The 105197-nt window shown below is 31.5% G+C and overlaps 10 protein-coding genes across 24 annotated transcripts in view; 6 read left to right on the forward strand and 4 right to left on the reverse strand.

Annotated features, from left to right (window-relative positions):
- Nucleotides 1-5269: 5269 nt before the first annotated feature.
- Nucleotides 5270-5968, reverse strand: LOC106758282. Its single transcript, XM_014641220.1, has 2 exons — nt 5832-5968; nt 5270-5750 (listed from the first exon to the last, which is right to left on the reverse strand). The coding sequence occupies exons 1-2, from the start codon at nt 5966-5968 to the stop codon at nt 5270-5272; spliced, it is 618 nt and encodes a 205-aa protein (XP_014496706.1).
- A 3453-nt stretch (nt 5969-9421) lies between these two features.
- On the reverse strand, nt 9422-12340 carry LOC106758149 (DDB1- and CUL4-associated factor 8). The gene is made up of 5 exons (XM_014641083.2): nt 11960-12340; nt 11349-11600; nt 10979-11122; nt 10220-10894; nt 9422-10076 (listed from the first exon to the last, which is right to left on the reverse strand). Exons 1-5 carry the CDS (start codon nt 12092-12094, stop codon nt 9831-9833), a joined length of 1452 nt encoding a protein of 483 aa, XP_014496569.1. The 5' UTR covers nt 12095-12340; the 3' UTR covers nt 9422-9830.
- A 3223-nt stretch (nt 12341-15563) lies between these two features.
- LOC106759283 (V-type proton ATPase subunit a1) lies at nt 15564-25910 on the reverse strand. The gene is made up of 18 exons (XM_014642377.2): nt 25462-25910; nt 24729-24773; nt 24221-24343; nt 23920-24027; nt 23476-23589; nt 23181-23354; nt 22872-23009; nt 22396-22503; nt 22099-22206; nt 21866-22014; nt 21013-21166; nt 20043-20203; nt 18167-18373; nt 17895-18078; nt 17720-17803; nt 17157-17350; nt 17007-17066; nt 15564-16304 (listed from the first exon to the last, which is right to left on the reverse strand). The coding sequence occupies exons 1-18, from the start codon at nt 25603-25605 to the stop codon at nt 16100-16102; spliced, it is 2460 nt and encodes an 819-aa protein (XP_014497863.1). The 5' UTR covers nt 25606-25910; the 3' UTR covers nt 15564-16099.
- Nucleotides 25911-40034: 14124 nt separating this feature from the next.
- Nucleotides 40035-41784, forward strand: LOC106758753 (dof zinc finger protein DOF2.1-like). Of its 2 annotated transcripts, none has more exons than XM_022779676.1 (2): nt 40035-40389; nt 40701-41784. In XM_022779676.1, the coding sequence occupies exon 2, from the start codon at nt 40745-40747 to the stop codon at nt 41594-41596; it is 852 nt and encodes a 283-aa protein (XP_022635397.1). In that variant the 5' UTR covers nt 40035-40389; nt 40701-40744; the 3' UTR covers nt 41597-41784. The 2 variants fall into 2 exon arrangements, with proteins under 2 accessions (XP_022635397.1, XP_014497217.1); XM_014641731.2 differs by having other exon boundaries at nt 40038-40389; nt 40754-41784.
- Nucleotides 41785-43820: 2036 nt separating this feature from the next.
- LOC106759433 (interactor of constitutive active ROPs 3) lies at nt 43821-50029 on the reverse strand. Of its 3 annotated transcripts, none has more exons than XM_022779677.1 (5): nt 49849-50029; nt 49612-49692; nt 47959-47992; nt 46439-46610; nt 43821-45780 (listed from the first exon to the last, which is right to left on the reverse strand). In XM_022779677.1, exons 3-5 carry the CDS (start codon nt 47979-47981, stop codon nt 44125-44127), a joined length of 1851 nt encoding a protein of 616 aa, XP_022635398.1. In that variant the 5' UTR covers nt 47982-47992; nt 49612-49692; nt 49849-50029; the 3' UTR covers nt 43821-44124. The 3 variants fall into 3 exon arrangements, with proteins under 3 accessions (XP_022635398.1, XP_014498089.1, XP_014498088.1); XM_014642603.2 differs by having other exon boundaries at nt 43822-45780; nt 47959-48051; XM_014642602.2 differs by having other exon boundaries at nt 43822-45780; nt 47959-48065.
- Nucleotides 50030-53998: 3969 nt separating this feature from the next.
- LOC106758283 (tetraspanin-3) lies at nt 53999-57507 on the forward strand. Its single transcript, XM_014641221.1, has 2 exons — nt 53999-54511; nt 57163-57507. The coding sequence occupies exons 1-2, from the start codon at nt 53999-54001 to the stop codon at nt 57505-57507; spliced, it is 858 nt and encodes a 285-aa protein (XP_014496707.1).
- A 2364-nt stretch (nt 57508-59871) lies between these two features.
- On the forward strand, nt 59872-64588 carry LOC106759224 (carbamoyl-phosphate synthase large chain, chloroplastic). Of its 2 annotated transcripts, XR_002667492.1 has the most exons (4): nt 59872-61331; nt 61617-62309; nt 62615-64182; nt 64374-64588. XR_002667492.1 is itself a non-coding variant. In XM_022779678.1 (3 exons), exons 1-3 carry the CDS (start codon nt 60039-60041, stop codon nt 64124-64126), a joined length of 3498 nt encoding a protein of 1165 aa, XP_022635399.1. In that variant the 5' UTR covers nt 59872-60038; the 3' UTR covers nt 64127-64327. The 2 variants fall into 2 exon arrangements, 1 of the variants encoding a protein (XP_022635399.1); XM_022779678.1 differs by lacking the exon at nt 64374-64588 and having other exon boundaries at nt 62615-64327.
- A 6731-nt stretch (nt 64589-71319) lies between these two features.
- LOC106758955 (LOB domain-containing protein 1-like) lies at nt 71320-72583 on the forward strand. The gene is made up of 2 exons (XM_014641969.2): nt 71320-71837; nt 71920-72583. Exons 1-2 carry the CDS (start codon nt 71601-71603, stop codon nt 72277-72279), a joined length of 597 nt encoding a protein of 198 aa, XP_014497455.1. The 5' UTR covers nt 71320-71600; the 3' UTR covers nt 72280-72583.
- A 12109-nt stretch (nt 72584-84692) lies between these two features.
- Nucleotides 84693-87174, forward strand: LOC106758822 (protein disulfide-isomerase 5-1). Of its 2 annotated transcripts, none has more exons than XM_014641811.2 (5): nt 84693-84947; nt 85139-85197; nt 85295-85470; nt 86376-86478; nt 86842-87174. In XM_014641811.2, exons 1-4 carry the CDS (start codon nt 84822-84824, stop codon nt 86465-86467), a joined length of 453 nt encoding a protein of 150 aa, XP_014497297.1. In that variant the 5' UTR covers nt 84693-84821; the 3' UTR covers nt 86468-86478; nt 86842-87174. The 2 variants fall into 2 exon arrangements, with proteins under 2 accessions (XP_014497297.1, XP_014497296.1); XM_014641810.2 differs by having other exon boundaries at nt 84695-84947; nt 86851-87174.
- A 5515-nt stretch (nt 87175-92689) lies between these two features.
- Nucleotides 92690-105197, forward strand: part of LOC106759164 (E3 SUMO-protein ligase SIZ1) — a 17667-nt gene continuing 5159 nt past the window's right edge. For 2 of the 10 annotated variants that reach the window (XM_022779681.1, XM_022779679.1), the window contains exons 1-18: nt 92690-92912; nt 93123-93219; nt 93606-93686; nt 94336-94378; nt 95950-96040; nt 96379-96538; nt 96760-96890; nt 97428-97496; nt 98059-98146; nt 98227-98302; nt 98512-98585; nt 98764-98871; nt 100652-100813; nt 100913-101017; nt 101100-101180; nt 101281-102514; nt 103865-104020; nt 104090-104401. In XM_022779681.1, the coding sequence (XP_022635402.1) occupies nt 93196-93219; nt 93606-93686; nt 94336-94378; nt 95950-96040; nt 96379-96538; nt 96760-96890; nt 97428-97496; nt 98059-98146; nt 98227-98302; nt 98512-98585; nt 98764-98871; nt 100652-100813; nt 100913-101017; nt 101100-101180; nt 101281-102514; nt 103865-104020; nt 104090-104401 (2995 nt within the window). In that variant the 5' untranslated portion in view covers nt 92690-92912; nt 93123-93195. Of the gene's footprint in view, nt 92913-93108; nt 93220-93605; nt 93687-94335; nt 94379-95949; nt 96041-96378; nt 96539-96759; nt 96891-97427; nt 97497-98058; nt 98147-98226; nt 98303-98511; nt 98586-98763; nt 98872-100651; nt 100814-100912; nt 101018-101099; nt 101181-101280; nt 102515-103864; nt 104021-104089; nt 104402-105197 lie in introns of all 10 variants that reach the window. The other 8 variants (XM_022779685.1, XM_022779686.1, XM_022779687.1 and 5 more) reach the window with 6 other exon arrangements.

Genomic DNA, 105197 nt, shown 5'->3' on the forward strand with positions numbered 1-105197 from the left:
TTATTTTTTGAGCAGACGAGATAATCTGTGTAAAATCCCTGATTCTTAGAGAGATGAATAAAATCCCTAATTCAAATAAACTAAATAATAGGCATTGTGCCACGTGAAACACTGCTTATTTTAAAAAATAATTCATATAATTAAATAATACACGTCAGCATGTCCTCTGGCTACCACGTCAGCTAAACTTAATGTCGTTTGAGATCAGTTAACGATTGAGGTAAAATGTGTGCATTTTTACAAAAGTTATGACCCAATTGAGACAGTTCAAAACTTGAGGACCGAACTGATATTTTCACACAAATACGAGGACCAAGAAGGGATTAAGCCAACACGTCAGCATACCACGTCAGCTAAACTTAACGCCGTTTGAGATCAGTTAACGGTTGGGATAAAATGTGTGCATTTTTACAAAAATTATGACCCAATTGAGACAGTTAAAAACTTGAGTACCAAACTGAGATTTTCACACAAATACGAAGACCAAGAGAGATATTAAGCCTAAAATATAAAAAAAAGTTATTTATTAAAGATTTAGAATTTATTTAGTTCTTTCTTCATTATAAAGTTAGTATATAATAATAATAATAATATATCATTATTTACTATTAATATTATTATGTTTATTATTTTGTATTTGCATCTAACTTTTAATTTTATAAAATGGAAATGGTAGAAGTACTGATATTGAAGATTCCTCTTAATTTTATATTTTGTAATACATCACAAATTTAAATCTGAACCATGTGAATGCTCCATTAATATAGAGAGAGGGAAAGAAGACAGTGGTGTAGGGTATTTTTGGAATAAAAGAAAATAGTGGAGATATGTAAAATATTTTTGAAATAAATAAAAATAGTGAGAAGGTGGAGAAGCACTCGGGGAGGTGAAGAGAGTAACACCCCTCCTAGGTTGAACCAAAGCTTCTGGGCTTCATGGATTTAACTTCTGTACACCCACAATTTCTTCATACATTTCCTCAAATTTTCAAAATCACCATTTTTAGTCCATGTAAAACTGATTTTCAGATTATATATTTTGGAAAATTTTCAGAATAATTTTCTGAAATTTAAAAAATAATTTTTCTAAATGAGATCTTTAAAATAGAATTTATGAAATAAGATTTTTATGATAGAATTTCTAAGATGCAGAGATACATTCCATAACAAGTTTTTCTAAACAAAATTTCCAAAACGCATATAGTCTTTCGAAACACATTAAATAGGTTCCAAAAAAAGCCTCTCAAAATGTTTTTTTTTTTTATTTATTTTCTCTCTTCTTTTTCTTCTGCCGTGTTCTTTCTATCTTCTCTCTACAGTGTCAACGGTGGACGGTGATAGTAGCCACCATAGCGGCAGTGGTGTGATGAAGTGGGTATTTATTTGAGTTTTTTTTCTGTTATTATGGGAGTGCAATTAGTAACTGTGGCAGGAAGCAATAGTTTTCTTTCATTTATTTTGTTTTGGGATAATATTAGTATAATTTTTAATATTATACCATATCCTTGTGAGAAAACATGTATTATCCTTTACTGGATGAGAACAAGTTCATCATTGACCGTTTGTTTGGAGAAAAAGAAATTGTCCACAAAGAGTATAGAAAAATATTTTGGATGAATTTATTTGATTATTGGATTAAATAATATAAATATACAAATTGATAACCTAATTGGAAAAAGTTAAAAGGAAATAAACTGTATCAATTTAATATCAATTATTATAATATCAATTATAATAATTGATATTTAACACCAATTAAACTAAATCAATGGAAAGTAAATATACAAAAAATAGTTAATAAAGACTAATTATTACAGAGATGCAACTCAGACAATAATGAGTCAAACCGAGGATGAAGCAGGAAGACTTTTTGTTCTGCTTCAGTTGAGGAACGCAGAATCTGCATCTTTGGACATCGTGTGGAGACGCTCCTTTAAATGCTTGAGGTGGCTACGAGATGCCTTGACATAGGTGCGCTGGAGAAGAGTCCAGAGATCATGTGATGTCGTTGTTTGAGACACCAGGGATGCCACTTTAGGGGAAACTTAACATCCCGATTTTTGAGATGTCCGGATTACGAGAAAAATTAAAAACTTTTAAAATCATCATACCATCGTAGAAATCCAATTATATAATACTAAAATTTATAAAATAAACAATGAAATAAAGTAAATCCAATTACATTGTTTCGAAAATTTATAACCCAAGGGTCTAAATAAATTAAGGTTGTTCTCCATTCTCACGTCGTTATCATGCATCTAGAGCATCTGCTACACCCCCTGCTCCCGTATAACCAAGGTCATATGATCATCGCAAGACACACACAACCACAAACACAAACAAATATAGGTAAGCCACCATAACACAACCAATAACAATAAAATAAAATATGTATATGATAAGTAAACACAACTTAATAATAATTCTATCTAAAACGCTATCCACAAATAGAATCATCATGATCATCATTAACTATATCATTACTATACTATCCACATTTATCCTTATCAACATCGTCTCTAAACACGAAGTTACTTCGAACTCCCAACATTACCACAAAGGACATTATTCTATCTCTTGTACCTAACCCTACCATCTTTAGCTTCTCCATACAGGTTCATAAACATACCACCTGTAGCTTCCCCATACAGACTCATAAGCATACCACCTGTAGCTTCCCCATACAGGTTCATAATCATACTACCTGTAGCTTCCCCATACAGATTCACAAACATACTATCTGTAGCTTCCCAATACAGGTTCACAAACATACCACTTGTAGCTTCCCCATATAGGCTCATAATCACACCACATGTAGCTTCCCCATACAAGTTTATAATCATACTGCCTGTAGTTTCCCCATTCAGATTCAAAATCATACAGTAGATAGTTCAAAACTCAGAATTTACTAGGTACAAGATAGACACATCCCTCTCTTCAAGTGTATAACACTAACAAAGTCAACCAAACATAACCCATATTCAAATTAAATACTATTCACACCTCCCTTTTCATCACTTAAACATCACTATATAGTCTTTATGCAAAGACAATATAAATTTCTATAATATTTCAAAAGTCACAACTCAATCCAAAATAATAACTCATTATTACTTTAATTAATCATTAAAATCTCACTACTCCTCCTTTGGAAGTAAATTAATTTCTAATTCCAAAATAGTTAATTTTAATTAATCTGATTAATAATTAATCTAAAAATATTATTTTCTTTCTTTTTCGTATCAAATTAATTTCTCTTTCTAATAAATTAATTTGATTACAATTAATTACTAATTAAATAATAATAATTTTCCTCTTATAATTATAAGAATTAATATTATAAATTAATGATTTCATCTCTTCCTTTACACTTTAATTTTTAGTAATTAAAGTTAATAATTATGAATTTTGCACACGTCCAAAGGCCCTGTAAGCATAGTCCAATTATATTCTAATTATTATTGTTCAATGTTTAAGTTTCTGCTCAATATTGGGCTTGCGGCCCAATCAGTTAACCGAACTCAAATTTGTCAGTCCAACCCTAAACTGCCAGTCCAAACCACAACCCAATGCCAATCTACAAACCCAACAGCCCAACACATCTTGCCACCGCAAACCCTAACTGCAACCACCACGACGCCACTCGCTCGTCTCTGACAACCACCACGGAGCACAGCAATCGCAAGCATCAGAACCCCAACAAATTTTTTCCAGTTCAAAACCTTAACCCTAAAATCAGAGAACAAAAGGAACCCTAAAATTAAAACCCCCAAATTCCCAATTTTAGAACAAGCTCAAGAACTCTAAAGTGTCGAATCGGGACACGATTCACTCCGCTGCAGCGCCGGCCTTCCTCGCAACGCGTCACCGCCACCTTTTGCCCGTCATCGCAACGTCGTTCACACCCAACCCACGTCCTTACACGAAAATAAGAAAATCCCTAAACTCAAACGAAAAACAGAGGAAGGTGGAGGGGAAGGAAACTTGCGCCGTGAATCCGAACAGCCAACGTCCTCTCGTAGTCATCACGACTTCGTTGCACCATAGCTTCGTCATCGCCTCGCCTCCGCCGCATCCTCGTCGCATCTATCACCTCCATCACTGCATTCTCACTGTCATTCGCAAGAAAGGGAGAAGAGAAAGGGAAGAAGCTTCGCTTCTGTCGTGCGCAATTCAGGACGAGAGAAATTAAAAAAAAAAAAAAAGAGAACAAAATGAGCCACTGAAGTTGTGACCCCCCTTCCAAAAGAATGAGAACTGGATCCTTATAATTGGATCCATGGATTTAAGCCCACTCAAGTCCACTCTGAATCAGAATGAAAAGAAAACTAGGCTTCTACGAAAACAAGGATTTACACTCTGATTAAGTTTCTAATAAACCAGAAACTTTTATTAACAAAACCCTGAACCTAATCAACCCCTGATTTATCAAAAATCTGAAAACCTTGATTTTGATGTTAATTATGATTAGACGAAAGCCTGATTTTATTATATCCCTACAAAATCTAATCTCCATTTGAAATAGAATTCAATCACGTGAATTCTTATTTAGGAAAAATTTAAGGAATTCAAGTGAATTCCTGATAGCATTTAATGACGGGAATTTCAAGGCGAATTCATATGATGATACGTAATCTCCATTAATTAAATACAAAGATTGAAAAGCTTAAAAAGAAAAATACCAAGATCATACACTTACAGCATAAACATTCACGCAATAAATAAATGAGTAAATATTCAAAATCAATAATTCCATCACATTCATCATATAATAACATAGTTAAGCTTTCCATACCTTAGCTAATCAAAAGAATAAGCTTTCACCCTTTCTTCTACAGACTCTCCTTTCCTTCAGTTTCTCTATCTAATGCTTTCTTTTTCCTTTTCTCACAAAAGTAATGTACCACTCTTTTTATCTTTTTCTTTCTTTTTAAATAAAACTTAAAATAACTGTTCTTCCTACAATCTTTCAACCACTATTTTAAAAATATAACTGCTATATCTATTATTTTCTTCATCCAAAAAATAAATAAATAAAATTTCAATAAAATAAGATGTCTCTAAAATCTCTCTCCCTAGGATTTGAACTCATAACCATTCAACACCTCAAAGAGCTTTCATCCATCGAGCTACACAACACTTTATAATAACATGTAACTTTCATTAAAATTTATTCAAGCCTTAGTATACTATTACTCATAAGTCTTATTTTCTCAGGTCTTACATTCACCCCACCTCAAAAGAATTTTCGTCCCCGAAAATTGATCTAATCAACAAAAAGATAAGGGTATAAACAAATGCATTGCACCCTGAGACGCCTCGACCCCCGTCATGACAAAGACTCGTCCTGCTGCCGTTGGCTTCCCTCCAGAAAACTTTTGTGTCTTCGGTGCCCCTCCTGGTATCTTCTTCTCTGGACATGAAGATGCAAAGTGTCCAGGCTTATAGCAAAAGTAACATTTCCTCTCCTCAGGCTTTGAAACTGTTAGTCTCGGACAATTCCTCCTTATGTGAGGATCTCCACACTCGAAGCATTTCAAGCCTCTAAAACCACCTTGTTGTGGCCTAGCATACGACTTCTTTTGATTTCTACCTCCAGAAAAACTACCATTTTGAGGTCTCATGACACGGTGTTGGCTCTCCTCCATTCGCTCTGCCACCAAGGCTTGCTCTACTAACTCCGGGAAATCATTAATTTTAAGATGAACAAGTGCTTTCAATATCTGATGACGAAATCCTTGCTCGAACCTCCTGCACTACCGTTCATCGGTTAGATTCTATGTATAGAATCAAGCCAGATACTCGAATCTCACTTTGTATTCCTGTACTGACATACTTCCTTGTCGTAAGGCTAAAAACTGTCTCTCGCGCTCCTGCTTGGCACTGGCGGGAAAGTATCTCTCCAAGAATCTGTTTCTGAAATCTTTCCTAGTGGCCATCTCTCCCCGAGCATTCGTTCCTCTCCGCATTCCACGCTAGCAGTACTCTGCCTCTCCCGCTAGCATATAAGTGGCAAATACTAACTTTTGACCATCTGTGTATTCAATTGCTTCAAAATTTTTTTCGAGATTGCAGATCCAATCATCGGCCTCATCTGGAGTTGCCTTACCATTGAACTTGACTGGATTGTAGCGTAGGAAGTCATTCATACCCACCCGATGCCTGTTTGTTTGCTCCTTCTGTTGCCCCCGTTGCGCCAGCTGGGCCAGTTGTGCCTATTGTCCATGTAAAACATATGCTATCTGCTAAAAAGCCCGCGTGAAATCAGCAGTAGCACTGGTATGGGTAGGTGTTCTTGGGCTCGACATCCTTAGCCAATTATAATACAAACATATAAGACACCATTTACACAAAATATCAGAATTACACAACGAAGCTAGGCAAACTCACTCCCCAAAAGCCCAAAGGTTTTTCGAAAACAGTGCTCTGATACCAAATGTAACATCCCGATTTTTTAGATGTCCAGATTACGAGAAAAATTAAAAAATTTCAAAATCATCATACCATCGTAGAAATCCAATTATATAATACTGAAATTTATAAAATAAACAACGAATTAAAGTAAATCCAATTACATTGTTTCCGAACTGGGAGCACGGTTTTCGAAAAACCTTTGGGCTTTTGGGGAGTGAGTTCGCCTAGCTTCGTTGTGTAATTCTGATTGTGTAAATGATGTCTTATATGTTTGTATTATAATTGGTTAAGGATGTCGAGCCCAAGAAGAACACCTACCCCTACCGGTGCTACTGCTGATTTCGTGCGGGCTTTTCAGTAGATAACATATGTTTTACATGGACAATAGGCACAACTGGCCCAGCTGACGCAACAAGGGCAACAGAATGAGTAAACAAACAGGCATCGGGTGGGTATGAATGACTTCCTACGCCACAATCCGGTCAAGTTCAATGGTAAGGCAACTCCAGATGAGGCCGATGACTGGATCTGCAATCTCGAGAAATTTTTTGAAGCAATTGAATGCACAGATGGTCAAAAGTTAGTATTTGCCACTTATATGCTAGCGGGAGAGGCAGAGTACTAGTGGCGTGGAATGCAGAGAGGAATGAATGCTCGGGGAGAGATGGCCACTTGGGAAGATTTCAAAAACAGATTCTTGGAGAGATACTTTCTCGCCAGTGCCAAGTAGGAGCGCGAGAGAGTTTTTAGCCTTACGACAAGGAAGTATGTCAGTACAGGAATACAAAGAGAGATTCGAGTATCTGGCTCGATTCTATACACATAATCTGACTGATGAATGGAAGTGCAGGAGGTTCGAGCAAGGATTTCGTTATCAAATATTGACAACACTTGTTCATCTTAAAATTAGAGATTTCTCGGATATAGTAGAACAAACCTTGTGGCAGAGCGAACGGAGGAGAGCCAACACTGTGTGATGAGACCTCAAAATGGTAGTTTTTCTGGAGGTAGAAATCAAAAGAAGTTGTATGCTAGGCCACAACAAGGTGGTTTTGGAGGCTTGAAATGCTTCGAGTGTGGAGGTCCTCACATAAGGAGGAATTGTCCGAGACTAACAGTTTCAAAGCTTGAGGAGAAGAAATGTTACTTTTGCTATAAGCCTGGACACTTCGCATCTTCATGTCCAGAGAAGAAGATACCAGGAGGGGCACCGAAGACACAAAAGTTTTCTGGAGGGAAGCCAAAGGCAGCAGGACGAGTCTTTGCCATGATGGAGGCCGAGGCGTCTCAGTCAGGTAACTTAATCCAAGACACGTGTTTCTTCAATGGTAGTTGTGTTTGTGTTTTTTTTGACTCAGGGTGCAATGCATTTGTTTATACCCTTATCTTTTTGTTGATTAGATCAATTTTCGGAGACGAAAATTCTTTTGAGGTGGGTGAATGTAAGACCCGAGAAAATAAGATTTATGAGTAATAGTATATTAAGGCTTGAATAATTTTTAATGAAAGTTACATGTTATATTATAAAGTGTTGTGTAGCTCGATGGGTGACCTTCTGGGAAGTTTTCTCGGAAAGTGTGCGAGTGAGAACAAACCACACTGAAAAGCCTTGTGTTGATGTGTGGGGGCAGTTAACACACCATGTAAGTTGATGGGGCGTTACAAGTGATATCAGAGCCTAGCCTCTCCCAGTACAGTGTGGTTTGAGGACGAACCAAGCGGAAGCTAGTGGGCATGTTACACCTGGGCACTAACGATGGCGGGGAGTGATCGTCGATGCAAGAGGCATGGACAAGGAACGACTCCTGACAGGCTTCTAATGGAAGGGACACATGAACGAATCGAACATACACCGGAATGAGAGAGGTCTAGAGACTATATAGGTATGAGACTATACAATGAAGGATAACTTAAAGGAATTGATTTGGTTACTCATATCAACAAATGCATTTGTTTTTCGGTAGCCTAACTCGTAAGAAATCCATGGTTAAGTGTGCTTAGCATGGAGTAATTTAGGATGGGTGACCTTCTGAAAGTTTTCTCGGAAAGTGTGCGAGTGAGGACAAATCACACTGGAAAGTCTTGTGGGCAGTCAACAGTCCATGTAAGTTGCCGGTGCAGGTTTGATAAGCAGGATTCGGAGTTAGAGGTATAATGGTGGTGTTGATCGTCATCGGCGACGCAGGTAAGGATCCATTTGGATATTTAAGAAGATCATAGCCATCAAGAGAGCTTCAACTTGAAGTTTTCAAGTGAGGTAATTTGAGAGTAGAAGCTTGGTAACACTACTAAGAGTGAAGGAGTGATGTCCTGTGTTGAAGAAGATAAAAAAAACAAAGGATCGTGAATGGCAAAAAGTTTATAACCAAACAATCCATGAACAAGTAGAAGATAAAAGACATCGGATAAAAAAAAGACTTTTAGGGGGCACCGGTGACGACTGCCATAGGCCACCGGCGGCAACAAAGACAGTGTAGAAAAGGATCAGAAAACCTGATACCATATAGAAAAGTATTTTGGATGAATTTATTTGATTATTGGATTACAATAGTATAAATATACAAATTAATAACCTAATTGAAAAGAGAATAAACTTTACCAGTTTAATATCAATTATTATAATATCAATTATAATAATTGATATTTAACACTAACAATTAAACTAAATAAAGGGAAATTAAATATAAAAAATAAGACTAATTATTACAATTTAAAACTAATAGAACACATGTTTGAAGACGACTTTTCTACTGTTCAGCAACAAAGAAATAAAACATGTAAAATCTTGCTTCAAACTTTCCTTTTCCTAGAATAATGAAAATCATGATCAACTTTATATATTTCAATCATACCCTTTTGAAAAATATTAGACAACAGTTAAGTTCTATATATCATCTTGACATAAAATCATAAAAAACTATATATGAAAAACACCATTTACATTAAACATAATAAAATCAGGAGTAGGGTTACTCACTTATTAGTACATTGTCAAATTTATACTTGCTTTGATTAACAAATCCTATTAAAATCAAAACCAAGGCTATTCACTTATTTCTACAATATCAAATTCAGACTCGCTTTAATTTACCAAAATCGTTGACATTCAACATTATAAAATCAAGAGTAGGGTTATTCACTTATTTCTACAGTATCAAATGTACACTTGCTTTAATTACCAAGACAAATTTATACCTGTACATATGAAATAGTATATAAAAGCACTCTGCCTAACTTCAACTTTGAGCAATCCAGATTTTACACCTCTGCAGTGTTTTACCTAATTATGTTTATTAGCACACGTTCCATACATGTATATGTATATGGTACTGCTTAGAGAAAAACAGTGAAGCTAACATCATTTAGTATTTCTAAAGAATTAGTCAGCCAAAGAAGCCAAACCCGCTAGTGTAAGCTTCAGCTGATGTTGCAATCTCTGGAATTTCCAGGAGAATCCTCTTCAGAAGAGGCATCACCATCCAAGCGTCCTAAAAGGTAGCCCTCTGCATCGTCGTCATCACTCATAATATCTGCCCTACTATGTCTCCTTTCAATATATGCCAATGTCTGCCGCCTCTGCAGGCGAAGAACATGCATTATAACGTCAGGGGTAAGGGTTACTCGTGATCGGTCTTCTCTGCCTTGTCTGTTTGCCTCCATTATCTGGTCACATGAACAACAATAAGAAAATCAGAATATGAAAAAAAAAAGAAATGCATCAAACATATCCTGTGTAAGTAAAGAAAGTAGTTGAGTAATGGAAAGAGTATGAATGAAGGAAAAAATAAAGACAGCATAAATGGTACCTCTTTCACATTTCCAGGAAGTGGAGGTATATCATTCCCTTGAGGAGCCCAGATTTTCACATTTTTTTCTATACCGCAAGTAGCAAGGATAGGTATATGAGGATGGGCCTCAAGTTGATTTACAACATGTTGATCGCCTATCATTAATCTCACTAGCTTAGCTTCCTTCTTCTTCCAGATGAATATATGACCACAATCTGAACCACTCAAGACATACTCATCATTCGGGCCAAAAAAATTCACCCCTTTAATTGTCTGTGCATTTCTGTGGCCTGAGTAAACCTGTGGCTCATTAGTGTTCTTCAAATCCTCAGATGAAGGTGAAGAACACATGCCCTCATTCTTTTGAAACAGATAGATGAGCTCATCATTATAAGAAACAAGGAGTTCACTATTAATTGAATAAGCCAATCCTGTAATATGGACATTATTTGAACCAATTAAGTGACGGGGGCAAAACGTGCTAACGGGTTGATCTGAATTTCTAGATGAAACCCATTGGCATTTTCTTAAGTCATAAACACGTGCATATTCATCAGAACCACCAACAGCAAAGTAATACGGATTTCTACAGTCAATCACAATGGAAGTCAACCCTATTTTGCTTGGAGTCTGTTTTCCAGTTGATGAGTAACAACAGAAGAGTTTTGTAGCAGAATTACTTCGCAAATCAAACTGCAAAAGAAACAAACTTATAACTGTATGGGGATAGCATAAAGGAGAGCTTCAACGTGGAACACGCTGTAATACTTGACTAACATGTTGAATAAATCCATCTTCACCAGAACTGTAAAATATGTGGGGACTTCCAGGCTCCACAGCAAGCTTGTATACACAACCATGGTGCTTCCCCAACAATGTAGTCTCAACTCCACCATCCTCCCGGAAAAGGCCAAGCCTTGCCTGTTAAAAAGCACGAGTTATGTCGACCTTAAATCTAGAGTCTGGACTATGGGTGTGGAGAATTATAGTAACATTTGGATAACCGACAAAAGGATAACATTTTGGTAAAATTAATCAACACCCGTATACTTGTTCCTAAAAAAGAGGAAGCAAAGGGAATTGAAGCCTCCTATTTTGGAGCTACACAGAATATTTGATTCGATGCAGAATTTGACGGTTTATTTACCTGGCCATCACCAGCAGAAGTTATTATTCGACAATCACCGGAAAATGGCATAATCTTTGTCTGGAATATGTTGTCTGTGTGGCCAGATGGGTATGCAAGCAATCTAGCTTTGGATGCCCAATTCCATAACATAACTTGACGGTCATCAGAACCAGATACAAGAAGGTCACCAGTGGAGTTAAATTCCACTGCATTCACACACCCTCCATGACCATCTAACTTCCCGTATAAATTCAAGCTCTTCACAAGCACCTGCAAGTGGAAATAAAATAACCCTCACAACAAATCAAACGGATAGTTGTAAACTAATTTTTTTCTTTTAAATATAGAAATCACCAAAGCAAAAAAACTCTCCATACAAATAGGAATTCAACAGTTAACAAAATGGTCAAGGAAAAATAAGGTTAACTTACACACATTATAAAACATGATACCTACAAATCGCAGTTGATTGACCGAATAGATTTTTCACTTTACATTCCATGAAGAGTATTGTATTGTATAGATTTGAAGTTACAATAAAAATATTTGTCAGTTGGCGGTGATTGATCAGAGAAATTTGGAAAGGGAAAAATGTGAAAACCGAATGTGAGAGGGAGATTGAGGAAAACCTCGGAAGCTGAAAAGCGACGCGCAAAAGCGCTGGGATGAGAGAAGCCGAACTCTCTCCTGAAAATATCCGTAAAGCCACGTGGAGGTCCAGTATTGGCATTGGTAATGCTCCTGTGATTATGGAGGTTTTCCATTTTCTTTTTCTGAGAGTTTGATGCAGTTGCAGTTGCAGTTGCAGAGGAAGGTGTTTGATTCCTTTTGTGGAAGAGATGAGTGTGGAAGAGGCTAACTTAAGCGATTCTCCATTTGGCTCACGACGTGTCGTGACATGCAGACATGGGGGAGATTGCGTAGGCACAGATTCTCGGTTTAGATTTCCCTCATTCCGGTTGTCGCTTCCATCAGTTAACAGCGGTGACCGCATTTCCTCGACCACTTTCATGGACTGACCCAATTAAATACCCACTTATCCAATATGGACTCATATGGCCCAAATACAGCTTCGGCTATTTTTCTAGTTTTTTTTTTTTTTTATCAAATATAAGGTTAATAATGTTTTAAGTTCAAAGAGAAATTGGATTTCTATCGGATTATGACCAAATTATATATATATTTATATATTTGACATTTATTAAATTATAATTATAAAAATAAATATAAATAAATTTTACATTTTAATTATAGATAATTTTTATTTATTTATTTAATTTTTAAAAATAGGTAAATTATAAAAAAATGATTAAATTTAAAAAAATAAATTAAATTTAAATAAAATGGTAAGTAAAAACGTAAAAAAGTAGACAGTTTGTTGAAGATCCCTTACTCATGAAATGTAAAAAATATATATAAAGTAATAAAAATTAGGAATAATGCTTACCAAATATTTACTCAAGCATCCATTTGTTGGGAAAATCTTCCCATACACACGTGATCCACGCAAATAATTTTACTCTTAAATCCATTCTTTAATCCATTGTAGATGATTTTTATTAAACATTGATAACCTTTAAATAGGTACAAATTGGGCCAAATACAAATAATAAAAAAACGATAACCTAAAAATAAAATCTGTTTATTCTGTCATAAAATAATATTCTACCTAATAAACACAAAATCATAACTACCCATTCTTCTTTTATCTCTATCAAACCAAACAAAATATTACTGTATCCAAATCTAATAAAATAATAAATCTCTAAAATTCAAGTCTTCTCCACTCTCATTTTCTCTCTTTGTGTTTTGTGATGAACAAGTAAACCTCTTGTCATTTTGTTTGTTCAACTTTATCTTTTTTTTTTTTCATTTCGTTCATCTTCTAGGTTTAAGTGAAGTTTGAAATTTATACCCTTTTTTTCATATACTTTATTTCAAAATCTAGTTAAAAAAATCATAAGATTTGGAAATCAAGTTTAAAAAATCATTAAATTTTAAACTTTTTTATGAATTCGTCAAATTCTAAATTTTGATAAAAAAAAATTCTATCAAATTTCATAATTTAAAGATTTCTAATTTAAGAACTTATCAAATTTTAAAATTTAGTTTAGAAACATATCAAATTTCAAAACATACAAATTTTAAAATCTGATTAAAAAAATCATTAGTATTGAAATTTAAATATATTTTAACATATCTGGTTATTCAAATTTTTATTTTTAAAATTTCAAAATCAGGTTAACATATTGGTTTAAATTTGGTTTTAAATTAATATTTAATAATTATTTTAATTAGTATACTTTTCTTTTAAATATTTATATGAATTAAAAGAATAAAATTTATTTTATTTGGATTAATTTTAATTTAACAAAAATTTAAATAAAAATGATCAAATATTGTCCGCTTTGACGGATTTACTTTTGGTACCATTCAAAAAAGTCTTTTATTATTAAGGAAGTATCTATGTGTATATAAACTCATATCTGTTTTTTATTTTATACGATGTGAGACTTTGTTTTTTATCCTCGAGTACACCATGGTCACACCATGGTCAACACTGAGCATCTCTTGCTCTTATCTCTCATGATTCATCTGGCTATCTGGCCACCTCTCAGGCTTCACCTGAACCATCAGCTCTGATACACTTTTGAGGAGGTTCGACAAGCGGACAATATCTTACCATCATGAAGATATATGTGTGTGTCGAATCTCCCTAACAAAGTGTCTATCGGATTTCAAAATAAATAAAAAATATTTATCAAATTTTGAAATATAAAAAATACCTTCACCAAATTTTAAAACTCAATGAGTTTCTTAATCATATTTGAAAATTGGGTTAGTTCTTAAATTATATTTCGAAAATAAATTTTTAAACTGAAATTTCAAAATCCGATAAATTTTTAGATTGATTTCAAAATCTGAGAAGAAAAATGTTGTACTAGGTTTAGGTTAATAAAAAGTGAAAATCAAATTCGATGGTGTGTTGGTGGGACAATTATAAGAGAAAAAAATTATCATTATTAGAAGAATAGTTTAAACATTATTAAGAAAAAGTTTAGAGATACAAGAAAAAAATAATGGAGGTGGAGGAAAACCCCGCTTGGAGGAGATGAAATGAAGGCCAATAGATGACTTTAATATATTCTTTCAATGAATTGAATCATTATAAAAACGTCATAAAATTTTATTTAACTTTAAAGTGATCATGTAATAATGAAAATGACATTTTAAATGAAAATTTTGTTGGAAATTAAATAAAACAGGATTTAATTCACGTTAGAGATAATAAAATACTCATACACTCTTGTGAAAAATGCTCACGGTCGAAATAACAATAAAAAATATTTAATTTTAAGTTAAAAAAATAGAAAATGGTATAATTTAAAATAAACTATAATCTAGTTTAACTTTTAATTTAAAAATAACAGCAATAATTCATATTTGAAAAAAAATGTAAAATATTGAGAAAAAAATTATCTTACTGTCAATGACAGTATGTAAAATTAATTTGTAATAGATAAGAGAGAATATAATAAATATTTTTTTCTATTGAAAAAAAAAACAATTTTACTCTCTTTAGTAGCGTGTAAAGCTAATTTTTTAACGAGATAAGAGAGAATATGATAAATGTTTTTATAAGCTATAACTTTATATAGATAGTTGAGAATATAATAAATGAGTTATGAGTGAAAAGAATCCATTCTCATTCTCGACAAAGTAAACACTTAAAATGTAAAATACAGGACTCGATTCTTTTTTTCACATGATAAAATGCTATCATACTGACAAACGATTTAACAAACTTTGAAATATTCATAAAAAGCTTCCCATTACTTTGAAATATTCTCCTCAATCCATTCACTGGAAGCGAGTCCATTTCCTTGTAATATGTTGGCTGTGTCATCAATCTCAGAGAAATTACTTTAACAAAAACAGCTAATTACTACTTTTTCATTTACATATTAAAACATTCATGCCATTGAAAATCGACGCTTTAAAAACGAATGTGTAGAAATTAAACGTAAAAATAAGAATTTATTGAATCCTTATCAGTATAAATAAACTCATAATTTAAATCCTTATAAGATAAGAAATTATTGAATAACAGTAAAATTTAATTAAACAATTAAACAAGTATACAAGTATTTATTCAACTTGACAGACAGTGGAAGTGACATTTCAAATTGTAAGTTGCCAAAATTGGCATTATACAAGCTCGTCCAGATGGCATTATTCAACTTCAGATTTCCATATATTTGATCAATCATTACAAAAGAAAGATTGGGGTTCTATAACTTCATCTATCAACATAAAAAAAATTCAGAAAAATTGGTTATTTCCCGGGAAATCCTGACCTACATCATGTATATATATATATGTATGTAACCCCAAACAACCAAAATCCAGTAGCTACACTCTGATGGATTCCAACTCCTCTTTACAAAAAATTACTCTAAACAGTCCCTTCCATTGCCCTTGGCTCCTCTGTTTCCTATTCTAAGCAAAAGAAAAATAATACAAAACTATAAAGCAGGTATTCTGTTAGAGATACTTTCCATGACCATTGGCAATGAGATCTTCTTACAACCCCATAGCCACAGGAAATGAGCAGGAATATTTTGTTGTCAGGTCAATATCAAGCAGGAATATTACCAAGAAAACCTAACAACCATAGCCACTAAATTACAAATTCTCATTTTGTGCTTCCTTCACTTGTGTAAATATCCCTTGCATATATTTGCCATTAATCAGCATATATAAATGGATCAATCATCTTCCTCTGTTAAGGAAGCAAATGAAAAAGGTCTGAACTTATAGCCATCGCCATGGTAGAATTTATTTTGAAATTCTACCCAGTGAAGCCGCAGCGCATGAAGAAAAGCACTGAGACTCTCCATCATAAGTAGTATAAAGGCAGTTGCAAAGGAAAAAACGGTGAGCCCCACCAATCGAATGATAAGATTGTCATATCTGTATTAAATACATCCAGGAATGACATTTATTAAAGAATAAGATTATATACACACACAACAATGGAATGGAAAAACATTACAGATAGACAATTCCGAAAGCTAAAATATTGAAATTATAAACAAGTATAGAGATAGATAATTCAAAAAGCTAAAATATTGAAATTATAACCCAAGCAAAGGTTTTCCATGCAGCTTCGAATGTAACTAAATTTGCAGTATATATAATATATTAATTGTAGAGCCAATATTTATTACAAAAAAATTGATCGGCCTTAATTTTTATGATGGATACATTAATAAAACAAAAACACGAACTCATTATCTTTTCAAAAATTAATGTACCTCAAAAATATCTTTTAGACTTGTCCGAGGATATTAGGTGACAAAAAAAACTGTTTCTAACTAAAATCAAGGCAAGATTTTGATTCACTTTAGTCCCTAAAATCAAAGCATCCATCTCATTGAGATCTTTTGCTGATGAAAATTGTGATATCGTGGTCACTATCTCAAAAAAAAAAAAAAAAAAAGCGGGAAAAAAACGAAACAGTTTTTTAGGGGCTAAAAATGAATAGTTGTGGACTAAATACATTTTCAACCACATGCGGGTTTATTTATTAAACATTTCAGTAATGCTAAACAATACAGAAAAATCTTAATAGTAATGTTGAAAGTAATATAACAAGTTATTAGTTAAACTTACCCCCAAGCTAAAAGCAGGACTTTCTCATAGAAAACAGTAGAAAGTTCAGAGTGAGCCAAACTGTACAATTGGAAATTAAAATTAGACAAGGAATAACAATCCATAATATAGGAATACATGGAGACGAAGGAAAATGGTGACCGTGCAAACCTTAATGCCCAAAGACGAAGATATGATGCTGTATTAGAAACAGAACCTAGAACAAATTCAATGGCATGGATCATTTGGTGAACAAAGACTTCACTGAAATTGAATTCTTCATGATGTTGTCTGGCAGAATCAGGCTCCGCCTCAAGATCCACCTCAGAAGTGTTTAGTAAGCCATAACTACGACCTTGAAATCTCTATACAATGCCAGAAAGACAAAAGATTAATAATCTTGACAAACTCCTCAGCATCAACTCCTTAATTACTAACTGTAATGAAAGTGTGGAACAAAGACAAACTATATGCAGAACAGCTGTCAGCACAGCTGACAGGAGTGATAAGTAATTTATTAGTTAAACATATTGATTCAGAAGAAAATCAATCTTATAATGCTTGTCAAGGAGAATCAATTTTCAGCAACTTTATACATATATTTGCTTCCAAAAGGGGGAAACTCAAGCCAAGCACGTGTAAATATCGGTCAGTACAATAAAGTAATCTGGCTAAATATAATTACAAACTTTCAAGCAAGAAAACCATATACACAAAACAGGTAGATGTGGCACCTCAGTATGAAGCTTCTTTAATATAAAAGGTTTTGGAAAGAGCATCCATGGAACTGCAATTACAGCCAAAAGCAATAACACAATCTGCACAACAAAGCACTAATTTAGAATGATGAAAAAAAGCAGGAAACAACAAATTATTATTCAACAGTGAATAGAAGAACCAGAATCATACTTGAAGTGGTCTTTGGCCCCAGAACAACTGATTCTCGCCAAGATTGTCCGTGGGGCTTAAAAACATGTATATCATTACATGATAAAGGTCTGCTTGAGAGCCAGTACACCACTTAACAACAATGAGAAGGGAAAGATACCCAAATAGACAGTTAAGGAAAATCATCTGTGGCACAAACTGGTACCTGATAATAACATAAAGAGCAAATTAAATCAACTGCCAAAAGAATAGCACAATAATATATGCACAGGCCAAGGAGAATAGTGAGACACCTTATATCCAATGAGCTTCCAAAGAACCGTGCATTAAAATAACTTAAAATAATTCCTAAGTTCATATGTGCGACACCAAACAAAATGGACATCTTCATCTTCAAAGAATTCAGGAAAGGCAATTCTGAACGACTTCCACGCCAGCTGGGATCCACACCAAATGGGTATGGATCTTGGTATTTGACTAAACCAATAGTATGTGCATCCCTGATAAAAGGTGAGGAATGTTGAAACATAAGACGGCACCAAGGTTAAAACCTGGATGCGTACAAATCAAGAAATTGCAGAATAGGTTTCAAAATGTAAATTCACATCCAATACATTTATAATTAGAAAGAACAACTTGAAGGAGGAAAAGGATATAAAACAAATAAAGTAAATGAAAGTAGTGCAACTGTGCAGGGGATTCCAACCAAACTATTCCCAATGACATAAATATGAAGATAAAAAACTGAGTGAAAAGTGAATCATTACTCAATAGTCCTGGATTATGTCAATGGTTGCAGAGTAAATCTTCTGGTCATTAAAACAGTAAACTCACATAGGATAGCAGGACATTTAAAGCCATTTGTAACTTATATTCTCTTCTTAAATATGACACCTACCAGCTTTATACCTGTTATTCTCTTTTTAATCTGGATACGCAGTTGCAAAATACACGTATACACAGAAGTGTAGCTGATTATTGGGCTAAAAATAAGCTAGGACAAAAAACTACCTCGATCCTTTATATAAAACACAAATGCCTAATTCATCAAGATTAATAAAGCTGTTAAATTGGTTAATTTTAATTAATAATGCCATAAGTTTGAACTTTATTCCTAAAATATCCATGGAATAAATGGTTTAATAGGTAGTTATATTTGATGACACCACTCAATTTAAGGGTAATTTCTTCAACCAATGAGTATTTATGCATCATATTGTTAATAGCCCAATAATAAATGCATCTACTACTATATGGGAAATGAGTAGATATCTCATTAATAAACATGTATAAAGGAACTTAGTAGTTGATACATTTGAAAATGATCTTGTGTTTCTCAGAATTAGGACAAAAAGATGCTCTATTATATTAAGAGCTGTAAATAGTAGTGTGCGTCTGAGAACTCTCCAGTTGGAGGAATTGAGTGTTTTTGAATACTTTTTCTTAGTTTAACAGGTGACATTTAAAGGACAGTACTCCTTAACAGATACTGAAACACAGAGGGACAAATATATATATATATATATATATATATATATATATATATATATATATATAAATGTGTGTGTGCACAATCTTCAATGAAAACCAACACGATACATAGCAGTCAAGAAAACTATTCTAGAACTATTGCAAAAAGAGATCTATTCTAGAACTATTCTAAAAATGGTGTGGAAAATATGTGAGAAAATATTGAAAAAGTGGCAGGAAAAAATTAAGTGGGTAGGAAAAGTGGTCAGGAGAAAAGTCATCCAAATGAGCAGGAAAAATGAGGGGCGAAAATCTGTGCAATTGGGAGCGGGAATGGGCAAGAAAATGGATGAACAATCAATCATGTAAATTTGTTTGTCACTATGCATGTATGTATGTGTGTGTAATGTGAGAGGAGCGAATCTCAATGATATAATTCAAATAATATTGATAATTTTTGTATGAAGAGTTACTCTTCACACCTCAATCGCTCTCTTACTACAAATGTCCCCATGTAAATAGATAGATAGATAGATAGATAGATAAAAAAACTCTAGGAAACTATTGAAAAATGTTGATTGCACAAGCCAAGTGAAATAGTTACATATCCAATCAATTAGTAAGGCATGGTATACCAGATATTAAGACAAAAAAATAATTAACTAATACGAAATCATACACTCAAGACAAATAGAACACCTGCAAGAACTATCGCGGCATTTGTATGCAGATGCACCAAATATGTGGAAAGGGACAGAGAAGAATTCATTGTAGATTAAGCCACAATAGATTGAAAATAGAGCCATTAGAAGAAGCACATAGCGCCCACCAAACAGCATCTCCATAAAGCTTCCAAGTTTCTGGCAGAAATTAAAAAAATATAAAAAAAATTGTGAGCGTGAATTGCAACCAAGAGCAGAATAAAAGTAAACAATAGAGTAATGATAGAAAGTCATTTCAATACAACATTTCAATTTTCAATATATTTGGGGGAAAAGAAGCAATGCTGGCATCCAAAAAACAAAATCCACAATAAAGCTAATTCATTCTGATGGAAAATGGTATTCACACTGGAATTGCAGGGGAAATAATAGAGCAGAGCTCTGTTTTCAGTAACAGAAGCAAGATCAATAACAGATAGAAATGAAAAATATAGAGTTAAATTCAGAAGCAGTAACGCTACTCTGCCCCTACACCAAACCCTCCCAGAATGCATTCCCTCCCTTGTATTCCCTCTATTCCCAGTGCTTTCCACACTTCTTTTACCATTAATTTACTGCCATATGTCCACTCTACCAGGCTCCTCTAATAAACTCCACATCAATTCCCATCTTGCCCTTATAATTTACTATCTCTTTCTTTGGTATACGCAAACTGGAAGCCCAGCAATGGGAATTTGAATACTAAACACTGAATGCTCGGCAGCTAATAAAAAGGCTTCATTGACATTATTCTTTGAACACCAACCCTGATGACCCTACTTAGATTTAGAAGGAAAAGGAACATTCAAATGTGACATGTATCAATTAAATACTATGTTCACCCAAGATGAACCACAACATATCTAACGCCAGTATGTGCATTTCGCCTGATCCTTCCATCACCAACAACGTAACTTTGGGTACATTTCCAATATTATATTATTGTATTACAGTTAGAATGAAATTACCTGTGTGCTGAGCTTGTTTTCACGTGCTATAAGAACCAATGCTCCTAGCAACAGGCAAATTCCATGACCCCAGTCCCCAAACATCAAAGCAAATAGGAAAGGGAATATAATAGTTGTGTAAACTGCAGGGTTCGCCTCTTGGTATCTTGCAACACTGCCATGTAAAAAGGCTATTAGGAATCTATTTATTGTAGTGGGTTTATGAAATAGCTAGGAAGCTAAATAACTAGTATCGATCATGTTAAATCCTTAGAATCAATCCGGAAAACAAATTCAAACAATAAACATGTCATAGTAATATTACATGATTTAACTGCCAAGGAAGTTTTGAAAACCCTTGAACAGACATTCGATCCAGAAACAAGTTTAAAATTAAAAACAGAAAAAAGGGTGGGAAAAAGACAATTCTTGCACCTTCCTGTCAGTAAATATTAATTTTGTGCAGTACTGAGATCAGGTCAATACTTGAAATTTGTCCTCTTCACTCCCAATATACAAAGCTTTGCTATCCTTTTTCACTTATCTAATCACTCAAATACCCCACCCATAAGACAATTCAAATTGTGGACTCCATTAGAAGATTGGTGAAAGAAACTTCATGCGAAACATATATTAAAAACTTACAAATAATTTTCTTTCACGGAAAGTTTATCTTTTCAAGAAATAAGCTCAACATGTTAGAGGTAGAACATATACCTATCAGACAGAGGTATGGCATATCGTGCAAATTGCTAACTTCAGAACAGACAATGCATATAAACCTCACCAAAAATTACTACAAGATATTCAATAATTCATGTGGCAGCTACTAAAGAACCTATACAAGGTCAATGTTAATAGTAACTACGCTCACCCGTATGCATCAACAATTTCTTGATATGGATTTGTGAAAGTGTTGGTCCGAAAGTATGTAGGTGGTGACTCCACTGCCTCTAGTGGATGGAAGATTATGCCAACTTGAGAATTGCTATCAAAAGTTGCACGTTGCAGTGCCTCCTGCATCTGGAAAATCATTAAATGCAAGCTCTTTATTAGATAATGAATACTGATGATTTTTCAATTATTAAGAATTTTGGGAAGAAATACCTGTGTTTTGGCAAGCAGAGGGCACCAGCCCTCTCCCACAAGACATTTTTTTGTAACATCGAAGTTTAACATGTTCAGTGTATCGTACACAGCCTTCTCTCTTCTTACCTAGGACAAATTGATAAGGATGAGATCTATTGGTACAAAATATATATCTATTACAAAATATATAAGGATGAGATCTCTTACCTATTATAGTCCCTAAACAGATATTGCAGATATTGGGAATGGTTTGTAGTAGAAACTTAGATGGAATAAAGATCTTATAGAATAAGACATAAAGAACCAAACTCTTACCATGTTCATCCATTTCCCTAGATGGTCTGCAACAGAAGCTAGAGCCTTGTTCCGGTGCCTAATCCCAGCTTCCAAAGTTGCCTCTAAGTCTGTAAGACGGGATGAAACCTGTACCAAAAAATAAAGTTTTCCACTATAAGCATCATATTTGCAACTATTTGTATGTGTAGTTAGTTAAGGTGAAACATACAACAGGAATATTAAGTACAAGGTACAGTTGAATTCGATTGAGTATCCAAACTACGCTTACCTCATTCATACCATGAATGGTACTGCTAAAAAAGAAACTCGAAAAACTGATGGCATATAATTAGGTATAAGTGCCGCTAATTGAAAAAAGATTATTACAAGAGCAATATATGGAGTTCAAAAGTATTAGTTTAAATCACAGACAAATACGCTCGTACCACATTTCATAATGAAAAAAATAATTTAAGAGACCAAAAATAACATATTCCTAGCTGAAGTAAACTCACCTCTCTAGTTATTTGCCTCTGCTTGCTAATATCTTCAGGAACAGGATAACAATTTGCACCGAATGCCTCACAGATTTTCAGAATCTTTGTTCTTGCCTGTTCCCCAGAGAAAAACACGACAAACACTGTTTTTTCAATCTGAAAAGGAAAAGCACAGAAGTCTGAATTATTATGCATAGAAAATGGGAGTACAAGCCAACTGGGAACAGGAACTCAAAATGACAAATACAGATTGAAAGAGGAGGGGGGAAGAAGGAAACAAAGAGCTCAATTATCAATCTTCTTAGAGGTAAAAAGAAGGAAGAAAACCATCTCAGTTGAAACAGGATCCATGATTTGTTCATCAGCTGGTTCCTGGTTGAATAGCATATTGCCTCTTGTAGCACGAAACAACATTCTTTCAAACCTAAGAACCTTGGATTTACAGATTATCCCACTGATAAATCTTAAACCAGACGAATTTGATGACTGAGGCCTCATTTCCTGTAATAAACAATTTAGAATAGTGCACTTGCAGAATGAAATAATATCTAAAAAGTAGTGACAGTATCTGCACTAATCATGCTAAAAGATATGAAGGATGATAAAGGGTACTACAAAAAACCTGTTCAAGCAAAGATGCTGTCTCTACATAGGCATCATTTGAAAATACATTCTCTTGTAGTTCCCTTTCATCTGAAAGTGCAAGGTTATGACTTGAAACAAGAAAGCCACATGCCTGAAATTTACCCAAAAACTTATATCTTGAATACATGACAAAAGGCATAGAGAAGATATTTTACTCATTAAAAGAACATGGTGAATTCATGAATTAAAAATAAATACAATACTGGAATTGGATGGAATACATTATAAAGAAAGCAGATAAAATAATATAAAAAAAAATGTATAACTAATGTTAAATTATGATAATCAAAATCATTATTTGCAAACTCAACGTCAACAGGAAGCTTAATGTAACCAAAATAACAGGAAACAAAAACATCTTCAGTACTTAAAGATAACCTGGAATATGCTCACCACAAAATATACCGAGGGAAAAACATACCTTTTGTAATACAATCTTGAATTCCAAGAGTTCATTATATGATTGCCGGAGTTTGTCACTATTAGAGTTCATTTCAATCAGCTCATGTTCATGTTCAGCAAGTTGCATCTGGAATAAAATAAAGCAAACAAAAAGTATATGGTCAGATTTAAGAATGAAAATCTTTGATCACACCGCAGACTGATTACCACTATCTTATGTTAGAGCATCGTGTTACTATTGACAGCGTAACCCAAGTGCTAACTCTAAGTCCATCAGACAGTAATCAACTGTGAGAAAAGAATAAAAAACAGAAACAGACCTCCAAATCCTCCAAGTCAATATCTGGTTGCAATGCAGTCCGAGAAGAAGACAAGAGGCCAGCTTTACTGATTTGATCCTTGAAGAATCTTAGTTTTCTTGACATTTCTGCACATCGTTTGACCTGCCAAAAAGATGCAAGTAATATTAATCATTAGAAGAATCGGAAAGAGAATCTCAAAAGTGAAATTGTAATTCTCAATGTCTCAATGCTGGAGGGAGTACATTTATATAGACTCTGAGAACTGTCTCTAACGACCTAAACCTATGCTAGTTGATGACTTAGCACTATATACGACAGACATAACAGCTAGGCTAACTTGACTGAGAATAGGCATGTCTCTCTATTATAGATGCTGCTATATGATTACACAGTCACTATATAACGAACAGATATAGCTGCAGGGATTATATCTCCAATTGTAATAAGGGAGGACACGAAAACATTACCACAATCATAATTGTACCAGTAAATTAAAAGGAATTTTCATTTGTGCAATGCAGATTACCTGATTAACAAATGTTCTCTGAAAGGGACTTTTATCAGCATTTAACTGCAAACAAGAAAACAGTATCAATAAGAAATGCAATGATGACAAACCACAGAAAACTTTTACTCCAGCAACATCCAATCCATAAAATTTACAAGGCCGGCCAAAATGTATTTCTACTATACAAAGAAGGAAAGAAATTAGTTTGAACTACAAATGTTTCCTATAAGACCATCAAAAGCGCAACAACTCTCAAGACGCGTAGCGATTATTGCATGTTGTGTGGACAGATCTCGACCACTTATTAAGCAACAACCGAGGGGGGCGCCCCCTATAACATTCTAAAACAGATGCTAATGACTAAAAACAACAGTTCTGAAAAAAAAAAGAGTAATCCCGAACACAACAAGACCTGAGCAATGAAACTGGTCAACCATAAGTAAAACCAAAAACCACTACGTCCTGAATTACTAGCTGAATTCACCGTTATCATCAGCATTTGAACATACATTGAATCCCACAGTGCTGCGTTTTCATCATTCCTAGAGGTCCGCACTCAGTTCAACTAACATCCAAACAAAAGAACATACTAATTCAAGCTACTCCATGACACAGGCATGTATAAGCGCCAAAACTCCACACTAAGCTCAAAGAAGACCTCGAGCAGCAATGCAAAGAAGAAAAGTGCAAAGAAAAGAGGAAATGGCAAGGAATCTCGAAAGAGCTTGGTCGGATCTGGAAGAGAACTTACGTCGCGGAATTGGAGAAGACCGAGTTCGCCTAAATAGGAGATGGCACGGTGTGCGGATTCGGCCGGAATGATAAGCTGAACAAAGGTCATCTTCTCAGATCGCATCAGATCCATCGGCGGCAAGTTTTCGACGAACTGCTCCATTTTCTCGATCGAGAAAATGGATCTTCCTCTAGATCTGAACCCTGTCAAGTTTTCGAGAAGTGGGAGAAGAAGACACTGTTTATCTGCTTTCAGTTCCCCTCTCCAACCGCAATTAGAATCGGAAATTTTGGATGCCTTACAAAGTATGATAGAAAAGAAATAAAGTGGGACAAATATTTATAATAACTATATAAAATATATATGAACAACTATAAGTTGTCTCTCTTTTGAGTAAAAATTCCCCAACCTCTCCGGTACGAATGCACCGGGTGACGGTGCGGTCATATGTTACAATCTAATGGCATGCGTCCTGTAATTTTTGCTGTCAATGGAGTAATGTCTATCTGGTATGACTTTTTTTTTAATTGACTTTTTTTTTTCACTTTTTAGAAGTTGAAAAAAATAATTTAATTATAAAATTAAATAGTTATTTATGTGTGATCATGGAAAATACCTTAAGAGTAAAATGTATATTTACTAAGGTTATATATCTTACAGGATAATATTTATTTTGATGTATGGAAAAAGAAAACCTTTCTAAATAAATAAACTTCCTTGTAATCAAACTTGTAAAGTTGTAATAAATGGATATGTATATATGTATTTATGTTTAACACACACCTTATATTTTGGATCTTGAAAGAAAAACATTATTTTGACAAAATAACTAACCGTTTTTATTTGTACATATTATTTTAATTATTCATATTTTCTTTAAAAAAATTAAGTTAAAATAAAAATAATTAATTGGTTTATGTAGTTGAACAAATTTTACAAATTGGCAACTATATTTATAAATAATTTATTTTAGTCTGCATAAACACTTTTTTAAAATTTTTACCTTTTATAACTTTAGATGATAAAAACTAGAAAAAGCTAAAAATGTGTACTACATAGGTTAAAAATTTTGCATAATTTATTTTAGTCTATATAGACACTCTTCTTATTTTTTAATTTTTATAACTTTAGATGATAAAGACTAGAAAAAGTTTAAAATATGTACTGTATAGGTTAAAATTTGTGCACAAAAAAGTTTTTTTAAGTATCGTAAAGGTTAATTTCTCCATAGCATACTGTAATAATCTAATATAGTTATAAACTAAAAAGAAAACAAATAAAAGATTGGTAGTCTTTAAAAAGAATCTGGATTTTTTTTTTATTTATTAATGACATAAATACAAAATTAAAAATAGATGTCATTATGTCTGAAAATGACTAAAGAACTTTGTGGTGCATTCAAAGCTAAGTCTCTTTTGTTTTTAATTTACTGTTTTTTTTTTAATTTATTTAGAACTAGAATTACACTAGTTTTTATTTTCTTTTCCTTTTGTTTTTCCATGTATATAAATACATCTTATTTTTCACTAACATGTTGTATTATAATTTAAATCGTATTAAATTATGGTCATAATTTTATTTTTTAGATGTTGAACAAAATAACAAATATTTGGCCACTTAAAAAGATAGTAGACAAAAAGGACGAGAATGTGAAACTTGTCCACATTAGTAGAATATGGACATGGTGGTAACTGATTATGTCTCTTATGGACGTGGTGCTTTTTTTTTATTGGATAACAATAATAATAAAAATTCATTAATAGTAATAATACAAAAAAAAAAACAATGATAATTAAAATATATTCATAAAATAACAATTGTAATAATACAAAATTGTAAACAATAATAATAAAAATAAAGACACAATAATAATAGGAGGATATAAAAATATTAAAATAATAATATAAATAATAGTAAAAGTAAAATTTTATATTTAAATAAAATTTATTTATATCAACGTTTGATCAATTTGCTAAATATATAATCCAAATAATTTTTTTTTCTTAATGTCTTTTATTTTTTGAAAGTGTGCATAAGGAACCTTTTTCTCAAACTAAGGTTCTATATTACTCACATATTGGACGAGAAAAGACAAGAAAAAATGAGAATGGGTTAATTAAGAGAAAAAAAAAAGTGAAAATTTGAGAGGAATAAAAAAATTGCGAAGATAAGTGAATAATTTAATTTATATAATAAATTTTAAAATAGTTATTAAATAAAATTATTACCTTTGTTATCATAAATTAATATTAATTAATATTAAATTAAATTTATATTGTTATTGTCATTATTTGAGAATTTTAATATTAATTTTATTATGATTGCTTATCAATTCATAATTATATTTTTACTATGTAATAATTCTCATTATTATGATTATTATTTTATTCTTATTATATTATATAATTATTTATGTCAATAATTAATTATGTATCAATATAAAAAGTAATATGTATCTCAAGCCTAAAGCATGAATTGTGAGACTTTTTAATTGTTAGAATGTTTAGAATTAGTTAAGAGAACATATAATTCTCAATAAAATATACAAAAAAAAAAAAAAAACATATATACGTGAATACAATCAACGTATTTAATTGTTCAAAGACATTAAAAGAGAGTCTCTCACAGTCACATATAAAATCACAAACCTAACTAAATATCACATGAACCATGAAAGACCAACAAATTACAACAAACATAAATCTTATTCAATATGTTACTTCGAAAAAAATAATAATAATACAAAGAAACTATGCAAGTGTAATTGTTGAAAGGTCTTGGCAAATATTAACAACATAAAATTTTAGCAACTCTTATAAAATAAATTATATGGTTACAATACAAATGCACTGAATGTCTATTGCTTTTCATAGTGGTATTTGCATTATTAAAAAAAATAAATAAATAAATAAATAAAAACTTTAAAGCACATGACTTCAACATATACAGCACACCAAGAAGAGTATGACATTCGTTGGAGTCATTCTATCCTTACTTTTTAGTTGCTCTTTGTAAGAAGTGTGGAGAAAAAGTATATCCTACATATTTTCTTTCAATTATTAGCAAATTTTATCTCAGGATGCAAACAAATACTAAAAATGTGGAAGAATAAAAAAAAGGGAATGATTATTAGGTAAAACAATAACATGATTATTCTCCAGAAAAAAACTTATTATTTTTTATCACATTATTCATATATCACAAGATATTATTAATTTTAGATTAAGTTACTTAATGGTTTGTTTTTAGAAAAACATTTTAAAAAATTGAAAAAATTTAAACATTCTTATTATCAATCATCATACATTCGAGATATTATTTATTGAAGTGTGTCATGATTTTGTTTTTAAATAAATATTTTAAAAAGTTAAAAAAGTTTAGAAATCATTAAAATTAATAATTATATATTTAAGATATTATTCAGCATAAATTTTATCACAGTTTTGTTCTTAAAATATATTTAAAAAATAAAAAAAATTAAACAACCTTAAAATCAATAACCATACATTTAAGATACTATTTATTTAAAAAAATTCTTTAAAAAATAAAAAATATTTAAATGTAATTAATCTCGACTATAAAATATTAGATGTGATAAAAATATATGAGTGAATTTTAATTTCATTTTGCTCCAAAGTGCTCCACCCATTACAAACATCATCATCACTTGTCTTCTTAGAACTTGGGATAGATTACTTTGCGTACTACCACACATGCACTAACTAAAAGAAAGCCTTTAAGAAAATGCTATTTTCTTTCTGTCAAAATCAGCACTATTTATATTATTTATTCAAACACGACGAATTCCAAAGATGTTTGAGAATTGTTCTAAAAACAATTCAGTAAAACATGAATAAACATGACACATTGTTTTCAATTTGCCTGATTCAGAATAATGTCAAAGGTGTCATATAAAATTTGCATACGTATATCTGAATTTTTCTTATTACTGATTCATATATCAAAATAGAGTTTATGTGACCGAGCAATTTAAAAAACCTTCTTTCCTAACAAAACTTGAATTTTAAACACGATAGTTTGAAATCGTGTCATAAACTTAATATAGAAGCCATGTGTTAGAAATAGAATCTGTGCTTCACATGGGTAAGGTTAGGTTGGGAATTTTCAAATTTGTTTCATTTGATTAAAGTAATCTGGATTTAATTTAATTGAGTATGTTTTATTTTCTTTACATTTTATATTAATATTGGATTAAACCAGTTTCATTAATATGAACTACATTGATAAGTACTTAAAAAAAATCAATTTACTTTATGATTGAAAACATTTTTTTCTTTATCTATTTATTTTAACATTAACATTTTGAATATCTGTATATTTCGATAAAAATAATATATTTCAATTGATCAAATCAAAAATTTTCAGGCTTAGAAGAATATTCTTCTACTTTTAGCACTTTTATTTTCATTTAAAAATCAAATATATTTATCATTACTTGCTAATTTTTTTCATACGTTGGGTATTATTAAAATCTATTTCCATTTTGAATGAAATTTTTTACATTAAATGAGTATAAGTATGAACACTCTTAAACAAATATTTTAAAGTGTCTATATAGATGCATATAATTTTTTAGGAATACAAAATATATAAAAATACATCTAAATTTTATTAAAATTTAAAATTATATATTAATTTATATAAATAAAAGAATTAGGGCGCCAAACCCCTTATAATTATTCTGAGATCCATTGAAAGCAATAATACCTATATAATATCCATTTGTTAAATTGGTTATGAGAGGCAAAATTAATGTCTTTATAATTTGGGTGTTGCTCCCTCTACCTCTCTGTTTATTCTCTCCACCTCTCTGTTTTCTCTTTTACTATTCGCTCTATTTTTCTATTTATATTTTATCTTTTAGGATTAAAATTTTATAATGATTTTTATCCACTTTCCCACATAACTTATTATTGAATCTCTTTTACTCTTTTACATTTATGTTTTCATTCTTACTCCTTCGTGATGGAATTTTGTTTTCTTCTCTTTGACGTGAGAGTGTGGTGAGTGAGAGATTGATGGAAAGAATTGTTTGAGAGTTACAAAAGTTCAATCATCGTTGAGTTTGAAGGTAGTGGACTTTTCAGAAAACAAAAGTGTGTGAATAAAAGTCAACCCTAATAACGTCGAAAGCTCCCTTAAACGGATATGAGCATCCGTCGACGGATGTCAACATCCGTTTAAGGGAGGTTTACGATTGTTATATGTTACCGCCCATAATTAATAATATCACAAGTAACCCATATTACAATTGTATATTTACGTGGGATTTGTTGCACTTGCAGTTCATCCAGAAAGTTGGAATCCCATGTGGTCTGTATCAAGGTTAGAAAGCTCTAGTTATGAAGTTCTAGTTTATTCTCCTTTGAATTTTGAAAGTTTTTATATATTCTTTTTTCTTGCGGAATATATCTCCAAATAACAGTAAATGTTGATTATTATTCACTTTATAGCTTTATACTGATGTTTTCAATTTATGAATGCATCATATTAACATGACTTCTTTTGTTCATGGTATGTTGTAGTTTCCTCATTATAATTGAACTTTAGGTTTCTTCCATTTCCTGTGTGCTCTTTGCTCAGAAGACATTTCTCTTTTTATTGCTTATTCTTTGGGTTTCCTTTGTGGATTGTGGACTAGTGGGTAGGGCTAGAGTTAAACCTGTGACCTTCGACATTGCCATTGACTTATTCTACCACTGACATGAAACTCAATAATCCAACAATATTACTTGTCTTTGTTGTTTATATTTTAGCCAAAAAAGCTAAATAATTTTTCCAAATTTGAAATGCTACTTGTAGATCATAGCTAATAGAGTTCATTAGTAGACTATTATGGTTAACCTGTGCAGTTGATACTTCACCATGTATGCAGAGTGTTCAATCAAGACTTTTCGACATCTGACATACTTCTATTTTTCAGATGGACAACAGTCTAACCACTGGCAGCGTAAACACAACTACAACTGAGAAGCAACGTCTAGCAAAATCTTCCCTTTCTTTCAACTGTAAGAAGTAAGTATTTTGCACCAGCTACTCAGATGGAACTCAAGATGGAAACGAGCAATGTCTTTGTAACTTGTCTTTCACAAAAAGTGAAATAGTGTACACATGATACTTGTTAATTTTGATTTAATAGTTTTGAATTGAAACAATTCAAAGTCAAGTTCAATTCTATTAACCAACATACAAGTTTTGAGTGAGTGAAGTTTGGATTATTGCTGTTGAAAATCAAACATGTCATGTTCCTATAAGAAGTACCAAATATATATTTTCAATTACTATTTATTTTATGACAATAACTCATAGAAAAGTTGCGTTGAAGGTGGTTGTTGCATTGCATTCACAAGTAAACCTACAAACATGCATGTATTTGTATATGATGAAGAAACAGATAGCAAGGAGTACGAGCAAAAAACAGAGGAACGGGAAAACAACTTCTGTGTATTATGTCAATATTATTGTATCATACAAAGAAGAATTTTAAATACAAACAATTGGTTCATATATTAGACAACTGAATACTCTAACAAAGAAAAAAAAAACTAAAAAAACTCACGATAAATAGTTAGTCACAGTTTATACATATAATTGGCATCAATCAGGCATAATAAAAGATATTAATAAACTGAAATAAGAAAGGTGCTGGTTTAGTAGCATCGTGATTTTGTATGGAAAACTATTAGGAAAAACAATAGCAGTGTTAATTGGGACAAACATAAGACAGGAAAAAAAGTTTCAATAAAGTGAGAAAGATCAGGGCACCTTTTCATGGAATGGTCAACATAGAAGGTTTTCAAATACTATATCTATGAAGCGAAGAATGTAATAGAAAATGGGGAGAAAACCACTCAAAGCCAAAATGAATGTCCCATGTCCGTTTGGCCTTGAAACGGATGTGCGACATCCGTCGACGGATATGGATATGCGACACCCGTTCTGACATTATGGGTCATCGTCTTCCTACACACAAAACACAGAAAAGGCACCAGACAACCAAACACCAACAAACCATGCACATTTGCAATAAAATCTAAGATCATGCATATTAAAGTCTAAAAATGGAAGCACCTGGTAGACAAATGTCCCGATTTGCACCACACACCACTAATGTGAACCACCGCGCTGCACCACGAACATCACACCACCGCACCGCACCACGACAGATAGGTAAAGTTTGGATAGTTTAGAAGAAGTGACCCAGAGAAAAGAGTGTGACGAAAATGGGAGAAAAAGAAACGGAAGTCGAAGTTTTAGGAGGGAGTGGGGCTATGAGCAGAGAGAGTGAGAATGTGACGCAAATGGGAGAAAAAGAGGTGGATGTCAAAGTTTTAAGAGGGGATGAGACTGTGAACAGAGAGTACAAGTGAAAAAAGAGTAAAAAGTTAGGGTTGAAGTTTCCTAATTAATATTAAAAGTAAAAAACTAAAAATAATGTAAAAATGTTAAAAAATAAAAAGAAAAAAGTTATTTTTGTAATAAAAAATGTAAAAAGTTGAAGAAGTGAAGGAAGGAAACGAGGAGGTGGAGGGAACAATTCCCTTGTAATTTTTGTCTTCGTCTTATTATCATCTTAATATTTAACTGTTTAAAATTTTAAAATATATTTAATTTATTAAATAATTAAAAAAAATATATAAAAAATTATTTAATTTTTAGTTCATAATGATTATTTTTACTATTTTCTTCATTGACTGATATTCTTATCTCCTAGTTACAAAAATATAAATTTTTAATACTTTACGTTGAGTTTACATATTTTAACCTTTTTTTTTATATTTTAGTTTATTATTTTTATTTTAGATTTTATTTTAATAATATGTTTTATTTAAGTAATATATTATAAAAACAAAAAAAAAACTTTATAAAATAATTTAAATTATAAAAAATTTAAATAATATTTATATATTAATTTAAAATACAATAAATTAAAAAATGAAAAAAACCTTAATCCGATGTGGCACATATTATATAAAAAATATTTAAATAATTAGTTAAATAATAATATATAAATTAAATTAATAATTATTATTTTATTAAATAAAATAAAATAAATTTATATATAATTACGCAATAAATAAATTTATTTTATTTTATTAAATTATTATTAATTGAATTAAATTATAAAATTTTATATTTAATTATAATCAACGGACACATCCGTTGATGTGGCCATGTGTTTTTTTTTTAAATTTAGTTTATTTAAATAATTTTATTTAATTTATAAATTTTTTAACTTTTTATAATATATTACGAAAATCAATTTTATTTTATTTAATTAAATAATTATTATTAATACAATAAATTAATAAACTAAAAACTAAAAAAACGTAAAGTTTAGACTAATCACACCCATTAGTAGATGTGACATATCTGTTAAAGAATTTTCTTTTAACATATGTCGACGTCCTTTAAAGAATAAAAGTGAGGTGTAGAATTTTATAAAATATAAAGATTAGTTTTGACATTTTCAAATAAAATATGGTGATGAAGGGAGCCGAGCCGATAGTATAGGGAGTGACCCCAAAGGTCATATAGAGAAGCCCATGAGGGTTGCAAAAAGTAAAAATGCGCCTCCTCGACTTAGATATAAAGCCCATTCGGCTGTGAACATGCTTTAGGCGTTGGTTAGGTCCTCTCGTATCATGTTTCTTTCCGCACCCCATTAATCTAATTTAGAAAATATGGTTAAATATGTTTTTAGTTTTTATATTTTGGGTGATTTTGATTTTAGTGTCTCTTTCAAACTAAGGTACAATTTAGTTCTTTAATTTTAGAAAACTCTGATTTTAATCATTTTTACCAAATCTTTTTAACTTTATTTGCTATTTCAAACGCAAATAAAGTTAAAAGAAGGATACGAGAGGACCTAAAAAGTTAAAAAATTTGGTAAAAATGACTAAAATCAGGGTTTTTTAAAATTGAAAGATTAAATTGTACTTTAATTTAGAAAATGGACTAAAACCAAAATCACCTAAAATATATGAACTAAAAACATATTTAACCCTAAAAAATATTTAAAATTAGATTGAATTTCAAACATTGGTAGCTGCATGAGTGGATCTGATGTTGATGGGAAGAACAAAGTGGAGCATGAAGATACTGGAATCACGACTTTAAAAACAAGTAGTCACACATGCGTTACATGTTCTGTAATTAATTGCCAAAAATTGTATCTTCAAACAATTCCATAAAAAGTAACAATATCAAGACACATTCTTACGTTTAGTTAACAAAGATTATGAAGACAAAATAATCATAAAAAGATAAACTTTTATATTATTTTAAAAAATAATAATAAAAAATAAATAAAAATAATATCAAATTAATATAAAAAATTTAAATATATCAGATAATAATTAGTCTTTCACATGTTTTTTGAAATGGACAGCACAAATTTATGGGTGCTTGGCTAAAGAAATTTAAAGTGACGCATAAAAAAAATGATGAAGGAAACAAGTTCCACCGACACACGTCAAAATCCATTTTCTTAAGACATCCTCGTCTACCGTCGTCAAACATTCTTAATTCTTATCATCAATTATTCATTCTAAACTATCGGTTGAAAATATTGGTGCAGAGCTTCAAAATTGTTGCAGTGGTGAAATTATAGTGATAAAATCTACCCACATATTTACATTTAAAATTAAGTGGAGGTTTCACCATCTCTATATATATAGGAAATTTATTTTAGATATAATTGATGTAAATTTTTTAATATAACTTTAATATCAAACTATATATTCAGTATAATTTCATAATATTCCAATAATAAATATGATTAGAATAAATTTTGAATTATTTTCATATAATTAAGTAATAAATTCAAGTTTACCTCAATTTTGTAAAATCATATTAAAATAATATTTATATTTATTTATATATTATGTTAATTGATTTAGATTTCTAATTATATTAAATTATCTACATTTCAAACGTGATAGTTTTATATATTTATGGATACTCTAATAATGTATATATAATAGAAGACTATCTTCTTAATATAAAAAAGTAACTTAAAAAATAATATTTGCAATTCAAATGTCAAGGATAAAAAAAACTCTCTTTAATTTTTATAATAATTTATGAAGAATGAAATTTATAAAATTCGAAATCCATGGATAGAATTGAAAAATAGTTTTGAAAAGTAGATAAATTGTAATTTTATTTTAATTTTACATAATGTTAAATTTATTTCGTGAGTCACTTTCTGTTTGTTATACAAGTGGGTCTCACTGAATGAAAGTGAGTTATTTTCAGTTTATGTTATTTTTATGTATTTTTAATTTTGTGTTAGGGTTTTTATTTTTAGGTTTTCTCAAACATAGTATCTATATATAAAGATACTAAAAAATTATGTAAATATTTTGAATTATATTATATGTATTTGTATTATTTAAGAGAGAATTTTTTTTATTTCTTAGATTAGAACTCTGATTAAGACTAAAAATTAACATTTTTGTCTCAAATCTTTCACTTAACTTATAATCGATTAAATTGAAATATCTTCATTATTAGAATGAATATTTCACTATTCACTCATCATTTTGATCACCTAACTCTTTGAAATTTCATGTGCATTCGTGTCTTCATCATTTTGTTCACGTGGCAATTATCATCATTCACCAAACATCCTTGCCATATCTTACTCATAATCATAATACTACGTGTTTTTTTTAATAAGTGATTACAAGTTTATATGATTGCTTTTTAAGAAAGTTTTTCTTTTTCTTATTCAATTTATGCTTCCATTGAAGTTAGAAGTCGAACTCGACCTCTTTAGTCAATCCATACCAAACCATTTAAACATCAAATTCGTCAACTCATTCCACCCAAATAAGCTCAATTGCGTTTTATATTAAGTTAAATCATTGGATTAAATAAATAAAAAATTATAAAATTCAAATTCGATACATTCTATCTAACAAAACATCTATATTATTATATAAAAGAATCATCACCATTCTTGGTATATATATATTTTCCCCTCTTTAATCAGTATATGATTTTTTAAACCAAAATAAATACTTTATTCATTTTATCTTTTAAGTGATTTTTTTTTTTTGAATTTAACTGTTCTTTTTTAAATTAAAGTAATTATTATAATAAAACCTGTTTTTGTTCTAATGGGCTTCTTTCTGTTGGTTTTGTTTTTTCGATTGTAGTTCTCTTAGTTTAATAGGTATATATAATTAATTACACAATTTTAACTTTTTCATATTTTGTTGTGAATTTAAGTATGATTTTTTTTTCTTTAATGTAAGACTTTTCAACTTATATTTAAACACTAATTTTTTATGACGAGTTTTTATCAACTCATACTAAAGTTTTACAGGTCTTGTTTTTTTTTTATACATCAACTATTTTATTTCTATTAAATATAAAACTTTCATCTCTACTAAAACAATTGATTCCTAATATAATATATATATATATATATATATATATATATATATATATATATATATATATATATATATATTTATTTATTTATTTATATCGGAAGTGAATTGTCTTTCAATTACCTTCATTGAAAGACTCACGAGTCTTTAATAATTAATCTTTTGATCATGGGTTTCTTTATGGTAAAAGAAATTCACCATAACATTACAATATTTAAATCACTGATCATTTTATCTTGACTTTTTGAAAAATAAACAGATTAATCTCCTTGCTCTAAAGTAATAGTTTCTACATTTTCACTTTTCACCTGAGTAAAATCACTAAAGTGAAGTAAAGTTTTTCTTTCAAAAATTTTAACTTTACACTATAAATAGGTATAAAAGATAAAAATATAAAAATTATAGTACTCTTAAAATAGATTAGAATATGTGAGCTAACGTGATTCATCAAAATTGAATCTTAGATAAGTGAGGTTAACTCACTAACTTATCTAGTTTTATTTTTTAATTATAATTAGAGTTTAAAATGATTTTAAATTGTATTATATTATTTTTAGTTTGAATTGTGTTTAAAATTAACATGTGGGAAATTGAATTATTCCCTTAATGAGTATTTGGTAAAGAGTGGTTTAGAAGCAGTATAGGAGAAATGCATACACAAATTGTGTATTTGTGAGAGGAGATGTTGGCACAATTTTCATCACTAACTTTTGCTTTATGCATTTGTGTTTCCTGCACTCAAATAAATTTGACTGGTCAACCAACATATCTGACCCACCATATTTTCCATCAATCTTTCATTAATTAACTTGTTTATATTCAACGTTAAAACAAACAAAAAGCTACACCACTACTTACATTTTCACACTACCCAATGGATTTTTTATCCATTTCCTTCCACAATCATATTCAAATCATAATAAAACCATTAAATCATACACTAATATTGTTTTTTCTTTTAACTAAATACTCAATTTAACTTAAAAAATCATCATATCAAATTCTACCATATTTGGTTTTTACGTCATCCATTCTAAGATTTCTGTATAATATATATATATATATATATATATATATATATATATATATATATATATATATATTTACCTGAATTCAAGAACAATACAAAATTAAAATATATTACAGTTTCCTATATTATAGCTTCTTCCTTTTCTTTTTCTGATAGTCAAAACCTAAAATCTCCGATGTTTATTTTAATAATTTTGAGTTTCTGACCATCTGTCACATGCCATGCATATTTATTTCTTATTTTATATAATCAATATCCATTTTCGGGATTTGGATATGATAGCCATAGTTTATTCTCTCAGAGAATATGCAGTTTGGGTGGATTGCATGTTCATATCTTCTTTGTAACCAGGACCAAAAAAGTGTTCATTATATGAATTATTTAAACTAATCAAGCTTAAAAAATTATAAATTTAAAGAACAGAAGTTAACTTTTTGATAAAAAAAACAAGTCCAAGATATGTATGGATTGCTTGTGGAAAAAGGATAGATAGAGAGAGTGTTTTTTCTACCAGCTAAGCGACAAATCAAGCATCATGCATGTGAGGAAAATGTTTAATTATTTGTAGATCAATAAAAAAAGTAACGACACAGTGAATCTAATCATTTCATCATGCATTGCCAAATAAGAAGAATCACAGCACATTCCATAGTTTCCCAAAATCATGAATCTGTTACACAGATTTATGTTGGATATGCATTTACAAAAGACAGGAGAGTCTGAAGTATTTTCAAAGTATACTTCGGTGAGTGTAATCTTTTGTTCCTACAAATTTTCAGTGAGTTCAAATTAACATTCTCTCGTTACTTACCTAGTACCTTTTAAGGAATGAATGCAGTGAACATAAGCCTAACTTTTCATAAAACCGATATGTAAGGAAACATATCAGGAAACAACAAATATCACTATAAGCTCTAATCATAACTCTGATATCATATTAAGAAGTAAACTTAAGTCTAACTCAACTCTACAAAACTGACTTTTAAAATGATATTTGTACCCATTTATATATTATAAATTGGTCTTATCTTTAATCGATGTGCGACTTCCAACATGTGCCATTATTATACACACGTCAAGATATTGTTTTTGCCATCATATATCAACATTCAACGATGGATATCATTTACAAATCAGTGTACAAATATTTGAACCAGTGCAGGGACAGCATGGATCATAGATAGAATAAAAAACTCTTAGATATGTTAATGTATGACGTGGTCGTCTTTATAAAAAGAAATACATTGGTTTTGGTGTGAACTGACTACAATGGAAATTATGTCTCTTGAGTGGCAATGGAGACAAAGGAAGTGAGTTCCATTGAATAGGTGTGTGAGTTAAGACACGTCAGTTAGAATTCATGATGATCAGATTGAGGGTATAGGAAAGGGACCACCAGCACCCAAATTGAAGGACCAAAAGACCCAAACAAACTGAGAAAAGCAAAGGTGATTGATGAAATGAGAGTGAGTGATGATGAGTAACTGGTGAAGTAGCATAGGTATTATGAGTGCACAACGTGTTCCGTGTAACAAATTAAAACGATAAAAAGAAGCAACAAAATAGTATATTAGTGTGTGAACAAGTGAATGATTTGAGTGTGATGAATACACACAAAAAATTGAAGATCCTCTTTCACAGTCATCAGTGTCTGCAACATCATTACCTGTCTACATCAACCAGACATTCAACAAACAATGTCAAGAATAATTATTGTCTAATTGCTTGCTGTGTGGCCCCCCCCACCTCGTCACACCCAGCAAAAACATCTACGTCTCGCCTCTTTCTTGGACCAAAACCTCTGATTTTCTTTTAGTCTGATTATGATACTTTTGTTTATTCACCAAATACACAGCCGTGGTGTTAGTTAGAACTTAAAAAACATGGGAATCCATATTTCACGAGGTTTAGGATTGAGGGCTGAGAAAATCGGCTCTGCATGCAAAAATTATTGAATGATTTGGACCACTTAATACTCATGTTAATTTGTATGTAGGTGGTGGTGGATGCATGGTGGGGCCATTAATGGTTGGGTCCACTGATCCACTATAGGGACAAGACAAAGACTGAGGTTAGAGATGGTATGAAACCGTTGCACAACAGATTTTAGTACAATTACTCGAATTTCGAATACTTACCTTCTCAGAGTGCAAGCTAACCTCATTCATCGACCACATTGTACGACAAAAAGAATCATTATTCTGTTCCTCTCTCTATATATTGGGATTGTTTGCTTTATATATAGAGACAAGTCCTTCTGTTTCCATTATCATCCCTCACTTTGCATGAGAACTTCTCTATCTATCTGTCCATCGATCTCGATTTTCTATATTTGCTCTCTCACTGTTCTCCTTCTCTTTTTGTCCCAGCACGCCTTAGACAAGCAGATAGAAACCACCCACATAACAAAATCACTCCTTTTCAGGCTCCAACCAAGGACCGCTTAGTCTGATTCTGATTCTGTAGATGGATCCTTCTAGTGAACAACCCCAGGTAGGAATTTGGATGCATCTTGCAAACATGTTGATGTTGGCTTTTTTAAGTTGTTCCTCAGAAGAAATCTACAAGTATAAGCAAGGATATCCATCTTAAACCCTGAGCAACTAGCAATTGATTTTCATTCTTACCCCTTTTTAACTATATATGCAGTACAATACTTTTTTTATCAAGCTCTTTTATGTGTATATTTGACTGAAGATTTGTTATTTTTATCTTTTATGGTCTTATACTGGATGTATGTATTCCAATTGAACTCTTTTTCTTTTTTTTTTTTTTTTCTGATTATATATGTCTATGTGATGCAGCAACCATTTCATGAGGCACTCATACTGATAGGAATTTATGTATTATGTTGCAGCAAATGTCTAGCCAGACAGTGGAGAAGAAACCAAGGCCTAATCCAGAAGAAGCTCTGAAATGCCCAAGATGCGATTCCACCAGCACAAAATTTTGCTACTACAACAACTATAGTCTTTCTCAGCCAAGATATTTCTGCAAGTCTTGCAGGAGATATTGGACCAAAGGAGGAACACTGAGGAATGTTCCAGTGGGAGGAGGATGCCGAAAGAAGCGATCATCATCATCATCATCATCGTTAAAGAGGGATCATCATGATCAGAGTTTCAAACCCAATCTTAACCCACTGACTACATTCCCTCAGCTGTGTTATGGCTCCAATGACTTCACTCTAGCATTAGCAAGACTTCAAAAACAATCATGTGGGCAATTGGGTTACAATGACAGCGAAATTTCTGCTCCGGGGAACCCCACAGGCTCGTTTTGTGACATTCTGAGCAATTCAGGCATGAATCCCTACTCAGACCACCCTTCATTTTTGGAAGCAATTCGAAGTGGGTTCCTTGAAACGCAAAGCCATCTTCAGAATTTGTATTACATGTACGGAAACGGGGACATTGGGGAGGTAGATAATGGCAATTCTGGTGGAGTTGGGATCAGTGAAGAGATGATGCTCCCTTATAATCAAGCGATGAGCAATGCAGCCAGTCAATCAGTGAGTGCATTACTGAAGCAAGAACAGTGTGGTGGCAGTGAGCAAAGTGAAAGGAAGCTGTTGGGGGGTTCGCCATGGCAGCTTAATGCAGACACAAACATCGGTGAAATTGATTCAGGAAGAGCAATTGAAAGTTGGAACAATTTCACATCTTCTTGGCATGGACTTCTCCAGAGTCCCCTAATGTAGAACCCCATCTGCAAGAAAAATCACAAGCCACTTTCCTGACTAAAGTATCAGTCTTTATCAAACTGTCAATCCTCTTTAGTATTGGGTTAACAGGGATATCATTCACTTGGATCCTTTCTTTTCTTGTGTTTTTTTTTTCTGTGCTGTTATCTTCTTATTGATGAATATGGATAAAATTTTAGAAGTAAGCCAAGGAAGTATTCAAATTCAAGCTCCAAAAACAAAACTTGAGAATCAAATCCTTCTCTGGTAGCCTTAGGCAAGAAAATTTTCGGAAAGAAACCTGTTTGGCTATAAATGCATTGGGCAGACCAAATCCAACGTAGGATTTGGGCGTGAGAAAGCAGCCAGACATAAGTCTGACAATTATGAATGTCAGAATGTGAGTCGGTAACAATTATCAAACAAGTACTACAATACAAACACAAAAGGGTTCTCTCGCATTTGTGAAGAAGAACTTTATAACCAGTAAAATATGAAATAGAAATACCCTGTTTTTGTTTTAAGAAAACGAGTCTCGAAGCACAAAAGACAACCATGTTAGCTAAACATGATGATATGTTAATGTGTAATTATTATTATCAACAAGTACTTTTAATGTTGTGGTAATTCTTTTACAATTGCTAATTTATGTATTATTAATATTTACTATTTATTTTCAGGAATTCATTTGTTTCATCCAGAATTTGAGTCAACCTACCGGTAACATATTTAATCCTATGGGTAATGCATTATAACACACTTACATTGCATATGTTTGACATAGATTTTGTAATGAAAAAATGAACAATAATGTGTCTATGTTAAAAGTATATTTTTTCTTTTTACAATCATAACATTTTAACAACTTCTTTTAATAGTTTTTTAACAACAAATTATTGTTATTATTTTCTTTTATTTGTATATTTAAAACCGACTAATCATAATATTATAAAAAAAATTCAAAAAAATTGTTAAAAATACATTTTTCTTTTTTATTGAAGGTGTTTCAACGTACAGAGTCTCATCTTATTTAGTTTCAGGAAAATGCTTTCGAAGTGACGAGAAAAGTGTGGACTTTAAATTGGACTTCGGCCCCTTTACATAAACTTGCGTGCTGCACTCCATAAATTTCTTCCATATGAATAAAATTTCATTTTTGTCCTCTCTTAAAAGTATAATAGTACAATCTGAAAGTCATTTTTTAAAGTTAAAATATTTTCAGACTCTATAATTTGAAATAGAACAAAAGCGAAATTGTGTAATTTAGAAATAATTTTTTTCCTTTAAAAAAGATTTATGGATTATATAATTGGGATTCCATATGACTTCTAAATTGAATTATGTAATTTTATAAACTATTCTTCTTTATCTTTTTTCAAAATTTGAAAGTTATTTTTTATTTTTAGGTTACTTAGGCAAAAAAGGACAGGAACATAAGTTTCTTTGTGTTCGGAGGAAATTTATTGATTGTTCCATAATGCCCTACATATGTTTCATAAAATTTGTTATAAACTGCTAATCCTGAAAAGGTCCTTCCAAAAAGGTATTTTGTATATTTTAAAAAGTTCGTTCCAAAATAATGTTCTATGTTTCACAATGCATTTCATCCGTTCTCAAAAGCTTGTTGTAAAAATCTTATTTCAAAAATTCTGTTCCAGATATTCTATACCAGAAATGTTATGGAAGATTAAAAAGGATAATGATACTTAGACAATATTTTTTTGACAATATTTGAACATCATTTACGTATTATTATATGATTGGTCTATAGTGGTGTTTATGATTATTATTATTGATTGTGGAGTAATTTTGGACCAATCACATAATGACACGTAGACGATGTTCAAATGTTGTAAAAAAAATGTTGTCTAAATATCATTATCCAATAAAAAAATAGGTAAATTGAATTTCACTTTTTCAAAGGGTAAAATAGCCATTGGAAAAATAATGGGGTGGGTGCAGTTAAAAGTTATGGAGGGGGAGAGAGAAAAAGCCCATAACAAAAGCTCAAAGACCCTCATTTTGAATCCTGGGTCTATGAAACATTGAGAATATCTTAATCTATACCTATGCATCCTTGCTTGATTACCTCTTAAAATTATATAAAAGAAGAGAATGCTTTTAGGTTCATCTACTTAGGTTATGCTTGAATAAAAATCGGAAAATATTTTTGTGAATTTTAGTATACATTTTTTAATTCCAACATACATAATTAAAAAAAAAAAATTGTCTTGAAGAGTACAAATATTGAGAATTTCCATGAAATGGAGAAGAAACAAACATTGAGACAGATTATCAAATCAATGCTTCCTGATTCTACCAAGTCACAAAGAAAATATAATTTCATGGATTTTCTAGATAGTGAAATGGTAGATCATATAAAAGGGCTTAACTAAATAAATAGAATACAAGGCAGAAGTAGTAGACCATGTTCACCAAACAAGGAGAAAGGTTGTGGTCAGACAAAATTGCATAACATAAACATTGCAGTAACATAAGATTACATTGCACTACAACATTAGAAAGTGGTATAAACCAAACAGTGACTATTTTTGAGGTTTCCTCCACAAGATCCCAATCTTCTTCAGCATGTTGCCATTTCTCTTGGTCTGAAAATCATCATCAAGTTCTTCACAGAAAGGTGAGTACTTATTCATCATAGAGTTATAGTTGTTGTCTAAAGACATTGATCTCTCAGTCAACTTCCCATTGTTCCCTGCTGAGAGCATAGCAGCAGCTGCTTCTGCAGCCTTCCTCCATTGATCAGACTGCACCTTCAATCTTCTCAGTTCAGCTTCTACTATTGAATTTGCTGCCTGAGACGCTTCCAGCTGCTCAGCCACCCTCTCCGCCTTTCGATTGCTCCTTTCTACATCTTCCATCAAAATACCAAGTTTCATAACAGCCTCACGTTCGGCAGCCTTAGCAACCTCAAGTTCTGCAGCAACTTCCTCCCCCACTTTACTACCGTGTCCAAACCTCTTACTGAGCTCCAACTTCAGCATTTCATTCTCTTCTGATATGTTTTGCAATGTTGTTTCCTTGTCCATTAGATCACCCTTTAACTCAGCCACACATTCATCTAGTTTTCGAAGCTCCTTTTTAAGTTCAAGCTCTCTTTGGGATGAATTTCTCTTTTGAAGCTGCAAATTCAACTTCTCATTCTCCTCCACAATGCCCTGCAACTCAGTTTCCTTATCCAATAGATTAGCCTTCAAATGTTCAATATCAGCATTCTTTCTTTTCAATTCTACCTCTAGCTCGGATTCCCTCTGGCTTGATTCTGATTTTATCTGCTCAATCAACTCATAGGCTTTCCTGAGCTTCACTGAACACTGAATATGTTCTTCCAGGTGCTTAGTCTCATCATCAGTCTCTATGGCAGACCTCAAAGAATAAATTTCTTCTTCAGTGTGATTAAGATCCTCACCCTTTTGTGATATCTCAGCTTTCAGCTCCATGTTCCCATCATCTGCAACATTTAAAGAATGGTTGCCTTTGTTACTAATGAGGCCAAACTCAAGTTTACTGACTAGTGTCTCAAGTGTGTCCACACGTGTTCTAGATTGGTCTAATTCTGAAGCAGCAGAGTTGTAGCCATGCACAGCTTTTGCAGCATCAGCTCTTAGGAACTCAACAGTTCTTTTTGCAGCTTCAAGTTGTCGCAAAGTCTCGTTGACCAAAGCTTGTGCCTGACCTGACTCTTTAGAATCCCTGAGTTGATTTTTCATGTTCTCCACAAGGGAAAGTGATTCTGCCAAGTTATCCTTCAAGTTCAGTAATTCCACGTCCGATGATTCTGCAATTTGGGTGTGTGCATTCTCACAATTAGCTACCAATTCAAGTTGAACCTTGAGCTGCTGAATTTCATCGATAGCAGAGGTCAGTGCCGAAGTGTTGTCTGAGAGCTTCTGTTGGGCAGCCTTGAGTTCCGATTGCCACGCCTTATCATGCTCTTCTATAGTTTTCTGGAGCTCAATAACACGAGCCTGTTCAGTAGCAGAGAACTTCAGAAGTTGCTGTTGAGATTCTTCAAGCTCCACAGATACGGCAAATAGTTGTTTCTTGGACTCTTCTGCATCTTGCTGAGCTTGCTTCTTGGATGAGTCAGACAAACTGAGCTGGTTCCTCACAACCTTCAAATCCTCTTTGAGTTGAGAAATCTGAGATTCTAATTCAGATATTCTGCTTGGACGCTTCCTCTAAAACATCAATAGATTATATTTATGAGGAATTGTATAAAACAACAAGGATTAGAAAAACCTACGCCAACAAAATAACCAAACAAAAGAGACCCAGAAGCAACCTAATCTTTCACAAGGCTTGAATATACAATGCCACCAAATATAGTATATAGAACCAATGACAAGTTATTGCATGGCAGTGAAGTAGCTTATTCTACCAACTCAATTTATTTGAATGCATCAGATGCTAGAGAACAGAATCCTTCAAAAAGACGACTTTAATATCTTATCTAACAGATAACGTGCATTTGTACAGGAATTGAGTGCCCACATCATTTAGACGCCCCATTATTACGTTCTCATTAGCTATACCAGTACATTGTCCAAGAATATCAATAAAAATTAGTAGAATTAAACCCTTCAACTAATTAGACAGCAGTTAATACCGCCTTTCCAAAAAGCAAGGCTTGAAAAATATAAACATAATCATAACAACATCCGACAATTTAGGCAAAAAAACAAAAGCGCTTTAAGTAAGCATAAAGCTAAATTTTTAATTAAAGATAAAGAAAGAAACTAAAAACAGATTTTCCGTGCCTTCTACCTTCTCACAAAAGCACTTTCTAATAAAAAAGAACATTGATTTTGTTACACAAACAAAAGAAGTGTCACCTACCTCTGGAGCTGGACTTCTGGGTGATCTGCGCTCAGTGACTTTAGGACTTCTATGATCCTTTGAAGTTTTGTGAGCTTGGTTTGATGAAGATGCAGTATCTAGCGTGGCAGGCCTGAGTTGGCGTCCACCACCACGAGGGGACACTTTCTGAGGCACTTCAGAGGAGCTACTTCTGAAATCATAAAATCTAAGCGTTATGAATTATCATGTTAGCCAAAAAGTTGCATTGGTATGTGGAAACGCGCATCTCTGAACTCTAGCAATAAAGACCAGCAATAAACACTTTGCCATATAAATCAAAACCAATTTCTTTAAATCAAAGGAAAATCTGAACTTGGTAGTTGCTAACACGTTACAGAGTTCCTTTATGTGGTTTGAACATAGAGTACGGTGGATGCTACTAAACCCAAACCATTAGACAGATTTAAACAGACAAGTAGCTAAGTTAAATACATTTACTTTTGCTGTAATGAGTAATTGAGTAATAAATACGTGAGTAGTACTGCTTAAAGTTATGATCAAGTCTTGTCAGAAGTAACGTAAATGTCATTAACCGTATAATTAATTAATTAATTCAACTTCAAAATTAAAACTTTCTCCAAGCATTGACATCCGTATTATGATTATTGATTTACATGGTAAAAATATTTCAAATTTGAACTTTAAAACATTTACATATCTATCGTCAAACATTTACCATCGTACAATCAATGATAATTAGCGACTGGACTGTCTGATGCTTTTTCCTCCATCCAAGAAAATACGATAAAGTTGATACATAAAACATTATAGCCATTTGAAATAGAGACTGTTGCAGCGAAATCAATTCCATTTAGAAAAACTAAAACTTTTGTGCGCACAATATTAATGATTATAATTATAATTGTAACTGGGAATAAAAGCCCCGGGTCCAATCTTCAATTCCGCAGTTAACGCCGCCTATGTAAAACGCACTTGATCAACAAATCATCAGTCTTTTGAAAAAAATGACAATTAAACTGTCAGCGACAAAAGCCCAACAAACATATGTAACGTCAGAAACATGTGCTTTATGTTAAGGAATAAAATTAAACAAAAAAAAGACAAGCATCAAAATTTAAGATTCTTACTACCGAGATTGCAGAATATTTCAACACCATAGCCAATAGCTCGATATGCAAATGACACGAACTATGCGAGGAAATTTGTAAAAGTGGGGAGAGTTAAAAGTTGAATCGAAGAGGAGAAATTGTGAATAGATCAAAAACATTTGCTTGAGGTGGTGCTAGGTTAGTAACCATGTGTGAACTTTTAACTATACCCGTCAATTGGAACAGAGTTATATACAGTTTATGCATTAAAGCTTTACATCCATGAGCACATTATGTTCCAAATATAGTAGTTGACATTTGAATTTGAAAGTATGAGAATTGAGAAATGAGAACATAATTTAAGGTGCACAAACCCGTTGATTTAGCCTTATCATAGCATTTAAACATTCCAATATAATTTTGAACTAAGAATAGAAAATTGAAGCTTACCTTGTCTTTGGGGTCTGCTGCATGGCTTAACTGCCTTGTGTTCCAGGAAAGTAAAAGGGGTTAATAATTAGGACCTTGCTACTTGAATGCTCCCTGACCCACAAGGACTATAACAGTTCAGAGAAATATCATTAACTGAGGGAATCCAATGTGAAGGTCAATGAAGTTGGGGAAAAATAAATAGGTTCATGCAGGATGAATGCACTCCTAATCATCATCACATATCAAACCATAAATGCACAACAATTGCATCCACCAAATTTCACTTTATTTCATTTCCAAAAGTTACTCCTTTACTACTCCCTTTTAGACGTACCTGAAGAAAGTATATCTAAAATTGAAGACATCACTTAAAAAAAATACTATCAGGGCAGAGATTCTGGGCAGCATTGTAAAAAGATGAAATGAAAATTACAAGAGTTTTGGCACTTGAAATAATTGTATGGATGAAGTCCTTAAAAAACTGCTACTGGCATATTAGGGTGAAATGTGTAGAATTCACTTTGCATTGTTGGATAAACATGTTATGCATCCATTTAGTTACAGAAAAATAACCCACAAAACCAGTCTTACCTGTGTAATTTGATATCGTAATCACGCTCTAAAAGACAAAAGTATCTTTTTATTAGCTGATGATATGAATGAATAGAACTTTGTGTCAAAAAATCCCAGAGAATATTTAAGAGGCACGTTCTACTGATAGGACAACCCATTAAAGACACGTCCAAATCTTCATCTGGTAAATGACTAAGATACCCACTTTACCCATTTATGTGAGTAATCACAATCATGTGCTGTGGGCTTTTTTGTAATTGCAATAAAAAAAATATTATTAACTTCCATTTAGCCGTGAAAGAAGGGCATTCACAGTGGCCATCCAATGACTTACACATTGACATTTCCCCATAATATTTTCAATGAGGAAGGAAATAGACATGAACATAATCGTAAATACAAAAGATAGACATGATGATAATATAGATGAGGGTTTCTCATAACAATTTGATATGTGTGCTTGGTGGACAACGAGCTTTGAACACGGAGACACCAAAGTAGGAAAAGGGGAAAAATCACTTCATGAAAAGGACTTTCGTTTATTTAGAACAAAGGAATCAAATCTTGATAATAAACGAGAAAGAATTGGCAACAAAAATAGGTAATGGAAGATTCATCTTTTGAAATTAAAAATGGAAGTGAAGGAAGTTCTATTTATTAAGCATACCGAAAAAGAAGAAACGAGCACTGAATTAACTAACAAAGAAAGAAGCACAAAAAATAACATGGTGGAACCAATCCAACTCTTTTAACACTACAATCTCACATTTCAAAATGAAAAGAAACAAGATTTCACTATCTATTGTACTGTTCAAAACACAATATGTACTCAAATTCGAAAATTATGTGCTAAATCATAAAGCAACGAAACCTTGAAACTCCTAAACTTTGAAACAGAGAACCGCGTCAATGCCACTTTTAATATTAGCGTAACTTTCAAATTAAATAAATTGTGTAGCAGTCTAAAGTGAAAAAAAGGGGTCAAAAAAGAAACGCATAAACATCATCAACTACTTTTTATTTTTTCCAGAAATTAAAGAAAAATATTTCACATTCCTAATAAGAACAGGGAGTAGGAGATGATGAACAACTTAGAACCTGAGTTATAAGGAACGTAATAAATCACACTGATGAAGGATGAGATCTTGTTTTCTGGGGTGAGTTACAGTGGCCATTAACCTGAACAAGAAGCAATTAGCAAGATAATGATTATGCAGTTATATGAATATAACTATAATAATAAACACTCTCAGAACTTTCATGGGTTTTCCTGAATAGAAAAAGGACAATGCAGAAGAAGAAACCGACATAACAAGTTGGGTGACAGATTCATACCGCGAGTGAGAACCTGTGAACATATTAACTGAACGAATGAATTTCTGTTGAGTGAGCGAATGAATCTGGCACTGGTTTTTTTGTGTTTGTTGTTAGCAACAAGAAGGAGCAGTGTTAAGGTGAAGAAGAGAAACGTGAATGGGTGTGAGAGGGGGAAAGAATAGTCTTTAGACTATAACACAACGTAACACATATATATTTGTCCTTTCACAAGGTTAATTGCTTTCAACAGTACTTTCTCATTTTCTCTACAAATTTCTTTTATTGTACTAAGTTTCTTGACTATAAATTAAGGAATTCGATCTCTCTCCTTATAAGTATATTGGACTGTTAAAATATTTTTGTAAATAATTTGATAATAAATATAATATTATTTTCTAAAATACTTAATATTTTTTACATTCATGTGATATCATCTTTTTATACTTTTTATTCTCTTCATTCTTAAAAAAAATAAAATTTTACATTTTTATAACTATTTTACTTTTATATTTTGTGTCAAAATAAATGTAAAAGTATGTCATAATATCATCGTTTCTTTCGTTATGAATCATGATATGTTAACAATTTTTTCACAATAAATTATATATCACTATTTTATTAATTTGTATATTTAAAATGGACTAATCACGAACTAACTACTACGTAAACCATTATAAAAAAATTGTTAAAAAGTTATTATTGTTTTTACAAGCCTATACAAACATATTGGTGCGGGTGTCTTTAATATAGTATTAAAAATGACTATATTGTAATATATATATATATATATATATATATATATATATATATATAATTTTAATTTTATAAATGGATTGATTAAATCACGTTTATTATTTCTTGCTCACAATCAAAGGAAAATATTCTTATATTTTTATCATTCTATCAGATCGTTATTATTGGTATTATTATCATCGTTTTTATTATCATTGTATTATAAAAAAATATTATAGAATGACATATCTTTATATTTATTTAACATATAAGTAAAGTAGTTAAAAAAATTAATTTTTGTATTTAAAAAAATAGAATAAAATATATGAAAAATTAGTATCAAATAAATATAAATATTTTATGTGTGTTAAAGTATTATTTTTTTAAAAAAACACTTGTTCTAAATTCACTTTTCAAAATACATTTTGTGTTTTTGAGGTATAGGAGTATGTAAAAAAACTCGTTCTCAAATATATAAGATGTGTTTTAAAAAGTTTATTCCGAAATTTTTATTCCAAAACATTTATTTCATAATGCATTTAATATATTTTAGAAATTTTATTCCAGAAATTTTCTTTCGAAAATTATGTTTCAGAAATTCTGAAAAAACTTGTTCTTGGAGGAAAAAGTGGTTATTTAGAAAATCAGACACACAAAAATTGTGGGGGTGAAAAAAGTAAAATTCTTAAAATAACTCACAAAATTGTACAAGGATACTAACTATATTGTGGCATTTTCAAACAAGTTATTATTTATGGGATATTTTGTAATTTCAATAATTCTTTTGTCAAATCCCTTTTCATATTTGTTTTTTTGAATCTTCTAATCTTTCAATAATTCTTTTGTAAATGATAAAAAAAAAAGAGAGTAAAACAATGTCGTCACTGAAAATGGAAGTTGAGTTTATTCAAACACAAACGGTTGACACTATAACGAGTCAAAGTTTCATTATTGGTAATTTATAAATTAAATAAGCTGCTTGTTGTTATTTAACAAGTCAAATAAAATTCTGTCAACTATTAGTTGTTACGAGGTTTTTGTCAATTGACTTCGTAAAAAGAATGTTCCAACCAAAATATATAACTGTACAATTTAATTTTTTATATTTTATTTATGTTAATAGAGTCTCTCAAATATCTCAATTTTATTATTTATATCCTTTATAATTAAAATTTTATACTTTTCATATTTAAAAAACTTAACTAATATAGTTAAAACTTGAGAAATTAAAATTACACATTTACGCGTCTAAAACAATAAAAAAACGAAATTAAACCTTAAATATATGTTTTATTGAATTTTGTGGAGATATTTTGGAGGAAAAGGTCTACTTCATACTAAAATATAAGTTTATGCAAAATCATTTTATATTTTCAATTGAACACGAACTATCGTGTGGAAAATATATATTTATTGTCTCTTAATCATACTATTATATCAATAATCTATAATTAAATAATAATATAAAACTGTTCTACAAATATCAGTATTTTATAATAATACACATTCTCTTACTGTTGTAATTAATAATTGCAATCAATTACTATTCATTTTTTTATTTGTTAGTCATACTGTCGAATTATAAATACTACAAAATGATCACTTTCATTTGAATTTGTCCATCGTTTACAAGTATATACCTACTGGAAGGAGCTTTTATTTATTTTTTTCTATAGTAAATACACAATATATATATATATATATATATATATATATATATATATATATATATATATATATATATATATGTGTGGAGTTTGTTAACACGCGGACACCTGTTTTTCAGTTGGTACGTTTTAACAATGTGTACCGAATTATAGTAGACAAAAATACCTTCAATTATCATGGATTCTAAGTTTTAAGGTGAAGGATATTTAAATAATTTTCATTTTCAAAACTAAAAAAAAAAAAAAAAGAAACCCTTCTCAACCCTTTCTCTTTCATCTCTCACTCCAACATTTTCTTTGTCATCTCTCTCACTTCAATATTTTCTCTATCATGAAACCCTTTGTCATCAGAGACATTTTCTCTCTCATCTCAACATTTTCTCTGTCATCACTCCAACATTTTTTCTCTTATCTCAACCCAATGGAAGATGGTGATGGTAATTTGAATCATAGATATTTTTTAAAAATTGGAAAAGTTTACTCTTTTATAATCATTTTATATTTATTAATGTGTGTAAAATGAATATAAACTTTGTCACTTTATGTTACTCTTTCCAAATCTCAAAGNTAAAAAATGATTTTACTGTTTTTTATCTTGCACAGTGGTTAAAGTTTATTCTAAACGTCTGCAAAAGTTGATTGAGTGATAAAAAGGGGACATAAAGAAATTAAAGAAATAAGTATAGAAGAGCTCCCTAGGATCCCTAGGAGTACAATTCTTTCAATTCTAGGTTGTAATCTTACATCATGTATCGCATACCAATAGAGAAAGGAAAAAGAAACCCTTTGTGTAAATGGAAAAGTACAATAGAGGGAAATATTTTGTTCTTTAAAAATATAATGAAATGTGGTGTAGATGTGTAAATAATGTATGAAAATTTAATTGATTTATGAAGGTTTTATTTACATCATTTAATTTAAAAATGAAATTTAATAATAAGAAGAAGGGAAAATGTATAACACATCCTCCAAATGAACGAACAGAGTAAGAGCAACAAATTACGATGTCACGGGTTGTTGTGTGTGGCTGAGGGAGAGTATGGAGACGAGAGAGAAACAAATTGGATAAGTGAGGAAGGCGGATTAGGGCGGATTAGGGTTAGGCAAGGGTTTCTGACAACAATAGAGATGACAGAGAAAATGTTGGAGTGAGAGAGATGAAAGAGAAAGTGTTAAGAGGAATGAGGGAGGTGAGTAAGGGTTTGAGGTTTTTTTTTTTTTTAGTTTTTTGAGAATGAAAATTATTTAAATATCCTTGACCTTAAAACTTAGAATCCATAATTAATAAGGGTATTTTTGTTTACTATAATCCGATACACATTGTTAAAACGTACGCGTATTAACAAACCCCATATATATATATATATATATATATTTGTTTATTTATAGATAGATGGATATATTAGGAAGGAAAAAGTGAAAGATAAATAAATGTACAAGGATTTCAATATTCTGTTTGCCACTCTAAATGGTATTTAACGAGCAACGAATAAAAGAGTGAATATATTTTTTCCTGTTATGAATTTAAGATTTAAAATAGCATATGTTTCATTAAATAAATATTTCACTAGATGTATATCGAGTCAATGTATATAATATCGTGAAAAAAAAATTAAGAAGCCGTTTACCATTATAATTACAGGTCAAGGAGTAATTAAGAAATGTTTGTGGTTGTTAATAACTATACATGAGAACATGAAACATATATAAGTGGAAGAGACGCATAAAAAAAGTGAAGAAAATTAGAGAAGAAAAAAAAAAGGTGAAATATGAGAAGAAGCAACAACTTGATAGGTTTACTAAACTTCATTACTCTGGTGTTGTCAGTTCCAGTTCTGGGAGGTGGGATATGGCTGGCCACCAGATCCAACGGCACAGAATGCCTGAAGTTTCTTCTGTTGCCGTTGATCATCATAGCAGTGAGCATCATGGTGACTTCCTTGGCCGGTTTAACCGGTGCCTGTTACCGAAACCTGTTGCTGATGAGGCTCTACCTGGTGGCCATGATCCTCATAATGCTGGTGTTCCTCGGATTCATCATCTTTGCATATGCTGTAACGGATAAGGGTTCGGGGAGGGAGACAGAGAAGCGCGCTTACTTGGAGTATTACCTGGAGGATTACGAGGGTTGGTTGAAGGAACGCGTGGAAAGTGACGAATACTGGACAAAAGTTAGCTCTTGTGTTAAGGAATCTAAGCTTTGTCGGAAACTTGGGAGAACCATTAATGGAGTGCCTGAATCTGCTGAAACCTTCTACTTAAGAAATCTTTCTCCTATTCAGGTTTCTTCTTCTTCATTTTCGAACATATTAACGTAGTTTATTTATTTTTTATTATTTTTGTTTATAAAGCTATAATTCAAATTAAGTAGACGTGTGAAAATGGTTCACGAAATAATTACTCAAGGAATTAATTCAACTCGATTAACTTGATTAACTAAATTTGAATTCAATCATCTTATTATTGATTTATTTAATTATAAATTTTTTTCGATAAAATAAAGTATAATTTTTTTCTAATTGAAATTTATATAAAATTTAATTAAAACGAGGTTAAAGTACAATTTTAATCTAAACTCCTAAAAATATAATATAATACAAATACATTTAAAGAAGTGAGAGTATTTAAGATATTTATTTTTTGGGTTAAATATGTTTTTAGTTTCTATAGTTTTGGGTGATTTTGATTTAGTCTCTCTTTCAAACTAAGGTTCAATTTAGTTCTTCAACTTTATAAAACTCTGGTTTCAGTCCTTTTTACCAAATTTTTTTAATTTTATTTGCTGTTTCAAACATGTTTCATTATAACATTTGGATTGTTTACACTGTTTAACACATTTTTGGTGTTTGAAAGAGCAAGTTAAAAAAAATTTAGTGTTTGAAAGAGCAACTTAAATCCTTAATAGATCAAGTTGATTTTTAACTTATTTTGAAAACTCTAAATAAAAAGGGTATTTGAGTCTATTTCAATCTCTTAAAGTTTTTTTTTTCTATTTACAAAATATATATTTTGTGAACAATAAAAAAATAATTTGCCTTCATTTCTAGGTATGCTATTTTAATGAATGTAAATATAAAAAATTAAAATGGTTAAATAAAAAACTATCTCAATTTGGACAACATGATTAAAGATTAAGTCATATTGGGCGTCACTTCGGAAGATTAATTAAATTGTGTCATTTACCGATATTTTTAAATACCGCATAAAAACACCTTAAATAAAGATTATTTTTTCGTATATACTTTGAACCAGTCTATATTATCATTAACCACCTTCTACAACATGTTAAATTAAAATTCCAATTCATTTGACGTTTGAACTTGATCAGACTCTTAGATTCAGCGGATTTAAGAAATATGAAATTTAGAAGATTTTTTTTTTCTATTTTCTTTAGTCAATGCTATTTATTAGTTAAAATTAGTTTTTTACTTTAATATTTCAGAATATTAAAATGTAGATTAAATTTTAATTGTTAAACAATACCTAAAAATTATTAATTTTTCTCCATTTAAGTAATGGAATAAAAAAACATTTAAAATTTTGAAGCATGTAACATTTGATCTCAACTGGAAAATGAAGCCTGTGTCTTGTTTGAGTTGGGCTCTTGGGCCGTGGGCCACCTTCGAATTTCTAAAATTGCTTTTATAACTGTCTTTTCTAAAAGACAACACTTTTTTCTTAAGAATATAATAATCGAATATGTGTATTTTCGATTGTTAGAGTCAATTAGTTTTTGCTCTCAGAAATTTGTTAAAAATCATTTTAAAATAAATAGTTTTGTCTGGATAGAAATACTCTTACATAGTAAATCATAAAAAGGACACGTACAAGTTGGAAGAGAGGAAAACAATATTATTTTGAACGAGGAAAAAGAAAAATATATTTGACATATAAACTTTTTACATTTATTTAACATTTATTTTTTATTTTCTTTTTTTTAAAAAAATACAAAATTTTATATTTTATAATTATTTTATTGTTATATTTTATATTAAACGAAGGTAAAAGTATGTGACAATTGTAGTAAAAAATGCTTACAAAACTCAAATCGCAATTTTCTGAGGTGTGTAGATCACTGTCCGATTTATCCACGGTGTATTGTACAAGTTTTTCAGAATACAACAAGAATTTCTCGAAAGTATTGAAAGATCACAAAACTAGCAAGAAATTCTAATAGAGTTTATATCCGAGAATAATTTTTGAAAAGGAAAAGAAAGAAAAAGGAATGATTTTAGATGTGTTTTAGAATAAAGTAAGAATTTTCTATTTATAGAGTTAAAAAAAGATAAAATTAATAAAAAATATTAAATAATAAATAATTTGACTCTTGCCGCACTTAAAATTTTGACTGTTAATAAAAATATTAACTATGCAAAATATTCTTTTGCAACAACGTATCATTATTACAATAATAATCTCGTTAAAAAAAACTAAGAAAATCTTAAATATTATTTTAGTATACGATTTAATGCTGACAAAAGTGAGTTTATGATGGCTCAACAACATCACTATATAGTTGTTGGCAGTCTTCCTCACAAAATTTTCCAGCTTTTATAATGAATTGACAAATTTCCTACCATATCATCTCACCATTCTCTTGCTTTAATTGGTAGACAAAGTCACGCCAATTTTTTTGGGATATTAATCATTCTATTATTTAATTTTCTTTTTACCAAATTTACTTTTATTTATTATTCAAAATTTTGCATTGAACGAATATATTCAAAATTATGCATTGACTATATATAAAATCAATTTATAAAATAGATATAAATTTATTTTATCTTATAAACCGATTTTATAAGAATTAGAACTTAATATTTTGTGGAAAAATGATATTTTAATATTATTTTTTCACACTATTTTGACATTGCACACGTATCTGATTAGACGATTTCAAATTAAAAAAGTTTAGGTTTGTGTTTGATTGAAGTCTGGATGTTGCAAGCCCCCGACAGAATGTGGTTACAGATATGAGAACGAGACAGTGTGGAGCTCAGAAGGAGTTGTGGGAAGCAACAAGACAGATTGCAGAAATTGGAGCAATGACCAAAGCGTGCTGTGCTACGACTGTGACTCATGCAAAGCTGGTGTGCTGGCTACACTCAAGAAAACTTGGAGAAGGGTCTCTGTTATCAATATCCTTGTCTTACTTTTCCTTTTCCTTATTTACATAGTTGCTTATGCAGCCTACAAGAACAACCGCAGAATAGATAACTGTCAACCCTGCGGTGAAACAAAGATCATCAAGTTACAACCTAGTACATTCTTATGTTAATGTTTGCTGTTCTTTCCTTAAACCTTTTATGTACCTTTTATTGAATTCTGTCCCACTGCATTTTGTAATTTGCTGAAATTAAGGACCAATACATATGTGTTTTGTATTAAAGAATAGTGAGAAGATAATCTTAAACTTTATTAATAAAAGAATATTAATTTAGTATCTGAATAATATTTTAGAAAAGCAGCTAAGTTAATGATAATTATGTTAATTGAATATGTTTTGATCAAAGTCTGCTGATTAACGCATAATTTATCTTTATTCTAATATACCTAAACTTTTCTATATTTGTAATTTTAGTTCGAACAATGCATAAACAAACAATGCGTAAAAGAGACCAGTGGTCCAAAACAGTAATATATGTTTTTCAGATAAATATTAAAATTTACCAAACCTTTTGTACTTTATCAAAGGGATGTATCAAGACAGTTAATTTATTTTAGAATAACTAACAAAATCATATTTTGATTTTTTTATTTTTTTAAAAGCAATAATACTATGATACACTTTTACGTTTATTTGATATAAAATATAAGGATAAAATGATCTTAAAAATATAAAATTTTATAATTTTTTAAGAAAAAAAAATAAGGAGTAAAAATAGTATTAATTGAATATAAAAATTTAAGTGTGTGAAAGTATTTCTTTTTAACGAAACACTGATGTTCTGTATTTTAAATAAAAACAAATCTCGAAAAGAAATAACTTACATACATAACTTCTTTACTAATGTAATTTTACTCTTTGATAAAACAGTATTTATTTATTTAACAAAATAATACTTAAACAATTTTTTTTATTTAAAAATAACTAAATATTTAAAAAAATAACAATCACATACTTTTTTTTACATTAATTTTAAAAAAATATTATTTTAACAACTTTTAATATCAATCTTAAGAAGTTATATATAATTTAAAAATTATATTACTTTAACATATTAAAATGTTAGTGAAGTGTTTTTTTGATATGGTATATATAAAAATATTAAAAGTAGTGAACATTTAAAAATGTTTGATCGTATTATGTTGGATTTTCTGATTAAAAAAAATCACGTGTGTCCAAAATCACGTATTAGGTATCGGTGTGTCCAAAATCAGACTTAATTGAACAAATCACGTGAGAAAGAGTAATTATGGGAGGAAACACTTCAAAATTCAAACATTTGACAAAAATGTGATTTGCATCTTTGACTTAATTTTTTCTACACTACTGCTGGAGTAATCAGAAGAAAATTATTTAGGATACTTCAAAATTCTTCTTTTTTTTTTCCTATCCAAATTCAACATTGGTTTTGTTAAACTATATAAAACTACATGTCCAATCTCAATAAAATAAGTAGTTAGTTTTGAATAAAAAAAATTATTTTAACATATTTAAAAACGTTAAATATATTTTTAATCTTCAATTTAGATACGAAATTAATTTTTATTTTATTTTAAATTCTCATATATTTTAGTTTTCAAATTTTAAAAATTAAATGATATAATTATTTTAACTTATTTAAAAAAAATTAACTAATATTTAAGTTGAAATATGTAAGAGAAATAAACAACTTAAACATCGGTCTATAACATAATTTAAAACAATATTATCAAATTAAAATAATTATAATTTTTCCTAAAAATTTGAATATTAAAATTTAAATTAGAATAGATTTTAACTTTATTTTAAAATTTAAAAACTAAAAATATATTTAATTTTTTAAATATTAAAATTAATATAGTTTAAAATAATGATTACTTCAATTTTAACCTCATAAATCTGATTCTAAAATTATTGTAAGTTCTTAGTTTTATTTGTGAAAATTATTTATATATAATATATTGTTTTAAAAAGGGTAAAAGAGTATAGAATAAGGGGAAAAGAAAATTTGTTTGTGGAGGCTGCATTTCCTTGAAAAATGATATTTTAACACCATTTTTTGACACCATTTTGACACTGAACACGTGTCAAAATGTGGTTGGACGATTTCAAATTAAAAAAAAAAACTTTGGTTTTTTTCTTCCAAATATACTCCTGTCTCGACTTTTTTAATTTAAAATCGTCCAATCATATTTTGACACGTGTGCAGTGTCAAAATGGTGTCAAAAAATAATGTTAAAATATCATTTTCCCATTTACTTTTAGTGGGACAAGGTGAGTTAAAATAAAATAATTCACATAGATATTTTATTCTTTAACTTTTATTAAATTTTAATAACTTTTAAATAGATACAAATCTTGATCTAAAAATAAATAATAAAATATTAACTAACTTTATTTAATCTTTATTAAAATAAAACTAAATATTACTAAACCTAAGTTTAATAAAATAATAAAGTGAACAAGTAGTGCTACAAAACAAAAAAAGAAAAAAAGATAATAATTTGATGTGATTCTCCTTTTGTATTGGGGGCGAACCCTACAGAGCCATTTGAGAAAGGTGACGGGGACGGAGGAGCATCTTCCACCCATAAAAAAGAACACTGAAACCCTAAACCGACTCAGTTACCGTTACAGTTACAGTTTCAGTTTCTTCTCCCACAATGCCAATGGCCTATTGCATATCTCACTTCCCCAAGCTTCCGCTCCTCCCTTCTCTGCCACACTCCCCGTCGCGTTCCTCCGCTCTCCTCCCATCGACGAAACCTCTGCCACAAAACCACGCCGTTCCCAAAACCCTACGCGCATGCCCCTCATCCCGCGTCAAACCAACGCTTCCGGTTCGATGCTCAAACGTCGCCGTTGCGGAACCCGCCTCCAAAGTCGGGAAGCGAACCGATATCAAGAAGATCCTAATTCTCGGCGCGGGTCCCATCGTAATCGGCCAAGCGTGCGAGTTCGACTACTCCGGGACCCAAGCGTGTAAAGCCTTGCGCGAAGAAGGTTACGAAGTGGTTCTCATAAACTCCAATCCTGCCACAATCATGACTGATCCTGAAACCGCCGACCGCACCTACATCACTCCCATGACGCCGGAGCTCGTCGAGAGAGTTCTCGAGTCCGAGCGCCCCGACGCGCTCCTCCCCACCATGGGCGGCCAGACCGCACTCAACCTTGCCGTGGCCCTCTCCGAGAGCGGCGCGCTCGAGAAATACGGCGTTGAACTCATCGGCGCGAAGCTCGAGGCAATCAAGAAGGCTGAGGATAGAGAGCTCTTCAAACAGGCTATGAAGAACATAGGAATTAAGACCCCTCCATCCGGCATTGGCACCACGCTTGAGGAGTGCCTCAGCATCGCCAACGAAATCGGAGAGTACCCGCTCATCGTGCGGCCGGCGTTCACCCTCGGTGGCACCGGCGGCGGAATCGCGTACAACCGTGAGGATTTGTTGGAGATTTGCAAGGCTGGGCTTGCTGCTAGTTTGACCACCCAGGTTTTGATTGAGAAGTCTTTGCTGGGGTGGAAGGAGTATGAGCTTGAGGTTATGAGGGATTTGGCTGACAACGTTGTTATCATTTGTTCCATTGAGAATATTGATCCAATGGGGGTTCACACTGGCGATTCTATTACGGTTGCTCCGGCACAGACTCTGACGGATAAGGAGTACCAGCGGTTGAGGGATTATTCAATTGCTATAATTAGAGAGATCGGAGTGGAGTGCGGAGGGTCTAATGTGCAATTTGCCGTTAATCCTGAGGATGGTGAGGTGATGGTCATTGAGATGAACCCCAGAGTTTCCAGGTCTTCAGCTTTGGCGTCTAAGGCTACTGGGTTTCCCATTGCGAAAATGGCGGCGAAGTTGTCTGTGGGGTATTCTTTGGATCAAATTCCTAATGATATTACAAAGAAGACACCTGCCAGCTTTGAGCCATCTATTGATTACGTCGTTACTAAGGTAAACAACTTGGTAGTTGGTGTGGCCATCATCAAATATAAATATGCACCAATGTGGCTTGGCCGTATGCCTTTTTATTTTAAATTCTATTCAGGTGATGAGTCAACTGCTCATATAATTAACATTTGTCGAGTTTATAATATTTAACATTAATGTTATGGAGCAGGACATTTGAATATATACTCAATGTGTCAATGACAATATATAATTTCAAATTTGTATTTTGTTTGCAACATTTTTGGAAACAAATTGGATTTACTTTTGTTACGTGATTTTGTGGTGCAGATTCCTCGGTTTGCTTTTGAGAAGTTTCCTGGTTCTCAGCCAATATTGACGACACAGATGAAATCAGTTGGAGAGGCAATGGCAGTAGGGAGAACCTTCCAAGAGTCATTTCAAAAAGCAGTACGCTCTCTAGAATATGGATACGCAGGATGGGGGTGCTCCCAGGTGAAGGAGTTGAACTATGACTTGGAGCAATTGAAGTATAGCCTCCGAGTTCCTAACCCAGAGCGCATTCATGCCATCTATGCTGCAATGAAACGAGGGATGCACATTGATGAAATTTTTGAGCTGAGTTACATTGACAAGTGGTTTCTGACACAGCTCAAGGAGCTGGTCGACGTGGAAAGTTTCTTGCTGTCACACAATTTGTCTGATTTGACAAATGTTGATTTCTTTGAGGTGAAGAGAAGAGGGTTTAGTGATAAGCAGATAGCATTTGCAACTAAATCTAGTGAGAAAGAAGTACGCAATAGGCGATTGTCTCTGGGAGTTACTCCGGCATATAAGCGAGTTGATACATGTGCAGCAGAATTTGAGGCTAATACTCCTTATATGTATTCTTCTTATGATTTTGAATGTGAGTCGGCTCCCACTACAAGAAAGAAGGTCTTAATTTTGGGTGGAGGACCAAATAGAATTGGGCAAGGGATTGAGTTTGATTACTGTTGTTGTCATGCATCTTTTGCTCTTCAGGTTTGTTTTCTTGGCTTTTTTATTAATTGGATTAGATTCCAGGCCTTTTTGCTTTGAACAGTTTTGACTAGGGTGTGAATGGTGCTGATGCTGCTTTATATTGATCCAAATTCTGATATTCAGGCTTAATGATGAAATGTTGAGTTTAAAATTTAAATTGTGTCCCTGTCTTAGAGATCGGCTTGGTGTTTGCTTTAAAATCATTCAACCCGTCCATGTTTTGTTAACAGTTGAGCTATGTGATTATTTTGATTTTTGTGCAGTTGATACTATCTTAATTTATTTCGCTCTTGTCTATTTTGTAGGATGCAGGATACGAGACAATCATGGTGAACTCAAACCCAGAGACAGTCTCCACCGACTATGACACTAGTGATCGTCTATACTTTGAACCCTTGACTGTTGAAGATGTTTTGAACATTATTGATTTGGAAAGGCCTGATGGTATCATTGTACAATTTGGAGGTCAAACACCATTGAAGTTATCTCTCCCCTTACAACAATACCTAGATGAACAAAAGCCTGCATGTGCTAGTGGTGTTGGTTATGTACGTATTTGGGGAACATCTCCTGATTCCATAGATATTGCTGAGGACAGAGAGAGGTTCAATGTGATGCTTCATGATCTAAAGATTGAACACCCTAAAGGTGGAATAGCTAGGAGTGAAACTGATGCCCTTGCCATTGCAGCAGACATTGGATATCCAGTTGTTGTTCGCCCTTCTTATGTTTTGGGTGGCCGAGCAATGGAGATTGTGTATAGCGATGATAAACTGGTGACATACCTTGAAAATGCTGTTGAGGTGGATCCAGAACGCCCTGTATTAATTGACAAGTATTTGTCTGATGCCTGTGAGATTGATGTCGATGCACTGGCTGACTCACAAGGCAATGTGGTCATTGGTGGGATAATGGAGCACATTGAACAGGCTGGGATACATTCTGGTGACTCTGCCTGCTCTATTCCAACCAGAACTGTTCCATCAACTTGCTTAGAGACAATCAGGTCGTGGACAGTAAACCTGGCAAAGCAATTGAACGTATGCGGACTCATGAATTGTCAGTATGCAATAACTCCATCAGGGGATGTATTTTTGCTTGAGGCCAACCCTCGAGCTTCTCGTACAGTTCCATTTGTATCAAAAGCAATTGGCCATCCATTGGCTAAATATGCTTCCCTCGTCATGTCTGGAAAGACTCTCTATGATTTACAGTTTACAAAAGAGGTCATACCTAAATATGTGTCAGTCAAGGAAGCTGTTCTTCCTTTCTCAAAGTTCCCAGGCTGTGATGTGTTTTTAAGTCCCGAGATGCGAAGTACCGGTGAGGTTATGGGTATTGACCCTTCATATAATGTTGCATTTGCGAAGGCTCAAATTGCTGCTGGCCAGAAGCTACCACTTTCTGGTACTGTGTTCCTTAGCTTAAACGACTTAACAAAGCCACATCTTCAGAAGATAGCAAAGGCTTTCGTTGAGAACGGTTTTCGAATTGTTGCTACCAGTGGAACCGCTCATGTTCTTAAATTAGCTAATATCCCTGCGGAGCCAGTGCTGAAGTTGCACGAAGGGAGGCCTCATGCTGGTGACATGATAGCCAATGGAGACATTCAACTGATGGTGGTAACCAGCTCAGACGATGCACTTGATCGTATAGATGGTCTGGCCCTGAGAAGGATGGCTTTGGATTACAAGGTACCTATAGTGACAACAGTTAATGGAGCCCTGGCAACCGCTGAAGCAATACAGAGCTTGAAGGCCAACTCCATCAAAATGATCGCACTTCAGGACTTCATTGACGGTGAATTTAAAGACTGAGCAAGTTTTTGCGGACAGCGTCTTTTCTCTCGCAAATGGTTAGGCAATAGACACCAGTAAGCACCTGTGTTTTAACTCTGTATTTAGTACTACATTTCTGTGCCTTCGCAAGCTCAACTATTTCCTCTGTTTTCTGAGATAATAAATTAGACAGTATTCGGGATGTGGCGTCGTTTTAGACTGCTCTCCCTCACCAAAGCATATATATATCCATATCGTTAACTGGTTTAAACTTGGGCTATTGCAGCTTCACGTTAGACTGTACAACTTGCTAGATTTGGAAGTGCGGAAGAATTGCTATGGGGGATGCTTTCATTTGTAGAGTGAAAGTGTTAAAAATATCGAAAGTCATGTAGTCTGTGTCCTGACTCTTGATTTAAGGCAGTAGTGCTTTTGTGTAGAAGATTTTGTAGTATTTGGATTTTTTACAGCTTAATAATTATTCTCATTTTTAAAATCTCATTTTTAACTTTCACAGACCTATATGCTTAATTTGCAGAAGTACATGTCAAATTGGAGACACCATGGCTATTATTATCATACTTCAATTCAAAATTAAAGACACCAGGTGGTGCCTACATTCATTATACCTGCATCACACTACATATGAAGGTCATTAAGATGCTCATTATTCGAAAAGATCATTTCTTTTTGGGTCAGATATTAACCAAAGTATTACTATTACTACACTCAATTTTATAAGCTGACGAAAACTCACTCAATAACTGTGTATCGACATTCAACTGATTTCATCTTCAATGTCGATAAAAATTAGAAAATTGAGAAAACAGTGAGATTGGTCGGTGTGTGAATGACATGTACATATATCCGTTTGCTCCGAACAAATGCATAATAATGTTGTTGATTTTGATTTTTACGCTGTTGGTTCTAACTGCGCAATCCCTAATTTGGAAAAGCTTTCTAACTTTTCTCATTTACTAAAACAATTCATTTCATAAACTGTATTCACAATTAATATCAAATTAAAAATAGTTTGGACACATATTGTAGGCTTAATTAGCTTATTCATTTAAAGTTTATTATATTAATATTTAGTCTGATTGTGTGAAGACAATTTATATTATCAAAATGAATATAAATTTATTTTGTAGCGTTGAGATAAATATAAATTTACTTATTAAATTTTTAATGAATTTATATTTTTAATTGAGTTTCTATTATTATTTTAATTGAATATTCAAAATTTTAATACCTTTAAATTAAATATTTATATTCTACTATAACTTTCATGTAATTTTGGATTAATATTTATATACTAGTCTTGAAATTGATACTGAGTTTTGAAAAATTAAATTACTTCGATATTTTTGTTATAAATCAGCGTAATTTTGGATTAATATTTATATACTCGTCTTGAAATTGACACTAAGTTTTGAAAAATTAAATTACTTCGATATTTTTGTTATAAATCAGCGTAATTTTTATCATTGACATACTTATCAAAGAAAAAAAAATTAAAACATAATCCCCTTCGTTTTAAAATAAATTTTATCTATGACCAACTTTACTATTTGCCTTTTGCATTTTTGAATTACATCTTTCAATTTAAATTTTAACAATTTTTAATCCGGAGAATAAAGGTGCAGTTAACGAAAAACCAGAGGATCGAACGAATATTCTTGCAATAATGTTATAATTTTCATAATTATTAACTATCTCTTTAAGATTTGAAGTTCGTTTATATTGAATAATAAATTTAATGTATTTTAATTTTATTTAAAGTATCTAAGTGTTTTATGCATTCTTAATTATACAAAATTATTTAGATAATTGGATCGTGTTATATTAACTATAATTAATAATTTATGTATTTCTTTTAATTGTGTCATCTTTCTCAATACGTTTAAAATTATATTCACAATTTGTTTATACTTTATTTAAATTGTTACATGACAGCCTCTCGTTGGTTATTTTCTCACAACTTCAACATTAGCATTCCAAAGCATAACGCTGTATATTCTTGCAATAATAATAATGTTAAATGTAATAATTATTTTAAAAAATTATATTTATAACAGTTTTTTTTATCAATTGCAATATAATTATATAAGATATATAACCTCAAAAAATTGTTGTTGAAGGTTCTCTTTTAGCAGGGTATCAAACACATTATAGGATATATTCCCTTTAAAAAAAAAAAACTGTGTCGTTGAAGAGTTCTCTTTTAACTAAACCAGTTCAAATCTATCCACATCCACAAAACGCATCTTCATTCACTTTTTTTTTACAAGAATAATACACGACCAAGTTAACAAAACAATTAGAAAAATATCATTAGTGTAAATGCTTACACAGTTTGATCACTTATCTCAATGAAATGATTAATATTTGATGGTTCATTAATATTATTCAAAATTAAACGACCATGTTTTTAAATAAATTTCAATTTTTAATCGACAAGAAAAAAAAATATTTAATGTCTAAAAGTATTAATATACCTATTTCGGATATGGGTTGAGGTTCACGATTAAAACTTCTTCACACTTTTCTTTCAATCCTTTAACGTCATTTTAGGTCTTCGTTACAAGATAATCATTGTTTTATGTCTTCAACTCCAAGTCGAGCAAGTGAGTATCTCTCAAAACACTCTAATGCTTAAGTTAGTTATAAAGTCTTAATTTTAAAATAAATGTAATTACGTATTTATAAGTTTTAAAATGAACTTTTTGATTAAGATTGACCTAATCATGACTAAAAAATATTCAAAAGTCTGTAAATATATTTTACTAGTAATATTTGATTTGTGATACATAATGCCTAATAGAAATATGATTGGTCGACTTATTGAGAAGTCGATCGATTTTCAGTAACTTAGGATTGGAAACGACTTTTCAACATTTTTATAAAAAAATTATTGTCTGATTAATATTGATTCAGTTTTTCATACAATACAATATTAAAAAATATTATAAATTTTTTTTATATCAACCAAGACAAGAAAAAGGAAGACGAAATTTTTTTAATTGATTGAAAGAGGTAATTAATTGAAGAGAAAAAGAGAAAAGGGTGATGAATGATAATAAATGGAAGTAATAAAGAAAATTGGAAGGACTAATGGTATAATTAATAGTAACAACCAACATTCAATATCATTCCTTGCAGGGAAGGACAAGTGATGATGTTCATTCCTTCCTTCATCAACAACCTCAACAACTTTGCAATTTTCAACTCATCTTTCACAACAATACATAATTAAAACACATCTTTTAACACCAACTTATAATTTTATTTTTTCCTTCCATCCACTTAACATTTGGGTCAAACTTAATTAGAGTAACAATAATGATATGGATAATGTTGTTTAATGTTAAACATTATAGATTGATTAGAATAAATAAATAAATTATAATATATATATATATATATATATATATATATATATATATATATATATATATATATATATATATATATATATATATATATATATATATATAAGCAAAATAATATAGTATTAAAAGTCTATCTTAATCAAGTTTTTTGGTTTAGTATGATTCCACTATCAAATTATTGATAAACCATTCATAAATATTTATATGTTTATTTCTTAAAATGTGTGCGTGTGTCTTTATGTTTATATGATCTTTTTAAATTTTTAAATGTGGTAATTTTAAAATATTGAATTTCTTTTCTTCCATTGTGAGGTTATAGGCTTGTATTGAGTTTTGTAACTTATATAAATTTTGTTGCGTGACATGTGATCAGTAATATATAATTATTCTATAATGTTTTGGGTTGAGTTTATAACACATGAACGTTTTAAGTAATATGCCACTTAAATCACACTTATATATTTTGAAGGTTTTATTTTTACTTTTGAAAATGTCGAGAAAATAAAAATATCGTTTAATAATCAATTTAGAATAAGATATTAATGTTACACTCCATAAAAATAAAAACATAAATGATAAGTCATAAAAATAATAATCACATTATATTGATAAAATTAAATTAAGAATGTTCTCATAAAAAAACATTTTTTTATATAATATATATATATATATATATATATATATTACAATGCAGGTGCATCATTTTATAAAATTATTAGTTGTGTTGAAGTTTCTTTATAAATTTATATATTATTCCTTTATTGTATAAAAAAATAAATTGTATTATTAATTAATCGTATACATTTAAAAGCGAAACATTAATCTCTTGCTAATCTAGTGTTTCAGTCATTTATAAAATTTATTTTTAAAATATCAAAGAGTAATTAAAATTTGATTTAAAAGAGTAAAATGTGTAAATATAAGTTACTATGTATTTTGAATTACGGCCGAATGTACTTTCATGAATCAATTATTTCTGTAGATAACTGATTATTTGATTATTATAAAACTTATTTGTATATCAAGAACACATATAATATTCTGAAAAGCAATTTATTATCTCAAGTTAATCAATTTATTATTCTTATAAATAATGGAAAACAATCAGAGATATTTTATTACTCTTATAAATAATAATAAATAAGTTACTTTTTATATTATACAAAGAAATAAAAAAACATTAAAAAAATGGCGGACTAAGTCGACAAAAAATAATTACAACAAGAAAAACTAAAAATAATAATATAATAAACAACAAGTAAAAGTAACATCAATTCTGAAAAACATTTAATCATTTATAGGATTAATATATTTTGGTAGAATTGTATAAAAGAATTTAACACCTACTCACTATAGTATGAAAACCCTCCTTAAAACTTATTTATTACATATGTAAACTAAAATTATTTTATTGTATGAAATATTTAAACTACATTAAAATATTTTACCTTTTTTAATATGTGAATGATCTAACGATCCCATTCTTTTCTAAAAGGAGTTGGACTTGTTAACAATTTATTTTAGAGTTAAATATGTTTTTAGTCCCTATATTTTAGGACGATTTTGATTTTAGTCCATTTTTAAACTATGGTACAATTTAGTCCTTCAACTTTAGAAAATTCTGGTTTTAGTCTTTTTTTACCAATTCTTTTTAACTTTATTTGTTGTTTCAAGCACGTTTCATTATAGCATTTAGATTGTTTACACTGTTTGACACATTTTTGCTTCAATGTTAACTAAGATTTTTAAAGTTGGAGGACTAAATTGTACCATAGTTTGAAAATGGACTAAAACCAAAATTGTCCGAAAGTATAGAGACTAAAAACATATTTAACCCTTTATTTTATAACAATTTTTTAACAACAATCCGTTGTTATTCCATTGTATGTTTAAATTTATTTTTTAAAAAATATTAAAAAAAATCACAAGTCAACTTTTTAAAAGAAAAAAAATTATTTTAACAACTTTGATAACCGATAACTTTTTGTCAATACATATATGATTGATCCATTTCAAATACTTTTTAAAAAATAAATTCAAAACATACCAATAAAATGATGTGTACTATTGATAAAAACTTTTGTTAAAATATCATATTTATAAAAGAAATTAATAAAAATTATTTTTCTTAAAAAAAAAAATATTCGTAAAGTGAAGTTATGCATGCTCTACTACGACCCAATGGGAAACAAAATTCTTAAAATTTACAAAAGTCCAACTATTTCCACTGCAAACTTCAAACCTCAACTTTTATTTTTTCCCCCAACGCGTGGAAAACTTGATCCCTTCGAGATAACTACTGTTAGAACTAATTTCCAGTATTGGATAATGTCTGCTAATGTTTAGATTACCTTTTCCATCTAAAATCTGATTAAATATCTGCAACAATGATTTCTTATTCATTTTAAGCATGATTACTTGATTATTAATCTATCATTAACCTAAAAAATCCAATTAAACTTACTATTTCTTCTTCCTTCACTTTCGTATTAATCTGAAACTGTCTGTAATGTGTAATGTGAGCATAATGCATTAAAGTTAGAAAGTTTTGTGGAAGAAATGTTTAAGAAAGAAGAGAAAGGTTATCTAGAGGCATATAATCTTATCATCATAGACACATTGTATGTAAAAGGAATTAATTAATGATGGATATTGCAGAAAAGTCCACTGCAAAACCCAGGACAAATTAGGCATAAACGAAGCAAAATTCAATGATTTGAAAAGTTGGAACTTAATGGCAAAAGCTTTGATTGATTATAACTAGTTTATCTTTTCCCTTCTCTTCAACGAGCTGAACGGCCCTCCACCAACCTTGCCCCACCCATTACATCTCGTGCAAACATGCAGACACAGACATATATACATAAATTTCTGCAAACAGAAACAAACACTTTGGTTTTGGTTTGGTTTCGTGAATAAATTATAAAACGCCATCGTCATTAGGTGTTAGTTAAGAAAGTAGATAGCACGGTCTCACCGTGGTGGCAGCAACCCCAATAACTCTGTCCAAACACACCGTTTCTGTCCAAATCACTGCCACTTGTCACCACACCACAACCCAACAAGCACTTCCAAGAGAAACACCCGCGTATTACTTACGTCATTATTACGTACGACACTCTAGTTAAAGTGAATTTTGGTATACAAAAGTATAAAGAATTTGCTAACAATGTTGTGGGCCACGTGCATGTTGTCCCGAATTAGAATTCTAGAACTCAAAAGGTGGACCCGAAAGTGCTGACCCCCGCACACACACACTCCAGAGAATGTGATTGTGTTATACACCGTTCTATTGAACGCGTCAATTGGGTTAACTGGGTAAAGTGTAGATTTTATACAGCATTTGGTTCAGAAATTTACACGAGTAGTGCAGACCAGATGTTTGTCAAAATGGGGGAATGAGTTTTGTGTTTATCTTTCTTTTCAGACTGCTAGGCATGCATTTTGTTGAAATAATGTATGGTTTTAATGAAATAATAACTACTGAAAAGGAGACGTGTGGCACGTATTAATGAGCAATTACTGCGTGGTTTAAGCAGTTTAATTGGAGTATGACTTTTTGCATTGGAAAGAAGTACCATGACTACTGACTAGGGTCCAAAAAAGCTGGAGGGAGAATAGGACATGTCTATCACCCTTTCTTTTTTCTTTTACTCACCAGGAAAAGTCACTTTACTAGACCTAAGCAAGTTAGGCATAATATAGTGTTTTTTTCTATGGAAAATATATGCTAGAATTGCTTCCATGTGGAAGGTTCTAACTTAACTTGCATTGCAGTGATTATTATTGTTGTTGTTATTGCTTGATGGTGTTAAAGTGAAAGGAAATGAAAAAAAAAAAAGGGAAGGAACAAGCAGAATATAGAAAACGGTTTTGTCAAACTTGTTAAGAGTTTTCATACAATAAGCCAAAGGAGGCATCATAATCACAACACCTAACAAGAGTGAGAAAAGAAAACAGAGCGCAGCCAGTTTTAACGAATTTCATACGCTCTTGCTATCTCATGGTTTCCTTATAAAACCATAGTTTTGGCTCCCAAACAACCCCACGCTTCTTCATTCTCTGTCCCTCAAACACACGAAGTAGAAGCCAAACACAACACAACAAATTCAGGGTCAGCAATGGAGAGTGACGCAAACACCCTCACTTCCTCTCCGACATTCTCTCACTCCTCTAATACCCTTTCTTCTTCTTCCCCTCCCCAAGTTGTCATGACCCCTTGTGCTGCATGCAAAATCCTTAGACGAAGATGTGCTGAGAAATGTGTGTTGGCACCTTATTTCCCTCCCACCGAACCCGCCAAGTTCACCATTGCTCATCGAGTCTTCGGTGCCAGCAACATCATCAAGTTCTTACAGGTTTTTATTACACACCTTAATGCATTGTATTGAGTATTGAAGAACTGAATTGATGACATTGTTGTTTTCGTTCGCTTTCCAGGAACTTCCAGAGGGTCAGAGAGCTGATGCAGTGGCGAGCATGGTTTACGAGGCTGGTGCAAGAATAAGAGACCCTGTATATGGATGTGCAGGTGCAATTTGCCAGCTCCAAAAGCAAGTGAATGAACTTCAAGCCCAGTTAGCAAAGGCACAAGCTGAAGTTGTAAACATGCAATTCCAACAAGCCAATCTCGTGGCTCTAATTTGCATGGAAATGTCACAGACTCCACAGGAATCACCCCAACAATCCGTGGACAATTTCATCGCGAGTCCTTCCCGCAGCAGTGGGTATCAGAACAATCTCAGTTTCTTTGAGGATAACACCAACCTAAACTCTTTGTGGGAGCCTCTTTGGACATGATTAATACAAGACATTTCATAAATGTTCCCACCACATTCTCCTAAGGAGAGGTTGAAGGAATCAACTAGAACTAATAAATTATAAAAGTAACCTTGGCAGCTATAACTCATGTAGTTAGTTTAATATATTCCCTTTCTATAGGAAGATTTTGGAGAAAGTAATGCTCTAGCTTTGCACAATGTTAGCAAAGTAATGATTTTTTGAAACATGTAATGGTTTCAATGTTGAAGAAAACAGGGGAAGTGTTGTTATGCTTTCGTGTTTTTGTATGCTCTCATTATTTAAATCTGGAACACTTTTTTTGGTCACCTACCATAATCATTCAAAAATTGATCTCTCCATGTCAAAGCAACTTTTGACCTTATGACTTTGGATTCGTTATGGTTCTACCAAACCAAAATTTTCCTTTGTGGATATAATGTCAATCGAAACTCAAATCTAGGCAATATCAAGATGGAAGACCGAACAACCACAATGCAAGAACACAATTATTACGTTAATTAACAGTGATTTGCAACTTTATTTGACCATATTTCTATAAACTTGCTGTATTAAATTAGTGAATGGGTAATGTAAAAAATCAGAGAGGTTTAAACGAGTTAAGTTTGATTGATTGATCCTTTAAATATTATAAAATGGGTTTGGTGTTGAGTTCTTACACTTACATTATCGACCAAGATGGAGTGCATTGTTCATATTTTATTATTATTTTTTTCATTAAATTTGGAGTACGTCTAAATGAATATCTAAATATCTAAATAGAAAAATCCATAAACACAGTGGAAGTGGTGTTAGAAGAGAGTAACATTTGGAAGAAGGCAAAGGTGTGAGAAGAATAAGGAAAAGATGTTTGTGGGTTATGTTATGATGGCATGTGTGTGTCTCCCATAAACGCGTTTTGGGGGCTATAATTTGAATCATGTGCTGCCCACGTGAGGTGATATTTATAAAGCAAACCAACCAGACAACAGTGTCAGCTGTCGGCAACTTAATGATGTGTGTGTGATTCTGGGAATCGTAACTCCGTTTGTGTTCGAAGTGTGCCATTTGCTTTTTATTGACTCAAAGTGGAGACACACTCACACTACAATCTGTTAAATAGTCAATTTTTAATGGCCAACGTAAAAGTTGTTATTTTACAAAACAATTTGTTGAGAACAGGATACGTTGTCACAATTTTATTAGTCTGTTTAAATTTATTCTAAAAAAATATTTAAAATAGACCAATTACAAACTATCACGTATGTGATATAAAAAAATTGTCAAAAAAATTATTAGAAAGACTTTTTCCTTTTACAAAAATCATTTCTTTATAAAGATACCCAAGAATAAACCCTCGTGACGACAATACTATCTGCATCATATTTCCATAAGCCTCTTATACGTCAAATGCATCTATGGAATTCTGACCCATCCATCCATCTTTCTGCTTCAACAAAAAATAACAATCGACTAACATATCAACGTAATTTCGCCTTTCCCAAATCCACTATTTTTTTATATAATTTATACTCTAAACTTTATAAATAAATAATATTATCTTTTTAATTCATGTACTTATTAAATATCAAGTAAATTTTATTATAATGTTTGAGTTTGTTCACATCATCTCTATAAGTTTCAACTCAAATATCAGTTTAGAGTCTGAATGATATTAAGGTGTGTGTGTAAATGGAAAGAAACATTGCACGAAGTTTGAAACCGCCTAGCAGTGAAGTTTTGTTCACACAGGAATCAGAAATGGTTATTGAATTGCATGGAGAGAAGAGAATGTGTGGTTTGTTTGTTGCAGAAAGCAAGATTATTAATGATATTGATATTTGGTTCTTCTGGTGGGAAACAGATAATGCCATGTTTTCATCTTTTTCTCTTTAAATTGCCTTTAGTATCTATGGATCTACCACCCACTTTTTTATTGCGATAATCAATATCCACTCCTATAGTCTTTATACCTCTTAAAGTTGAAAGTCTCTCGTATCAATTAGAGATAAAATCGATTAGAGATAAGATCAATTTATAATATATAAATGAAGTATAAATTTCATTTTACAAACAGGTTTTATAGAATCGAGTTAGATTTAAAACTCTACTTCTAATCATTCAATTTCTACTATTACACACGATATGTCTACACTTGACATGAAGGACATAAAACACCATACATAAATAATCTTCACTTATATATTATAAATTATCTCTACAATTAATTTAATTAATATGACTTTTTTTTAACAAAAATAAATTGTTGAGAAAGTAAAGAGCAAAATATAAAAAGTTGCATTAGTGATTATGTTAAAAATATTGTTAGTGATGTGCACGGAAAATGAATTATTCCATGTAAAAGCTAATGAGGTTTGGTGATATAAGCATTTTCTATCGGTAATAAAAGTGTCTTTTCTTATTTGTTTTTCTCGTTTTTTTTTTCTTTCTAAATCCGCTTCAGCACTGAAATACTCTCTATAAAACAGTATTTCAGTAAAACTGATCAGAGAAATTAGAAATTTTTCAAAACGAAATATGGCAAATGTAATAAGTTTTTAGAAGCAAATAATTACCAGTGTAAGTTGAAACTATCAATGAAATACTTGGTATTCTGATGTCAACCTAATTCATTATATATATGAAAACACTGTTTAACACACAAAAATTGATAATAGAAGTTTAAATTTATATCATCGGATTAAATATGTTTTTAGTCTCTATACTTTGAGGCGATTTTGGTTTTAGTCCATTTTCAAACTATGGTACAATTTAGTCCTTCAACTTTAGAAAACTCTGATTTTAATCTTTTTTACCAATTTTTTTTAACTTTATTTTTTGTTTCAAACACGTTTCATTATAGCATTTAGATTGTTTACACTGTTTTACACATTTTTGCTTCAATGTTAACTAAGAAACGTACTTGAAACAACAAATAAAGTTAAAAAAAAATTGGTAAAAAAGACTAAAACCAGAGTTTTCTAAAGTTGAAAGACTAAATTGTACCATAGTTTGAAAATGGACTAAAACCAAAATCGTCCCAAAGTATAGGGACTAAAAACATATTTAACTCTTAGAAAATGTATTTGCTTTTTTTGGATTCACCCAAAGAAAATAGGAAGAGAAAGCGATTGATGAAATAGAAGTTGTACGTGCAGTACAACTTTAAAATGAAAGTGCTCACATTAATATTAATACAGTTGTGTGAAAGGGAAGAATAAATAGAACCCTATGTTTAATTTACTTTAATTAATTAATCCTAATAAATTTGTTATGTCAAAATTTGATATATATTCAAATATTTTCAGACAATAAAATATTTTAAATTTCTTAAAAATCAGTCTCTCTCTTAAAACTTGAATTTCAAATGTCCTGTGACTTTACGGTATTTATTTTAGATGGAGTGAAAGAAAAAAAAATGAGAATAGAATTAAAAAAATTGTAAAAAATTATATAGTCATTGGTTTGACTTATTAATTTTTTTATTATCTATTTCTTGAATGATATGGACGTTTTTCTTAAAGGAAATATTGAAAATGTATCTTCTTGTAGGAATTTATATATGACTTAGAATTAGAATTGTATTTTCTTTTTTCTGGGTCAACAAGACTCCAAATTGTTGACTCTGGGTGGAAACCTAATTAATATATTATGAATTTTGAAGTTGTTTGCTATTCTATTAAGTATGAAAAATCAATGTACTAATTGCTATTAAAATGTTGGCACAACAGGTTTATCTTTTCACAATCCTGTTTTGTTTTGCTTTGTATGTATAAGTATATAAAAGTTAAAAGTTACATTTAATACAATGATTGATACTATGATATTACTTTAACAAATTTAAAATCGATATAATATTATTCATTTATATCTGGAAAAGTTTGAAAGTTCCAAAAAGTTTATAAAACTGAAAAAAAAAGAGAGTTAAGCTCTTAATATTTTCAATTATTTTAAAAAGATATCTGTAAGTAAAGAAATAACATTGAAAAAATTATTAATGAAACTCAATGTAGTGATAGATCATATTGGATAAAAACCTTCTATTAGTACTCTAAGAATATTGATTAAGATATTTTTTTTCTATTTAGAAGTTTACAATAAGATTACTTGTTATCATTTTAATTACACAATTATAATTCAATTTTGTAATCTGTTCATATAAGTATTTTTTATGTAATCATTGTCATACTATCTTGTCCTTTGTTAATTGCATCAGTTGACTCTACCTACCAATAAGAAAACCATGCCCATTTTTTCTCATTCATCCACAAATTGATTAAATCATTTAATTAATAATATGAAACTTAACAGTCAGAATTTATATATATATATATATATATATATATATATATATATATATATATATATATATATATATTTCTATAGACCCAAATAATATTATACTTTTTAAAATATAATATCAATATAAGTGATATATTACACTGTTATTGTTTAACAAAATATAGCATGAATAATCATGATGATATAACATTATAATTTTATAATTAGATTGATGTGATTTAATTTAATTTATATATAAATTATTAAAAATGCAACATTTAATAAAATTTGTATTATTTAATTTATGCCTCTTCTTTATAAAATAAACAGAAGGTTGTTTTATTCGTTGATAAACACTTTATAAGAAAATGATCAAACATAACCTAGATAAGCATGTTACTTTTACAGTGCTAATAATTATAATTTTAAAATTACTGTATGAAAATAATTCTAGACTTCAAAAAGTTGAAGTAGTTATGTGTAATCATCAAGCCGAAAAGCTCAATGATTTATATACTTATATGAAAACTGAGAAAGGCCTTTTTTTTTAAAATAAGTTGACAATTAAAAAGAGTGGGGAAAATAGGTATTTTCTAAAAGTAAATAAACATGGGCTTAACCATCCAGCCTGGTTGGCCCGTAATTTCGGCCCATTTGTTTCAACATCCGTACTTTTCTCTGCACCTTCATAGATCTAGGGGTGGCAAAAAAATTCGTGTCCGCGGATATTCGCGGATAAAATCCATGACGGATAGTTGATACCCGCAGATATTTACTATCTAAAACCCGCGGATAGCGGATATTTCAATATTTGCTTAAAAACAGGTCGGGTGCGAGTATTATACTATCCGTACCCGCGGATATCCACTACCCGCAAAAAATAAAAATAATTTTTTTTATTAAGTTAAATATAATTAAAATTAACATTAATTTATATTTTTTAAGATTAAATTTAATTAAAATTATACTATATGAAATATACCGGTCGAAATTAATTGTAATTTATTGACAATTAAGGTCTTAATAGGTTAGATTGTTTTATTCTTTACAAAATATACCATATTGATTATTGGGTTTGATTGCCTAAAAATATACTGCACTAATTAATAAGTCAGATTGTCTTACTCTTTACAAGATATATATGATATTACTTATTTATTATTAGATTTGATTGCCTAAAAATATAATGCACTAATGGTTAATCAATGGGGTTGCCTGTCATAGGCTCTATAAATATACAATTCATGATAATTATCTAGGTATAATCTTCCTCTTCTAACCTAATAAAATTTAGACTTTTTTATATCTTGAGCATCAGAGTGTCTTCTACATGTCAACAACCCATCGGAGTGGATGACATTCTCAAGAAGGATTGAAGATCAAAAGAGAGCAAAACAAAGAAGGACGACTGATCATCGAACCAATTCAACCCAAACAAAAATTAAATTTTAATTTATATTATATTTTATATATTTTTTTGTAATTCTATTTAAATTTTATTTTAATAATTTACAAAAATATATTTTTTTAAATATTTGCGGGTATCCGCGAATTTTTTTTAGGCGGATACCCGGCGAGTAGTGGGTCGGGTTTCGGGTACAGTTTTATCCGGCGGGTCAGGTTCGGATATCACACTATCCGACCGGAACTCGACCTGTTGTCATCCCTACATAGATCCATACTTTCTTTTTTGTACACGTAACAAAAGTTCAAATTATAATTATCCATAAACAACTTTTTAATGTATAATTTTTATTTTCATGTTTAAATATCTGGTAATTCGAATTATTATGAATGTAATTCATATTTTAATTTAGTTTTAATTTTTTTTTAATAATCAATTATTAGATATTTTTATTTGAATTTCGGTACTGGTAAAAAAAATTGGTAAAAAGGACTAAAACCAGAGTTTTCTAAAGTTGAAGGACTAAATTGTACCTTAGTTTGAAAATGGACTAAAACCAAAATCGTCCCAAAATATAGGGACTAAAAACATATTTAACCCATTAATTACTATAGTGATGTCATTGATTATCAGTAAAGTAAAGTCATGGACTACCATGTATTACAAGTGTTCGAAATTGATTGTTACATGTTGAAAACATATGGAGTACATGATTTCACTTTTTCTATTGTGACATGTAAAAGGTGTACACCCCTACACCATTTTTTTCATTTGAAATCGTATGAAACTATACTACTTGTTTAAATACGTATATAAAAAAATTTACTTAAATATGTAATAACGAAAGAATTTTTGCCCAAAAACATTGAAAAAAAAAACAGAGACTCAAACTTGCAACTGCATTTGGGTGAGTCAAGGGGACATGAGGCATGTGGTTAAAGCACAACAGGAAGTTGTGATTCTACCAACTCCATGAGTTGTGGAGGTGAATGCAATTCCAAAGCTTTCAAAAAAAATGAAATGCTTTACGGCGGGTTTTTATCTTGGTTAAGTTATTTGAGTAATAACAGGTGAAATATATTATATATTATAAAGATAAAATGTTGGTAAGAAATATTCTTTTGTGTTTTTAAGAAAAAAATATAAAAATATCAAATAAATAAAAAAGCATGTGTATCAAAGTTATGTTAAGATATGTCAAATATTCTATTAGTGGATATTAGGTAATCAAATATTATATTAGTTATAATTTGTACAGATTTGTGTACCTGTCATTCTTTAATATATGATAATTTAGAGCCTTTTAATATGTTTGAGATGTATATACCTCGGCGTGAGGGTTAGAAGTTTCACATTGTAACGCCCCGGTCACCCATCCCAAATTACTCCAGGTTAAGCACACTTAACTATGGAGTTCCAATGGGTTAGGCTACCGAAAAACAAATGCATTTTGGTGATATGAATAGTCAAATCAATTCCTTTAAGCTATCTTTTAACTGTATAGTCCCATACCTATACAGTCTCTGGATCCCTCTCATTCCGGTGTATATTCGATTCGTCCATGTGCCCCTTCCACTGGAAGCCTGCCAGGAGCCGCTCATTTTTCGTGCCTCTTGCACCGGCGATCACGCTCTGCCCTTGTCAATGCCCGGGTGTCACATGAATGTAAGATCCGGGAAAATAGGAGTTTTAAAAATAAAGTAATTTTGAAACTTTGAATTTTTGTTTGAAGATTATTGTTCTTGACTTTGTAATTTTGTTATAGAACATAATTTTCATGTTATTTCTTTATTTTTATATTTTTTTGCCTAGGGTCAAAAAGGTCTTTCACTTTTATTTAACTGGTGTAGAAATTAATTAAGAGAGAGTGTAGAAAGGAAAAGTATGCAAATTAAATAATCTGGATATTTAATAAAATAATATTATGTAAATCTTTTAGAAGATTTAGTTGTTGTTATTTTAAAAAGGCTTAATACCTCCCTTGGTTCTCGTATTTGTGTGAAAATCTCAGTTCGGTCTTCAAGTTTTGAACTGTCTCAATTGGGCATAATTTTTGTAAAAATGCACACATTTTACCCTAACCGTTAACTGATCTCAAATGGTGTTAAGTTTAGCTGACGTGGTATGCTGACGTGTTGGCTTAATCCCTTCTTGGTCCTCGTATTTGTGTGAAAATCTCAGTTCGGTCCTCAAGTTNTGAACTATCTCAATTGGGTCATAATTTTTGTAAAAATGCACACATTTTACCCCAATCGTTAACTGATCTCAAACGGCGTTAAATTTAGCTGACGTGGTAGCCAGAGGACATGCTGACGTGTATTATTTAATTATATGAATTATTTTTTAAAACAAACAGTGTTTCACGTGGCACAATGCCTATTATTTAGTTTATTTGAATTAGGGATTTTATTAATCTCTCTGAGAATCAGGGATTTTACACATATTATCTCGTCAGCTCAAAAAATAAAGTTACTGAAAAACTCGTGTAACCAGTGCAATCAGTCTCACAACCTTTTTTACAAATGAACCAACTTGGTAACCTATGGGTTCATCACCAGCCTTTAAGCTATTTATTCCACTGATAGCAGAAGATAATTGTTGCACAGTGAGATTAGTTAGTGATTGGGGTAAAATGTGTGCATTTTTACAAAAATTATGACCCAATTGAGAAAGTTCAAAACTTGAGGACCGAACTGAGATTTTCACACAAATACGGGGACCAAGAAGGGATTAAGCCAACACGTCAGCATACCACGTCAGCTAAACTTAACGTTGTTTGAGATCAGTTAACGGTTAGGGTAAAATGTGTGTATTTTTACAAAAATTATGACCCAATTGGGACAATTCAAAACTTGAGGACCAAACTGAGATTTTCACACAAATACGAGGACCAAGGAATGTATTAAGCCTTTTAAAAATTAGTTAAAGGAGAATAAGAGATGTAATCTTGGTGGGTTTAAAGATTAAAACAAATATTATATTCAGAGAAAATCATTACTAGATATTTTAGATTTTAAAAAGATTTTGTGGTTGATGATATTTTAAAAAGTAGTTAAGATAGAATAAAGAGGAAACCTTAGTGGTTTTAGATATAAACGGAGAGATTTTATTAATATTAAAAGGATAGAGATGGAATAGAAGAGGATAAAAAGGATAAGAGTGAAAAAGGGTTGGCATTTTGTTACCCTAAANGCAAAAAANGAAAANTAGAAATATAAGGGAGAGAAAAGACGTTTTCTGGGAGAAAATAGAGTAGAGAACGAGGCATCAAAAATAGGAGAACCATCGGTGACGTTGTGAAGCTTTCTTGGTGATTTTGGAAACAAAAAATAGTATGACACCAAGTAAGGGGAGGAACCAGTTATATTGTAACACATGATTGGTTTAGGGTTTTGATAAGTGTTTTTATGTTATAGGAAAATATTGTGATGTGGTATAATATGTTTCCTTTTTGCTATGAAGTTTCGGGTTGGATGGGTAATCATGGTATGAGTGATTTTCATAATTTAATTGAAGGGATTGAGGGATTTTTATGTATGTGAAATAAATTATAAAAGTTGAATATTTTTATGCGTTGTGGTGATATTTTATCGTAGTTATTTTATAAGTTTTCTACGTTGATTTGTTCAATGTTGTGGTGTTGTATATGAAGTCTTATTTTATACGGTGTTGTAAAATCCTGTGTTTGGTGAGTTGATGTTTGTTATTGATATGTTAACGANTATTATTGAGATTGCGTTTTGAGCCTTGTGATTGGTGAGCAATGCATGTTATGGAGCCATATGTATCTTATTGTGACTGATGTTTTAAATTTGGTGATTTGTGATTAGTGACTTAATGTATGATGTTGAGACTGCGTATGAAATGTGATGAGAAAGACATGTTAAACATCATGATGAGGGAACACTGTATATTTTGAGAATGATGAGATAAATCTTATGATTTGAGGAGGAATGCATGTTATTGAGAATGTGTACTGAGTTGTGTTGTGGACATGAAACTATGTTATTTCCTTGTACTGTCGTCGGTCATGTGTGAGCTTTTCGTACTGCGCTACGTTAAGAATGTGATGTGTTGGACTCTCGTTTATGAGATAGTGATTTGAGTGTCACTTCCCTCTGCGCGGGGAGGTGGATGTCTCGCCCAAAGGGCTTTTTCGATAAGTCGGGGAGATAGGTCGGAAGTTGCGATGGAAGACGACTCAAATTGCCTTGTTGAGGAAACAGATACTTGTTAGTGATAACAAGTCATGACGACACAATATAAGAAAATGACATTGGTTCATGTATGGTGTGGTTATGATATTAATGTGATGAAACATGTTATATGATTATATTACTCTGTGATTAAAATGAAATATGATTTTTGTGTGTTATGATATTTCTGGTTGCTCACCCTGAAAGTTGTGGTTGTGGTTTCCACCTACAATGATCGTACTTGTACGGGAGTAGATGACATTGCAGATAAAATCGGATCGAGGTAGTTGACGTGAGAGTTGGGATATCTGAGTTCGGGGATTTATTATTTTTAAAGTTTTCAAATGATGTTTATAGTTATGATTTAATTCCGCATTTGAATTGAATGTATTACAGACAGGTTTTAAAAAAAAAAAATACACAGTGACATTCCGAAAAAACCGGGATGTTACACACATCGACTAGAGATAAGGCAATTCATAGTATATAAGTGGGTGCAAACTTCACGTTACAAACACAACATATTTTAGTTCAACACCTTTATGTGGTGGTTTCATTAGAAAGTAAGAATGTTATTTGTCAATTTCCAATCTTCATCAACAAAGTGTGCAGTTAGACAAATATATCCCTTAGAAGTAACTATAATCCAAACATCAGAGGTTGAACAAATTATATTTGGAATTTTAAACATGATTTGTTTTACTTTACCCTTCTGTTTATTCCTTTTTCACATCTAATACAATATAGTGTTTCAACATTTCATGTCAACATTAGGATTAATGTATTTTATACAGTATTTGATTCTTTCATATTCAACAAAATTATAAGGAGACTATGTTTAATCATCGCTCTCGTAAGTAACTTATGATGAATATTTTGATTGATTTTTTGTGTTCCAAATTTCTTGATAAAGATTTGGATTTACATCTAAGTTTGCAATACTTCTACATGCATCAACATGTCGTCTTCAATGTGTAAAGTTCCATAATTGTTTTTAGTATTAGGATATTTTCCAACTTTGTAGTTATTGTCACGATACTTACATGCAACATTTTCAATATGATCCTGTCTTTTCCTATTTTTGTGAAAAATTTCCAAATATATTAAACTTCTTTTTTATCTATGGTAGCACTTTGAGATGGATAAGGAGTTTCAAATGTAGATCATCAGCCAAAATCAAAGGGTTGTGGTCCATGTTTAAAGCAAATTTAAGGTAGAAAAAGAGAAAAACAAAAGACGTCCAATAAGAAATCCAAACCATGTTACTAAAATAAATTTAAAGGTCATTAAATGAATGTTAAAATCATGATAACTAAAATCCTATTAAACACTAAGATAGTTAGAATATCTTTTTCAGATAGAAGAAGACTAATACATATTATAAGATATGCATTTGATTTTAGGAAGTTACATGCAATTTTTTTATGGGGTGAAATATGTTTTTGATCCCTTAACTTTTAGTGAAAATTGGAATTAGTCCCTCTTCAAAACTTTGGTTTAATTTAGTCCCCAAACTTTAGAAATGTATGAATTTAGTCCTTTTAACAAAAATTTATTAACTTTATTTGATGTTTCAAATGCGTTTTTCAGTTAAGATTGAAGCAAAAATGTGTCAAATAGTGTAAACAACCCAAATGTTATCATGAAACCAGCTTGAAACATGAAATGAACGTAACAAAATTTAGTTAAAAGGACTAAATTCATACATTTCTATAGTTGGGGGACTAAATTAGGCCAAAGTTTTGAGGAGGGACTAATTCCAATTTTCACTGAAAGTTAAGGGAGCAAAAACATATTTAACCCTTTTTTATATTGCTAATAATATATATATATATATATATATATATATATATATATATATAATTATTGAACCAATTCTTAGAAAATAAATCGTCTAGTATGGAGAATAGAGATATTATTGTGTTGTTATATGGGATCCAAGTTCAATCACATATGGGATTGATATCACTCTTTATCCAAAACCTTAAAAATAATAAGTTAATGAATCTTTCATTTTTATATAATGTTTTACTTTCTTATTTCTATTTAATGTGAGACTTATACTTCCACTTAGATTCAGAACAATCTCTCCGTGAGTCCCTTACATTTATCCTCCAGCGAAAGCATTCCAAACCACGAGTACTCACCATCGTTGTCTTAAGAGAACACATTTCCCTTTTTTAGGAATACTTTTGACACAAGATCACTATACTCGTTTGAGTCAGTTACCAAGACAAACAATTGACTTTGGAACCATTATTGAATTTATAAAAAAGAAGGTTATTTAAGTTTGAAATCTCCATATTTCTTTATTAAAATGCCAATGAAAATTCAATTGGAAATACTACTCAAATTATTTGAAAATACTACTCAAATATTATATAACATTTATTTAATTGAAGTTATATAATACTTTTTAAATAAATTTATGTATGTAATTATTAACTTTGATTCAAGATGAACATAAGCTACGTTCTCTAATTTAATCCAATAAGGATAACTTATTTCGAAATGTTGCAGTTTTCTCTAGAAATTAAATTTTAAGGATTTACAATGATTCTAAGGAGTGTAGGCGAAGAAGATATATGAAGCACGCGCATAGCACGTGGCTGAAAGATCTGCAGAGAAACATTTGGAGGCGGTGGAGAAGAAAGGAGTAGGGTTGATCAGAGACGACGACCATGGCCATCAGAACTCTCACTCACACTCATACTCAAACTGCAATAACCTTTCTCATTTTTCTCTCTTTCTTTCTTCGTACTCAATCCGAGGTTATAACATTAACCTCTGATACATTTAATGACAAGGTACGCCTCCGATTTCAAATTTTGCACTGTCGAGGGTTTTTTGTTTTTGGTTTTCGTTTGTAAGATCACAATAATTTTCTGTCGTAGCTAGTTCAAGTTGTTTAATTAGGGGTTAGATTGCGTGGAAAACTGCACTGATGTAGAAATGCATACGATCTTATTTCTCAATTACTTTTTTCGTTTATGTCTAGATCAAGGAGAAGGATACTGCGTGGTTTGTGAAATTCTGCGTCCCCTGGTGCAAGCATTGGTGATTAATTCTTTTACATACTGCAATAGCCTACACTACGAACCTGCTGGTATTGTTTTTGTTTGCTAACTTTTCAAATTATGATAATTGTTGCCAGCAAAAACCTGGGCTCTTTGTGGGATGATTTGGGAAAGACAATGGAAGGAGAAGATGAAATAGAGGTTGGGGAAGTCGATTGCGGCATGGAGAAAACAGTCTGTTCCAAAGTTGATATTCATTCGTATCCTACCTTTAAGGTTTTCTATGATGGTGAAGAAGTAGCAAGATATCAAGGTAATTCGATATTTTTTACCCTTTGTCAAATTAGACTTTATGGATTCTGCTCTGTTAATTCCCCTATATTCTTCAACTCAATTCAAGTCCCCAACTTTAGGCTTTTACTTTTAATGACCATCAATGACCAATTATGATTTGTGACTAGTTTATTTTTGGTGTGTTTGCATGCCTTGTTTTCTTGTGTATAACTTGTCTTTGATTAGGATAAAATATTGGAACTCTTTTGGGTTTCTTACTTGTCAAGTTTGGAAAACCAAACAATGGATCAACTTAGTCATTGCTTAGTACAATCAATCTTTCTGTGCACATCTTGAATGTGAAAAGTTAAGCCAATATGATTGTTCTAACACCTAACCATTGCATATATCTTGTGCCCACGAATAAATGTTCAACGTGGCACCTTTCACTTTTGTTAAGTAATGATGATGATCTAATGAGTTTGGTAGTTATCAGAAGGTTGTGGTTTATGCCTCTATGGTTATAACATAAGGTATCATGTATCCTCACAGCATGTGTATCTTAATATCTTAATATCCTATCATTAAGTTCAGTGATTCAAAGCTTTTCTACAGTAATTTTTTTCCCATTTAGCGGTTATTGAAGTCACTGGTACTTGAAGATACAGACTTGTGCAACGTGAGAACTACCTTATAGCAGAGGATTTAAGCTTTTTTTATGATTTATTTTTGTTTTATTTAACAACCCTGAAGGAAGAAATATTTTCTTTGATACACAAATTGTGGTATTTTTTTCACTGTTAGATTATTTTAGGGCCTACTCCTTTGAGTTTTACATGATTTATTCACATGAAGCATGTATTAGCTACTCGTTCCGAACCAAACCTACGAAGAAAAGTGGTGGTGCAGAAATCTAATCTTATTATTTGCTTTACGATCGGTCAGGTTCAAGGGATGTTGAAGCAATGAAAACCTTTGTTTTGGAAGAAGCTGAAAAGGCAGCAGCAAAAGCACTTGACAGCGACAAAGATTTATAACAACTTTTGAGGTATGCTATTACCATGATAGCCACCCCCGTGCCTTTATTCTTCTATTCTCTCAATGTAGTTTTGTAGTAACAGTGCCTAAGGAAGCACATTGTCAAATCAATGTGTTTGGTAGCCATCTTTCTTTGTATTTAGCTTCTAATACTTATTTTTGGGAGAGCTGCAAGTTAGGATATTTTTTGTGAATTAGTTATCTGTTTAGGATGAATTAACTAGGACAATGGTTCATTAAGTCAACTTATGAACTATTGCACCATTTTTTGGTAATCTTTTAAATTAGAATACACTTCCCCACAATCTAAATTATAGTTCTTCCATCAATTTTTCATATACTTGTATATCGCCTGCCAATTGATTCATTATAGTTTCTTCAGGCGCAGTCATCATCTGGATTGCAACTAGCCCTTTACTGTAGGTGGTGCACTTCCCAGATCAGTAATCACCTTCAGGTTCAGTCTGAGACATTAATTTTTCTCTGTTCTGATCAGCATTTGTTTGTTTCACCTAGCAGCTGTAACTAATTCCGTACACTACCACAATTTCTTTCTTTTATACTCCACAATTTTCATTTTTAGGTTTTTTTGTACTCTAAAAAGCTGATAGTGGCTTGTCAATGTTAAAAGTTCCATTCGATACTGTGACTGGTGAGCTTTAATCAGGAATTATACGTGAGGTTCAGGATTCGTTTATATATATCATTCGATCTTTGAATGATATGCTCCATTTTTTATGTGGGATTATACCATCCTACAAACCTATAATGGCCTTATTATGTGCAAATTAAAACATGTAGAGATGTGTTGATTGACAGACAGTGCATGCACTTTTAGTGGTGGACAGAACAACTCAATGGATTTTGCACTAGTATAACCCCTTAAAGTAAGTTGTTATCATCTCCTTCGAGGACTAGATAGTAGTCTATCCTCCATTTGGTCGACTTAATGTTCAAGGACCCTTATGCTGGCAGAGGAATGATTTCTTAGGATGGAGCATAGTCATTATGGGTGTTGTTTTGGATTTACCACAATAGTTAAGTAAAACAAATAGGCTAAGTTTTAAGTTTGTGCTTCGGCAAATATGGACATTTAACCTTGACACTAGCGTCTGATAGCAAAAGATCGAGAATTTCGACATGCACCTATACGTAGACACCTACCGAAAATCATAGTGAGCCATGGAGGGATAAGGGATGTGGGTTAACTATCAGTTGTTATAGGATTGTATGACAAGCTAATCACTAGTTATTTTGAACCTTCGGGAATTAATATTGTTTCTGCAAGCTCTTATTTATGCCTATTTAGTTGAATAGATGGGTAAGTTAGCCTTCAAAGTTTCTTCACGTAACTTCCACATCATGGCCTTAGACTTGGATGAGTTCCCCCGATAAAGTTTTTAGGAAAAAAAATGTGTTTTTCTATGTTAACGCTGACATTTAGAAGAATTATATAATAAATTTTCTTACAAATTGATTTATGGATAAGTTCGTTTTAGTTTATAAAATAGGATTTTTATTTTTCTTTCTATTATGAAGAAATCTTTCTTTACAATTTCTTGGTCAATAACAGTAATAAAAATAGTTCAAGATATTTGAGTACGGAAACTATAACGCAATGGCACTTGAATCAGAAACCTACTCTGTAGTAACTACAAATTACTTTTGGAAAAATCGTACTTTAAATATAACAAATAGCTTATGAGAATGAGAAACTGAGTTTATGAGGGCATTTTTATCACCTGTCTCATGGATGTTTGTTGTATTTATACATTTTATGAATATCTTTGGATATTTATTTTATACTGAATTAAATTGGAATAGCTTATTTTGTATAATTAGAGACGTTTGAAATTACATGTACAAGCAGCAGACTTGGCAGAGGCTACTCCTCTCCTCCTTGCTAATTAGTAGATTGAGAAAAGTTTTTGTTTATTTTATGTAAATATTCGTGGCTCTGGATAAGAAATAATTATTAGTTTAAGAAAAATTAAATTCGTTGAATGTAGAAGTTATTTTTAGATAAAATTACTCAAAGTTGTTGATTTAATTTTTATTGATTTGAATAAAATATTTTATTTGCTATTAATTACTAGGTAGCATTAGTGATGTCAATTTGACAATAAATTTTTGTACACATCGACTAATAATAATCATCAGAGATTAATAGTAATCACCAGAGATTTCAATTGAAAAAAAAAATATAGATTTATTGACATTGGTCCAGAGAATTCTCCCAACTAAAAAATATTTTCTGTCCATATCAATTAAAAAAACATTAATTTACATCAATCAAAAGAAATTTTTATTAGTGTCAATTAAAAAGTTATAACAGCCAAAAAATAATCTTATCAATAAAAAAAAATCAAATTAACATTTATTAAAAAATAACTTTAATTTACGCCATGATTATAAGTAATCTAACAACAATTCTTAGTGGCATTAATCTCAGTTAATATTAACAGAGGTATTTGACAACAACTAAAAAATATCATTGGTATTAAAAAGATTCATACTAACAATAATTGAAAAATAGTATCGGTTTATTTTTGTGTGACAACGATAAAAAAATAAAAAAAAAAACTCAAAGTAAAAGAAATTTCCTCCTAAATCAACTGAAAAACCAATGGAGCAAATGGCGCAAGTGAATGTCTTTCCTATTGATGTTAAGCCAAAAAATTATGGAAAAATAAATTTAACAGAGAAAGAAAAATACAAAATATTAAACTTTTTATTTTTAAGGAGAACTTCAAAAATTTATAATTTTAAGTAATAAAATTTTCTCATGAATTTCTGAAACTTTAATTTATTTTAAATTTCTTTTCTAAACAGTGTATAACGTATTCTGATAAAATATTTCTTTTTTTTTTTTTGTAAAAACAAAAAGAACTCCCACGTGTTGACAAATTTCTTCGTGCAGATTCATTGGCCTTAGTAATAATAATAACAATTCAAGATTTTCGCGTGCGGCTGCTATGCAGCATACACCAGAACCAGAAATATGCAGTAAACTCGTCCTCTGAAATAGACCAGAAAGCATCAGGCTCCTTGAACTCAAGAATCATATCACATCCTCAGCATCACACCCCCACAATAGAAATCTCTTGGCCTGATAAATTCAAAATCTCAAAATATTTTCATGAGAATCACCAGAAAAGACAGTAATTATGCACTTAAAATGAAACCAGAAGAGAATATTCAAACCATGAAGGTCTTAATAGTGTATAATTTCACATCTCTGGTGGAGTTCTGAGATGTTTTGTATCTTTTGAGTGAAATAATGCAGAGCAAACTGCTTCTCTTAAAGGAAAAGACACTTTGTACTTACCTCATCTTCCACAAAGGCACTGTCACAGTTTGCATATGGAAGGTTTACTATGCAGGAGATATGATGCTGACAAGCTTTGTTCATATGCATACTGAACGAAGCAAAAGATGAATGTAAGTGACAGCGTCATCTCTCCTGCGTAGCAAATCTTTCAATGCCTTCACCACTATCCTTCATTCTTCACCATCACTGTGTCTGTGTGTCTTCCAGGTAGACCAACCAGTGTCCAATACTATATATATACACCACAACTTTTACAATTTTTAATTTACAGACTCTCACTACATTGTGCTAATTGAGTGAATTCCAACCACAAAGGTCCTGGTCATTTGCTTGTACATAAATGTTTTTCAAAGTTATGTGGGTCACCATTCGATTGTTTGTACATAAATGTTTGATTGGCGTAGAAGGCTGCATGTGGTCTGAATTCCGATACCTTAAATAAGTGCCATTTCAGCTGTGGTTATTGTAATACCGTCATCTTCTGTCACATCAACATTCACAAAAAAACTGCTGCATTAGTGCAATAATGGTCTTCTCTATCGGTGCAACTTAATGATTGTACTCGTAATGTTGACAAAGTCTTTTGGTTTTCTTTGGTCCAGTGAATTTGTGCAATGACATTTGATTCTGTTCATGAACATGGGAGGATGGAAATTTGGAAAAGAAAGAACGAAGATGTGTGTGTGTGTAATATTTATCCATAGACATTTTGTTTGTAAATTTAAGAAAGGACCATTTTAGACTTGGACATTTTTATCATATCAGTCCTTTAAGAATCATATTTTAAATAGACTTCACCTATAGTTAAACATATATTATTTTCTTTTCAAATAGAAAAATCAATTAAAGATAATGTTACACTATTTTTAAATAAAATAACTTTTTCATCCAATAGTTCGAATTCCAAGTAGAGGTTTCACCACTAAACTTAATATTAGATTTTGTATTTGTTTAAAATATATGATAATTCAATTGTCTTCAAACAAAATATTATATTTATTTTTAAAGTTTATTAATCCGATACAACATTAAATTATTTTCATACACATTTATATATCTATTTTATATGACATTCCTCTTTTTAATGTCCTTATTTATATGAGACATACCTCCTGTTATATCAATTTCAAAATCTGATTCATTTGGAAATATAATAAATTACTCATTATCCAACTTGAATTATTTGACTTAATTTTCTGAAATCTGAGTAAACTTAATTATTTAATTTAGACTAGAGGTGTCAAAACGAATAATTCGACCCCTTATTACGGATTGGTCACTTAGTGAACCAATTCAACCTAACTCATTTATTAACGAGTCAGAAAAATTCAAACCCTGTCCGACACCCATGAGTTTGTTGATAAACAGATTGACTCACTAACTCATTTAATTAAAACTTTCTATAATCCAAATTTAAACAAATTTCACTCCCATATTTCGTTCTCAACATGGGTGTTTAATTAATTTTGAAAATAAAAAACTTAAATAATTTTTTTCAAGCAAAAAAAAAAATTATAAAATTAAAATTAAATTTTAATAAAATAAAATTAGTTAGGTGGATTGATGGGCTAATCCGACCTATCACGAGTTCAACCTGCATGAACCGGATTTAAATGAGCCGGATTAAAATCTGATCCACCTAAAAAAAATACAATTTTTTTAAACCCAGATCTAATCCATAATAAGCGGATTGACCCAAAGAATGTGACCAATTTTAACCACTTTAGTTTTAATAGGTAATGTATTTGTTGAATAAATGTAACTAATTTTTTTCATATGTCTAAATCGTTTGATAAGGAAAACGATTTTCATATTATTTAAGCAGATGCCAATATATAAATTCGATACTTTTGTTAGTTATTATATTTTTAAAAAGTGATAAGACTTTAATATTTTATAGAAAAAAACTTACGTCTTTCTAATTAAAATGTAGGAACTGCAGATAAATTATAAAATTTGAAAGGAATTAAACAAAGAAACATATTTATCATTTTTTCAAGAACACTATTTTATGTATTTTTTTTTAAATGTAAACTTGAATTGTCGGTATTGAGAAAAAAAAAATGAAAAGAAATTTATGTTGATTTGACTGATATATAATAAAATAACTTTTTATATATTAATACATTTAAAAGTAATTTGATATAATTTCTTTAAAATATAAATTAGAGTTAAAATAATTTTTTAAGTAAAATATTTGTTCATAATTTTTTTTAATAAAATAAGTTATATTTCAAAATAAGAATATATAAAAATAAATTAATTTATTTTTTTAAAATTATTGTTCTACTATTTTCTACTTTAATTATATATTTTTTATTATAATATTAAATATAATATACTTTTTAATTTATTATTTTTATATGTTAATAAAATATTAAATTAATTTATTTCATTTGTTATTTTAATATTATATATCGTATTTTTAAAAATTGATACTCTTTAATAATTTACTAATTTAAATTTCGTCATCTATTATAATTTTTGACATAGCTGATTAAAAACATAATTGACAGTATTAGGTTTGTTTTAAAAAAATTTATATTTTTATTAGTGCACAAAATATCTTTTTCTTATGAAGGCTTCCAAACTTTGTTATTTCATGAGTTATTTAAAAGGTATTTTTTTATTAATTATAATCTCGTAACCACAAGTTTATTGAAATATTTTATAACTGTTATTTAAAAAAGCTAAAAGATATTTAAAAAAAAATTAATTGAATAAGAAGATATATTGTAAATATCATTTAATCATTATAAAAATGACATTGTAAGTAACAAGTGCAACTATAGTATCCAATTAAATAAACATACATATATTACAATTATCACTATGCACATTTTTCTTTTTGAATGTATATATAAAAATTAGTGTAATGTCACCTTGATGAAACCCTATATAAACTGTAGCAAGGAAGAGGAACCTGAAGAAATACAGAAAAACAGAAAGGGATTGTGTCCATTGAACTTAGACGCGCTTACTGAAACCTAGCGTACTGAAACCTAACCCGGACGTGTTCCGGTTGAGAAAACAGGATTGCATATGACCCGATAAGTCCGAAGTTTCAAGTGTAGAATTTGTTGTGGTTCTGAAAGAAACTCACATCAATCCAAGTAAGCTTCCAAAACCCTAATCGCTACTCTTTTACTTCCTTTTTGTTTTCTTGTTTTGTGCTAAGATTTCGTTTTGTATGTTTGATGTGCATTTTAATCTGTGCTCAATTTATCATTTCGCTTCTAATCTTTTCAATTTATTATTTAAATTCTACTGGCTGCTTTTTGTTTTGCTTGGTTTACTTAATTCGAGTAGATTGATCACTGCAGGAGTAGCATGTGCTAGCTTCCAGGGTTTGTCTTGTTGATTGCTCTTCGATCATTGCTGAAGATTCTGTGCAAAATGGATTTGGTAGCTAGTTGCAAGGTATGTTTATATTTAATTTTTGTTTGAAAATAGTTATTTTGGTTTTTCAACCGTACTATGCTAATATGTTGATTTTGATGGTAATTGACAATTTTAGTTTTGGAGTGGCTTCTAAGAAGAACAAGGAACTTTTTTTTTTTTTTAAAATAAGTTTATTTATAGTGCCAGATGTTAGAATTAGAATTTTCTCTAGCAAATATTGTTTGTACCTTATTCATTGAATGTACTTGCAGTTTTTATTTATTTTTATTTCTTTACCATGATCATTGTTAAGTATGTCATGCAGGAAAGTGTTAGTATTCATTTTTGTCTTGATTTTATGCTGTATAATATTAACCATGAACTATGACGTTGTACTTTACTGATCTAGTGACTTTTTCTTGTAGGAAAAATTGCAATACTTTCGTTTGAAAGAGCTCAAAGATGTGCTCACTCAATTGGGACTCTCAAAACAGGGAAAGAAGCAGGTGAGTCGAGGGAAAAAAAAATTCTCTGATTACGCATGTATTTTCAATTTTAGGATTTTGCTTTGAATCTTGAGTGCTAATTGGCATCATTGAATGATGTTTATTGGTTTTTTAGGATTTTGCTTTGAATCTTGAGTGCTAATTGGCATCATTGAATGATGTTTATATGTTTCTTACTTGTTATTTTTTTATGACATTTCCTTAGCTCTTTAAATTGTTTTATTTGGGCTGCACAGTTTAGGCTTATACGTCTTTTTGTGATGAATGATAGCTTTTGAAACTCTTAGAAAAGATGTATCTTCAATTTTAGGATTTTGCTTTGAATCTTGAGTGCTAGAGTAGTTGGCATCATTGAATGATGTTCATTTTCTGATTACTTGTTATTTTTTATTATATTTATTTACCTCCTTTTTAAATTTTTTTATTTAGGCTGCACATTTTCAACTTGTATATCTCTTAGTAATGAAGAATATGCGTTTGAAACTCTTTTAAATGATGTATATTGTCAAAGGGGAATAGACTTTCATGTTTCTTGTTTTGGTTTTTAAATTTTAACTTGGGCAATAATATTATTTTTTAATGCTTAACTTAGTACTATCTTTTGGGGTTTTTAGACAATATAATAATATGAATGCTTCATTTTCTATAGGATCTTGTTGATAGGATATTGTCTATTCTTTCAGAGGACCAAGGTATGGCTATTTATGCTCTCTCTATGATGTACACACACGGTGAATCAACCATTTTGTAATGTTTCTGCTTGAATTTGTCAAAGTTTATTTATTTGAATACCTACATGTCAGAGTTATTAACTTAACTCCTTAACAAGCAAATGTCTCAGATGTGTTTGTATGTCAATGTCAATATATTATTGCCGTGATTAATTGTTGTATATATTCAGCGTTTTAATTTTCTTTTATTCAAGTTAGATGTATTGTAAACTTTCCTTCTTAGGGTTTGTTTGGATAAACATCGCCGCAAACACTTATAGGAGAAGAAAACAGGAAGGAAAAATGAAATAATCTTCTGTAGAAGTTAAAATTAACTCATATGTAAGTTAATTTGTAGAAGTTTTTTCATATTAGTTTCTCCAAAATTTGTCTTTTAGCTTATCCACAAACTAATTTTAGCCTCCTGGGAAACTTACAACTTACAACTTTTGTCTTTTAGCTTATCCAAATATGCCCTTAATGAGTTTTGGTTTTCTCATTTCTTTTGGCTGTGTTTGTACGGAGAAATTCCTTTTATGGCTTGTCATTGTCTTTTTATAGTACACTTTAAAATTCAGTCTCATCATCAACTCTGCTGAAGTTCTAGCTCAATATGTCACATTGGTCAACCATAGTTGATAACAATGCCAAATAGACTCTATCGTGGAGCGGCTCAGGCATGCTACGAAAGTTGAATGGGCAAAGTTGTGCAAATCCTGGCTGGAGCAAGAACTATTGGTGTGAGTGACAAGAAACCATTTTAGCCATGAAATAACGTCATTAATGGCTGTATTGGGAGATTCAATCTGGGTTCCCCTCCTTCCCTGGAATCACAACTGGAACTCTACTTTGTCAGTCAGCTGTGTGCACTCTGTTGTGAAGTAGCATCCACTGTTTTTATGAGGGATACCCACCTATATTTGGCAACATTTCCTTGCCAGCTGTGACAGGTGGGCATTCCCAACTTATGCAGCCTCTGCTCTCCATAGTTTCCAATCATACTGAGAGCTGCGGCAATTTTCTGGAAAACCTGTCATCTTTTCCGTCTGACTGTCACCTTTGCTACCTTGCTTTGTTCTGTTCCTCACGGTTCTGTTCTTTTAATTCCTCTATAGCAGAAAGTCTTTCGTCCCACTATCTGCTATAGCATTTTCAGGTCAGCTGCACTGGCTGTTATTTGGAATTGGCAACTATGTGGTCAACAACTACAACACAAGCCATATGGGCAGCGAATGGGTCATATTGGTCAAACTTTATAAAATATACAAATATAAGTTATGAATAAAATGATGAGCTTTAGGCAATGAAGTTTATTTATACCCGTTCAAGTTTTTTTTTTTTTTTTATCTGATTCAAGGCTTGAATCAGATAAAAAAACTAGTTGAACTCGAGTTTTAGAACACTGGTTTAGAGTGGTGGCAATGCAACTTCTGTAAAGGCATAGTTTATTGAATTGAATGTATTTTGGAATTTTTATTTTTTATGCATATAATTTTATTTTGTGAAGTTGCCTGACATGCTTCTATCTTTTCCCCTGTAAACTGAGTTCACAGCTTGTTACTTTTTCCCAGTTTCTAAATTGTGGATCAAGAAGAATGCAGTTGGAAAACAACGGGTGGCCAAATTAGTGGAGGACACATATAGGTTAGTGTTAGAGACAACACTGTTGGTGATATTTTTTTTTATCTAGTTTAGTATGCTTCAGATAAATGTAAAGGCCAATAATTTTTTAGAGAATGTTTGAATACGAAGTTATAAGTGTTTTTGAGAGGTTCTCTACTGAAAAAAGCCTCTATCTTTTAGTAAAGAAACTCTCAAAAACATTTTGAACTTATCCAAATAGAGCTCATGTTTGATCAGTTTGTACTTTACTCATGGTTTGATGATGTGTTTCTATGTTTATGTTAACTTGATTTTGCGGGCATATACTATAATCTTGGTTTATGTTTTTCTTGTGACTTGTGTGTTTCCATTTTGCCCAGAAAATTGCAGGTATCCGGGGCCATTGACCTGTCATCGAAGGGACAGGGCTCTGATAGCAGTAATGTGAAAATTAAAAATGAAATGGAGGATTCCTTTCTATCAGATACTAAGATTCGCTGTCTCTGTGGAAATGTATTGGATACGGACCCATTGGTCAAGGTGTAATATTCGATATATATATATATATATATATATATATATATATATATATATGTTATCTATCCTGATGATTTTAATATTATATGCCTTTTTACTCGCCCGAATGATTTTATTGGTCATTTCCATCCCAATCCCCCCACTTTTATAAAATTGTTTTATTAACATCTCATATCAATTTAAGTTTGTTAATGGAAACATTTTTTCTTCTCGTCTAAATGCAGTGTGCAGATACAAGATGTCATGTGTCGCAGCACATCAACTGTGTTGTTATTCCAGAGAAACCTACGGATGGAACCCCACATGTTCCTGATAAATTCTACTGTGAAATATGTCGAGTTGATCGGGCAGACCCGTATGTTGTGTTTGTTCTTTTAGTAGACGGGGTGGAATAAATAATAGTTCAGAAGTTTCTTTTCCCCCATTCAATGCTAAATATTTGTAATCTTTACTTACATGCATTTTATTTTGTATTATCAAGGGCTTGTGTTATTTCCGTTTTCATTCAATTTGTTGTCTGTAATATCCTGTAGTGATGCAATTGACTGAACTTATGGATGATAACATGTTTCATGGTGGTAACTTCGTCGTTGATTGTTCTTTCAATAGCATATTGATAGTTTTAGAGAGACTCACTTTCTGTATTTCATTCTTCTAAGCTAACATTGTCGTGGCTGCTAGTTATGAATAGAGATTCCAATTTCCATTATTAGGCTTCGATTTTTGTTGAACAATGTCATTTTGAGAATATGACATTCCAATTTGAATGCTATGTTTATTGTCTTTTGAAAAACTCTTCCTCTGTGTGTGATACTCCTGTATGCATTTATTATTTGCCATTTTCTTCAGCCCATCACTCAAATTTTTATTTTTTCTCTTCTTTATATTACAGGTTCTGTGTTTCAGTGACACACCTTTTGTTTCCGGTGAAGTTGACAACAACCAATATTCCCACTGATGGGTAAGGTTGTAATTGGCTTGTGACATTGTGCTACTGGTTTTGTTTGTGTTTGAGCAAATTGAATGTCTTTTTTAGTTGTTATATGCCAATAAGAGAAATTTGTTGCGTAAGTTACAATTGCAATTGCTTGCATGAGTCGTTATTCTTCATTCAGGCTTGACTACTTTCCATTTAATTTAGCAGGTGAGCGTGGAGTTGTGTGTTATATTTAATTCTTTTCTTCTAATGCAAGTTCATGTGTCTTGTGTATAGCTTTTGGTTTCTTTCCACGTATGTTCTATGTTGGTTGTTTTGTTCTATTCAAAGGGATACCAATATTAGCGCTGTTTCCTATATTTACATTGTGTGAAGTAAAATTGTTTGGGTGTTGAGTTTGCATTTTTGAGTTCAGAGTTCTCTCAGGACATTAACCTTTCGGAACTAAATTCCCCTCCTCTGAGTGTTTTATTTTCTTGTCTCATGGTTTTCTTAAGTCAAATCTTCACAAATTTATTGTTTATACCACCTTTAATATAACTTTGTGCTTGAATGGTTTAACCATATTTCTATTTGAATTATTCAGGACCAGCCCAGTTCAGAGTGTGGAAAGAACGTTTCAACTCACTAAAGCAAACAAGGAGTTGGTATCGAAACCAGAATATGATGTTCAGGTTGGCATGATTTAGTGCTTGTAGTTTGATGCGTAACTGGATATCTAGGTATTAATGTATGACAATTCTTTCATGTTTAGGCTTGGTGTATGCTTTTGAATGACAAGGTTTCATTCAGGATGCAATGGCCACAATATACGGATTTAAAAGTCAATGGTATGTTTGCTAATCTTAATCTACTCCCTTTTGTTAGTTTCCTTTTGAGACTTTTGTTTCATGTCTTGGGTCGTACTTTAGCCTTTACATTAAATTATGTGTGATTAGAAGTATGCATTTTGTTATTAAAATATCCAAATTTCTTTGTGGAATTCATGATTATGGTTGAATTGTATTTTTGTCATTGAATTTTAACTATATACCTTTAGGTCTTCCTGTTCGTGCAATTAACAGACCCGGTTCACAGGTGCTTGGGCCTAATGGTCGTGACTCTGGTTCAGTTGTGAGTTTGTTGTCTTCTATTGATTGTAACAATTAAGAAATTTATCTTATTTTCTGTCTTTTTTGAATGTAGAAATTTATGTTTGAGTGCTGGTTTTAGACCAATTTTTTCTTCCATGTTAATTAAATTTCATTCATACTAGTTTATTCAATTTCTTATTTTATTTCTCCTCTGCCAGATCACACCATATTCAAAGGATGGAATTAATAGGATTTCCTTGACAGTGGTGGATGCTCGAGTATTCTGTTTAGGGGTTCGAATTATTAAAAGGCTCACCATGCCAGAGGTATTGCATTCTAAACTTGCTTAATTTCTAAGTATAGTATTCTGGCTGACTTATGGTTCCTTTCGTCTAGAACTTTTTGGAATAGTCAAGATTATTCAATCAAGATTGCTTTCTAAACTTGCTTAATTTTTAAGTATAGTATTGTGGCTTACTTTTGGTTCCTTCAATCCAAGCTTATTAGGAGTTTGATGTTGAATCTCCTTATATTGATGTCAGTCAAAAAGTTTGAGGTTGTTTCCTTTGGGTTTATTTCTGAAAAAGAAAAAGGAAATTTAGCAAAGCTTGGAATGCTAATGTGATTCTCACTTTTTGTCAATTTTAAGTTGGGGATTATTGAATTTGGAAAGTATTGGGGGGCAGGGTAGTTTATGTAGTACTATGGCTTGACATTGCAGCTGTTGCTTATATTGACATTTAGCACTCATTTTAATCGTGAAAAGGCATGTCTTGTAATTGTCTCTCACGTGAAAATTGTATTTATCAGAGTTCTTATGCTTTCTTAGTTCCGTGCTTAGGAGTTATTGGCATACTATTGGTTTTTTTTCGTGATGTTTAATATCCTTTCACATATCTATCAAAGGCATGTTTGGTTATACCGAACTCTTAAAAGTATATAGGAATCTTGTTCATTTGGTTTTTTATGTGATTTCCAGTTTTCTGTTTTGTAAATATGGTGAAGAAATATTGCTAACACTTTTTTTGGATTGGCTTCTTTTGGAGATTTTAACATATTGATTTTTTTTTTTTTTATTTGGTAGGGTTCTGTTTTAATCAAACTGCATGTCTTTCATAACCAAAAATTGTTTTTTGATGAAGTTTTGGTGTTTCCAAACAAAGCTGAAATGTTTTATGCTGTCAACATTTTATCCATCGTTCATATATGCTTAAGTGTGATCTGAATTGTGTTTTCCCCTCATTCACTAAATGTGGAGAGTGTGCATGGATTTTAGTGGGAGTGGCATTACTTTTAATTACAAAAATTTCTCTTATGGAAAGATAAATTCGTATTAGTCAAGCAAAGGAAAGCACAAGGAGTTAAGGATAAGGTATCCTCCAGAACATGTAGAAATACAGGGGATAAGTAAAAGGACATTAGAAGCTATTTTGCTGAAGGAAATGTGCTTTGTATATGTCATTAGAAATACAGGAGCAGTGTTTTCATATGCATCCTGTTTAAAATGATTGTTCAAGAAATGGTGAAAATAAAATGACATTTTTTGTATGTCAATGGGAACAAAACACATTTTCCTAAATCTAAGGGTCCTTAAACTCAGCAACCATCTAGTTACCAGATCTCTGGATTAGAGAATCCCAAACCTCAACAGTTACCGAATGTAGAGAATTGAGAATTAGTTAGAGAAGGCAGCTTGGCATAATTAGCAGTCGAAGGGGATGGATTGAGAGTTGTTAGCATTAGGTTAAAGAAAGCAGTGTCAAAGCATAATTATAAGGGGAAACCCTGGCTATAATTCAATTTTCTATTTGTTCTGCTGTTTTTCAGTCAACCATGAAATCATTTTCCTTTCTCTGTTTCTGTTATGGGTTTCTTTTACTGAGTCGGCTATTCTATTGATACAACACAGAGAAGTGCTAAGCATCAAAAGCAAAATATCGAACCTTTATTCCTTTGAAAGATATTTAATTCACGAAGGATGTGAGATTTATATCTCTGTTGTGTTGAAATGCCCGTGGCATGTATGCTTAATTTTTGAAGTCTATATATTCATTTAATACTATTGCACATGCATTATTAAATCAATTACTTGTTCTCTGGTTCTAGATTCTAAGCATGATTCCAGAGGAGCGTAATGGTGAGAGTTTTGAAGATGCTCTTGCACGTGTTTGTTGTTGTGTTGGGGGTGGAAATGCAAATGATAATGCTGATAGTGATAGTGATTTGGAAGTGGTTTCAGATACTTTTAGCATCAATCTTCGTTGCCCAGTAAGGCTTTCATGTGTTGGATTTTTTTTAGTTACCGTGAAGTTTTATGATTCACTTCCTGAAAGTCTTACAAATTTTGTGTACTTGTTAAATTTATAGATGAGTGGTTCAAGAATGAAGATTGCAGGAAGATTCAAACCTTGTGTTCACATGGGCTGTTTCGATCTTGAAGTTTTTGTTGAATTGAATGAACGATCAAGGAAGGTATGGTTCTAAAAAGTTGAGCTTGCTTTGTCGGTCACCTGTTTTTAAAAGATGTTTGATGAAGCATTAATTCTTTCTGCAGTGGCAGTGCCCCATATGCCTTAAAAATTATGCTTTGGAGAATATCATCATTGACCCTTACTTCAATCGCATCACTACTCTGGTATTGTTTTATCCCCCTTTATCTTTATTTCTCTCTTGATAAAGTGTATAATTGAGTTTGTTGACTCGGTAGTTATTACATAACTGGTTTGCTGGCATAGATGAAAAATTGTGGAGAAGAGATTACAGAGGTCGAGGTGAAGCCTGATGGTTTTTGGCGTGTCAAAGTTAAGAATGAAAGTGAACGTCGGGAGTTGGGAACTCTTGCTCATTGGCACCGTCCTGATGGATCCCTCTTTGTCTCTACTGATGAAATCAAGAAAATGGAAAATTTAAAGCTCAAACAGGAAGGTGTTTCAGATGGTCATATTGGTTTAAAACTTAGGAAGAATAGTAACGGTGTTTGGGAAGTCAGCAAACCTGAGAATACAAGCACCTCTTCTGGTAATAATAGATTGAATGAGGATCTTGAAAATATTGAACATGTTATTATTCCAATGAGCAGCAGTGACACTGGAAGTGGCCGGGATGAAGATGATCCAAGTGTAAATCAGGGTGGTGGTGGGCATATTGATTATTCTACTACCAATGGTATTGAGATTGATTCTGTGTTTAACAGTAAAATTGATTCAGCATATGGATATTCTGTTTATAATGCTTCTGCTCCAATTGGTGATGCAGAAGTTATTGTTATTAGTGATTCAGAAGAAGACAACGATGTATTGATGTCTCCAACTCCTATAACTGGGTACACCAATAATCAAACTAGTGCTGCAGTTGATGTTTACTCGGTGCTAGAGCCTGGAATTATTGATTCATATACGGAGGATCCCAATCCTGGTGGAAATGCAAGTTTAGGAGTTTTTAATAGTCATCCCAGTGAAGATGATTTTGGGATGTCCTCCCTCTGGCCATTGCAATCTGGAACTCCAGCAGTCCCAGGATTCCAATTATTTAGTTCTGAAGTGGAGGAGGATGTGTCAGATACATTGGTTGGTTTGCAGAGCGGTAACATCAATTGCTCATCGTCACTGAATGGTTATATGTTGGCCCCGGATACTGCTTTGGGATCTAGCACTCTTATGCCAGATTCCTCGGTGGTTCGACCTGATGATGATTTAAATGGTGGCTTGGTTGACAATCCACTGGCATTTCCCAGAGAAGATCCCTCCCTTCAGATTTTTCTCCCTACAAAACCAGCAGAATCATCCATTCAGCATGAATTGAGTGATCACGCGGACGTATCAAATGGTGTCTTCACGGAGGATTGGATCACTCTTAGTCTTGGAGGTGGTGCTAGTGGCCGTAACGGTGATGCTTCCACTGCAACTGGATTGAATTCCAGACCGCAAATTGCATCTGGAGAAGGTGCCTCAAATTCCTTGACAGATACCGGTTTGTTACTCTTGGCCTAAAGCTTTTGTCACTACTTTTTTTTTTTAATTTTTTAGAGGATCTCAATTGTCAATTTGAGTACTGATTTTAGCTAGGGATATCATTTTGTGCGCTTTCATATGTTTGGACTCAGAAGTTTTAGTTACACAGAAACACATGTGGAGGTTAATATCATCTATATCTTCAAGTGGGCAAACAACCATTTACTTATTCTTGACAATGATATTGTCTTGTATTCTATCAATATATGAACATGCTTAGTCATCGCAAAATACCTAAGAATTTGAGTATTTCCCTTTTCTTAATAAATGAGGCCTTTTCGGAGAACCTTAATATATTTTAGAATGTGAATCACTGCATCTGAATGTTCTTGACGAGGAGAATTAATAAATTGACTTACTATGCTCATTGAAAGGTGTGTGGAACGAATCAAAGTGAGGGAATTTAGATTACCAACTAACCATATGTATCTCCTAGGATTGGTTCTCCTTGGTTAGATACAAGTTTGACACTGGATCCATTTGTGTCCACAAACTTAGTAAACATCATTGTTTCTTTTAAAATGCCGAGAGCATATTTTCTGACATGAACAATCCATCTTTGCATTGTGCCACCTCTGTCAAGGAAAAACCTAAGGTGTCCAAGCTTTTTTGTCTTGAAATTGTGATCAATATATTGTTTTAGTTGTACAATACCCTCTTTATCACTGCGTGTGATAACAATGCTGTTTTACTTTTACATATATATATTGAAATAGATACACTACACATGATGTGTGTAATTGGTATAAAGGGAACACTCCCATGGGATGAAAACTAGGTTTGAGTGAGGTGTGAATAGTGGATTTAACAACACTACATAGTTGAGCATCAATCTTTACCCGTTGTTCATGATTTATCTAGAAAGAAAGTAACTCTGCCTCTGACTGGGCCAAACAAGATCTCCCACTATGAGGGGGATATGAATGGGTAGATCTCAATGTTTGAGTGTATTTTTCTAAATATAAGTGGTCATCTTTCCTCAAGTTGTACCACAATAGTATTTATATGTTCGAGGAGCATGTCTCTGATGACATAGTTTCATTTGATCAAGTGAGTGTCATTGATAATGTTTGTCATGACCGAGAGGGTTACCCACACCACTTTATCTAATGTGGCTCCTATCCAACTTCACTCAGTCCCAAGAATGGTTAGTTGGTTGTCTTTAGTTCGGCAAGCAGGATCTTGTTTACTCGACTCTTTCTCTTTATCCTTTAAGAACTTTAAAACCTATTTCTTTTGAGTGGTAGTAAATCCTCCTGGTCGAGAATACTTCTACGTCGACAAAAAACCTAAATTTCCTTTTTACTAGACACGAGACCACTGAGGTATCTCAAATGGTTGAGAGATTCCATGCCGGAAGAGGATAGGAAGACGTTGGGATGCTTGGATGAATTATCTCACAGACTTCTTACTCGACAAATTGTGAAAGTCTTCCTTTCCCCACATTCCTTTGCCAGCATGTTGGGTATGTTCTTTTTCTTTGTGAAGTTATGACCGATGCGTTATCTAAATCTGAATGTTTCTGTGTTGGCAGGAATCATGTCGCTAGTAGAAGCTAAGATTGGAATGAAGAATGTCTTCTTTGACATGAAGAAGATTGCTATTGAGAACAAGAAAAAAGATGGTAGTCGTGGTACTAAAAAAGGTCCAATAGTAGAAACATATCCACCACCCTGGCTACAACAAGGAGGCAGGGGGATAAAGAGCAACAGATCGACTAACCCTTGGGAGTATGTTGTGACTTCTCGGTTTGACCATAAAGACTATGGAAGTCTTGTGGTGGACAACATAGATATGCAGAAAAACATAAGCATATCCCTATCTGAGGAAGAGGCGCATTTGGTTGGTGAGAACTCTTCGAATTCACTCATGAACGCCTTCTTGGAATATCATAGCCGATCACTGGTTTTTGGCCACCAAGTGGTTACTCTCCCAAAAAAGGAGATAGAGGATGAGGAAAAAATCAAGACGGCCAATGAGTTGGCCGAGTTGAAGAACCAGATGATGGCTATGAAAATCGAGAAGGAAGAATAGGAGAACGATCGGTCAGAAAACAAGAGGCTAAACTCTTGGAAAAATTGTTGCCTAGAGTCTGAGGGCAAATTATAGTAGGCCAAGAAGATGATTATTGAAGGGAAGCAAGCTCGAGAGAGTGTGGTTGAGGAGTTGCTGGAAACCCAAATGTTAGTGGAATCTGAACATGAAGAAGGCTTTAAGAAAGCACTTCGCCAAATAGCGCTCCTCTACAACATAGATGCTAGTGATAAACGCTTTGATGTGAACAAAGATGTTAATAGAAAAACCTTGGTTCACCTAGTCAATATGTCTGTCTTAGATGCCAATGAGGATGATGCTAAAGATGACGAGGAAGTTGTCGGCATCAAAGGAACTCCCTCTAACTTGAGTTCGTCTCCCAAACTTATTGCTATCACTAAAGAAGTTAATGTTGAAACCATAAAGTAGTTATCTTAATGTTTTTTCTTACTTTTTGTTTTTAAGGACAATTAAATATAGTGAAAATTATATATTGGAATTAATCCCTTGTGTTAAATACACACATAGGGTTCTCTATTTATAATAGAAGAAATATGGGCTAAGCCCAAATACAAATGAATATCTAAGAATAAAATAAAATAAAATAA

This window comes from Vigna radiata, chromosome 4 (genome assembly GCF_000741045.1).
Source record: "Vigna radiata var. radiata cultivar VC1973A chromosome 4, Vradiata_ver6, whole genome shotgun sequence".
In the NCBI taxonomy this organism is placed as follows: domain Eukaryota; kingdom Viridiplantae; phylum Streptophyta; class Magnoliopsida; order Fabales; family Fabaceae; genus Vigna; species Vigna radiata.

What these genes read in the sequence shown, in the direction of transcription:
- LOC106758282 (XM_014641220.1), bottom strand. Translation starts at nt 5,968, where the DNA reads ATGCGGAGAGGAACGAATGCTCGGGGAGAGATGGCCACTAGGAAAGAT. An exon ending in GCCTTACGACAAGGAAGTAT is followed by an intron (nt 5,751 to 5,831) that starts GTCAGTACAGGA and finishes ACGGTAGTGCAG; the next exon opens with GAGGTTCGAGCAAGGATTTC.
- LOC106758149 (XM_014641083.2), bottom strand. Translation starts at nt 12,094, where the DNA reads ATGGAAAACCTCCATAATCACAGGAGCATTACCAATGCCAATACTGGA. An exon ending in AAGATGGATTTATTCAACAT is followed by an intron (nt 10,895 to 10,978) that starts GTTAGTCAAGTA and finishes TTTCTTTTGCAG; the next exon opens with TTTGATTTGCGAAGTAATTC. An exon ending in TTCCTGGAAATGTGAAAGAG is followed by an intron (nt 10,077 to 10,219) that starts GTACCATTTATG and finishes TCATGTGACCAG; the next exon opens with ATAATGGAGGCAAACAGACA.
- LOC106758822 (XM_014641811.2), top strand. Translation starts at nt 84,822, where the DNA reads ATGGCCATCAGAACTCTCACTCACACTCATACTCAAACTGCAATAACC. An exon ending in GTCCCCTGGTGCAAGCATTG is followed by an intron (nt 85,198 to 85,294) that starts GTGATTAATTCT and finishes AATTGTTGCCAG; the next exon opens with CAAAAACCTGGGCTCTTTGT. An exon ending in AGAAGTAGCAAGATATCAAG is followed by an intron (nt 85,471 to 86,375) that starts GTAATTCGATAT and finishes ACGATCGGTCAG; the next exon opens with GTTCAAGGGATGTTGAAGCA.
- LOC106758283 (XM_014641221.1), top strand. Translation starts at nt 53,999, where the DNA reads ATGAGAAGAAGCAACAACTTGATAGGTTTACTAAACTTCATTACTCTG. An exon ending in GAAATCTTTCTCCTATTCAG is followed by an intron (nt 54,512 to 57,162) that starts GTTTCTTCTTCT and finishes GTTTGATTGAAG; the next exon opens with TCTGGATGTTGCAAGCCCCC.
- LOC106758955 (XM_014641969.2), top strand. Translation starts at nt 71,601, where the DNA reads ATGGAGAGTGACGCAAACACCCTCACTTCCTCTCCGACATTCTCTCAC. An exon ending in ACATCATCAAGTTCTTACAG is followed by an intron (nt 71,838 to 71,919) that starts GTTTTTATTACA and finishes TTCGCTTTCCAG; the next exon opens with GAACTTCCAGAGGGTCAGAG.
- LOC106758753 (XM_014641731.2), top strand. Translation starts at nt 40,363, where the DNA reads ATGGATCCTTCTAGTGAACAACCCCAG. An exon ending in CTTCTAGTGAACAACCCCAG is followed by an intron (nt 40,390 to 40,753) that starts GTAGGAATTTGG and finishes ATTATGTTGCAG; the next exon opens with CAAATGTCTAGCCAGACAGT.
- LOC106759224 (XM_022779678.1), top strand. Translation starts at nt 60,039, where the DNA reads ATGCCAATGGCCTATTGCATATCTCACTTCCCCAAGCTTCCGCTCCTC. An exon ending in TTGATTACGTCGTTACTAAG is followed by an intron (nt 61,332 to 61,616) that starts GTAAACAACTTG and finishes TTTGTGGTGCAG; the next exon opens with ATTCCTCGGTTTGCTTTTGA. An exon ending in ATGCATCTTTTGCTCTTCAG is followed by an intron (nt 62,310 to 62,614) that starts GTTTGTTTTCTT and finishes TCTATTTTGTAG; the next exon opens with GATGCAGGATACGAGACAAT.
- LOC106759433 (XM_022779677.1), bottom strand. Translation starts at nt 47,981, where the DNA reads ATGCAGCAGACCCCAAAGACAAG. An exon ending in CAGCAGACCCCAAAGACAAG is followed by an intron (nt 46,611 to 47,958) that starts GTAAGCTTCAAT and finishes TTATGATTTCAG; the next exon opens with AAGTAGCTCCTCTGAAGTGC. An exon ending in CCAGAAGTCCAGCTCCAGAG is followed by an intron (nt 45,781 to 46,438) that starts GTAGGTGACACT and finishes TTGATGTTTTAG; the next exon opens with AGGAAGCGTCCAAGCAGAAT.
- LOC106759283 (XM_014642377.2), bottom strand. Translation starts at nt 25,605, where the DNA reads ATGGAGCAGTTCGTCGAAAACTTGCCGCCGATGGATCTGATGCGATCT. An exon ending in TTGACTTGGAGGATTTGGAG is followed by an intron (nt 24,028 to 24,220) that starts GTCTGTTTCTGT and finishes ATTTTATTCCAG; the next exon opens with ATGCAACTTGCTGAACATGA. An exon ending in AGAGGCAAATAACTAGAGAG is followed by an intron (nt 22,504 to 22,871) that starts GTGAGTTTACTT and finishes TTTTTGGTACAG; the next exon opens with GTTTCATCCCGTCTTACAGA.